This window comes from Phyllobates terribilis, unplaced genomic scaffold (assembly GCF_046119375.1).
Source record: "Phyllobates terribilis strain yellow unplaced genomic scaffold, ASM4611937v1 Scaffold_7__3_contigs__length_470593459, whole genome shotgun sequence".
NCBI classification, from domain to species: Eukaryota; Metazoa; Chordata; class Amphibia; order Anura; family Dendrobatidae; genus Phyllobates; species Phyllobates terribilis.
Genome location: NW_027362767.1, coordinates 238,563,755 through 238,684,903, shown reverse-complemented (window position 1 = coordinate 238,684,903; position 121,149 = coordinate 238,563,755). Strand labels below are relative to the sequence as shown.

The window sequence follows — 121,149 nt, the reverse complement described above, 5'->3', positions numbered from 1 at the left end:
CCAGCCCTTATGGCTGTAATATGGCCGCTAAAATTAGTCTACATTACTGCTGTCCCTAAGGCCGGTTTCACAAACTCCACATCACAGTCAGAGTATGGACCACTATGTCCGCGAGTCTCCTGACCCGAACACAACAGCCTTATAGACATAAATGAGGCTGCTCAGTTAGGAGACTTATGGCCGGCGGGGCATCGCGGCCCGTACTCGTACCATAAATGTCCATTGTGTGAAGCCGGCTATAGGGAGAGTCTAAAATTGCTTTTATTTCGATCTATAAATGTTCCCATAATTCACTTTCACATACACATTTTGAGGGAACCGAAGGAGAAGTTGGTTTCCCTTAGTGAAAACCTCACATATTTATTAGGTCCAGTTTTTGATGTGTAAAAAAACAAAATTATTACAAAAATATAAGCTAAATTCACATGTTGCACATTTGGTGCAGCTTTTTCAGTAGCAAATCTGTAGCTTATTTGCTGCAAAATTGTCATTCAGATTTTTTGCACCCAAAAAAAGTGGAATTAAAAATCCATACACAGGAACTGTGCAATGTGCAGATGATAGTCAACGAGATCTCATCTTCCTATCCGTCAGGGTATGTGCACACAGAGTCTTCTTGCGGAGTTTTCAGAGCAGAAACTCCCAAATTTTTTAAGACGATTTGGAGAGTTTCCACTCAATTTCTGCTCCAAAAACCCCCTAAAATAAAACTCCTGTGTGCATGTGGCGCCCCTGAGGGTTCAGTCGCCACAGAGGTACTGCACCTCACCCAGAGGTGTGGTATCTCACTCTCAGGTAAGGTGGGAGTGCTGCCCGGAACCCCAACACCTGCACTCAACACTACACTACTCCAGGCCGGCTGGAAGGGCAAGATGCATGTGCACAGTGCTGAGCCCTGACCCTGGCTGGAGTGGGGGGAACCCAGAGGTAGGGGGAACCAGTAGTGGGTGTGGGTGGAGGAAGCAGTTTAGGGGAGCACCATAGAAGGAGGTATAAAAAGGGAAGCCATCATAGGGTGGCAGATAAGAACAGCATGGTCAGTCAGTGAGTGAAGTCAGTCCGAGAGCAGAGTCTCAGTAGGAGCTCTGCTCCACAAGCAGGGCCAAGTCTTAGAGGCCCAGGAGGGGAGCAGAGGAGGAAGGCTCCGATCTATAGAAGGGATCCCAGGGTGTACGGTGAGTGCAGGACAGCACCCGTACGCCCCGAATCTGTCAGAAGACAGAGGGATCGTAGGCCGCAAGAAGGGGACCGGCCCCTGGACCAACCGTGTTACTTCAAGTCTCGGCTGGGAAAACCGGAGGATTCTGGCTTATATAGCCAGTTGCCGTAGCCTCATTCTAATCCCCGTGAGGGTCAAGCAGGTCCGGGAACTCCAGTTAGACAGGAGGGACTTCAGAGCACCCGAGCAGGACTGTGAGTGGGGAAGCGCAGGGCAGGAGGGAGAAGACCCAGCGTGAAGACGGTCTAGAGAGGAACACAAGGAAGCGGGGTTCCGCCAGGTGCTCCTAACCTACCTGAGGAAGAGCTGAACGGTCTGGTGAACGCAGCGCGACGTGGGTGGCTGTAAGCTGGACAGTGCAACCTGAGGAACTTAACAACTGTGAGTAAAGACTCGGATGACTGCACCGCACTGCCTCCGTCCATTATTTCATCTGCGTCATCTTTTCCCCCTGCACTACAACGCCCAGCGCAACCAACAACCCCTACACTGCCCTGGAGCTAGCTCTACCTGTGGAGAGCCACACCATCCCTGCTGCAGTAACATCAGCTCCAGAGGACTGCTCCGCAGCGGCGGCTCCCTTTAGCCGCATACCACAGGTGGCGTCACGAACACTTCCTAAAAATACAAATAACAATTCCCCCTTTATGTTGACCGCCCTGGGCCACGGACCAGGCCAGCCACCGTGATATCCCCCACCAGCATCCATAGGCCCGGCTGCCGAGTACCCCACTGCTCCGGGGGCACGTCATGCACATAACCTAAGAGGGGAAAAGTTTCACCCGATCAGCAGTCTGCATCAGTTTCCGACTTATCTTTAGAGAAGCGGCACCAGTCTTGGTTTTCACGGTGGCTTTTATGCTGATGTGTGAACATGCCCCTACTCACAACGCTTACTACAAATAAGTTTACGTTTCAACATCTTTTGAGGCTTCATGGGGAAAACTGGTGAAATAGTCTGTCTATAGGAGCAGGGAGCGGTGTCTGAACCTGCAGCACAGATGCCTGTCGGGCCTCAGGGAACGTCATCTTATCTTCACCCCCTTCTAGCACCATAATGTAAAGTGCTGAAATATTCATGATTTATGCATTATAGTCAATGATCACTGACATACGCCATGTATCAGGAATCTTCCACCTAACAGTCCTGGAGTCATCCTCTTCTGTTACGAGCTGCACCCCCATCTGAAATCTGGCTGATAAACTAAAATGTCCGATATGTTAAATATTTTGTGGCTCCCACTTTTTCCAAAATCCTGAATCTCAAATCAGTTAATGTTGTGTATTATGCAATATGGAAAGAAGAAATTACTAGCAAAATTTTAAAAAAAATGTAATATATTTTAGCCATAAGGTTTGACTTTATGCCAGTAAAGCGCTTGGCGTACAGGCCTATTAGCTAAAAGTTTATCCCTTTGGCATCCGTTTTAGGCCATTGCACCCAAAAACTTGCCAAATTTACATAACCCATCTTGACTCATAAAGCCCTACTTCTTCTCCCTTAGCGGAGACTGAGTTATTCCTATCTCAGCCATGAGAGACTGAGATGGAATCGACCCTTTAAAGAGGACCTTTTAACAGGTCAAAAGTGGCCATTTATTGTTCTTATTTTGTTTCATTTTCACCCATGAGTATTCAATTTTTTTTTCTTGTAAATCCGCCATATAGTTCCAGAGATATGGGTCTTTTTATTTAGAGCTGCTCCATACAGGCTCCTCGGGGGCGGGTCTTCTACAGAATTACCATGTGAGCCACGCCCATTTCATAAAGACTATAACCATTAGCACTAGATAAAAAGGTCGATATCTTTGGAACCGCGTGGCGGATTTCAGAAAAACAAAAAACTGAATACTCAGGGGATCAGCGGGAATAGAATAAAAACAAAAGCTGCCCACTTTTCACCTGATGACAGCTCCTCTTTAATGAAGCAATTTGGGAGGTGCTGATAGTCTACTGTGCCCACCCACTACATTCATGTAAACTATGCTGACATCTATTGCAGACTCTCCCGTTTTTCAGCTAGAGGGAAGCAAAAGTCTGAATATCTCATGACTGCTGCAGGAAGATGGTAGCAATGTTAGCAATGGCCCAGACATCATATATAAACCTATGTATATCTGTAGATAAGTTCTTGTCAAAACACATAAAATATATTACCAGAGACCCAAAAACAGCGAAGAAAAAAGTCAAAAAGCACTGATTGTGGTGGGAATAGGTTGCAGACCCGTCTACAGTGAGTCCGATCGCATGCTCACTTGTGGTTTCCTTCTTTGCACGGTAAAAGTGCCAGATGTGCATCACACTGAAGATTTTATACCACGGAAATCACGTGGCTCTGGGCCACATTGTGTAACCAAAGTTAGCCACAAGCCCCCCGGGGGAGAAATGATGGACAAAGATGCATGATGGGGCAGCGTTCTCCAGCTTTGGTGAAACTTTTACTCCCAGCATGTCCTGACAGTCGCAATTGCTGCTATAGGGGCAACAGTCCAGATGTTCTTAAATCTGTACATTGGACTTATATTATTACCAAGGGCAGAACTATAGCTGTAGTCTGATATGGGGCCAATGATGACAGAGGGCACAGGAAGGGAGGGCGCAGTGCCATCCGCTCTGACCTGCCCTTTACCACCTCACACTTCACCAATGTGCCCACCTGCAGAACTGCCCGCTCTGACCAACCCCTTACCCCTACTCATCACCAATGTGCCCACCTGCAGTGCTGCCTGCTCTGACCTACCCCTCACCCTCACTCATCCCCAATGTGCCCACCTGCAGTGCTGCCTGCTCTGACCTACCCCTCACCCCCACTCATCACCAATGTGCCCACCTGCAGTGCTGCCTGCTCTGACCTACCCCTCACCCCCACTCATCCCCAATGTGCCCATCTGCAGTGCTGCCCGCTCTGACCAACCCCTTACCCCTACTCATCACCAATGTGCCCACCTGCAGTGCTGCCTGCTCTGACCTACCCCTCACCCCCACTCATCCCCAATGTGCCCACCTGCAGTGCTGTCCGCTCTGACCAACCCCTTACTCCTACTCATCACCAATGTGCCCACCTGCAGTGCTGCCCGCTCTGACCACCCCCTTACCCCTACTCATCACCAATGTGCCCACCTGCAGTGCTGCCCGCTCTGACCGCCCCTTACCCCTACTCATCACCAGCTAGTCCCCCTGCTGTGCTGTCCGCTCTGACCATCCCCTTACCCCCATTCATCACCAATGTGCGTACCTGCAGTGCCACCTGCCCTTACCCCTCCTCACCCCCAATGTGCCTACCTGCAGTGCTGTCCGCTCTGACCTACCCCTTACCCCCACTCATCACCAATGTGCCCACCTGCAGAGCTGCCCGCTCTGACCTACCCCCTACACCCACTCATCACCAATGTGCCCATCTGCAGAGAGGTCCACTCTGACCTACCCCCTATCCCTTTACCTCAACTCATCACCAATGTGCCCACTTGCAGAGCTGCCCACTCTGACCTACCTCCTACCCCCTTACCCCCACTCATCACCAATGTGCCCACCTGCAGAGCTGCCCCCTCTGACCTACCCCCTACACCCACTCATCACCAATGTGGCATTCTGCAGAGCCGCCCACTCTGACCTACCCACTACCCCCTTACCCCCACTCATCACCAATGTGTCCACCTGCAGAGCTGCCCACTTTGAACTACCCCCTACACCCACTCATCACCAATGTGCCCATTTGCAGAGCCGCCCACTCTGACCTACCCCCTACCCCCTTACCCCCACTCATCACCAATGTGCCCACCTGCAGAGCTGCCCACTCTGACCTACCCCCTACACCCACTCATCACCAATGTGCCCACCTGCAGTGCTGTCTGCTCTGACCTACCCCTACACCCACTCATCACCAATATGCCCACCTGCAGAGCTGTCCGCTCTGACCTACCCCCTACACCCACTCATCACCAATGTGCCCACCTGCAGTGCTGTCCGCTCTGACCTACCCCTTATCCCCACTCATCACCAATGTGCCCATCTGCAGAGCTGTCCGCTCTGACCTACCCCTTATACCCACTCATCACCAATGTGTCCACCTGCAGTGCTGTCTGCTCTGACCTACCCCCTACACCCACTCATCACCAATGTGCCCACCTGCAGTGCTGTCCGCTCTGACCTACCCCTTACCCCCACTCATCACCAATGTGCCCACCTGCAGAGCTGCCCGCTCTGACCTACCCCTTACACCCACTCATCACCAATGTGTCCACCTGCAGTGCTGTCTGCTCTGACCTACCCCCTACACCCACTCATCACCAATGTGCCCACCTGCAGTGCTGTCCGCTCTGACCTACCCTCTACACCCACTCATCACCAATGTGCCCACCTGCAGTGCTGTCCGCTCTGACCTACCCCCTACACCCACTCATCACCAATGTGCCCACCTGCAGTGCTGTCTGCTCTGACCTACCCCCTACACCCACTCATCACCAATGTGCCCACCTGCAGTGCTGTCCGCTCTGACCTACCCCCTACACCCACTCATCACCAATGTGCCCACCTGCAGTGATGTCTGCTCTGACCTACCCCCTACACCCACTCATCACCAATGTGCCCACCTGCAGTGCTGTCCGCTCTGACCTACCCCCTACACCCACTCATCACCAATGTGCCCACCTGCAGTGATGTCTGCTCTGACCTACCCCCTACCCCCACTCATCACCAGCTGGTCCCCCTGCTGTGCCACGACCTCTGATAGCAGAGTTGGAAGGTGGGTGGCACAGCAGGGGGACTCACCTGTGATGAGTGTGGGGCACCATCTTAGTTTGTTGTGGGTCACTCGCTCTTCCAATTATGACCCTGAGCTAAAGTGTAATGAGCGTCTGCCAGATGCCTCTGATGCCACTTATCTCTGTCACAAACTGCAGCATCAGATAAGGCTTCGTTCACATTTCTGTTTGCACATCTCGTTTGTTCCGTTTACAATAAATATGAGCGGAAATCACGGGTAAAGCGGATGTGATGATTGTTATGGCGGGCTGTTATGTGTCAGTTTTCAGAACAGAAAGAAAAAAAGTTTTGCTTTGATGCTATCTTTTTTTCCATTCTAAAAACTGACTCAAAACGGAGCAAAGACGGACGGAGAGCGTAATAATCAGCTTCCGCTCCCATCAGTTATGATTTCCTCTAAACGGAGCAGACAAACGGAAATGTGAACAGAGCCTAAAGGGAAGATGGAAGCAGTCAACTCTGAGCAGCAGAGAATAATGGTGCCAGGGGACAGGGTGCATAACAAAAATGTGTAGGTGCAGCCCTCCAGTGACCTCAGGTGTTACTGCTCACTGCCACCAGCAGAGGGCGCTCAGCAGACAGATCCAGCAGCATGGAAATGTGTCTTGGTTTTGGTGGGAGGACCTGATCCCTGCTGAGCTGCTGCCTGTTGTCTCTGGGAGACTTGTAGGGAACTTGTTTCGGAGGAGTTCTCGGGTGGAAGCTGCTGAATGTGCAGGGGGACCCCGGGAGCAGGTAAGGAGAGACCCCCTGACCCCTGGTGCTGCACCCCACACCCCTCTCTGCACCCACCTCCTCTGTATACAGGTGGAGAGGCACTCCCCAATGTGCTCACTACACGTCTGTCTGTCATTATTGGATACCCCCTATCGCCTGTACTTCCCCTTTTAATTTTTGACAATAATCAGCCATTGTGCCGTGACAGTGGGATCATTGTAGGGATCAGGTTATGGCCCCCCCTTCTCGTCCATGTCTTCCCGTCCATGTCTATTCCGATCATTTCTGTCGCCAGTCAATCACTATGAACGGACCGCTGTTTATAATAATGGGACACATGGAGGTGATAAAGGGGTCCCCCGTGGACTGCAGTTCTATATCTCGCTGCCGTCCACGCTCAATGATCAAACCCGCCACGGATCCGCACGTCCTATGTGCCAATTTTGCAACAAAATTCACTGCTGTGTTGAAATAGAAAAAAAATCCCTTTTATTCCCTTTTGTTGAAGGAGTTTTCCATCAAGTGCCAGACTTTTGTGTCATTAGTGACTGGTTGTGCTACAATGATCAGGGTTGTGGAATAAATTCCAATTTGCAGACATTTTAGCTTTTTTTTTTTTTAGAAACAGAAACCCTTTTAAAGAAAACAAGGGACTATTTAGTGTCTGATTTTTATTTGGAGCCGCACAGTATTGTGACGACCTGGTGGTATTACTCACATACTGTCCTGCTTTTTTGGATGCCGAATGCTTAGGAACTCTGCATATATTACTGCTCAGGAGTCTGGGAAAGCTGGGTGACCACTCACCTGTAATAGACATCTTGACTGTCGCCTAGTTTGTGCTATTATAAAAACGCAGCCAGTTACTAAAGTTGTTGTGATGTGATAGGAAAAACCAGTGTACAACAGGTTGGAGCTGGCACTTAGGGTGCTGGTGTGCGCTGCGGAGGAGTGGCGCCTGGACATGTGTGGTATCAGGCTAACGAACCTGGGACATGTGTGCCTGGTGCTAGCAATGCCACCGACTGGCGCAGAGATTGTATACCCTCTGTGAATGGGGCAACACCTCTAGTTATGACATCTACTGCTATAATATGGCGCCACCTGGTGTTCATAGTGTATAGCAATGTGCACGTCCAGTCAATGGTGGACACACATGCTCTGTTCACTGCCGAGCAGCCAATAGTAAAGCCGAGAAGACATCTAGGAATTGACTTATGAGTAAGCAAATTCTATTTTTTTATTCCACAGGATAGGTGATAACTTATTGATCAGTCCGGGTCCGACTGTTGGGTCCTGCACTGATCATAGGGACGGGTCATTTTTTAACCCTCGTTAGAATGGATCGGCAGTGCACATGCTCAATCGCTGCTCCATTCATTCCCTATGAGGCTTGTTCCAGCAGCCCCATAGAGAATGAATGGAGCGGCCATCGACCATACACAGTGCTGATCCATTCTAACAGGAATATAAGTGACCTCTCAGGGATAAAAAAAAAAAATCCCGGTTGTGCCAGTCCTGGCAGCTGGACCCCCACTTATCAGTAAGGCAGATTGTGCTGGAAAACCCCTTTAACTATTAAATTCCCTGCTGACTCTGGGGTACCCCAAACCGGGTATCCCTGACCTCAGTGGTCACGTGCAGAACACGCGCATATAACCACTGAGGCCTGTGATTGGCTCGTAGTAGTCAAGGGACTAATAGATTGGACCCCATCACTTTTGGGACAGGCGCTTGTGGCAGTGGCAGGTTCAAGGGCTAAATAATGCATATTTCTTTATTTTACAGCATTCTCTACTATAGGACACATTTTTTTAAAATCCCATGAAAACCCCTTTAAAGGGATTGTCCAAGTTTAACTCAATTTTTCCCCCCAAAAAATTATTATTCTGACATGACTGGGTGACGTGACTGACGTGGAAGGGATAGTTCAGTGAATGCGATGGAAACCCTTTTAGAGGCAAGTTCTGCTGGAGTGTCCTGCTCAGATCTATTTGTAGAAGAAAAACCTACAACTTGTTCCCATGGCAGAGCAGACAATTATCTAGAAGGTTCCCTCGGGCACTTCATTCCTAATCTTATAAACCACTGGCAGGACGTGGCTGGCGCTGGCCTTGTTGGGTATGCAGGGTATACAGGACTTACCAAAACTAGTTTCCCATAGACGTCGATGAGCTTCCTTTCCCCCATTATTTTTCCTTTCCGCCATCCTTGATTAAGCTCCCTGATTTATTGTTGATGACCCACAGTTCTGTTACAATTGATAAGTTTTTCCCCATCAACCTTGGCAGCAAAATAAAAAAAAATTGTTAAATTATTTGGGGTTTTCCTAAGAAGCTGTTACTGCCTCATAGCTTCTTTACCTGTTGACGTTGCCCAATGAGGAAAATGTTACGTGTGGTCCTGGTTGGTCCCATTCTTATTTCTGAGAACTAGCGCAGGACTTTTCCCTTCACATTGGGGTCCATTTTGACTCCCGTATCCCCAAATCCAGGAAACTTGGAAGATATTAGTTCAGATATGGAAAAAAACAACATCTGTCATTGGGTTTTTTTGCACAATGGACTGAAAGCACATAGTAGCTGCCCAGCATGGAGTACGTGATCCTGTCATATTTCCACAATTGGACTAGCTCAGGTTTGTCCGGTGCTAAGTGTTCATTCATGGATCCATTTTCTTTGTGAAAGCTGTAGAAGTCATAGTCCTCTTCCAGTCTTGTCTCCTCATGCTGGGAGTTGTAGTTTTTCTCCAGGATGTGGCTTTCTGCGGTCTGTAGCAGCGTACAAAAGGGCAGGATACAGATGCAGAAGGATATATTGTTCTGGTTCCTTCCATGGTGGTGATAGAGACGTCTTTTGGTGGACATCTTTCCGGGCCCCCTGTGCTTCTTTTCCTGCTCTGTTTCAACCTATTTTCACTCAAGACTCACAACAGGAACTGAGACATCAGGGAAGAGTGGAAATCAAGGTCCAGCCAAGAGCTGCTCATCGGTAGAAGATGTTTGTCTAGTGACTGACCCCTAATGTCGGCCATAGTGGGCAAATATGGTTTAGACTGGTTGGATTTCAGCTCTGAAGGGCTGCGCTTATCCCGTATCCATCATACTAACACATCTGCTGCACTTCCACAACTGATAGTCGCAGTGTCAGCCTCCTATTTCTGCTGCGGTTGATGACAATCTCTTAAAGATGAATGTCGCAGCCGTCCTTCTTGTTCGGTGTCTTCTCCCATTTTTGTTCTCCACCACACCCCGGGCTGATGACCACATTGGTATAAGCAGAGGGCAATGTCTCCCCACTGTTTACCCAACTGCACAAGATCACAGGCTGAATCATAAAGTTACTTATCTACAGAACAAAGGAGGAAGGTGTTGGAGGCTGAGGCAGGCTTGCCACCATCTTATAACCTGAGCATTACTAAAAAGAGTTCCCAGGGAGGGGGAGGGTGAAGAAGACATGGAGGGAAGGTGCTTGAGCCCCTTTTTTATCAAGAATGGCCCACAGCAGTTATTCTACAGCTTTTCCATAAACATTCACATTTGGATGGGCCGGGCATGTGGGTTTATTGCCTGAGGCAGGGATAGTTGGCTGCCAGACACCTCGGTGATGCTTATGTCCTAAGAAAAGAATTAACAGGCCTCAGCCCCACAGTCCCCTGATAGCTCCTGACAGAGGAAAGAATGGTGGGGTGGGTTGTTTTACCACACGTCTACTTTCCCAAAATGTCCCAGACAAGAGGGGAGGATGCTTGGATGAGTAGGCCTGTAAAGAAGGCCCCTGTGACAGCCGCTGAGAGACAGGGCGTCCTATTAGATTCGCCAAAAAGCAAGGGTCCCTGTGAGGGCTTCTGAGAGACGGGACACTGCATTGTGGGGTTTACCAAAAGACGGAACCCTGTCGGCCTTCTCCCAGAAGCAGGGGGCCCCTCCGTCTGCCTTCTCCCAGAAGCCGGGGGCCCCTCCGTCTGCCTTCTCCCAGAAGCAGGGGGCCCCCCCGTCGGCCTTCTCCCAGAAGAAGGGGGTCTTCTTGTGGCTGCCAAGAAGCAGAGGGCCCAGAGGAAGCCACCAAGATATATGGAACTTTTACGGCTATTCTGGAGATATACTAACCATAATTTAAGGAGATTGGCTGCGGAGGGACATTTTGACCATAGACAAGTCATGTATCTCAAAGTTGTTCACCATCTTCTCTAACTTGATTTTATCCTAATCCTTTGTAGATAAGTCACAGATGTCTTGCAGCTGCTTCTCTCCTAACACGTCCATTACTAGCTATACGTGCAGGATGATGGTGGCATTGGTTGGAGAAGATGGTTGTTGTCCTAGTGAAATAGATCATACACGGTGGATGTTACTCATCGCTTTCCTGGTAGATAAGTGACGCCAGAAGTGCACGTCTGTTCACCTGCACGCACCATAAATGCAGAGTGTCGCCTGTGATAGTGAGCGCTGGCGGCTGTGGACGCTGCCACCACCTGCCCATTGTCGTTACATGTGAAGATGAGACCTGTCAGAGCAGAAGGGACGGCCAGAGAATAAAAGCCTTTCATGTCCATCCAAATAAGAAGCAGCAAATCCACAGCAGACGAGGTGACTATATATGTAATAAATATATATACTTCTCGCTTTGTCTCCACCACTCCCTGCCGGAGCAGCAGCCGCACCGTCCATTATCTGCTCACTGCTGATGGGCTGACACTTATAAACCACTTCCTCGATTTGTACCTTGTGTTTTTTGGGACACGTCCCCAGAGCTCTTCTAACAAACCTCTCATGTTGGTTATTGATATAATTTCACTTCTTTATTTTTAATCTGTTCGCTCTAGACTCTTATGTGGCGGGGACATAGTAGCGATGTTCATCCTGCACTTCCTTGGTTCATGAATAGAATGCGAAATCTACAGTGAAAACTGACACCTGCACAGGTGGGGCGGTGAAAGATGTTTCTGAATTGGCTGTTTGGCAGACAGGTATCTCTCCCGACTTCCCCATACATATGAGCGCTCATCATGTGTTTTCAATGGGGAGAAAGGAGACAGAGGATTCTTATCTCTCCTGAAAACAAATGGATTGGACGTTGAAATCCCGCTGACATCCCTACCGCCCGATCCTTCTCCGCCCCCCAACATCATAAGTCGGAGGGATCTGCTGAAATCAGTAGGTGCGGCTGACTTTTATCTAATCTGTATGTGGGTCTTTTTTCCATTGTGAATTGGCTGATAACAGTGAACAATAGATTGCATTTAGTTGATTAATGACAAACCTAATGTAACAGCAAAACGTGTTTTGTCTTCATCTGGGATTGAAATAGAGCCGGAGAATAAACTGCGGGGTGTCAAAGAGCGATTCCTGAGTCTCAGATCCTTCTTAGCAGTTCATTAGTCTGAACCATGTCTTAAAGGGAAGGAAATGTGTAAGTCCGCAGCGTGCAGCCACCATGTGTTGTCTAGCACAGCGGCCGGCGTCTGTCATGTAGAAGTCATCCCATCACAATACAAGCGCACGGTGTCCTTGAAAACATCATTACTTTTATAGTCTTATTTTTAGTCCAACTTGAATGGGGCTGACCTGCAATTCCAGACGTCGCCTTTCGACCAATGGTGGCGCTGTTTCTGGAAAAAAGAGCGAATTGTGTATACAGTGCCTAAGATGGAGAATGCCTTTAAGGCCGGGTTTTATGATGTGCAATGCTCCATGGGAAAAAGTATGCTAATTATCGCTCCTCCAGAAGTACGAGAGCTGTCTCATACCAGGCAGGCATCACCAGCTGGTTGTCTGGATGAGATGACTTTGACGCTTCTCTGGCGCTATTTTGTGCTTTACCCACCCCCCCTGGGTCCAGTTCTGAGTCTCTGGTGTCTGTTACTGTCTGCAGCCACTGATGGCACGTCGACAGCGCTGCAGCCAATCAGTGAGCTTAGTGGCACGTAACGTCATCTCGGGCAGATTGTTGTAAACGTGACGTCAGCGCTGCAGACAATAACAAACACTGGGAGCAGCGGCCGAGACTCTGCGCTGGACCCAGGGAGGGTGAGCAAAGCACAGTTATACACTAGAAACCAGTATCCCATTCTTGCCTTTCCCATTAGAAGTGTCTGGCAGCGGCTCAGTCCCCTTTTCCCATACAGAACACATGTACGCTCACCGAGCCGAGCACGCATGGATGGGAATGTCAGAGGTAATGGCCTTGGAATCAGCGAGCACTCAGCCATCGGCCACCCTTATACAATACCTGACTGACGGCACTGGGTGCCATCTTCCACACCTTCTCACTGAGTCACCTGATGCTTATTCATCGGTTCCTAAAAATCTTAAGGGTTGGGACAATTACCAATGACTTTATTTCTACGACATGGGTTGTTTGGAGGGGCACCGGGACCCTTCAGCTCCCATCGACGTTTCTCGGCTTGCTCCATTATGTCCTATGTGAAGCTGAGCGAGGCGGTGAGTCCCAGCGATCATACGATTGCGGGATAATTACGGGACCATCCCTTGGCTCTGAAGCTGCACTTTGTGGTCCTCGGCGGAGTTGATTGCTCGGTCTCCCCTCCCCCACACCTGCAGAACGTGTCTGTCTGGGAACATGGCGGCTTACCTATTTCCAAGAGTGCGCACACCTGACTCTCTTGTGGTTTCCTCCAGTATAATTCCCCTTCTCCCAGTCTGTCGTCACCAGGGAATGAATGGGAAGCAAACAACAGCGGACGGCCGCTCTATTGTCGCCTGTCTGTACTCATCCCATTATATTTTTAGGTCTCCAACTTGTGACTTTACAAATCCCAGCAAGCAGACTGCCAGGGCATCCTGAGAGTTGTAGTTATAGACTGGAGATAACAGCTCTGTACTAAAATATAATACTGAATTTAGTAGATGGGGCACTTCTTTGCCCATAAGGGTTGTCATAGGTCCTTAATGTCATATAATATTTTTTTCCATTTGCTGTGTATAGGGACCTTCCAACTTTCTCTTGTAGGAGAGAGAGACCAAGCAGATCAATTTCAATATGTCTGATCCTTTTGTTCCTGCAAGAGATAAGCTCCCCGACTGAGGATATTGGACGGCCATTTTTATTCCTTTAAATTCTTGCACCTATTTAACTGCACGTTGGGAGTTGTAGTTTCGAATCTGCTTTAGAGCCGCAGGTCTGAGATTACAGCTCCTACATTAAAATATAATTATGAGTCTTGGAGATGCTACATTTCTAAACGTGATGTTCAGCTTGCCATTACTGTGCCCTTAGGGGTTGTCATTGGTGAGTGGCCGGAAAGTTGAAGGGGTTGTCATAGGCGGGTGACCTGGGAATTGAAGGGGTCGCCGTAGGCGGGTGACCTGGGAATTGAAGGGGTCGCCATAGGCGGGTGACCTGGGAATTGAAGGGGTCGCCATAGGCGGGTGACCTGGGAATTGAAGGGGTCGCCATAGGCGGGTGACCTGGGAATTGAAGGGGTCGCCATAGGCGGGTGACCTGGGAATTGAAGGGGTCACCATAGGCGGGTGACCTGGGAATTGAAGGGGTCGCCATAGGCGGGTGACCTGGGAATTGAAGGGGTCGCCATAGGCGGGTGACCTGGGAATTGAAGGGGTCGCCATAGGCGGGCGACCTGCCTATTTAATCAGAAACTGAAATGAAGGCGGACAAAACACATTTGCGGAGTGGCTTTTCCATTTCAGAGGAGATGATGTCCATTTTTTTTCTGAATAAAAAGTAACATTTACTTTTCTCACCTCTTACAAAACAAAAGTTTTCCATCTTGGCCTAAAGTTTTTTTTGGGGGGGTGGGGGGGCCTTGTCATCTGTTTTTTTTTTTTTTCCAGTGCAGGCCATAGTAACCAATCAGATTCCAGATTTCAACTCAACAGAGCTTACTTGAAAATGAGAGCTGTGATCTGATTGGTTGCTACGGCCATCACCAACACGCGGTCCTAGAGCTGTCCTTATGGCTCAATATGTCTGCACTGTAGACTTTCCCTCAGAGACGCCCCGGCCTGTCTTATAGCACATCGTCCAGCAGAAATGTTTAGTGTACTTTTTTTTTTTTACATTTAATTAAAGGCAATGAGTGGAGTACACTATTCCTTTAAGTGATAATAATGGTCGCTCCTTATGGGATTCTTATTTTTCATATATTTTCCGTATCATATTATAAGAATGGTCTTTTTTTTTTATTATGTCCATGCCTAAATGGCTATTACATGGATAAATCTCCCATCCCCCCCGACAGCGACTGTGAGGGGACATAAGTGCCTGACCTGAATACTTATAATGTCTCTATATCGGATTTAGTCACTTCCTGGGCTTTGATTTGCATTGAGGCCTCATGAATTTGCATTGTGATGTGATAGAGGGGCTCAGTGTGCGCGGCCTGGAGCGGAGGGCACTGACTGAGGCGCAGCGTTGTGGAAGGCAGGGGGTATTATATATATCTATATCCATAGTGATGTATAATATATATATGGCCATAGTGTAATCTATATCCATAGTGATAGATATATGGTGTGTATAATATATATATGGCCATAGTGTAATCTATATCCATAGTGATAGATATATGGTGTGTATAATATATATATGGCCATAGTGTAATCTATATCCATAGTGATAGATATATGGTGTGTATAATATATATATGGCCATAGTGTAATCTATATCCATAGTGATAGATATATGGTGTGTATAATATATATATGGCCATAGTGTAATCTATATCCATAGTGATATATGGTGTGTATAATATATATATGGCCATAGTGTAATCTATATCCATAGTGATATATGGTGTGTATAATATATATATATATATATATATATATATATATATATATATATATATATATATATATATATATATATATATATATATATATATATATATATATATATATATATATATATACGGTATATATGTGTGCCTCGATCGTCTCAACTTTGTGCTGCACTCAAATGTTTGGAGGAAAACATGGGCTATCCTTTGTATTCATGGAAGCGATATGGCGGTACTATATAAATATAGGTTTGTCAGGCCCAGCCATGGAAGAGCCGGTTTATCCTTCGCTGGCTTTGAGCTGGTGATTACAAGGATTACCCCACAAATCCCTATCTCTAATATGACTGTTTGCTTTACACAATCATTTCATGCAGATGGGACCCCTGCCCCACCAGACAGATTCCTTCTGTGCTGTGAAGTGTCAGGAATCCCCAGAGCCGCCCCACCGTCCTCCCCCTCTCATGTCTGCCACAGGTAAAAGCCAAAACAGAAGCTCAGACAAAAAGATGTCCTCCCTGGGGCCACTGAGAAAATCCTACTGAGTGAGGCCTTCCTGGAGGGCGGTGACCCTGAGAGGTTAAATCTGAGTGTGCAGATGGATGGTAAAAGGGGCTACATGTTGCATGGGATGGAAAGGGGGTTGTCCAGGATAGCGCCACTTTTGTATATAGGCCATGCCTGGTATTGCTGCTTCAGTAGCTAGGTCTGAGCTGCAGTACTTAACATAACCTGTAGGCATAAGTGGCGCTATTTCTTAAGAAAAACGGAAACAGACTCTTTCTCCCTTTCGTTTATTGTCTATGGGACTATTGGAGAAAGCTGAGCGCTGTACTTGGCTTTGTCCGGCAGTCCCATAGACGGTAAACAGTGAAGGAGCTCATGCCCGGCCTCCTCTCCATTTAGATTGTGTTTCAGAGCTCCATTTTTGGTGTTCGTGGGACCCCCCATTTTTGGACAGATGATAACTTTTAATAATGGGAATAGCTCTTTAAAGGGGTTGTCAACCTTTTTAGGGACAATAGTTATTTATTTTATTTACTACAATTTATGTATTTGGGGTTAAAAAAATATATTTTTTTTCAATTAGGTTTCTTTAAAAATGTTGCCATGTTTGCTTTAACAGGCTATTTGTTTCCGAACACATTGAACTTTGATGTGATCTGTGGTCATAAATCAGCTGAGAGGAGCTCAGAAAAAGACAGATAAAAAAAGAGTAACAAATTACCCATCAGAATGAGCTCACTGACGGATCCTCAGTTTACTCATACTGCAGCCAGCAATAGACCGTACAGCATATAGGCTATAGAAGGCAAACGGCGGTGCAACATTTTTAATGAAGCCTGAATGCAAACATTATTTTTAATTAAAAATACATGTATTTAAGGAAGAAATAAAATGTCTCTAACGATGGACAGCTCCTTTCAGTCCTGCTGCTCCTTCAGTTTTACTACGCCTAGTCGGTGGCAGAAGTCGGACCTCATGGATCATAGTGTTATCTTTGCAGTATTCTATAGGACTAGGAGGTGAGAAGAACACCCCTTTAAGATTTTGGAGGAGAAGTGGAACAATTGCCGAGAACCGTTAACCTCTACACATAATTCTGGTTTTATCTATAAGGGAAAGTTTTCATCTTGCCCATGCACTATATCCGCTGCCTGTCAGGGAACCTTGTCGCTTTGTAGAGTGCGGTCATTATTCCCTTGTCCCAATTATTTTCATGGTTTGCAGAGAAATCCATTTAGTTCCACAGAGACCTTATCAGAGCCCCCTGGACAAAGAGGGGCTTTCACAGCTTGTACTGGCATCGAGCTCCAAGACATGAGGGTGGGTGGGGGAGGTCAGTGTCTCTGCCAGGCCTGAAAACTGCTTCTGTGTGGGAAAGACGGGCCCTCACCTCCCTTGCCCATCAATCACTTGTTGTGCCCATCCATAATGCAAAACAGGGCGACTTCTACATAATATCGGAACCCTACCATATCTGCGCCAGGTACCCCCGTTCTCCTTGTACGCTGCTCATCCCTGCTGTATTACCCCCAGACTTACGGCTTATTCACCTTACTCCTGGATTTAGGATGTGACAGTCCACTAAACCGGGGCATCTTGGCATAGAAGCTGGGTCAAAGCGTATTATGGCTGTCAGTCCCATCCCCCCCCCCCCATCTGACTCTTCTGTCCAACTTGTGGGTTAAAACTAGCGGTAAATTCACTGATGGTTAGTAAATGGGGAAGTGCACTTTGCTGGCTAATGACCTTTTAATTTTAGAAATTCAAATTTAAAAGGGTTTTTCCAGAACTAGAAAAAAATGTCATTATGAATAAATTCCTAAATACCTTTAATTAGCGAATCCCATTCATTAGAGAAGTAATCACAATAGTACAATAGAATGGACGCCATCTTGTTACACAGGCAGAAACTGGTCCTAGAATGTTAATAGGACCGGAGCATGTGAGCTTGTGCAGGCGAGTGTGTGTGTATATATATATATATATATATATATATATATATATATATATATATATATATATATATATATATAAACCAGGGTACCAGTACAGGTAATATATTGTGACATAAGTTTATAATCAAAATGTGCTGCACATGATAAAAGCAGATGTTAAATCACCAGCTCCTCTAGCATACATATGTGGCTCATATAGAGAACATCATGGTCTTAATGACCATAAATACCTCAGCTGCAAATAGAAAGAATGGTCAACATGCATGTCACAGATTCATACCCATAGTGAGAACAGATGTAAGTGCCAATAACAGGGTCCACCTTAGGAAAGTCCCCAACGCGCGTTTGGCAATGTTTTAAGTGTATTGGTTCATCAGAGGGAAGTCCAGTGCCTCAAACCTCATATTGCAGGTTTAAATACCATTAGTGGTAATCACTAGCCAATGATGCCGAGTGGGATCGGTGCATGCTAACTCCACCGCAGACACCCCCTAAGCATCATACATGGTGTCATGGCCAGTCCGCTCATGCTCTTGAGCGAGGATGTGTCACCATGGCTCCCGCGCATGCACGAACACCGTTGAGATGCCTGACGACATCAGGACGTGGAGAGCAGAGAGCGCACCGCAACAAACAAAGGCATACACGATGGACACGATGACCCTGGAGGTCCCTACCAACTCTAACATTCTATTATTCTAGATTCCTCAAAAATCATAATAGATTAATATGTTCTACGGTTTCAAACAGTCATTGGGAACTAGATTGCAACATAAGGGAATAAGGATGATTTGAACTGATATAAAATGTACAGATCATGAAATGTACAAGGAATGTTAGCACTTAATAGTATATATACAGTTCAGTTATTCACCCATAACCACATACGTATGATATTCCACTGGACATAGTTGTCTGTTCCTGAAAAGTCATTCAATCCTGTTTGATAATGTCCCAAAGAAGTCTGCCACTGATTGCTCAATTATAAGTATCAGCAAGAAGGTTTGTGAACAAAGCCAAGAGCCGCGCTGGAAAATATCACAAAATGGGGGCAGCAGCAACATGTAATGATATAGGAAATTAAAAAATACGTAAATATACAGAGGAAAGCAAGAGACTAGAAGTGGGATGCCTACACGAATGCTGTGAAGCTAAGTGTCTCATTCAACCCAAGTTGGATCATAGTGCCCAAGGAGATGATCCACCTAGCCTCATATTGAGCTAATAATTTTTTAACATTACCACCTCTGATGCCGCCATGGATGACATCAATTCACCATGGTATTCCTTAAAATGACGTGGCAACGTTTTCAAAAGTGAACGATCCAAACTCTCAATTCTGTTGAGGTTCTACGTAGATCTTGGGGCAACAACATAAAATAAACAACATACGCCGTCCCTCAAGATGTAAGATGTGTAATGTCAAATTTGCGTTTGCCATCAGCAGATTCAAAAGAGGCACAGCGGAGGACATTGACTCGGGCAAGACAATGACCACAAGGAAACCGACCTAAAACAGGACCTCTTGAGCAGAAGGGATTGGGTGGCCTTGACACATAGTGGTTCCTAACAAGAAGATCTTTAAGGTTTTTTCCCCATCGAGACGTCATTAGTGAAGACTCATAAAGTGAATTTGCTAAGACTGGATCGGTCTTTAATACTGACCAGAGTTTATCCAAAATGGATCTAATCGTGTGCCCCTCATGGTTCTATGTCGAAATAAAGGGTATTGTTTCATCACGATTGTTAGATTTTACGGGGTATCTTAGCAAGTTATTGCGCGGAGTCGTCTTAGCTCTACTGTATCCTTTCTTGATACATCTATCACTGTACCCCCTCTCCTGAAATCTTAATTTGAGATCCTTAGCTTGTACTTCAAATCGCTCCTCGAATGAGCTGATGCGCCTCGTCCTGAGGATTTATCTGCCCTGATGGTAGAAGCATTGTGGGCAGATGATACATGCAGCAAAGAGTTTACCTGTGTAGATTTCCTATATCATCATCAACCTCAATGCTGATGTCAAAGTCAGTTTTTTTATCACTGCTTATAGGTCGATGTTAAATGGATTCATAGGTAATTGATCCTTAAACGTTTCGAGCTTCGAGAAGTTGGGTTGTAGTGGACAGACTGGATGGAGCACGGTGGTCTTGGAAAATATATTTTTATTAATTATAAATAAAGGGTGTATTTTATGGTATTCGCCCACCTCAGTCAGTCCTTGTAAAGTGCTGCGGAATATGTTGGCGCTATATAAATAAAGAGATTATTATTATATTATTATTAGTCATAGTATTTTAAACAAGTGGATTTTCTCTAGTTGGTTAGGTCCTCACTCTGTGAATTTTTCTATACTGATCGTAGACCCTCTTCTGCAAGGGCCGGGCACCCGTAAACTATGTCCCCTCTCGTCCAGAGAATGGCACTCCCTCCATGTATAGCGGACCTCCAGACACCACTAAAGAAAAGGGGACAAACTGGACAACAATGTATTTAAGGGGAACACATACAATTACCATAAGGGGGGAATTTTTTAATATGAAGGTGAATGCTCTGTAATTCTGCAATGATTTTATTTGTCCTGCAGTTTAGAAGTGGATCAAGAATTTCATACCCCGGGTTGGTGTGTGGTGGAAATTACTATCTAAACTGGTCCGGTGCCAAAATGTAGTGGAGACCTCCTAAGCACCGATCAGGTGGCCGGGGGAGCTTTAAAAGGTTCCGTAATTGAAGGCGGTGGGCTGCCTCGCTGCTGTGGTCTGGGGGATGATGTCACACTCACTTCTGTCACAGGCTGTCCCTGGGGGCGAGGAGTGGTCACTGCTTCCAGAGGACAGAGGGACCTTTTAATGTGCCATCTTGTCAATGGGAATAATTAATCATTCTCTTGAAAATTGCTTTTTTTTTCCCCCAAGCTGCAACGTGGCCCCCCAGCCCTCCTCCTTATCAGTCCACTTGTCCCTTTTCCTGTAACAGAAGGATGATCTGCAGCTTCTCTCGGTATAGAAGGAGTTACTCCTCGTACACGGGATGTCACCAGTATTCCCCATGTGGCAGATGCTGTCAGTGTGGGAGGAGGGGTATGAGGCTGCAGACAGCCAATAATGCCGCTCTCCATGCTTTCTTCATGGGCAGACCCCCTCCTCCTCTGGGAGTCCCCTGGTCCCCACATACACACATCTGCCTATTGTTTCTGTGATGTCAATATGGGCCGTGTATAGAAGTGAAGGGGCTCTGCCGATATTCGTGTAAGTACATGCCCCGTTCACTATTTGTGCATATGGGGTAGCAAGTTATAGGATCGTCTGCAATATTGTATTATATATGTTATTATGGCCCGTGCACAAAAACTTAAAAAATAACAACTCCATAGATATGTAAAGGGTGGACATCAATATCCTACACATGTGATGGGCAGCCCTATAAATTCACTATAGGATCTGACACCGTTAACGTTTTGACTTTCCCTATTAGTATGTTTGTGGTCAATTTACCCTAAATACCACCATTACCCTGGCATAGTTATTTTTGGTATTAATATTGCCATCGCCAATTTCTTTTTTACTTTGATCAGTACAATTCGGTCAGGTATAATATTTACTTAAAGGGATTGTCCATGAATATATAAAAATTGCTAGAGTGGCTTAATTACATTTCCTAATAGAGTAACTGATACAATCTGGGGCTGAATGTTGATCTAAAAAGGTACGAGAAGGGAGGGGGAACGTCGTGTTTTCATTGTACACCTCCATAGACGTCCTTAGTTTGCCACATGTATAAATATAGGACAGGTTTGCACTTGACTCGCGCTGCTGGTTGTGCTGGGATTTTCCACACATGAAAGTACAAGGAGCTGCGGTTGCCACAAGAATTCCTATTTGGGGTAAGAACGGCAAAATTTAGGAAAACTGGGGCAAAAACACAGGGGCAGGTCTCTCAAAACTGTTTTAATACTGAATCTGTCTTTGTTGCTCATAGCAACCAATCACAGCACAGCTTTCATTTTTCCTCAGCCACTTAAGAGATTAAAGCTGTGCTGTGATTGGTTGCTATGGCTGACAAACACTGTTTACAGAGCTAACTGGGCCTAGTAACCTTTCTATCAAGTTCTTTTGATTACTTTGTTATTTGGGAACATAAAAATGTCAAAAAAAATAGTTTTGGAGGTTTTTACAAATGAACACACACTTATTTTAAATGCTTCACCTTTAGCCACTACAGGGACATCGAAAATCGCAGATTAACGGCAGTATCTGAATATACCATATTGTTTCTGTGACGTTAAGTTTTAAGCCGGGTTCACATTTCGTTTTGGCCACTCGTACTGTATGTGACTTCATTCAGATGGAGTCCCCCAAAAATTGGAATACATTTGGAATCTCCGGCAGAGCCATTCACTAAAACAAGTCATTTAGGACTTTGTCCTGCAGGGTCTTTTTTTTTTTTTTTTTTTTTAGGCCGATGCAAAAACATAAACATACTAAAAAAGACAAACACCACCAGAAAGGAGGCGAAAGTGACTAAGTTTGCTTCAATTTAGTGAATCGCGCGTCGGGGGGACATCGGAATCCCATTTTTTGGCAGTTCACACAAAAGCCCTGATGAAGCCACCAACGTGTGCCCAAGCATGATCTAAACAGGCCCTTACATTGTGATCTATGGCTTTAAAGCCATAAATGAGCCCTCACCACCCCCTCCCCACCACCTTTTCTTGGAACACTTGATGAGAAGCCATATTGATAATTGCCCAGCTTTTCTATGAACGGATATAACTGAGATATGGTTGCGATAGAAATTTAAAGGCCAACTCCAGGACTGCGGTATTATATCGTAATATCAGCACATTACATCCAACCAGTCATGTTCAGACTTCTGTGAAGCTGAAGTTTTTTGGAAGTTTTTTTAGTATCGATCTATAGCTCTGTCTCCTGCTCAGAAACTTTTCTGAATTATGTGCCCGTCCCCCGCACTTGTTGTATCCCGGATGCATCAGACGAAGGGGAACTAAAAAAAAAAGTCCCCAGCCTCTGTGACCGATAAAGGAGTTTTCTTTTATTCTGAAGTTTATTCATTGTATTCTAAGAAATTTGTGCAACTTTTTATTATACTTCATGGTTCGGCTCTCTGCTTGTAGTCAGTGAATCGAAACACTGGCACTAATTACAATATTAGACACTCGCTGAGTTGTGTTGAACAGGAAAATATGAAAATGGTAGCAATTTTTTAATGTGCTTAAATACATATACCTTGGGGTTAAACATAATTTTTGCAATTGGGTTTCATTAAAAGTTTTGGCTATTATTTTCTTGCACATTTAACTTTGATGTAAATCAGCTGAGAAAAAAACATATAAGTTATAAACTCCCCATCATGCCATCACAATGGGTTCACTGACAGATTCTCAGTTAACTCATTCTGCAGCCAGCAATACACAGCACATCATAGAGACTGTGGAAGGAAAGCGGTGCAAAATTTGTAATGAAACCAAATTATAAAAATGATTATTAGCTCCTATAATATGCATTTAAATAATAAAAAAAAACTTCCAAAGGTGGACAACCCCTTTAAAGTATCACTAAGGGAACGGGGGAAATACAATCCTAATTTGACAATCTGTAGACTCTTAAGACTTTTCCTTAAAAAAAAACAAAAAAAAAAAACTGGGTCTGTTTTCTCTACGCCCCATCCATTCGGCTAGTGCTGTCTGAGTGGGCAGGGCTTTTCTTAGCAGGAGGGGCGTTTCCTAATAGTAATGTCTCTTTAAATTTTTGATAGTGCCCCTTTAAATTAACTGTTGGTGCAGGTCGATCCTGATCACATCATAGTGAGCAGTGCAGACACCCTTACATTTGGCAGAAGTGTCTGAAGTTTTATAAACTTTTTCCCAGCTTAGCCTTTCTTAAGATGTGACCTGTTTAGCTTAGGTCACAGATAACCTTTCAACTCCTCACCTCTAGTTCCCATAGATAGGATCCCTGGGGTTAGGACCTAGAGAACATTCCCCCGCAAAAAGGATCAGCCAATGGGCCAGTCTGTGCCTGTACAATCTGTACCCAGGGATTGTTTTGCCGTCATGCACCTGGATGCAAAACTAAACACTTATTATATTTCACATAACATGCACTTGTTTTATTAACCTGTAATATCCAGTCTCGCTCCACTCACGACTGTGGTTAACCCCTATCTACCTCTCATAGGGGTCCAGGAAGCTGAAATACATGGAGCTGCGCAGATTTAGCCTTCGTGCCATGCAGTGATCCCATAAGGAATCCGACCTGTTTGTCGTACTCCTTACATACTGATGCTATGAATGACTCCACGCGTTTTGGTTCTTGTGTGATTTGCTGACCTATAAAACTTCTGGATTAAGCAGAAAGATTAACTTCCCCATCATGGTTTGCATCAACGCTGACTCGGATTAGATGAGATGATTTGTATGTGGTATCTAAGGTTAAGTTCATTACTGAAATAAGTCCACAAGCCTTCAAAGGGTTTTTCCCATCTTGATGGATATTGTTGGATAGGGCTTGTAAACTCAAGCAATGTTGCAACTTACTGCTTGTTAAAATTTTCAGATATTCTTGAGATATTAACATTTTTTTTCACAGCTCATTGCCTTGGAGACCGACCACCTCTGCTAGACAACAGAACACAGAAAGTGCCTACAAGCTCTTTTCTGTTAAGCATGTAAGCACTGTGTTGAAGCTGGCCAGGATTGCTGTAGTGCGCTGTTACTGCCTAATCCCTTACAGCTTCAGTGCCGTGCTTACAAGCTAGACTGCAACGGTGGTCGGTCTCTTAGGCAACCAGCTGTAAACAAAAGAAAAGTGTTAAAATGTCAAGAACTGCTGCAAATTTTAATCAGCAGTAAATTGCAAAAGTGCTTGTATTTATAAGCGCTGACAATATTAATCTGTGAAAATGAGAATAACCCTTTAAAAGGGGTGGACAACCCCTTCTCAAATTCTATCTTCCCTTTTATTAAATAACAGCCCGGAAGAAGTGAGTTACTACTTCTCTGGTTATATCCAATGGAAGTGAGAATGAAGTGGCCACTGATTGGCTGCAGGGCTTGTGTGACATAACAGCGTCACACGTGCCCCGGGAGAGCCAGCGCCGTCCTTGCTGGAGAAGCGCCGTGGTTGCTGGAGCAGCGCCGTGGTTGCTGGAGCAGCGCCGTCGTTGCTGGAGCAGCGCCGTCGTTGCTTGAGCAGCGCCGTCGTTGCTTGAGCAGCACCGTCGTTGCTGGAGCAGCGCCGACTTCGGAGGTGTGTATAAGGGGGAATATAGCAATTGAGAAAGGGTTGTCTGAGTTCTAAGTACTGGATAAACCCCTTGAGGCCGAATTCGCACTAAAGGATTAGCCTCTGCGCTCCGTGTGCAGTTCTGTGCCCCTGTCCATGTTGCAGACAGCCACACATTTTTGTCTTTCGGGTACAAGTTAAGGCAATGGATCCTCATCTGCTAGAGGGAGTCCCATGGTGCATACATGGTGGTAATGAAAGTTGCACCATTGGCTACTATAGAGTTCTTTTGCTGGCTAGTTACAGTCCATCGGGGACTAGGACCGCACATGTACAGGACACATACACGTACACTTGGGTGCGTGTTTTTTTTAATGGGTAGCTACAGCCAGACAATGATTTATAGGACTGGGTATAATGATGGCAGCAGAGAGATTGGAGGTCCTCTGCATTCATGAGGCAGCCCAACACCTCCCACTGAAATCGGCGGGTTCGGCAAGCAGCATTTTAACTCCCCTTGGGCAGCTTTGGGGCATTACATTTACCAAAAAGTTTGAGTTGTTGTTGGCTTTGTCGTAGAACTTCCTATAATTTTAAATATTAATAGATGTTTTTGTGGTAAATTCATTATCCGTTCTCACAAGTCATATATATCTGTGCCAGGAAGGTTTGGCGGAGTGTCACATTTTATTTTTGCTTATGCCCCGTCCCTCCTGCTTCCATGAGTGGATTTTTGCCATGAACAAATCATTCCAGTAATACTAATATTTTCCTCTTTTCCAGGTGATCGTTATGTTGGATCTGACCCAATCGCTGCTTGTCTTTCTTGGCCTTTCTTTGTCTGTTTCCTCTTTTCCCAACTTCCTCCGCCCAAATGTCACGTTCAACCACATGGCTTATGACCCCGGCTCCGGCTTCATCTACATTGGGGCTGTTGACTGGATCTTCCAGCTGTCGCCCGACCTTCGGCTTATGTCGGAGGGTTTGACTGGTCCGGTGTTGGACAGTCCTGAGTGCCTTCCGTTCAAAGACCTAAAAGATTGCCAGCAAGCTACTAGCACCCATAACTTCAACAAGCTCTTGACCGTCAACACTCACGGTGGAGAATTACTGACCTGTGGACATGTGTATCAGGGAATTTGTGAGAAAAGAGACTTGGCTAATATTTCTAATATCATTTACCGCACAGAGGACCCTGGTGACAACCAATTTGTGGCAGCCAACGATCCCAAAGTCACCACTGTAGGGATAGTCGAGAGGACACCGCAGGGTGATTACCTTTTTGTAGGACGGGGCTTGACTGCTAGACTCTCGAGTGGAATCCCACCAATTACTATACGGCAACTGGAGAAGTCATCAGTGTTCTCCAATGAAGGTTTGGGCAAACTTGTGGTGGGTGACTTTTCGGATTACAATAACACGTTTGTAGGAACTTTCTCCGACGAAGGCCATGTTTACTTCTTGTTTTACCGCCGTGGATCGAAATCACAAATGGAATACAAAACATATCTCGGCAGCGTCTGCAGCAAGGACATTCACCTCTACTCCTATGTGGAAGTTCCTCTTGTATGCGACGGCTACAACTTGGCACAAGCGGCCCATCTGGAGACCAAGAACAGAGAGCTGTTTGTGGTGTTTTCGGCCAGCCAAGGTCCCATCCCATCTCCAAGTAGCCGGACAGCCCTATGTTCCTTTATGATGAAAGACATTGAGGAAAGGATCGAGAAAGCGAGAGTCTTGTGTTATACAGAGTCAGGCAAGGGGGAAAGTGGTCAAGAAGAGGCCGGGATTGAATATGGAGTGAACTCTAAGTGTGCAGCACTCCCTAAGGTACGTGCCCAAATGTACTGTTCTCCTTAAGGTCTGCGCTAGGTCATCTCCGATATGTCCCTCTCGTAAGGTTAGGATGTGGTTTCTGTACCATCTTGAGAATAACCAAACTTCTTGGCTTATTTCTTGTCAAGGAACCAAGGTCAATAAAAGTGGAAACTCCTACTTTGGCCAAATTGGCTTCGAACATGGACCTTCAATAACCATTTATTCTTGTTTCTTTCCAGGAATCCCCAAAGAACTTTCCATGTGGAGGCGATCACACACCCAGCCCAATTGCCAGCCGAGTCTCAGTCACGGCTTCACCTCTGATCACTAATGACTCCAGTCTCACCGCTGTAGCCGCGTTAGTGGAGGACTCCCGCAAGGTTGTCTTCCTAGGAGACGCTGGAGGATCTATACATAAGGTGATAACTGATTCTCAGTCAAAGCAAGTCACATTATCAAGAAAGGATTCAAGGATGAGGAGGAATCTTTGGGTTGTAATTGTCCATAAAAAAAGATGGCCCTATAGATGGTCTCCAGCGGCCTACGTATGATTTGTAATAGTTTAACCTTTTTTGTTTTCTCTTTTAGGTCTTTGTTTCTTCTGGTATTGGACAAGTCTACAGCTCCTTGGTGGTGGCACCAGGATCTCCTGTAAGCCCTGACCTAGTTTTGGACACCTCGGGGAGGCTCCTGTATGTTATGACTGAGTCAATGGTAAGCGAGATCCACCCTGATGTATTTGATGTCTGCTTCATTGCCTGCGGCATAATGTCAACAATAGGGCCGTGCAACAATACAGAAAATGGAGGATGATGATGACTTGACAGATTAGTATAGGCCATCGAAAGGGCCCAAAGAATTATTGGAGCTGACTATCTCACCGACGTAAACCAAAAGCACACAATGGGGTGCATAGGGAGACAAAGGACATGTTTAGAGGGGACACTTTGCACTTTTCCCCATGCATATAGCTAAATTATAAACTAAACTTTACCAAAAATGTGTAATCAGAAAATTACCTATTGTTTAAACCAAATATATAGAAATATATATTTTTTATTTTCCACATCACGATCAATTTTCCCATTGGTTGCTAAGCCTAATACTAGACATACTTCTGTGCTATACAGAAAAATGGCATCAGTCTCATTGTCATTAAAGACAGGATTACAATGATTGATAACACCTCTATATACAGTATATAACACAGGATCCACCATTCACAATAGGTGATGTCACAGCTCACCTCCTCCTCCTGTATAATGACTGATAACATCTCTATATACCGTAGATAACACAGGATCCACCATTCACAATAGGTGATGTCACAGCTCACTTCCTCCTCCTGTATAATGACTGATAACACCTCTATATAGAGTATATAACACAGGATCCACCATTCACAATAGGTGATGTCACAGCTCACCTCCTCCCCCTCCTGTACAATGACTGATAACACCTCTATATACAGTAGATGACACAGGATCCACCATTCACAATAGGTGATGTCACAGCTCACCTCCTCCCCCTCCTGTACAATGACTGATAACACCTCTATATACAGTAGATGACACAGGATCCATGAACAGTCTCAGAGCCCATGCCATAAGCATGTCCACTGTGGATTGCTGGACGTCCATCTCAAGCATCTGACTCATGTCGGCATGTGACTACTCATCTAAGAGGCTCCACCTCCATGACTACCAGTAAATAATTTGCGTAGATTGCGCGAAGAGATAAAATACAGTTACTGATCATACACATATATGTTTAGAAAGTAAAAAAAAAAACTACAGTATAAACTAGTGGTAAAAGGTAGCAGGTTCCCTTTCATTGTCCAGCTGGCCCATGTGCACTGCGCTTATACACTGTAACAAACCCTGCAGCTGTATGATTTGGGTCCAGACTGGTTTTCACCCTCTGCATTGAATAATAATGTTCCAAAGTTGCAAAAGATTTTGTTACTCAATAGTTAAAGTTTAATTACAATAAAAGTAAAAGCCTCCCCCTTCAGCAGAATTGGACGCCCCGGGCAGTGCCATGTTTTGCTGTTTCCTGGATTTGCCGTTAGTCAGGGTTTTGCAAGGTTTTATCTGCATGACTTGGCACATGAATGACTGAGGAGGATCAGGGGACCTGCAGGCGGCTCTTTGGACCTGGTGGCTTGTCCAGCCTTAAAGGGGTTTGCAAAATATTTCCTAAAAGGCCCCAGAGATAAAACAGCTGTAAATGTGTCAGGCTGAAATCCTGGTTGGTTTTAATCGGGGCTTAAAAAAAAAAAATCACTTTTCCTATTGGGTTTCATTAAAAATGTTGCACCTTTTGCCTTCTGTGTTACACAGCCTGTTAATGGGAATGAGTTAACTGAGAATCCATTAGTGAGCTCGCTAGATGGAGAGTTTATTACTCTGGTTTTTCTCAGCTGATTTATGACCACAAATCACATCAAAGTTGAATGGACAAGAAGCCTGTAAAAGGAAAATGGCGCAATTAAATAAAAAATAAAAATTGTCCCCAAAGGGTGCACAACCTCTTTAAGAGTGAAGTTGATTTTCCTTCTGCTTCAGTCTTAAGTTTATGACTTTCCAGAGCCTCTAACTGTAAAATATTCCCCCCTAATTTTGGCACTAGCGTTCCACTTCCGACTCCCAACCTCTTAGTGGCCTAACCCCCCGCCTCAGGTGACCCCGAGCCCCCTTCCTCATTTGGTAGTTGTAGTTTTTCCAGTTTGATTTTTGGAATTCCCATTTTTTATACAAAGCGCTCGATTCATTATTGCATTTACATGTTTTTGTTTTTTTACATTTTTTTTTTTAGTGATTTTATTTGCACTTTTTATTTATTTTTTTTTTGCACCTTTTTTTTAGTCTATATTATATGTTCTCCTGTATTTGTTTTTTTTTTGTTTGTTTGTTTTGTATTTTTTCAGTTCTCCATTGTGGGCAAAGTTTGGGGGTTTTTTCCAGATGTTCTCGGCTGATTCATTAATTGCAACTTTTTAAAAGGTCGCCAAATTTTTGCACTTAAGTGTCGTCCAGTCTCCTCTTAGAATAATTTTTTTTCTCATGTGCGTCTTTTTTTGGGAAAAAATTTTGCAACATTTTAGCGCAACATAGGACTTTTTGTTCTAGAAAGTCACAAAAAAAAGCAAATTTTTTGACTTGCGTTTCACACGGGCATATTTCAGGGTCCGTGTGCGGCACATAAGTGTCTATAGGACTGTTGTCATTTTCATTCAAAGGGGTTGTCCAGTGACAACTCGTTGATTGGCGGGGGTCCAATCGCTTTGTCCTCCACGGATCCCCGTTAGAATGGAGCGGCAGTGCTATAGTTTTGTGGACAACCCCTTTAATAATGGCTCAGTCTTCTGCTTGCCTTGTGTTTTGTTACGCTGGTGATGTTCCTGATACATTGATACAGTTTCCAGTTATAAAGCTTCTTTGTTCTGGTTACATCATGTTCCCGCTTGTCCCTTCCTTCCACCAGGAACATTTTCTGTTCTTCACTATTCGTCCTTGAATTCTTATACAGAGCAGCTGACCGGGGTCCTAATAACAGCACCGGGTGGCGGCATTATATGACATGCAGGCGTACCGTTGGGTGTACACTATCTAGTGGTGATCCCGAATCACAATTTGTATTGTAGTCCAGTGCCTCATTCACTGTTCTGTATGCTTCAGAGCTGAAATCTCCCAGCATACCCTGATAGCTTCAGCTAATTGTTGGTGCTGCTTTGTGTCAGATCCTTACAGTAAAGCGTTTACTTCGTAACATCGCCAGGGATCCTTACATTAAAACGTCTACTTCTCTAGACCACCAGGGATCCTTATATTAAAGCATTTACTTCTCTAGACCACCAGGGATTCTTCCAGTAAAGCTTAGACTTCCCTAGACCACCAGGGATCCTTCCCATAAAGCGATTTCTTCCCTAGACCACCAGGGACCCTTACAATAAAGTGTTTAGTTCTCTACACCACCAGGCATACTTACTGTAAAGCGATTACTTCCCTAGACCACCAGGGACCCTTACAATAAAGTGTTTAGTTCTCTACACCACCAGGCATACTTACTGTAAAGCGATTACTTCCCTAGACCACCAGGGACCCTTACAATAAAGTGTTTAGTTCTCTACACCACCAGGCATACTTACTGTAAAGCGTTTACTTCCTTGGACCACCAGGGATTTTCATATTGACCTCTTCAATATACCAAACCATCAGAGGTAGTGGCAGGGAAGCTGTCATCGGCTTTTTTAATTGCCTTGGACCACTAGAGATTAGAAGTCAAATCCGCCAATTTTGGGCGACCATTCTAGCCTTTTCGACATTTTTTTAAGCCGCCATTAGATGGTTGTGATAGCGGCTCACGCAGAACACAGGAGCGCTCGGCCTTCTGTACCTGGGGGGGGGGGCGGATGGATAACGGTCAGCCAGACCAAGCTCATCTAATGTGCATGGCCAGCTTTAGGATTAACCCTTGCACAACCCTAAACCCCCAGTTGCTCTTTGTTATGGCTGTTTGGGAGAAGTCCCCAAGTCCCTTCTCAAAAAACGGTACAGCTGGGTCGAGTACAGACCACCCTAATAATTACCAGCTGGTTACGTGACTTCAGGTTCACCGGAAGCAAGAAATAAAGATGTGTGTGTTGTGCCAGATGACGGAGCTGCCTCTGCTACATCTGTGTCTTTATAGGATTGGGTCTGGCGGTGCTTCTTGCTCGGTGCCATTAAGCACCTAATAACCTAATACCCGCACATCGCTCCCAGGCTCGGGCGGCCGCCGGGCGTCTAGATTTTTCCCGGATTTCACTTCTCCATAATTAATGGGGACATTCGCCGCCCCTCAGCGTTTCCTAGACGGACCAGGATGTTTAATATTTGATTACAGGTTCACACATGCAAATATAAACAGGTTATAACAGCTCAGGTTATAACAGCTGCTACTTTCATGTTTTGTTTGTTCGTGGCTGGTAAATGCTGACATCGCGTAAGCTAGAGAACACCTATAAGGGTCTTCTCTGCTTTACATCATCCCTATGTGCTAGAAGGGTCTCTTGACTATAAGCTTCTCCAGCGATCAATCAGTGTGTATACCAAGCAGTAAGTGTTCAGTTTCCCTGCAGCTCCCCCACTGGGGAAGTGTAGTATTACACCATCCCCATTCAAATCAGTAGAATGTGTGTAACCCAGGTCAGGTCCTCCACAGCGAGAGACTCTCTTTGTAGTTACTCCACTTTCTTGTAGGTTCTCGGTACTGAAGGTGGGTAAGATAAAGCAGCGATCATGAGTTCAGGGGTTTTATAAAAGTCTCCCTGATCTGAAATAGGTGATAACAGAAGATCTTTATGGCTTTTTTCAGACCCCTTTATCCTTGTCTCCTTTACTTTCCAGGTCACCAGGCTTCCAGTTGCCGAGTGTTCGAGCTTTGCTTCGTGTGACTCTTGTCTCGGAGCGGGGGACCCCTTCTGCGGCTGGTGTGTCCTGGAGGGGAGGTAAATAATTCATGGAGTAATTACGGAGCAGCGACACATGACGGGCTGAGAGGTGACATTCCCATTTGTACGGTCCATTGACGGGAATATAAACATCAATTTTGTGCATTTAAAGAGAGGAATTATAGGGTCCTGGTAGACGGGGATCAGCTGATCTCACCGGGGAGCCTCAGACCACCGTATGTTGTGACTGTATGTCCGTCAATATAATACACAAATGGGCCGAGGCTGCTTTGCGAGGGCTGCTGTGTATTATCTTTTTTCTTCATTAAATTTTGTCTCATGCTGCCAGATCGAATGTAGCACATAGATGGGATAACTTAAAGGGGGTATTCAGTCTTGATTCAGGAGCACACAGCTCCCCAGCCACCCGAAATCCTGATTCCTTGGTGGCAGCGCTCCTGAGTGATTGACAGTTCAGACCAGCACTGTGTGCCCTTTGATGTTTCTTGCATTGGAATAGCAGTAAGGCCACGTTCAAAATTTGGTCAATATTTTACATTAGAGGGTGTTATACTGGGAGTTCTTAGTGGTATCTTCTAAGCAAGGGACAGATTTGTTAGTTTAGGGGGCCTACCTGGGGATTCCTAGCCTCCCCGATGGACCAGTCTGAGGCTGACAACTTTAATGATGTTACTTTTGAATTACACTTGGAAACTCATAAGGTGAGGGTGTTCCCTACTTTATTAACCATTTTAATAAATGATGTGTGAATTGCTGATTGAGAAAGTAACCTTGCATGAGCTAAGGCTGGTTTCACACCTCTGACATTCACGGTCCGAGTACAGACGGCAATGTCCAGACCGTCCCCGGGTCTCTTGACCCAAATTTAGCAACGTCATTTATGCCTATGAAGCTGTTGGGTTCAGGTCAGTAAACCCGTGGCCGAACAGACATCGTGGTCAGTATTCGGACTGATATAGTCAGACATGGGAACCCAGCGACTTCCTGTAACAGAAACTGGAGAATGTTCTAAATTGCTAAAAAAAAAACCTGTGTGTTAAAATTCAATTCAGGATTTCGCTCATAGAGAAAGTTAGTAAGCCTACTAATATGGGGGGTATGGACATCCTAAAGTCCACTCCTCCTAGCCCTCCCTCCTAGCCCTTCCCCCTAGCCCTTCCTCCCTAGCCCTTCCTCCCTAGCCCTTCCTCCCTCCCTAGCCCTTCCTTCCTCCCTAGCCCTTCCTTCCTCCCTAGCCCTTCCTTCCTCCCTAGCCCTTCCTTCCTCCCTAGCCCTTCCTTCCTCCCTAGCCCCCCCCCCCAGTCCTTCTCCTAGCCCTTCTTCCTAGCCCTTCCCCTTGTCATCTCCGTGTTTCGTTCTCCACCTTGTAGGTGCACAGAGAAGCTGCAATGTGCGGGCAGCAGTGAGGCTAACCACTGGCTATGGAGCTTTGACGATCACACTCAGTGCGTGTCCATCCAGGATCTGTATCCGGCCAACCAGAGCAGACTCGAGCAGACAGAGGTGCGAGCAGTAAGAGGCTCTGGTCCATTTAATGTAGATTAGAGCCCAGAGGCTACGTAAACCACTGAGCGATGCTGTAAATCGTGTACTGCATGTACGTGTCGTTTTCTTCTCTATTCACACCCCGACTAAAAAAAAAAATATGAATTCTGCTGGTCCCATCGTGGAATTTTCCTGCAGTTATTTGACCGAATACCAAGGGGGTTATCACACTCTACAGGATAGGGAATAAGTATGATCGCTGGGAGAATGGCTTTCCGGCAGATGGATCCTACTAATATTTCTTGCTTCTCTTCAGGTCTCCATGACTGTGCTGAACTTTCCAGCTGGTGCAGAACAAGACACTTGGAATTGTCTGTTCAATGATTGGTCCAGTCCTGCCCATGTCTATGGGAACAAGGTCAGGTGCACCTCTCCACCACCTGGACTACTGCCCCCAAATCACCCCGACAAAGGTGAGCCCCCCTCTATTACAAAGACAGAGCAAAAGGGTTCTTCACGTTGGACAAGTTCTTCTTGCTGCTGTAATTTGTGAGCAAACCTGGCAGTAAGTGTTCAGTTTCCCTGCAGCACCCCCGCAGGTGAAATAAAGCATTACACAGAACCAATTGAATTCCATACTCTTTTTGTGAAATGCAGGGCTGGTCCTCCAGAGTCCTGACCATGAGATGAGGAACCAGAACATCAGATTTCTTGGGTTTTCTATAGTAGACAATCCCATTAAGACCCTCAAGTGCATTAATTACTAGGCTGCACCCCCATAAGTTTTCCCCAGAGGTCTCCTTGCATCCAATGTCTTGCAGACGATCACTGCAGGTATCGATGGTGCTGGGTGTTGTTGTCTGTGACAATAATAATCAGGTTTGTCAAGAGCATTGGTAAAGTTCCTGAGATGGCAGAGATTGGAGGTCTGTGGTTCAGGAGAAGCCAGTGTGTACAGGACCTGGAGATGTGCTGGAGCTGCTCAGGGGTCCGGCTTCCTTCTCAGAAGTCTTGTGCCGGTCATATGAAGCCTGATCACTAATTGTTCATGCATCTCTCTCGTGTTCTCTGAAGAGTTTCCTTTTTTTTTCCCGTACAGGGGTTAAATCTCTGCTCAGAAGTAGGAGAGTTAATATTCCTTATAAAAAGAAAATTAAAGGGGCTTTCCAATAAGCAACATGCATCGCATATCCATCAGGTATAAATGATGGAGTCTCTCACAATCATGAGAACGGAGGTCTTAAATTCCTCCTGTGTGATTTGTCAAGTACTGAGCATGTGCGACCACGCGGAGGTCGCACATGCTCAGTACCATTTTATTAATACGGGGGACAATTACCTCTCTTGTTGGATCCTCAGCTATCCCACAACTCCTTTTTTTTATCTATGAGGTTTTATGATCAAATAATGAGGAGCCCAGATGTTAATTTTGTAATTTAATTTTTTGGGGGTTAAATTCCTACATTTTGTAAATTTGAGTCATCTGAAAGGGATGGAGGTGTTTTGCCTTTGTACCTAAAGGACCCCATACACATTAGGCTAAATTAGAGAGAATATTGTCACCATCAGTCGTCAGTCTAATGTGTATGAGGGGGGGGGGCCTGACTATTCTCCGACGGACAATGTCGGGGGAGAAAAAGATCTGGCATGTTTGATTTCCAATGGCCAATCATTTTCTATGGGGGAATATAACTGTCGGCCAACGATCGTCGGTGGGAGGCATAATCCTGAGGTTTAGTGAAGCTGTTTTCAGCTAAATCGTCAAATGATCTAAGTATAGGGGTCTTCCTACTCTTTTTTTTTTTTTTTTTTTTTTTCTCAGCAGATATTGGGGAGAGTGAGGATCAGGCATATTGGATTCCAACATGCCCAATCCATTGGTGTTTATAGTGGAAGGGGTCAGAGGAGCCTGAATTTATAGCATAGTGATATATACAGTACGTGTATATATACCAGGTCCATATTCGCTCTCTAGGGTAAAACTATACCAGAATCAGTCGTTGCATAAGGACATTGTAATTCAATAAAGTGGAACTAATTGAGAATTGCTTGCGGTACAATGGTTTGATTTTTCAATTCCAAGATGTGTTTGTATATCAGCAGAACGGTGCACGGACCCCGACATAGGCTTTGTATTGAGCCCCATGCTCCTCTCTGTTTGACCCTGTGGGGGTTTTGGGGCCCATACACTTACCGATCAAAACTTCTGACATGTGACTGTGTTAAAAGTTTCTTTTCTAAGTTTATTTACCCTTTGGCCTTGTAGCAGTGAGTTTGGCCTTGAGATTTCTCCTTGCTTCTGACCTCCCTGGTCACTTTCACTCCCTCTGCTGGATATTACAGGATACAACCGACAACATATACTGTATACACATATATACTTGGCGTAATGATAAATCACTAACAAGTCCATATATATCTACATTTTTTCTTCCAGATCACGTGTCTGTACGTTTGGCACTGGTCTTCCATGATGTCACCGTCACTGTGACCGACTTTGTCTTTTATGACTGTGCAGCTGTTATGGACCTGGCAGTGACTAATCCGTGAGTTAGCTCAGGCTGTGGTTGGTAATTAAGTGAACCCTGAATTATTTTATGGGCACAAGAATCGTTAACCCCTTCACTCTTACTCTCCATACAGGACGGGTGCCAGCTGTGTTACACAGCCATCATCTGCCCGTAACAGGAGGGACTGGAGCTAGCTCCTATTGCTGCTGATTAACCATTTAGATGCTGCTGATTAACCATTTAGATGCTGCTGTCAATCACTGACAGTGACATTTTAAATAGTTCTAGAATCGCTGTGGTTTGGTCATTGCACCTGCCCCCAAAAACCGCAAGAAAAAAGCGATCAAACCGTCATATCTACACCAAGATGGTGTCAGTAAAACGACAGCTCGACGCACACAAAAAATCCTCACACACCTCTATTAGCGAGAAAATAAAAAAGCTACAGCTCTGAAAATGGCAAAACAAACTTTTTTTTTTTTTTTTTTACAAAGTTTTAAAAGTTTTAACTTTTTTTTTTTTAACCACTCTAATTATTATTTATTTTTTTTCAGATTCATTCCAAAATTTGCAGTCTATTTTTTTTCCCGATCAATTGACTTCTCTTATAGATGTAACTTCTTCCTACATTTCTTGTCACTCTGCAGGATTTTCTTCATACACCTTGAAAACTTTTTAGAAACTTTTTAGAGATTGCTGAAGTTTAAAGGGGGTGTCCAAAATTATCACATATCTACAAGATAGTTGAAAGCTTGTTGATCGGTGGGGGTCCGACCCCTGGGACCCACATGGATGAGCAGAACAATGCACTTTTATCCCCAACGCCTGACCTCCATTCCATTCATTCCCTATGGGGCTGCTGAGCGCCGCTCTCCGCTTTTTCCAGCAGCCCCATAGAGAATGAATGGAGCAGTGGTCGGGTGTCTGACCTGTTTCTCCATTCTGTAATGGGGATAAAAAAGTCCCGAGAAGTCGGAGAAGGTGCCAGCAGTCAGACCCAAGCCGATCACTGGACAACCCCTTTAATTCTCTCTTGATCTCTTCCATTGGTATCTGGCTGATACATGAGAAGGCAAGGCTTGATAGGGGTACGGCAGACCTAGCGGTGGGGGAGGGCTCCTGCTGGAGCTGGTTGCCTTACAGCCAGAAACGAGTTTCAGCTCTGGGTTATTAAAATATAAAAGTGGGAACTGATGACTTCCTGAGAGTTGGAAACCCACCACTTTGTGATAAAGCATCGTCAGCCCAGTTTTCGGCCATATTTTATTGGGATAATGGGGGCGCTATCTGCACCCACAGATGTTGATGGCAGGGTCTGTCTCTACAGGTGCAGCGCGTGTGTGAGCAGCCCCTGGAGGTGTTACTGGTGCCTGTCCGACCATCTTTGCTCTCACACTCCACAGTGCAGCAGCGAGGGGATCCTCATCTACAGCCAGAATGTAAGGATCGTGGTCACTCCTGGGTCCATAGTGTTGTGGCCACAGGCAGGGTGGCCACGGGCCATGGTGCCACGTCACCCACCGGAACATTGGGTGGAGAATCTGCCATGTCTTTGGGTCCTCATGTGCCATGTTGATGGGATCTGGTTGGGATCTTCCCATACAATAAGATATTTACTGCCCTTGCAGGATGAACAGAGGGAGCTGTGGGGTCCGGGATCTTGCCCGCGGGTGGAGAAAGTTGAAGGCTCTCACTTGATTCACGTTGGCATGGACGGAGAACTGGATCTGATCGGATACAATCTTCAGCTCCTCAATGTGAGTTTTCCCGATCTTATGATATTCTGTGTGTTTTGTAATCATAGATATTGTACAGAATAACATCCGAACACTGTCACAGGTACACTCAACAGCGCCACTCCTGTCTTAAGGCCATGTCTGGTACTGCAGATCAGCCTGAATCGTGTAGCCATACGGTGCATGTTGTATTGTACCCGGCAGATTCTCCAATACGGATCAATTTGTGTTAAGTAAATTAGAGACTCCTTTTAACCCCTTCCTGATCTGGCGATTCCCCCCCCCCCCCCCCCCCCCCATCATCATATGGAAGTCCCTTTATTGGGGACTTTTTTTTTTTTTTTTTTTGCATAATAAGTTGTAATTTTGAACGACACCATTTATTTTATCATATACTGTACTGAAAAAAGGGGGAAAAATCAGTTTATCCATTGTTTTTTGGGGTTTTGTTTTTACATTGTTCAGAGCGCAGTAAAAATATCTTCAGGTCAGAACGATTACAGCAATACCAAAGTTGTCCGTTTTATATATTTTAATGTTTTTAAAAAAAAATCCAATAGTTTGTAGAATAAATTAATGAATAAAAGTTTTGCTTTAAGTCCTATAATTTTATATATATATTTTTTTTATTGATACCACTTGAATTTTTGGGGGAAAAACTGCGGCGGTCAAAAAAAAAAAAAATGCAAATCTGGCATTTTTGATTTTTATCAAACTGTTTATATAATTTAATATATTGACAGATTTGACTTTTTTGCAAACTCCGCAATACCAGACATGTATGTTTTTATTTATTTTTTTATTTTTTTTTACTGTGAAAAGGTGGATTATTCTAACTTTTTATTTTTTTTTATTTTAATATATTTTTTATTAAAGATTTTGTAAATTATACTTTTTTTTTTTTAAATATCCTGCGTTCATTCGGTTGCTTGTCTTATATACCCATGGGTTATACTGGAGGTGAAGGGGGTTGAGCGGTAATAGATAAAAAAAAAAAAAAAGACCCTTTTTCTAGTCCCGGACCACACCTTTAATGCCATTTTTGGTAACGGAATAATTTGCAATCATTTATTTATTTTTTTAGGGAGAAGCTCTAGAATTCAACTGCATAATAGAGTTGGAAGGGGCGCCCATCACCCTGAGAGCGCAGATCAGCAAGATGACTGCCGAAAAGGATCTGTATAAGGTGCATTGTGAATCTCATAAGGTAAGCAAGACTAACTGCGGATGATTTAGGTTGCCACCTTTTAATATGGATTATCTGCTTCTTTTTTTTTTTACAATCACAAGTGTTTAATTTTCCTGCAGTGCCCCCGCAGGAAAAATGAAGTATTACACAATTTTTTTATTGGAAAGAATGGGCTGTCTGTGTAATGCGTAGTCCTCTCAGGTCCTCCAAGAGTCTTTTCCTCCTCCGGCAATTTCATGATTGTCTCGTTGTAGTTGCTTAGAATGGACAAAAAGTTCATTTAACACTTTCATGGACAGTTTGAAACTTTTGCATGTGTAAATTTCTAGAGTAAAATATTGATTATCCATTTTAATATGTAATGTGACGATGCAGCCAGGTAGAGGATGTAATGATTAATACCAGACGGTCTCTTCTTCTCTCTGATAGTACGAGTACCCCCTACAAGTGATGGAGCATCAGGTCCCTGTGTATGTGAAGAAAGGGGACGTGTACCGCGTGGACAATGAGGGGGACATTGCAGGTAGATCTATCTTTTTTATATTTATTGGTACATATTGTGCATTATATCACATATCCGGACTGTATCGACTCATGAACCTTAAAAGGTGGAGGTCCGACACCCGCCATCCCCACCGATCTGGCGGTGTACAGAGCCGGAACAGCACAGCTCCACTCGCCGTCTTGTGGCTGTTGTTGGGTACTGCAGCTCCGCTCCTATTCACTTCAGTAGGAGCTGAGCCTGCAATGAAGCCCACTACAGTGTATGGAGGTTTCTTGTATGTAGGATCCCCACCGATCTGCTATTGATGACCTACCATATATATAGGCCATCACTATCTAAATAGTGGACAACCATTCACATTAAGCTAAGGTTATCCGGACCCCCCGATGTTGATAGAACCACCCGTTGCTGAGAGGGTAAAAAAAAAAAAAGGGTCAGGCATATTAATGTCAACATGCCCGATCCTTGGTTCTCTAACCAGATAAGCCACCGCCGGAGGTATCTTTTAGCTGCTTACTCCCAATTATAAAAACATGCACGCTCGGCCGAACTGAGCATACATGTGTACCGGCTCACAGACATTAGATGCGTGTTGCCAGCTTTAAAGGGGCTTTCCAGATTTTCTCATCTCCACATTGGGATTCCAATCAGTGAGCTTAGTGGCCCTTAAGAGCTCAGGCAGAGTCGCTGATCTCAGTGATTGGCTGCAGTGCTGTCGACATGATGTCAGCATTGCAGACAACAACAAACACTTGGAGCATCTGTGGAGAATCAGCGCTGGACCGGGTGAGGATGAGGAAAGAACTTTTGTCTTTTCTCTATAGCAAACTGGGATTTTCTGAAACAAGAAAGCCCCTTTAACTGGCCTATGAAGGAGGGTCATTATTTAATTGTTTTAATCCTTTTTTATTATTATTATTATTTTTTTTTTTTTTTTTCTTGCCCAAATGTTTTCATCACAATCTTTTCATCCCCTCAGTGACCCTGTATAACTGCTCTGTGGGCCAATCAGACTGCAGCCGCTGCCAGGCCTTGCCCCCGGAGTACCAGTGCCTGTGGTGCGGAAAGGAAAACAAGGCTCTGTGTGTGCACAAGGATCAATGCGACCAAAGCACCGTCCATGTCTGCCCCACCCCGCTCATCCACTCGGTAAGCATACAGGGCCACGCACGCCTTACCACTTCATACACCGCAAATTGTGGCCATTCTATGTGGGTGAGGGGTGCGGTACAATACGGCCTCATACTTCAGTTACAACAGCAAGAAAAAATATCAATATGCAGATGAAACAAGAACAAAGTAAACACGACAAATATAACATGGTTTCTACAAATTTACTACAAAATGCATTTTTTTACCAACTACTGCAGTCTCAGAATTATTTACCTCTGGCTGTCATAACCTTCACCTCCGGCTGTCATAACCTTCACCTCCGGCTGTCATAACCTTCACCTCCGGCTGTCATAACCTTCACCTCTGGCTGTCATAACCTTCACCTCTGGCTGTCATAACCTTCACCTCTGGCTGTCATAACCTTCACCTCCGGCTGTCATAACCTTCACCTCCGGCTGTCATAACCTTCACCTCCGGCTGTCATAACCTTCACCTCCGGCTGTCATAACCTTCACCTCCGGCTGTCATAACCTGCTGCAAACATAATTTATAGCCAGACAGATAATTTTGATAGCAACTGTATATATGCAGAGAAAAATATGGATATTTTTTTTTTTATTCTTATTTTACTTTTTAGTTTTCACCTGTGACTGGTATTTTGGAAGGAGGCACGACCATTACCATCGATGGAGCAAACATGGGCCAGAAAGCCGAAGAAGTGTCAGTGACTGTATGTGACCAGCCGTGCCCCCTCCTGCCAGAACTGTACGTCGTATCCAACAGGTTAGTAGACCGCTGCGCCGTACGCTATTCCTGTATGACTTTTTCGCAGTCATTTCCTTGAACACCGCGACTAATTCGCCCCCTTTTCGCCACTTCTGCACTTCTAAGCCTTTGCTTACTGGGACACTTAATTTTAGCATCCGGCCTCTTATAAAAGTTCCAGTAGCGGCTGCCGTCCACAGCGGCTTCCTGAAATAGACGTGTTTATTAGCGGCTCGGACCCTTCATACTTCTAATTGGTCACAGTTTGATTGTGGTGCCTGTTATTTACCACCCCCTGGTGGTGGGTAGCAGTACAGCAGCAATAAATTTGTGGACTGCAGGAACCTTTTTTTTTAACTTCTCTTTTTGTTGCTCTGGCGGATTTTGCTCCAAATTCATCCAATGGCGCACGATGTTTAATGAATTCTGCACAGATTCAAAGATGATTTTATGTTTTCTTCTTTTTCTTTATTTGTGCATTTTTTTAGTAAAATGTCGCACCTTCCTTTCGATAAGATTTCAAGTGTCGCCTCTTAGGCTTCAACTGCACAAAATAAAAAAAATTTGTGTTTTTTGTACAAGTTTTGTACTCCACCGCAGCACTGTCCCACAAAAAATATTGTCAAAATTGCCCAAAAAAATGTAAAAAAAAAAAAATTATTATATATATATATATCAAGGACTGAAAAGTAGCATAAAATATGGCACAAAAATGCATAAAAAGTAGATGATAAATGCAAGATCTTTAGGGTTTCGAGTGCTAAACAGCCACAAAACAGAGACCAGGAAGGATTTACATGGAGCCGGTGGGCAAGCGTGCCTCCTGCCGCTCCGGTCTATGGCACTTACGTGTTCAGCTGCTTCCATCAGACCCATGGCAAATGCTTGATTCCTCCTAGTCCTATTCCTTTGGTTGGGGTAACACAGGATGTGGTTGGTGTCCCCACAGTCGGACCCCCACTGATCTTGCGTTATTACCTATCCAGTACATATCTGAATAACGGTTCATGATCCAAGGCTGGATGAAAACTCAAGCCCCCCCATACCCATTAGGATGATTTCGGACCACCGATACTTCCCTTCTCCCTGAGTTAAGCCGCCGACAGAGATTTCTGGCAGCAGCTCTTTATATATAGAGCGAGCGCTCCTGTATATGGCAGAGTCGGGCCAGATGTATGGGGGGGCCGTACAAATCATGATCCTAATTAGAGCTGATTCCTTACCTACAGGATTGTCTGCACCCTGTCCGCGAGTCCAGAGGAGGCGTCTGGCCCTGTGGAAGTTTCTGTAAATGGTCGGGATCCTGGTGTTTCCAGCGAGCTTTTCTCTTATCAGGTAAGTGGCTTTTACAGACAAATTGAATACTAGATGAAGACCCCCGTACACACAGCTTTCCCAATTGCAAGAACGCTCCGCACGGCCGAGCGTTCCTGTGTCTTCTATAAGAGCCGCAGCCTGACCCCTCTGGCAGAAACTTATGTCTGGGAAGAACAAAAGGTTCGGATGCTAAAGTTTAGAGAAGGATTCCCCCCTTCCCCCAACATCAGCCAGGGGAGAATCGGGAGACTCCAATGCTCATTAGACTGTCAATTGATCCCTCCGACCTCTGCGGGTTCAGCCGACCTCTGCGGGTTCAGCCGACCTCTGCGGGTTCAGCCGACCTCTGCGGGTTCAGCCGACCTCTGCGGGTTCAGCCGACTTCTGCGGGTTCAGCCGACTTCTGCGGGTTCAGCCGACCTCTGCGGGTTCAGCCGACTTCTGCGGGTTCAGCCGACCTCTGCGGGTTCAGCCGACCTCTGCGGGTTCAGCCGACCTCTGCGGGTTCAGCCGACCTCTGCGGGTTCAGCCGACTTCTGCGGGTTCAGCCGACTTCTGCGGGTTCAGCCGACTTCTGCGGGTTCAGCCGACTTCTGCGGGTTCAGCCGACTTCTGCGGGTTCAGCCGACTTCTGCGGGTTCAGCCGACTTCTGCGGGTTCAGCCGACTACTGCGGGTTCAGCCGACTACTGCGGGTTCAGCCGACTTCTGCGGGTTTAGCCGACCTCTGCGGGTTCAGATGACTTTCTGTCTAATGTGTATGGGGGGCTTTAGGCTCTGTATAGTATTTTTATCAGCTCTTATGCAGTGAGCTCCCCCTGGTGGTGACTGCAGGCAGTCAAAAATTAATGATTTTTTTTTTTTAAATTAAATGTTTTTTTATTAATTTTTGATTTTCAAAAAGGTAAAAAGAAAAACAACAACAAGACAAACCTTGGAGAAACACAGTTCTCCACCCCGCAACATTAAGAATCATTAAACATAAGATATTTATACATCTTGGCTCTGCAAAACCTACATAATTAGATGGACAAATATTTGAACATAATAACAATAACATACTTATTAATTTAAAAAAATATTTGAAACTTCTTTTTTTTTTTATTTGAGGCATCGTATAAAAGTAACTCAAAGTAAGCTGACGCGAAATCTCCTCGGTTCCCTAGATGTCAAACCACAGCCATCAATCCATAGACCCCATATCTTGTCAACTTTAGAGACAGCATCTCTTTTTAGGTATATGCCTTTTTTCCAAATTTACTAGCCAGTTAACTTCATCAATACATTCTGATCTCATAGGCTCCTGATCTGCTATCCATTTTTTGGCTATCAATTTTCTTGCCATATATGACATATGTGCCGCTGCAATTTTGCCGTACTCATCAATAGTCAGATCTTCAACATATCCCAGTTATAGATACTAAAAGTTAATGATTTAAGGCTCTAAAATGACTGCCCTCGTTTAATATAATTCTAGGGACTACAGCCGGGGCTTCATGTTAACAATGGATTTTTTTCCTTACAATTCAGAACCCCATTCTTCAGGCACTGGATCCAGTAAGGGGTCCCATGGCTGGTGGGACAGTCATCACCATCTTCGGTTCCAAGCTGCTGACTGGTGACCAGATTACGATGACTGTCGGGGATTTGCCTTGTGAAGTGTTAGTGATATTATTCTCTTATATTATCTTTTTTTCTGTGTTCTCTGTGCCCAAAAATATTTATTTTATTTTTTGTCTTTTTCAGCTTTGGGGATGTATTAGAAGACCAGTTATATTGTGTCACGAGCCCCAGTCCTGTGCAGCAGGAGATGCCGGTGCAGGTTTTCTATGGGAGAACAGGAAGACGTCTCAAGGACACATTGTACGACTACACAGAAAACCCGACCATTTCTTCTGCTTATCCTTCCAGCGCCTTCTTTGGGTAGGAATGAAAATGACATATCTGGTCTTTAGTTAAAGGGGCTGTCTAGAGAAAAAAGGATCAGGCATGTTGAATTTTAACATGCCCAATCATTTTGTTCTCAGGGAAAATAAGCCATCACCAGAGGGAGGTATCTGGCGGCGACCTATTCCCCCCTCTCTATTCCAAATAATTTAATGCTCAGATATGTAGCAGGAATATCGGGGAGAATAGGGCAATTGGCTGACTACTATTGCGGGCTTATATGCAGCTTACCATGCAGTACCAATTACAGCCATACTTGTATGGATGTCGCTGTGCTTGGATAAACAATGAAAAGCCTAGAATTGCAGTGTTGGAGGTCTGGGGGATCACACTCCAATACTTAGGATAGGTCATCAATAGAAAGTCCCCTTAAAGGGCTGCGGCTGATGCTGACCCATTGTCAGTGTCTCCCAGGACATGTGCATCAGAGCGTCTGAGGCTCCATCCCATGTATGTCCCATTGCATCTTCCACAGAGGAGGGCGGACAGTCGTGGTAACGGGTGTAAACCTGGATGTGGTGCAGACGCCACGTATGTGTGCTATGGTGAGGTCGCCGGTAGAGGAGCCTCAGCCGGGAGAGGAGAGAAGAAGGAGGAGGAGGCGAAAGAGGGAACTTATACTTGGTCCTGTCCACGAGGTGAGGCCATTCCCCATCATCCTACTACTTGCTCTTTTAATACTTTGTCGTTGTTTAGCTCCGTTTTTGTTTTTATTTTTAATCGTTTTTTGCCTTTTTTTTTTCTTTCACTTTCCATTATCAGATTAGTGAACCATGTCTCCAAAACGCCACATTCATGGAGTGCACGTCACCGTCTGTCCCCGACAACTCCGTCCTTGTGGATATACTATTTGTACTAGACAATGTCAGGATTCCATACAGCAGCCTCGGGAAGAACTTCACCTACCAGAAGAACCCGCTCCTGAAGCCTCTGAACCGTGACAACCCGGGCAAACCATACAGCCTGAAACCTGGGAACGTGCTGGATATAGAGGTAACAACACAAAGTAGCCAATCGCTAGCTCTTGAGAGCATTCCCAGGGTCCCCAGCCTCTGGCGGCGCCCTCTCTGCCGGCGTCCCCGGCCTCTGGCGGCGCCCTCTCTGCCGGCGTCCCCGGCCTCTGGCGGCGCCCTCTCTGCCGGCGTCCCCGGCCTCTGGCGGCGCCCTCTCTGCCGGCGTCCCCGGCCTCTGGCGGCGCCCTCTCTGCCGGCGTCCCCGGCCTCTGCCGGCGCCCTCTCTGCCGGCGCCCCCGGCCTCTGCCGGCGTCCCCGGCCTCTGAATTTCCTGTACAGCCGGAGGATAAATTCAGAATGCTGCATATATCCATTAAGTTGCAGTATACTATTGTTTTGCAGGGCGAGGGCCTAGATTCAGGCATCAGCAAACAAGAAGTTCTGGCAATGATTGGAAATGGTATTTGTACCGTGAAGACCCTCACTCACAACCATTTGTACTGCGAGCCGCCCCTGACTGCTCCACCGCCGCTCGACTCCACCGCTTCCCTGCCGGAGTTTGTGGTTCGTATTCCTGAGTTATTGCCTCCTCTCCTGTGTATAGATAACGCTGCCAACAACATCATCCTGCTGCTTTTATTTTTTAACTAAGGTGCACATGGGAAATCTCCAGTTCAACCTCGGACAAGTGAAGTATGACGAGGAGGGGCAGTCTAGTTTCCCTAAAGAAGCAAAAATTGGAATAGCAGTCGGAGCTGCTCTGCTGATTCCCATTGTGCTCATCATCATCTTCATGTACAGGTGCGATCATAAATATCTCTATTCATCATAAATGGTGGCAGACGCTGCCGTCCCGGTGTATGCCGGCACATGAGAGGAGAGATTACGCTGGGGATATGTAACTCGTATGCGTTTATTACAGGCGGCAGAGTAAGAAGGCAAAAAGGGACTATGAGAAGGTCCTCGTACAACTGGAGAACCTGGAGACCAGTGTGGGAGACCAGTGCAGGAAGGAGTTTACTGGTATTGTCCCAATGTCTCATGTCTCTCCATTTTGGACATTCTTAGGTTTTGTACTTAGGAGTTAATATTTTTTCCACTTTCAGATCTAATGACGGAAATGATGGATCTTACCAGCGACATCGAAGGCTCAGGCATTCCCTTTCTCGACTATACGACATACACAGAAAAGATATTCTTCCCCGGAGACACCGTCTCACCACTCCGGAAGCGCTTGGACGTCCCAGAGAGCAGACGAGGCACGGTGGAGCAAGGCCTGACCCAGCTCTCCAACCTGCTCAATAACAAGCTTTTCCTTACCAAGGTACGAGAAGCCCTGTACAGATTTCAAGACAAAGGTTGATATCTTATGAATTTAAAATGACACCTCGATCTCATATTAAATCTCTTGTGCCCCAGCTGATCGAGACTCTGGATGCCCAAGCAACGCTCTCGCAGCGCGACCGCTGTCATGCCGCCTCCCTGCTCACGGTGGCGCTGCACGGAAAACTGGAGTATCTGACTGATGTGATGAAGACCCTTCTGTGTAACCTGATAGACCAGTGTGTGGCCAAGAATCCCAAACTTCTGCTCCGCAGGTAAATGCCGAACTGTGCAGAGCATAGAGATACCAAATCACAGAGTCATCAATCCCTTCTCTCTGTTATCAGGACAGAGACGATAGTGGAGAAACTGCTCACCAACTGGATGTCCATCTGTCTGCACTCCTTCCTTCGGGTTAGTAATGTGGTTTATTGTGACTTCTCCGATACGATGCGGAGACCGCACCACTTTCTTTCTTTGCATCGTGTTAATATTCTATTAATATTCTAAGTTAGGAATACCTGAGGAAGGGCAGGACACACATCTCCAAAGATACCTTTTCCCGTCATCGTCCAATGCTCCAGTCCTCTGCTCCTGTTCACTTCTCCCCTCCGCCGCCCCCTGTGCTTCTCCCCTCCGCCGCCCCCTGTGCTTCTCCCCTCCGCCGCCCCCTGTGCTTCTCCCCTCCGCCGCCCCCTGCTTCTCCCCGCCACCCTCCGCTTCTCCCCGTCACCCTCCGCTTCTCACGTCCGCCGCCCCCTGTGCTTCTCCCCGCCACCCTCCACTTCTCCCCGTCACCCTCCGCTTCTCACCTCCGCCGCCCCCTGTGCTTCTCCCCGCCACCCTCCACTTCTCCCCGTCACCCTCCGCTTCTCACCTCCGCCGCCCCCTGTGCTTCTCCCCTCCACCCTCCGCTTCTCCATTGGAGAACAAAGGTGGCATAATGCACCAGAGCCACTGTCGGTCAAAGAGAGAGAAGAGGAGCCGAGGACCGCAAGTGTACAGAGAGGCCCACCGTAGGAATAAAACACAGTTCGGCAAAACGGAAAAAAAAATTGGAGAACCCCTTTAAGACAGATTTTCCACCTCTGTGTGAGTTATTTTAGAGTGCCCCATGGATGCATGTTCTGGAGGAAGCAATGATGATACTGGCGTTATAAAAATGGCAGAGGGGCAGGTGTAATATCCCGTTCTTATGGGTAACCCCGCCTGGTCAGTATTTTGTATTCCTTTCCTCTCCCCGCAGGAGGCGGCAGCAGAGCCTTTGTACAAGTTGTACCGCGCTATAATGTATCAGGTGGATAAGGGCCCGGTGGACGCGGTGACGGGTAAAGCTAAGCGCACTCTGAATGACGGACGGCTCCTGAGGGAGGACATCGAGTGCCGGCCGATGACCCTAACCGTCATAGTGAAGAATGGGGCAGAGGTGCAGCGGGTTCCTGTCAAAGTGCTGGACACCGACACCATCACACAGGTCAAAAGGAAGATTTTGAGCCATATTTACAAAGGAACGCCATTCTCCCAGCGGCCTCCTGTCCATACACTTGACCTGGGTAAGACCTAACCTGATATATCTACACTTATACCCTGTATAACATGTATTGTATATTTTCACAATGACCACTGGATCTTTTTAAGCTCATTATTTCAGGAAACAATACATGTACGTTAGACACAATGAACAGACTCTGACCCCATCTCTTGTATTGAAGTATCTAATGTGCGTGTGCAAAGGTCATTTTGAAGGGAGGAGGAGCAGGCTGTGTATAGAGATATTACCTGTCATTGTAATCCTGCCTCTGATGATAAGGAGCCTGCTGAAAACTCTTCATCAATTTGTCTGAGCGTGCATATGTTCAAAATAAAGAGACAGGAATAAGCTGCTTTCAGTCAGCTCTGGTGGCGACTTATTTCCCGTGAGAACAAAGGATGGGGCATGTTGAAATTTAACATGTCTGATCTTTTTTTTTTTTTTTACTTGTTGTTAGAGGGGAGTCAAGATATCAGGGGACCCCGCAATGGGTATGCAGTCTGGATGTGTAATGTTATGTGCTGATGTCTCCACAGAGTGGCGCTCTGGTCAGGCGGGCCATTTGACTCTCTCGGACGAGGACTTGACGTCATTGGCGCAGGGTCCTTGGAAGAGGCTGAACACGTTGAACCATTATAAGGTATGGGGTCTTGTGTGATTTTCGTGTGACCCCCCCCCATTTCAGGCCAGGTTTTACAATTCTCTTGTTGTAGGTCCCGGATGCCGCAACCGTGACTCTAATCCCCCGGCTCCATAATAACCAGTGTGAGACGCCGAGCAACAACTATATGGGTGGAGAGAGTGAGTGCCGGGATCAGATTTGTCACCTATGCCCTGCGCCTCGTCCGCCCATATCACTTATCTCACTCCTCTCCTTCTCAGAGACCCCGATGCTGGAGGATGGTGACGATGGCGGCATCAGAATATGGCACCTGGTAAAGTCCGTGGAAGAGCCTGAGGTGTGCAAGCAGCGCCGCAGCAGCCTGCGGGAGAGAGAGCGCGCCAAAGCCATCCCCGAGATCTACCTGACGCGCCTGCTGTACATGAAGGTGAGGAGCATCGCCCCCCGCAGACAGGGAGGGTCATGGTCAGTGCCAGCCGATACTCACCCATCCTTACCCCTCACAGGGCACGCTGCAGAAGTTTGTGGATGACACTTTCCAGGCCATGTTGGGAGTGAACCGGCCCGTCCCCATTGCCATTAAATACTACTTTGATTTCCTGGATGAAATGGCTGAGAAGCATGGAATAGCAGATAAGGAAACGGTCCACATCTGGAAGACGCACAGGTGGGTACAGGTCAGAGACACAAGTCCATCGAATGTGACCTATAACCTATCGCGCTGGTGCAGAGGACGGCAAAAAACCCACTAGGCAAACACTAATAGCTCAATATTAGGGGAAAAATCCCAACTCCACATACGGCAATCAGACTAGTTCTCTGGATCAACGTCCCATCACAGAATCTAATACCCAGAACCTGTAATATTATATGCATCAAGAATGGCATCAAGGCCGACCTGGAACTTGTTTAGGGAGCTGACCATCACAGCAACATGTGGCAGGGTGTTTCATATTCTCACTGCTCATACAGTAAAGAATCCATAGTCTCACTGCTCATGCAGTAAAGAATCCATAGTCTCACTACACATACAGTAAAGAGTCCATAGTCTCACTGCTCGTACAGTAAAGAATCTATAGTCTCACTGCTCGTACAGTAAAGAATCCATAGTCTCACTACACATACAGTAAAGAATCCATAGTCTCACTGCTCGTACAGAAAAGAATCTATAGTCTCACTGCTCACACAGTAAAGAATCCATAGTCTCACTGCTCGTACAGTAAAGAATCTATAGTCTCACTGCTCGTACAGTAAAGAATCTATAGTCTCACTACACATACAGTAAAGAATCTATAGTCTCACTGCTCATACAGTAAAGAATCCATAGTCTCACTACACATACAGTAAAGAATCCATAGTCTCACTACACATACAGTAAAGAATCCATAGTCTCACTACACATACAGTAAAGAATCCATAGTCTCACTACACATACAGTAAAGAATCCATAGTCTCACTACACATACAGTAAAGAATCCATAGTCTCACTGCTCACACAGTAAAGAATCCATAGTCTCACTACACATACAGTAAAGAATCTATAGTCTCACTGCTCATACAGTAAAGAATCCATAGTCTCACTGCTCATACAGTAAAGAATCCATAGTCTCACTACACATACAGTAAAGAATCCATAGTCTCACTGCTCACACAGTAAAGAATCCATATTCTCACTGCTCATACAGTAAAGAATCCATAGTCTCACTGCTCACACAGTAAAGAATCCATAGTCTCACTACACATACAGTAAAGAATCCATAGTCTCACTACACATACAGTAAAGAATCCATAGTCTCACTGCTCACACAGTAAAGAATCCATAGTCTCACTGCTCATACAGTAAAGAATCCATAGTCTCACTACTAGTACAGTAAAGAATCTATAGTCTCACTACTAGTACAGTAAAGAATCTATAGTCTCACTGCTCATACAGTAAAGAATCCATAGTCTCACTGCTCATACAGTAAAGAATCCATAGTCTCACTGCTCACACAGTAAAGAATCCATAGTCTATGCTCATACAGTAAAGAATCCATAGTCTCACTGCTCGTACAGAAAAGAATCTATAGTCTCACTGCTCGTACAGTAAAGAATCCATAGTCTCACTGCTCGTACAGTAAAGAATCTATAGTCTCACTGCTCGTACAGTAAAGAATCTATAGTCTCACTGCTCGTACAGTAAAGTATCTATAGTCTCACTGCTCGTACAGTAAAGAATCCATAGTCTCACTGCTCACACAGTAAAGAATCCATAGTCTCACTGCTCGTACAGTAAAGAATCCATAATCTCACTGCTCGTACAGTAAAGAATCTATAGTCTCACTGCTCGTACAGTAAAGAATCTATAGTCTCACTGCTCGTACAGTAAAGAATCTATAGTCTCACTGCTCGTACAGTAAAGTATCTATAGTCTCACTGCTCATACAGTAAAGAATCCATAGTCTCACTGCTCACACAGTAAAGAATCCATAGTCTCACTACACATACAGTAAAGAATCCATAGTCTCACTGCTCGTACAGAAAAGAATCTATAGTCTCACTACTAGTACAGTAAAGAATCTATAGTCTCACTACTAGTGCAGTAAAGAATCTATAGTCTCACTGCTCACACAGTAAAGAATCCATAGTCTCACTACACATACAGTAAAGAATCCATAGTCTCACTGCTCGTACAGAAAAGAATCTATAGTCTCACTACTAGTACAGTAAAGAATCTATAGTCTCACTACTAGTGCAGTAAAGAATCCATAGTCTCACTGCTCATACAGTAAAGAATCCATAGTCTCACTGCTCACACAGTAAAGAATCCATAGTCTATGCTCATACAGTAAAGAATCCATAGTCTATGCTCATACAGTAAAGAATCCATAGTCTCACTGCTCGTACAGAAAAGAATCTATAGTCTCACTGCTCGTACAGTAAAGAATCTATAGTCTCACTGCTCGTACAGTAAAGAATCTATAGTCTCACTGCTCGTACAGTAAAGAATCTATAGTCTCGCTGCTTGTACAATAAAGAATTGCCGTCCGTGATTTTGATTGAACCTTCTCTCCTCTTATTAGTAGAGGATGTCCCGATGTCTTTGTTGCAGTCCTAGGTGTAAAAATTAATTATCAAATAAGTATTACTCCAAAAAATATCAAACAGATATATGCAAAGGATAAATATTTTACTAGAAGACACAAGTAACATAACAAAAGAGTTGTTAAAATAAGACAACAATGAAAAATCGGGAGGAGGCAGATGAGGGACACAATACAATCAGAAGAAAGGACAATACAAAAAGTAGCCACTAGATGGCAGAGGAGTACTAAAATGTAGGAATAGCAATGTGCATATATATATATATAATATATATACAGTGTGTGTGTGTATATGTATGTATTGCAAATAATAGAAAGTGCAGTGCGTCACCACATCAGCCTCCAGCTCTGACCCCGACTCGCGTTTCGACCTTCCTTCATCTGAGGGTGAGATAAAGCTGTAGGTGTAATCTGCAGCGAGCCGACCCTCCGCCAATGTAATCTTAATCTCCTAAACTAAGCACAGGACAGCAATATTGTTTTTTCCCTGTTTTTTAAGATCTCCGCTTGCTGTCATTCAATGTGCGCCCTGATTGTTTCACGAGAACAGGAAAACATTTCTATCTCGTAGAAAGTAACCAGAGAACGTTCTTCTTTAATGACAGCAAGAAGAGATCTTGAAAAACCGTGACAAACTGATGCAGAAAGTCTACTGGAAAACTGTATCATTTTTCATTATTGCACAGAAGCATTATTTGCTGAACGCGCGATAAACCTTCATTCCTGCACGTTTTCCACTGTGATCCTGCTGCAATCAGGCTGCAATAGCACACCGCTGCCACAAGAGGGAGCACGGTGCATGCAAATTTATTGCAATGTGGTGTTATTGAGGGATCCATTTATAAAGTGTAATAAAAATGACTGTGTGAGGCTCATCTGTCTCTCTGCTTGGCCTCAGCCTGATGCAGAGGTTCTGGGTCCTCATCCTGAAGAACCCTCAGATGGTCTTCGATATCGAGGTGTCGGAGAATGTAGATTCCATTCTTTCAGTCATTGCTCAGACCTTCATCGACTCCTGTACCATCTCGGAGCACAAAGTGGGCAGAGTGAGTATTTAATATTTGTGTGTGTGATTATATATAAAGAATCCATGGTCTCACTGCTCGTACAGTAAAGAATCCATAGTCTCACTGCTCGTACAGTAAAGAATCCATAGTCTCACTGCTCGTACAGTAAAGAATTCATAGTTTCACTACTAGTACAGTAAAGAATCATAGTCTCACTGCTCACACAGTAAAGAATCCATAGTCTCACTGCTCGTACAGTAAAGAATCCATAGTCTCACTGCTCATACAGTAAAGAATCCATAGTCTCACTGCTCATACAGTAAAGAATCCATAGTCTCACTGCTCGTACAGTAAAGAATCCATAGTCTCACTGCTCGTACAGTAAAGAATCCATAGTCTCACTGCTCGTACAGTAAAGAATCCATAGTCTCACTGCTCGTACAGTAAAGAATTCATAGTCTCACTACTAGTACAGTAAAGAATCCATAGTCTCACTGCTCGTACAGTAAAGAATCCATAGTCTCACTGCTAGTACAGTAAAGAATCCATAGTCTCACTGCTCGTACAGTAAAGAATCCACAGTCTCACTGCTCATACAGTAAAGAATCCATAGTCTCACTGCTTGTACAGTAAAGAATCCATAGTCTCACTGCTTGTACAGTAAAGAATCTATAGTCTCACTGCTCATACATTAAGGAATCCATATTCTCACTGCTTGTACAGTAAAGAATCCATAGTCTCACTGCTCATACAGTAAGGAATCCATAGTCTCACTGCTCGTACAGTAAGGAATCCATAGTCTCACTGCTTGTACAGTAAAGAATCCATAGTCTTCCTGCTCGTGCAGTAAAGAATCCATAGTCTCACTACTAGTACAGTAAAGAATCCATAGTCTCACTGCTCGTACAGTAAAGAATTCATAGTCTCACTACTAGTACAGTAAAGAATCCATAGTCTCACTGCTCGTACAGTAAAGAATCCATAGTCTCACTGCTCGTACAGTAAAGAATCCATAGTCTCACTGCTCGTACAGTAAAGAATCCATAGTCTCACTGCTTGTACAGTAAAGAATCCATAGTCTCACTGCTTGTACAGTAAAGAATCCATAGTCTCACTGCTCATACAGTAAGGAATCCATAGTCTCACTGCTCGTACAGTAAGGAATCCATAGTCCTCCTGCTCGTGCAGTAAAGAATCCATAGTCTTCCTGCTCGTGCAGTAAAGAATCCATAGTCTCACTGCTCATACAGTAAAGAATCCATAGTCTCACTGCTCATACAGTAAGGAATCCATAGTCTCACTACTAGTACAGTAAAGAATCCATAGTCTCACTGCTCGTACAGTAAAGAATCCATAGTCTCACTGCTCATACTGTAAAGAATCCATAGTCTCACTGCTCACACAGTAAAGAATTCATAGTCTCACTACTAGTACAGTAAAGAATCCATAGTCTCACTGCTTGTACAGTAAAGAATCCAAAGTCTCACTGCTCATACAGTAAAGAATCCAAAGTCTCACTGCTCATACAGTAAAGAATCCATAGTCTCACTGCTCATACAGTAAAGAATCCATAGTCTCACTGCTCGTACAGTAAAGAATCCATAGTCTCACTGCTCGTACAGTAAAGAATCCATAGTCTCACTGCTCGTACAGTAAAGAATTCATAGTCTCACTGCTCATGCAGCAAAGAATCCATAGTCTCACTGCTAGTACAGTAAAGAATCCATAGTCTCACTGCTCGTACAGTAAAGAATCCATAGTCTCACTGCTTGTACAGTAAAGAATCCATAGTCTCACTGCTTGTACAGTAAAGAATCCATAGTCTCACTGCTTGTACAGTAAAGAATCCATAGTCTCACTGCTCGTACAGTAAAGAATCCATAGTCTCACTGCTTGTACAGTAAAGAATCCATAGTCTCACTGCTCGTACAGTAAAGAATCCATAGTTTCACTGCTCGTACAGTAAGGAATCCATAGTCTCACTGCTCGTACAGTAAGGAATTCATAGTCTTCCTGCTCGTGCAGTAAAGAATCCATAGTCTCGCTACTAGTACAGTAAAGAATCCATAGTCTTCCTGCTCGTGCAGTAAAGAATCCATAGTCTCACTGCTCATACAGTAAAGAATCCATAGTCTCACTGCTCATACAGTAAAGAATCCATAGTCTCACTGCTCGTACAGTAAAGAATCTATAGTCTCACTGCTCGTACAGTAAAGAATCTATAGTCTCACTGCTCGTACAGTAAAGAATCCATAGTCTCACTGCTCGTACAGTAAAGAATCCATAGTCTCACTGCTCACACAGTAAAGAGTCCATAGTCTCACTGCTCGTACAGTAAAGAATCCATAGTCTCACTGCTCGTACAGTAAAGAATCTATAGTCTCACTGCTCGTACAGTAAAGAATCCATAGTCTCACTGCTCGTACAGTAAAGAATCTATAGTCTCACTGCTCGTACAGTAAAGAATCCATAGTCTCACTGCTCGTACAGTAAAGAATCCATAGTCTCACTGCTCGTACAGTAAAGAATCCATAGTTTCACTGCTCGTACAGTAAGGAATCCATAGTCTCACTGCTCGTACAGTAAGGAATTCATAGTCTTCCTGCTCGTGCAGTAAAGAATCCATAGTCTCGCTACTAGTACAGTAAAGAATCCATAGTCTTCCTGCTCGTGCAGTAAAGAATCCATAGTCTCACTGCTCATACAGTAAAGAATCCATAGTCTCACTGCTCATACAGTAAAGAATCCATAGTCTCACTGCTCGTACAGTAAAGAATCTATAGTCTCACTGCTCGTACAGTAAAGAATCTATAGTCTCACTGCTCGTACAGTAAAGAATCCATAGTCTCACTGCTCGTACAGTAAAGAATCCATAGTCTCACTGCTCACACAGTAAAGAGTCCATAGTCTCACTGCTCGTACAGTAAAGAATCCATAGTCTCACTGCTCGTACAGTAAAGAATCTATAGTCTCACTGCTCGTACAGTAAAGAATCCATAGTCTCACTGCTCGTACAGTAAAGAATCTATAGTCTCACTGCTCGTACAGTAAAGAATCTATAGTCTCACTGCTCGTACAGTAAAGAATCCATAGTCTCACTGCTCGTACAGTAAAGAATCCATAGTCTCACTGCTCACACAGTAAAGAGTCCATAGTCTCACTGCTCGTACAGTAAAGAATCCATAGTCTCACTGCTCGTACAGTAAAGAATCTATAGTCTCACTGCTCGTACAGTAAAGAATCCATAGTCTCACTGCTCGTACAGTAAAGAATCCATAGTCTTACTGCTCGTACAGTAAAGAATCCATAGTCTCACTGTTACATGCGTGTTTTCTACCTGGATTGATTATGTTCTTGTTTCATTATAGGACTCTCCCGTTAATAAATTACTGTACGCTCGTGAAATCCCACGATACAAGCAGCTGGTGGAAAAGTAAGTACACCCCCGCCCATTGTAGAAAACTAGGGGTGTAAGTTGCCCATTGTGTCACTCCCTTTGCCTGAATTCACAGGGTCTCAGTAGTGGGGGGAACAGTTGCGTCATATAGTGACCTTTCTTACAGCACCCTAAATAATGTGAGAGAGGGGAATTCACTGCTAATGTAGTAGATTGGAGTATGTTAGGGAATAAAAGATTGGACATGTTGAATTTGAACATGCTTGATCCTTAGAGATAAGCTTCTGCTTGAGGCGTGTGGCAGCTGCTTTTTTCCTATACAGAATACATGTATACTTAGATGCCTGTGTGTGTGTGGGGGGGATAGCGATCAGTCGAGCGAGCTGTAAAAGTTTATGGCTGCCTTCATCCCTGATTTTTCTGTCTTCCATATACAGGTACTACGCCGACATCGCAGATACTACCCCGGCCAGTTACCAGGAGATGAACTCCTCTCTCACAGAGCTGTCGGGGGTGAGTGAGTCTCCCGGGTTTTATGTATTGATGGAACTGTATCATTATAATGGGGATCTGCACTTACAGGAGTACATGGGTTATAGTGGTAGACCCGAGGATATAGATGGGAACGCAGCAAGGATCTGTATTAAAGGGTATTATTGTAATAAGTTATTAACTTTTCAGAACTTTAGATCCGAGGGGGTCGACCACAGAGACCCTGTCAGAATCCGGGCGGTGTAATATATATATATATATATATATCTATATATCTATATATATATATATATATATATATATATATATCTGTCACTTCTGCTTCCTTTCAGATTCACGCAGACGACCTGAACTCCATGGTGGCCCTGCAGGAGCTGTATAACTACATCAATAAGTACTATGACCCGGTGAGCGCATCTCTACTGCCACAAGAGACTTATCAGACAGGATGGATTTCAGGACGGTGTATTTTCCTAGAGATCAGCGTCAATAGTTGCATCTGGCAGCCACTTATCTCTATGAGAAAATGACATGTCTGTTCTGCTGACCCCGGTTTCCTTTGGTTTAAAGGGGTCGCTCACCTTTGGGGACAATTTTTTTTTTTTCTTAAATGCAGGTATTTATCAGCTAAAAATCACTTTCTTTTTGGGCTCCATTAAAATGTCGCACCGTTTTATCCTTCTATAGCCGGGATGTCAAACTCAAATACACCACGGATGACAATTAAAAACTTGGACAAAGTCGCAGCCAACTTTGTTATTTATTAATAAATGTCTACAATTGAGGACGTTTTTCCTTATCAACGATGAACCTTTACATATGGAACAAACTCCAAAGGGCTTGTTCCACAAAGTACATTTTCATTAATAGACCTTAGAATGAGGTATTGGAATAATATAATGTTACGTAAGAGCAGAAAAAAGCATAAAAAGCTACGGACCAATGGCCTAATTTCTATATGTAATAACAAAGGATAAAAACCTTGAATAATACAGATAGTAAAGTATGATGCCAACATGAGTGCCCCCAAACACAGTATGGAACCCCCACAGTGAATTCCTCCACACACACGGTATGATGACCCTACTGTAACACCCCCCCCCCCCCCCCCCCGCCCTCTTCCAGCAAAGTATGGTGACCCCATCACATTATGGTTCCCCAAACAGCCTTCCATACAGTATAATGGGCCCCACATAGTCCTCCATACAGAATAATGGGCCCCACATAGTCCTCCATACAGTATAATGGACCCCACATAGTCCTCCATACAGTATAATGGACCCCACATAGTCCTCCATACAGTATAATGACCCCACACAGTCCTCCATACAGTATAAGGGCCCCACATAGTCCTCCATACAGTATAAGGGCCCCACATAGTCCTCCATACAGTATAAGGGCCCCACATAGTCCTCCATACAGTATAAGGGCCCCACATAGTCCTCCATACAGTATAAGGGCCCCACATAGTCCTCCATACAGTATAATGGCCCCACATAGTCCTCCATACAGTATAATGGGCCCCACATAGTCCTCCATACAGTATAATGGGCCCCACATAGTTCTCCATACAGAATAATGGCCCCACATAGTTCTCCATACAGAATAATGGCCCCACATAGTTCTCCATACAGAATAATGGCTCCACATAGTTCTCCATACAGAATAATGGCCCCACATAGTTCTCCATACAGAATAATGGCCCCACATAGTTCTCCATACGGAATAATGGCCCCACATAGTTCTCCATACGGAATAATGGCCCCACATAGTTCTCCATACAGTATAATGGGCCCCACATAGTCCTCCATACAGTATAATGGGCCCCACATAGTCCTCCATACAGTATAAGGGCCCCACATAGTCCTCCATACAGTATAAGGGCCCCACATAGTCCTCCATACAGTATAAGGGCCCCACATAGTCCTCCATACAGTATAAGGGCCCCACATAGTCCTCCATACAGTATAAGGGCCCCACATAGTCCTCCATACAGTATAAGGGCCCCACATAGTCCTCCATACAGTATAAGGGCCCCACATAGTCCTCCATACAGTATAAGGGCCCCACATAGTCCTCCATACAGTATAAGGGCCCCACATAGTCCTCCATACAGTATAATGGCCCCACATAGTCCTCCATACAGTATAATGGGCCCCACATAGTCCTCCATACAGTATAATGGGCCCCACATAGTTCTCCATACAGAATAATGGCCCCACATAGTTCTCCATACAGAATAATGGCCCCACATAGTTCTCCATACAGAATAATGGCTCCACATAGTTCTCCATACAGAATAATGGCCCCACATAGTTCTCCATACAGAATAATGGCCCCACATAGTTCTCCATACGGAATAATGGCCCCACATAGTTCTCCATACGGAATAATGGCCCCACATAGTTCTCCATACAGAATAATGGCCCCACATAGTTCTCCATACGGAATAATGGCCCCACATAGTCCTCCATACAGTATATGGCCCCACATAGTCCTCCATACAGTATATGGCCCCACATAGTCCTCCATACAGTATAATGGCCCCACATAATCCTCCATACAGAATAATGGCCCCACATAGTCCTCCATACAGAATAATGGCCCCACATAGTTCTCCATACGGAATAATGGCCCCACATAGTCCTCCATACAGAATAATGGCCCCACATAGTCCTTCATACAGTATATGGCCCCACATAGTCCTTCATACAGTATATGGCCCCACATAGTCCTCCATACAGTACAATGGCCCCACATAGTCCTCCATACAGTATAATGGGCCCCACATAGTTCTCCATACAGTATAATGGCCCCACATAGTCCTCCATACAGTATAATGGCCTCACATAGTCCTCCATACAGTATAATGGCCCCACATAGTCCTCCATACAGTATAATGGCCCCACATAGTCCTCCATACAGTATAATGGCCCCACATAGTCCTCCATACAGTATAATGGCCCCACATAGTCCTCCATACAGAATAATGGCCCCACATAGTCCTTCATACAGTATATGGCCCCACATAGTCCTTCATACAGTATATGGCCCCACATAGTCCTCCATACAGTACAATGGCCCCACATAGTCCTCCATACAGTATAATGGCCCCACATAGTCCTCCATACGGAATAATGGCCCCACATAGTCCTCCATACAGAATAATGGCCCCACATAGTCCTTCATACAGTATATGGCCCCACATAGTCCTTCATACAGTATATGGCCCCACATAGTCCTCCATACAGTACAATGGCCCCACATAGTCCTCCATACAGTATAATGGGCCCCACATAGTTCTCCATACAGTATAATGGCCCCACATAGTCCTCCATACAGTATAATGGCCTCACATAGTCCTCCATACAGTATAATGGCCCCACATAGTCCTCCATACAGTATAATGGCTCCACATAGTCCTCCATACAGTATAATGGCCCAACATAGTTGTCCATACAGAATAATGGCCCAACATAGTTGTCCATACAGAATAATGGCCCCACATAGTTGTCCATACAGAATAATGGCCCCACATAGTCCTCCATACAGAATAATGGCCCCACATAGTCCTCCATACAGAATAATGGCCCCACATAGTCCTCCATACAGTATAATGGCCCCACATAGTCCTCCATACAGAATAATGGCCCCTCATAGTTCTCCATACAGTATAATGGGCCCACATAGTCCTCCATACAGTATAATGGCCCCACACAGTCCTCCATACAGAATAATGGCCCCACATAGTTCTCCATACAGAATAATGGGCCCCACATAGTTCTCCATACGGAATAATGGGCCCCACATAGTCCTTCATACAGAATAATGAGCCTCACATAGTCCTCCTTACAGAATAATGAGCCTCACATAGTCCTCCATACAGTATAATGGCCCCACATAGTCCTCCATACAGTATAATGGCCCCACATAGTTCTCCATACAGAATAATGGCCCCACATAGTTCTCCATACAGAATAATGGCCCCACATAGTCCTCCATACAGTATAATGGCCCCACATAGTTCTCCATACAGTATAATGGGCCCACATAGTCCTCCATACAGTATAATGGCCCCACATAGTCCTCCATACAGTATAATGGCCCCACATAGTCCTCCATACAGAATAATGGGCCCCACATAGTCCTCCATACAGTATAATGGCCCCACATAGTCCTCCATACAGAATAATGGCCCCACATAGTCCTCCATACAGAATAATGGCCCCACATAGTTCTCCATACAGTATAATGGCCCCACATAGTCCTCCATACAGAATAATGGCCCCACATAGTTCTCCATACAGAATAATGGCCCCACATAGTTCTCCATACGGAATAATGGGCCCCACATAGTCCTCCATACAGTATAATGGGCCCCACATAGTCCTCCATACAGTATAATGGGCCCCACATAGTCCTCCATACAGTATAATGGCCCCACATAGTCCTCCACACAGTATAATGGGACCCACATAGTCCTCCATACAGTATAATGGCCCCACATAGTGCTCCACACAGTATAATGGGCCCACATAGTCCTCCATACTGTATAATGGCCCCACATAGTCCTCCATACAGAATAATGGCCCCACATAGTCCTCCATACGGAATAATGGCCCCACATAGTTCTCCATACGGAATAATGGGCCCCACATAGTTCTCCATACGGAATAATGGGCCCCACATAGTCCTCCATACAGTATAATGGCCCCACATAGTCCTCCATACAGTATAATGGCCCTACATAGTCCTCCATACAGTATAATGGCCCCACATAGTCCTCCATACAGTATAATGGCCCCACATAGTGCTCCACACAGTATAATGGGCCCATATAAAAAAACACCTCTCCTCGTTCCCCTGCTGCTCTGGTCTCTGCAGCCCCTCTTGTGATGCTTGGCACAGTGGGTGCCTTGTAATGACATCATCGTGCCCGCTACTCACTCTCCCTTCTCCATCATTGCTTTGAACTATATCGGCTTCCAAGATGCCGATACAGTTGCACGTGCGATGCCGGGCCGGAGCCAGAGTTTGACATGTGTGTTCTATAACCTCTGTGTTGCACTAGTTGTTGCTGGAAGTAGAATGAGTTAACTGAGAGTCCATCAGTGTGCTCACTGTGATGGTCTGACAGAGACTTTGTAACTCTTTATCTGTCTTTTTTTCTGAGCTCCTCTCAGCTGATTTATGACTACAGACCACATTAAAGTTGAATTTGCCTGTAAAAGCCAAACTGTACAAAATTGTTAATGAAACCCAATTGCGAAAATTCTTTTTAACCCTAAATACATGCATTTACGGTAAGTAAAAAAAAAAAACATGTACTCTGAAGTGGACAACCCCTTTAAGGTGCCAGTCAGAAGTTAGCCATCTTGTGTCACTTTCCAAAAACTGGGGGTTTTTTTGTGCAGAAATATACGGATGTGTCGACAGCCCCATACAATGGGAACAAGATCTGTCCATGAAAAACCCAATTGAACATGAAAAAAACAAACGTCTGAGCCTTATTGTCATATTACGGAGGAGATCTGTCGCTCCCGCTAACCACCTTTCTTTTTTTACACCAGATCAGCCAGGCCCTGGAGGAGGATCCCAGCGGGCAGAAGATGCAGCTGGCGTATCGCCTACAACAGATCTCTGCCCTGGTGGAGAACAAAGTGACCGATCTATAATAGATTGGATGCCTCGTGACTTTTTCTCACATCCCATAGTAATGACTTATGGGAAGAAACCTGATAGTCTCCTGCTAGGACTCTGGTGCACGTGTGCATCCGGTCAGAAGATGTGCGATTCGGGAATTCTCGTGTCACTGGACGGCACCCGCAGACCCTTCAGAACAAATGACATTTTACATTTTTAGCACTTTTTTCCACAACACAGGTGAAATGACGAGTTCCACCGTATCGATTGGCGCTATCCAGAATCCTTTCCTCCTTCATCACCAGCCATGCAGTGCACTGCCTACCTCAGTGGAGCTGTATAAGTGCCTTCCTTCTGGTTCTACCTGTGGTTTGTCGGGGGGTCCACCTATGTCTTAGAAGGGGGGCAGTATGCCACCCTGGCCTTATTCCCTTCCACTGTATAATAAGGAATTAATAAGTAATACACTGTGTGGATGTATATTATAATTATATGGCAGGGAAGAGGTATTGCTTATAGCAAATGATGGGATCTCTGATCGTTTGCCATGGGCCATAATACACATGCACCATTCTCATTTGTGTCCCTCAATATAAAATATGTGTGCGCTTTATGAGCTTCTTACTGGACTGGCCCTGGCGTTACATAGAAAATAATCATGTATACAAGGCATTGTGTGCTCTATTACATGGTGGCCATATTGTATCGCCAGACGCTGCCTGTAAGGGGTGTTCATTGTGATCGTTATGTTTGGTGGTGGTACCCTAGGGGACAGTCTTCATCACCGCGCTCTGTTTGTCTGTCTCCAGAGAGCGTTATATCGCTTTTGTTTGTTTCTAACTTATGCAAAGCCTGTACATAGTTATAACGATATTTATTGTTCTTTTTATGCAGATTGTTTTGCAAATAAAATGATTTTTTAGAAACGAATTTGTCAGAGTTTTTACTTATTTTTGCCACCCTTCTTCCAGAGGTCCAAATCTGTGATCTCCGACCTATAATGCAATTAGTGTATGACTACCAGCATGCCCTGACAGCCTGCAGCTATTTTAAAGGGTTATTCCCATCTTCACAGATGGGTATTGTCGGACAGAACTTGTAAAAACAAGCACTTTTGCAATTTACGGTTTATTAAAATTTCCAGCCATTCTTAAGATATTGACATTTTCTTTTTGTCTACAGCTCATTGCCTAGGCGACCGACCACTGCTGCAGTCTAGCTTGTAATCACTGTGCTGAAGCTGGGCGACATTAGGAGGTAACATGGTGCTCTAGCGATCCTGGGCAGCTTCAAAACAGCGCTTACAAGCTCAGTGGAAAAGAGCTTGTACGCACTGTACATGTTCTGCTGTCTAGCAGCGGTGGTCGGTCTCCAAGGCAACAAGCAGTAAAGAAAAGAAAAGTGTTAATATCTCAAGAATGGCTGAACATTTTAATGAGCAGTAAATTGCAAAATTGCTTGTTTTTACGAGTTCTGTCCGAAAATACCCATCGACGAAAATGTGAATAACCCTTTAAGGGTTTGTTCAACAGATTTGCACCATATCGTCATCTAAATGTTGCTTATCTCTGTGTAGAATACAGCAACATATTAAGAATAAACCAAATGAAACAAACACTGTTCTAGGTATAAACCTGTCTTCTTCCATACCAGCTTATACTGGCAAAGGAACATTTATTCGAGCCTCTAAAGCGCCAGGGAAATGAAGTCTAGCGTTTGTGTTTTTATAAGTTTTTAAAAAGTTTATTTTTGAGCTTGTTTGTTTTTTAACAACTTGCAGATTTTGCTTTGAATCCGCGAGAAATTAACAGCAAAATCCCCCAGTTTGTTGCAAACTTTGACTTTCCCATTGAACTTGCTGGGGGAAAAATCTGCACATGACCCACAACAAAAATTGAGATGCTGCAGATATAAAATCTCAAACCTCTGGTCAGTTTCCACTGTGGATTTTTCTGCAGAGTGTAGATGAGGTGCGATAAAATCTCATTCACTTTGACTATAATATCCGCAAATCTAGATGGAAAATCCTCCGCGTCCGTCAGCTGTGAACATAGTTTTAATGGAGTGTGTCTTGTTTTTGGGGTGGGGGGTTTCGTATAATTAATGACCTTTATTTAAAAATAAAATTAGTAGTCTTGCAATTTTCACACTGGCCACTAGGGCTGTAATAGAGTCATGCTTCCTGGCCTTCCACATAGTTTTCAGCGGGCTCCTTATCAGCAGAGGCAGGATTACACTGTTTGATAATACAAGATTTACCGATAACAATAGGTGATGTCACAGCTGATCCTGCTCCCCTTCCCATCACAATGACCTTTGCACACCCTCATTAGATGCTCCAATACAAAAGATCGAGTCAGTCTGTTCATTGCTGTAAATGTACATGTGCATTTCCTGAAACAAAAGGGAATGAATCTTAAAAAAAAAAAAAAACCCAGTGGCTGGTGTGAGAATTGCAAGATATCTATTTTCCCATCCCCGTTTTGATCTGTTTGTAATTAATTAATGTGTATATCTCTTTAATTTGGGAGTTTGGATATTAATTGGACTCCACCTATTTCCTTTAGGGAGTGGAGTAGTGAGGACCCATCTCTGCACTCAGCGGCAATGCCAGGTGGCTAGTGTCTCCTGACGCCATCACCAGGCCCCCTGCTCCGTACATCAGCCAGTAGCAGTTTATAGCACATTGGTCTATAGATAAGTGATGATTGGACCCCTGACTGACGAAGACCCCAGACATCAGCAATCGGACTGTGGCTCCCTGGTATGAAAGGCTGCAAATATCAGGTAAGGACCTTATAATGGGACACACCTATGCTGTCCGCACCCGGCAGACCCCAATTCTACATTATAGGAATCTGCCATGACATTTGCAATTCCTTAACTGGTGATTCCATGAAGATAAGTTGCATCTGTATTCATATTAATAATGGGAGTATACTGAATATGGAGGGAGGGTGAGGCTGTCTGATTTATATCATACAACTGCTTAAGTGGCAACTCCTTGGGGATAGATTGCATGATTAGAGATGAGTGAACCCAAACTGCTATGTTGATGTCCGGTGCTGAATTCTGGACACTGACTTCTCCCGAGAGTCCGTTTTCGTGTTCAGAGTTCTGATGCTCAGAGAGAATGACTCTAGGTGTACTCTGTGTCCTTTGGCAGCCCCCTAGCCCTTACTACGACCATCTTACAGCACCAAAGTTGAGGTCCCAATTGACTGGTTCCAGAAACGAACTTTGGACTATAGTTCAGACGAACCCGAACATCCACGGGTCCAAACATCCACGGGACCGCTCATCCCTATGCATGATTAGTAACTAGGGATGAGTGGACCCGTGGAAGTTCAAAGTTCAGTTCTGGTACCAGAACTCTACCCGAACTGCAACCAGAGCCTGAATTCCATAGAAGTCAATGGGAAGCAAACTGATTCTAATAGCTGACACCCATGACAACATCCGGGTCACTAGGCATCAGGAAGTTTGATAGATAGATCGTGCACTGCGCACCATCTAACTTGTGCCAGTGCAGAGCTGACAGCCTGTATAGCATAAGGATGCTGCTGCTGCATCCCTATGCTATGCAAGCGATCAGCCTGCAAAAAATGAAAGTCTCATAGTGGGACTGTATAAAAGTGAAAGAAAGTGTCAGAAGGTCAAAGAAATGTTTTTGTTTTTTTTTTTTTAAATGGAAAAATAATCCCCAAAAATATATACTGTACCCATAAATATTATAATGAAAAAAAAATAAACCAATAAAAGTGCACATATTTGGTATTGCCGCATCCGCAACGACCTGATCTATAAAACTGTACCACTAGTTAACCCCTTTAGTGAACAAAAAAATAAAATAAAAAACGATGTTTTATCATCCTACCGCCAAACAAAAAATGGAATAAAATGCGATTGAAAAGACAAATGTAAATAACAATGGTATCGCTAAAAACGTCATCTTGTCCCGTGAAAAAAACAAGCCGCTATACAGCTCCATCAGCCGAAAAATAAAAAAGTTATAGCTGTCAGAATAAAGCGATGCAAAAAAAAAGTTTTCTATAAAATAGTTTTTATTGTGTAAAAGCACCAAAACGTAAAAACATTATATAAATGTGGTACCGCTGTAAACGTACTGACCCGAAGAATAAAGCTACCTTATCAATTTTACCACTCGCGGAACGACATAAAAAAAAATTTTAAAATCCTGAATTGTTTTTATTCTGCCTCCCAAAAATCGAAATAGAAAGCGATCAAAAAATGTCACGTGCCTGAAAATGGTACCAAGAAAATCGTCAACTTGTCCTGCAAAAAACAAGCCGTCACATGACTGTCTGCCAAAATATGGAAAAATGATTCCAAAAAGTAATCTTTGCAAAAAAAGCGTCTTTTAGTGTGTGACAGCTGTCAATCATAAAAACCTGATCTGAATCTGGTATCGCTGTAATCGCACCGACCCGAAGAATAAAGTCGTCTAATCACTTATACCGCACAAGGAACGGCAGTATAAGTGACTGCTGCTGTGTCAAATTCTGTTGTACCTCTGGGTTCAAAATGTTCACTATACCCCTTAATAAAATCCTGGAGGGGTCTAGTTTCCAAAATGGGGTCACTTGTGGGGGGGGTTTCCACTGTTTAGGCACATCAGGAGCTCCCCAAACGCGACATGGCGTCCGCTAATCATTCAAGCAAATTTTACATTCAAAAAGTCAAATGGCGCTCCTTCCCTTCCGAACCCTGCCGTGCACCCAAACAGTGTTTTTCCCCACATATGGGGTATCTGCGTGCTCAGGAGGAATTGCACAACAAATTTTGGGGTCCATTTTCTCCTGTTACCCCTGCGAAAATAAAAAAAATTGGGGTCTAAAGTAACATTTTTGTGAAAAAGTTAAATGTTAATTTTTTTCTTCCACATTCCAAAAATTCCTGTGAAGCACTTGAAGGGTTAATAAAGTTCTTGAATGTGGTTTTGAGCACCTTGAGGGGTGCAGTTTTTAGAATGGTGTCACTTTTGGGTATTTTATGTCATAAAGGCCCCTCAAAGTCACTTCAAATGTGATGTGGTCCCTAAAAAACAATGGTTTTGTAAATTTTGTTGGAAAAATGAGAAATCGCTGGTCAACTTTTAACCCTTATAGCTCCATAACAAGAAAAAATTTTGGTTCCAAAATTGTTCTGTTGTGAAGTAGACATGTGGGAAATGTTATTTATGAACTATTTTGTGTGACATATCTCTCTGATTTAAGGGCATGAAAATTCAAAATTTGAAAATTGCAAAATTTTCAAAAATTTTCACCAAATTTGCGTTTTTTTAAAAAATAAACGCAAGTGATATCGAAGAAATTTTACCACAATCATGAAGTACAATATGTCACGAAAAAACAATCTCAGAATCAGGGGGATCCGTTGAAGCGTTCCAGAGTAATTACCTCATAAAGTGACAGTGGTCAGAATTGTAAAAATTGGCCCGGTCATTAATGTGCAAACCACCCTGGGGGGTAAAGGGGTTAATCATTTCACATTCGATTTAAGGTTGTATTCACACTGGCCAGTAAGGCTGCACAACCCAAACTAACACCGCCCAACTTTGAAGTTCATGTACCACTTGACCGGTGAAAGCCATGTATAATTCCTCCATTTGCGGCTTCATCCTAGACATTTGCACTTAAATCCACTATGAGATGTTTTTTAGGTGCGTTCTCTGAGTCTCCTGAAAACGGCCCCATGCTCAGGATGATCAGCAGAGCTGAGCGTTCATGTGTTTTTAACGGGCACAAGGGAAATAGTTGCTGCCAGATCTCTCAGACTGCGGCTTATCTGCCCTGAAAGTAAAGTTTCATATTTAAATTTCAACTGCCAGATCCTTCTCATCCGCTGAGATCTGTTGGTGGAGAGTCCCCGGCCCTGCCGCATCAGATCGGGTGAGCTAAATCCGTGCAATTGTCTGACTTTTAGCTAATGTATATAGGGACTAAATGAGTGGCGCGGGTCTGGTAGTGTTTTTATTTTTTTATTTTTGGTATGTTTTTTTTTTTTTTAATCTTTGAAGCATCCTGGGTTAATTGAGAGAGTTTAGAAGTAGTGCACTTATGTCATCAATATCTGGTGAGTCAGGTACTGACCAATATTGCATTGTAGTTTCCTGTAAACTTTTTTTTTTTTTTTTTTTTATTTTATTTTTACGTTTCATCTGTATTTGAGAACAAATTTAAGTCGTATTCTAATAGTGTCCACACTGGTTGTAACACAGTTATCCTGGAAACAGATAAGCAATTGCTTAAAGGGAAGCAGTCAGGATAATTTTATTGCTGAAACTAGTGGTATATCTGTATAAGTCCCTGAATAACAATAAAAACGATACTTCTTTTGTAGTAATCTGATGAGCCAGTGCTGAGAAATCAAGCTTTGAAGCTGCATGCAAATTAGCCAGGAAGAGCACTCAAAGGTAACTGACACACCCCCAATGCACTTCCAGGCTAATTTGCATGTGACTTCAAAGCTTGATATCTCAGCGCTGGCACATCCGATTACTACAAGGCTGGTATCGTTTTTATTGTTATACTAAAGCCTATACAGCCGTACCACTAGGTTCAATAGTAAAATCATCCTCATAGTATTAGTCCAGCAAAAACATGAGTGATAATGTATCAATGGAATACCTCTTTTACAATTTTATATAAAAGGACAAATAAATGACTTTTAGGGTGAACTCTCTACTTTGCCCCTTTAGTCACAGAGCAGCGTACAATTGTGCATGTTAATAAATATTTATTGAAAACGTAAATCCTTAATATACAAGGGCAAAGTCCTATTTACATGATGGCAAAGAAAAACTTCCAAAATACGCGTATATGCTAAAAGATGGGTCACAGACTCATCACAGAAAACTCCGGGCGAATAGCGCCTACTGCAGGAATGAAGGGTAGGTACATGATACCTAATTTTATAAATTACAAATAGAGTATCCCTATGTCAAGGGTCACTTTAGACAAAACATTGCATCATTTTTGCTTAGAGTGCCCCTTTAACTTTGCACTTGAGGGATCAGAGTTGATGTGTTTAGTGAATCGCTGGCGTCACAGCTGCTAACCGCTATGGTTAGAAGGCCGTGGCGACTTTGCTAGTCTGTGCTGAAATTTCAGGATTGTAACTTTGTTCTCGCTGCCCCCTGGAATGTTTGGGTGGTGATAAAGTTGCACTTCGGTATATCAGATCTGGCTCGTACTCTCTGGGCAGTGCTTGGTGGTGGACGTGGTAATAAGAATCCTTTACGTTGTAATGGTGGGGCTGCCCGTGGTAGACTCGTGGATTATAGGTGCTGTAGTAAGGGGCTGCCATGCTGTAAGACATGCCGTATTCCTTCTGATATTGGATCGTATAGTGCCCGTTGTATAGAGACCTGTTGCTGCAGTGAATGATTTCACTTTCAGCGCTGTTGCTTTCCATTGACTTCTCCTTACACAGAGATCCTGGAAAATAAAACCATTTTTTTTCGATTTAGTATTTGTAATGGCAAATATCGTTTATTCAGACTGGAAAAAAAATATTTTCAAAAAGTAGGTTTTGTGTGGACAATCCCTTTTATTTTGTAAGTCCTCTGGCAGCGACACTATCAGTAACCCCACACTCTATTAGCCCATTAAACGTTCAAGGGCCTCCATTGATTTTAGTCCTCCAGAACGAGTCCCACATTCATCCATGCTTGCCAATACTCTTTGCTCTGGTTAATAATGGGGAGTCCCAAATAGGAGTACTCCCCTATTGCCTCAATTTGACAAGTATTAGAGGCCAAGACCATCAGTTTCAATGAAAACCATCGACCATCATGTAGCCATGTTCTCATTCTGTGGATTATATCTTTGTTAAATGTGTTGTATGATTATTATTATTATTTTTTTTTTTTCGTAAACTCTTGTCCATAGATTGTGCCTGGTACTGCATAGCAGTCAGGGGTTATGTCTAATACTCTAGCTAAGCCCTATAAAAGTGAATAAGGCTGAGCTGCAATACCAGCTACCACCTGCGGACAAGGGAGGCGCTATTTCTAGTAACATATACAACCCCTTTAAATATATCTTATGGAAATATTATGATAACAGTTTCTAAGCATCACTTATAAGAGCCGTTTAAATTGTGTAATATATATATATATATATATATATATATATATATATATATATATATATATGCAGCTATCCATTAAAAGAGAGTGATAGGTGAAAAAAAATCCTGATGCCATACCATTTTGTTCCTGGGGGGGCAGTCCACTCCCCTTCCTAACACCCTCCCCGCTGGTGTCAGAGGAGCTGTCATTGAAGTCACTGTCGCCTTTCTTTCCGGTGTCCGGCTGTGAGCTCCTAGAAGATCATGGTGACATCTGGTGAGCTTAGTTTTTTGTGTTTTTTTTTTAGAAGGTTTTATAAAGGGTTTGTTAGGTCCTCTACTGACCATGTGCACACACTGTACGTACGAGGTGCGTGCATGAGAATATGCCGACATAGGGCTTGTTCACACTTTGCGTTTTTTTTCTTCTAGAAAAATGTAGCGTTTGACCATATCGGCAAAATAAATGGAGTTTTGAAAATCCTGTTCACACAGTACATTTTTTTCGGGAGTTTTTTCAAACCGCAGCTTGTCAATTCTTTCAATTGAATGGGTAATAAAAAAAATAAAAAAAACGCAAGAAAAAACACACATCAAAAACACAATTTACTAAGTGTTTTTTCCTGCCAACACTTTTGCGTTTTTCATGCGAGGAACAAATAAATGCTGTAAAAAAGCACTGTGTGAACACACCCATATACATACATTGATACTCTCTTCAGAAATACTCGCATCAGTCCCAGGATATTTCCAAGGAATACATACGGTAATAAGTACAATGGCAAAAAAAAACCTGGTGGTACCTCACACCCTCTGACAATCTGTCCTGCTGCCAATCAGATGTGCACGACGGAGCCGAAACTGAACTCTGTAAAATAAATGCAAAATATTAAAGTACGGATATAAACTAACTTTATTGTTTAATGTTTAATGTTCCTAAATTATTTTAAAAACTAAAAATACCCAGAATTTTTTTTTAATTGGGCCCCAATCACCAGGAGTGAAATATGTTTTAAAATAGGTTTTTGCTTAGAAATCTATCATTCTATGTCTACAACTCTAATGCAGACCTCTGCATTACCATGGTAACAGACTACAATGTTATCAGTGTAGTCTGATTCTACAGTTACTCTCTTCCATCTAGCCTTTAATTCTTCCTAACCTTTTGAAAGTTTATTAACATAAAGTAGGGGCAGACGGTAAGATGGTATGACTGCAGGAAGAGTCTATTTAGGGTTTGTTTCTATTGTTTTACATGTTACCATGGAGTCACATAATTCTGCATAGGAGCTGGAGACAAAAAAAATAAGAACCATAAAGGGGTTGGGGTTCAAGTTTCTATGTGACTGCTTCTAAATCCTCACAGTGCGTGCTGTCAGGATTCCTGGTGCCGCCGCAAGTATGCATGCGTGCGGTCACATGTCGACTAGACGTGGCGGCCTCTCTCAATACAAGCAAGGCTGGACACGTCTAGTCGGAATGTTGCGGGAAGTATGCAAATCACATACTTGACTGCCAGCAAAGGAGAATCCTGACAGCCAGAGTGACTGCAGACTTGAGCCCAAAGCCTGGACCACACTTTTAAAGAAACTGTGTTTCAATGGTAAAAAGGATAAAAAAAAAAAGCACATTTGTTAGGAGACAATCTACTATGTGACTACAAAACAATTAGTTTTAAGGAAGCCAGATAAAATATTACTTACAGTTGAAGAGGAGTGGAGTTCTCCACATTGCTCTCGGGTGGAGGACACGCTGAGGTTCTCAGTCTCAGTACTGAGGGACAGCTGGCAGGAGTCAGGAGAAGATGAAGCACATTCTTTAGCCTGGGTAGTGGTGGTGAGTAGTTGTTCTTTGGTCTCTACAGCGCCCCCTGCGGATCGTTGCTTAGACCGATCAGATCTTCGTTTGCAGGAACAGGCAACAAACAAAATTGCAACCAGGAGTAAAGTGCAACCTCCTGATAACACTGCAATAAAGATTATAGACAAGTCTAGTTGATGCTGTTCCTCCTCAGATGACTCCATGATGACTATGTGCATGTTTGATGGAGAAGCATCGGTGAGCGTGAATCTAATGGTTGCATTGGAGGACAAGGATGGTCTACCATTGTCAAATACAGCCACCACTATGCTCAAGTCCTTATCCGGTCCTGGGTTGATTCTTCTATGTAGGTAGACCTCCCCGGTGTCTCTATTCATAGTAAAAAGCTTATGTTTATCTTGCTGTAGAGTGTAGGATAATTGAGAGTTTACCCCATCATCTGCATCAGTGGCTTTCATCTGAAATACTAAGTAATTTTGAGGCGCTTTGACCGGCAGTAGGATCTCCACTGCTCCATGGTCCAGTAGAGGGAAAGTTATCATCGGATGGTTGTCGTTTTGATCAATTATCTTAATCTTCATTTGACTGTGGGTCGAATGCTTGGGAATGCCATGATCATAGGCAACAATATTAAGGTTGAGTTCCTTAAGTTTCTCATAGTCTAATGACCGTACAGCCCGTAGTACCCCTGAGTCAACGTCAATGACAACAAAAGTAGATAAGGACTGTCCCATTATCTTCGTATCCACCAGTCTGTAAGATACTTTGCCATTGTGGCCAACATCAAGGTCTTTAGCCGATACTGTGGTGATATAAGCTCCTGGGGCATTATTTTCTGCAATGGACACTTCATTCATTGGTTTAGTGAAGGAAGGGGCATTGTCATTCTCATCGGTCAGCCTGATCGTATACTTTTTGATCGTCTTCAAAGAAGGGACGCCCATATCTTCAACCACCAGTGTGAGGTTGTATTCAGCTATGGTCTCCCGGTCTAGAAGTGAGGTGGTAACTATCATGAAGCTTTCCTCATTGGCTTGCTGCAGCTTAAAGTGATCTTGTCCATAAAGGATTATGTGGACTCTGCCATTCAGACCCGAGTCTCTGTCTGAGGTGCTGATCAATGCGATATAACTCTCTTTAGCAGCTGCCTCAGTGACATAAGCCACACCATGGCTGAAGAAAGTCAAGGGAGTGAAAGTAATAGCTGGAGCGTTATCATTGACATCTACAACGTTCACAGTAATTTTACAAGATGCTGTTAATGGGTTAGGTCCAAGGTCCTGGGCCTGGACATCAAATTCATAGGAATGCTTAGTTTCAAAGTCAACTTCACCCTCCAAAGTGACACTACCTGATTTTGGATCAATTTTAAAGAGTTCACGTACCTCTTGAGACACTTGTGTGGTGAAACCATACACAATATCTCCATTGGCTCCTTCGTCTGGGTCAATAGCACTTAAATCAGCTATAAGATGTCCTACAGGAGCGTTCTCCAACAAGTCTACAGTGACCGAGGTCTCCAGGAAGGTTGGACTGTTGTCATTGAAGTCCAAGACACGGACAATAACAGTTGTACTGCCAGAAAGTGAAGGTGTTCCTCCATCACTAGCCTCCAGCTCCAGCCTGTGTAAAGATTGCCTTTCTCTATCAAGTTCCTTCATCAGAATTAAGTCTGCATATTTAAGGCCATCCGCCCTGGTCTGTACATCAAGGCCAAAGTGGCTGTTACCAGAGATTAAATAGTCCTGAATAGAATTTAGACCTATGTCTTCATCCACCGCCATCTGCAGTGGGATTCTGGTACCCACCGGAGCTGCTTCTGAAACGTCAACATGCATTTCGGGACTGGGAAAATGGGGGGTATTATCATTAATGTCTCTCACCTCTACTTTCACAGTAATCAGTTTGTATGCGTCCTTCGAAAAACTGAAGAGGTCCAGAGCAAGGACACAATTTGGGGACCTTCTGCAGATTTGCTCCCGGTCTATTCTTTCTTGGATGCTTAGCCGTCCATCGCTCTCATGAACATGGATAAAGGAGCTGTTAGGCTGCTTCATGAGACGGAAATTGGTGGCAGGACCTTCAGTGGAGTTGAACATGGGATGATGTTGCAGAACAGCAATAACGGTTCCTGGAGCTTCTTCTTCATAAGTGTAGAAATGGAAGGTCTCACCAAGGCATAGCATTAAGTAAAGGCCCAGTAGCAAAACTGGGGTAATAACTGAAGCAGTCATCATTTTCAGTCTCTGGACTTTAGTTATAAATCTTGATGTTTGTCCTGCAGAAGAAAAGTGCACCATCCAAGAAGCTGACTCAATTGTGAGATGGCCCAGAGGACTTCTTCTAAGGAGGAATCAGGGTAACTGCAGGTCTGATCCTCCCACCTCTTTGGTTAGGAGCTCATGACTATGCAAATTTGTCTCACATCTCAATCCTCTTTCTATGTGTCTTTAGGACAAATGGTCATTGAGGTGGACAAATGAAGTTGCCATTAGCTGTGGTCTCAGCTGGGGTCCAGCTAATATACTGTAGACTGTGGAGTGTAAGTCAAATACACACAGTAAACTTTTACACAGGAAACCCAATTAACTCCAAATTAGAGAAGAGAAAGAGTTGATTAGACTAAATTAGTTGTTTTCAGATGGAAAAGTAGCCAGTAATGTGATGGGATTAGTCTTTTGATAAAAATAAAAACTCTGCAAATTTTAAAAACGTAATTTTAATAGGGAAATGCAAAGAGAACCCTAACTAAATTATAAATGATCGGAATTTTTACATCATGGAGTTTGTTTGTTTTTTCGTTAAGGGAAATTGGAAAGCCAGACCTTTTAGTTTTAGGTTTTAAATGAGTTTCTAAACTAATTTTTAATTACCCGTTTAAGGAATTTTTAATTAATGGGCGGTGGGTGTACCTCATTTGGGACCCTCATCTATTAGCCAGAATAAAGAGCAACCATAAAGAACATCTCTCGTTCTGGAAGACCCATGATGTCTATTGATTTCATCTGTGTAATACTTCTTTTCACCTGCAGTGGCGCTGTAGTAGAATCAAATGTTCCCCCACAGATTACAACTGATCACTGGGGATCCTAGCAGTGGGAAAAATCTGTAATAAGGGATTTTTCTAACAAATAGGGATATTTTAAAGTGGACACCCCCTTTAATAGGCGATTGAATTTCTGTTTGCTTATTTGGATGGGAAAGTAGTAATATTTTGAATCTACATAGATTTGGGCGGCACGGTGGCTCAGTGGTTAGCACTGTATGGTGGCTCAGTGGTTAGCACTGTATGGTGGCTCAGTGGTTAGCACTGCATGGTGGCTCAGTGGTTAGCACTGCATGGTGGCTCAGTGGTTAGCACTGTATGGTGGCTCAGTGGTTAGCACTGTATGGTGGCTCAGTGGTTAGCACTGCAGCCTTGCAGCACTGGGGTCCTGGGTTCAAATCCCACCAAGGACAACATCTGCAAGGAGTATGTATGTTCTCCCCGTGTTTGCGTGGGTTTCCTCCGGATTCTCCCGTTTCCTCCCACACTCCAAAGACATCCTGATAGGGAATCTAGATTGTGAGCCCCGATGGGGACAGCGACGATAATGTATGTAAAGCGCTGCAGAATATGTTAGCGCTATATTAAAAAAAATAATAAATTTCAAATAATTCTTTAACCCTCTAATGCAACTAAGTAAAAATTAGCTGAGTAGATGTTCCTATATGTTGCCCACACTATATATAGTTTATCAGAAATACATTTTCTTAAAGGTAACTTGGCAGCTGATACATGCTGTCTGATCTGGCTGAAATAATATCTCCAGTGTCTGATACATGCTGCCGGTGGATCGAGCACCATGTATAAGGTTTTGGATGGAGGTGAAAAACGTTCATAAATTGAATGTATTTAGTCTGCCGTTATACCTGAGGCTTTATTGCTACGCCTAGGTTTACATAATGACCTAAAATTTTGAGCTGAACATTTCTACATATTCTAAGCAAAATGTGATTTTCCTAAGTTTAACCCAGTGTGATACTTTAAAGAGGACCTGTCACTTGCCATAAATATGTAATAAAGCAGGTGTAAATGCTGCTGTTCTCCTGAATCTGGAGATGTTTCTCTTTTGTTCCTGTTCCTCTCCGTTCCTGAGATATGGCCCTCTCTTCCCTGTATTTAAACCTAGTCTTGTTGGCCAAGGGGGCAAGGTCTCCAAGAACACGCCCACAAATAAGAGTTGAAGATCACGCCCACTTGAATAACCCGGCTAGATTTACATACAGTAAAGAAACTGCCATATCTCAGGAACGGAGAGGCGCAGGAACACTTGAAAAATATCACCGGATTCAGGAGAACAGCGGCATTTACACCATATAAAAAAATATTGCAGGTAATTTAACTCTTTAATTGTCCTATTGTTACGCTCACGCCCGGACTGACTGGCGTGAGGGCGGTTAGTGGTCCCACTGGGCCACGAACCGAGGAGTGCCTGGAGGGGCGTGACTAGGGGCCTCGCCAAATCCGACCACGAACACACGGCGGCTCAATCGACTCTGTGGCGCCCCTGAGGGTTCGACCGCCACAGGGATGTTGCACTTCTCTAATGGAGTGTAGTGTTCCTCCTCTGAGGTAAGAACAGTGCGATGGTCAGGACCCTTCCTTCACATCCAACACCACACTTCTCCCACCAGAGGGGGCTAGAATGCACTAGGTGCTGCCCTCCTTGTTACCGGGAGACTGGGGAACCAAGAGCTAGGGGAACCATTTAGTGGGTGAGGGTGGAGGACTCACATTTTAGTGACACTTTAAATTTCATATTTAATAGAAAAGCCATTTTGGTTCTTGGTCTGTTGTACTGTGATCTCTCCCTCCCTGAGCGTCGATCCTGTGTGGGCCTGAAGAGGATGGAGACACAGCCCTCGTACCTTGGCCTTGGGTCGAGGGGCAGGTTGCAGACAATGAATGTCTCAACCCGGTCAAGGACCATGACCAAGAAGGCCCGGAGCTCAGGAATGTAGCTCCACAGTAAATGGATCCCAGGGAGGATGCAGACGGAGTGGTGTACGCCACCTGTCCTCGCCAACCTGATATACTCAGAGGGAGTCCGGCTGCAAGAGGGGTACAGGCCCCCGACACTCGACCTTGGTACTCCATGTCCTGGTCGGGAAAGCCCGGTAGGCCCTGAGGATCCCACCGGGTAACGGAAGGAGCGGAGCTGCCACCCATACCCTTTTTCTGAGAGGAGTTCAGAGGGAGACCTGGCCTATCTACACACACACAGGAAAGTACCCGGTCTGCAGTCTAGGAACACTCTGGTGCGGGGTCCTGATTGAACGCTGGACTTACTCGGAGGTTGTCGGACCCTCGTCTCTGGTGACCGCAGAACTCCGCGAGGTGCAGGGAGAAGCCTTGCAGCTGTACTCTACAATGTGAGTAAAAACCCTGGAAGTTAACCCCTATGGCCTCCGGACTCTTTATTCTGCATTACGCCGCACTACGTAGCACCAGACCTCCTAGACTACTACCCCCGTCATCCTGTCCTTCTGCCCCGAGGCCCTGCTCCACCTGTGGGGAGTAGTAACAACTTGGGCTGCCATAACACCATGCCTCGGCGGACTGCAGCAGCGCTGGTAGTCCTCACCAGGTGCCACAGGTGGCGTAGTCGAGATCAGCCACTCAACCCGTATAAGCCCGTACCATCCTTTTTAATGTGACGGCCCTGGGCACGGAGCGGGTCCGGGCCACGGCTGCACCCCATCTCTCCATCACTGGACCCGATTCCGAGTCTCCCATCTCCCAGGGTAGGGCTTTCCAGCGTCTCACAACCTGGCGTCACAAATCTGGCGTAGTCGGCAGGATCGCGTGCCCGCAGCAAAGGAAGGAATTACCCATTGCTACCGGGTACTGTGTGCCTTACACCTTGGACTGTCTTTTTTCACTTAAAATGATGCCCGCCCAAGAAGAACAGGCGCTATAATGCTGTGGAAAGATGGCCTTCTGACACCTCCCATCGTGGGCTGGGCTCCTGCTTGGCGCCAAAAGAATGGACCGCCCCTTCCATCAGAGACTGTCCGCGAGGTAATGCCCATCAAACCGGATGGGCTGAACCAGGGCGGGCCTGTCAGCATGTTGCCCAGGAACCGCCCCGAAAGAGGAGGAAGAAGAAAATCAACAAGGTGCGGCCATTGCAGTCGGAGGTTGGCAATCTTCGGGAGCAGACATGGACGCTTCTGGAGCGCAACCTACGGAGCCTTCCGAACCCTGTCCAGGTCCTTCCCGCGGCAGGGAGCGAGGCGGCAAGATCCTAACAGCGGGAGATTTAGAGTTTCTCCACCAGGAAGCCCCGGGTCTTGTGCGGAGACAGAAAGAGGCCCAGGAGGCGGCGTCTGCTGCGTGGCGGGAAGAAATGCTGCTGCGCATCCGGGCCCGCCGCCAAGGAGCTGAAGCTCAGGGAGACGCGGTAACAGAGGTCGTGAGCGGTACAGAGGCGGGGGAGTGTGCTACCCCTGCCCCGACTGCTGAGCCTACCGTACTCATACTGGACCTCATGACTGAGTATCTCCTGCCCGGCGCGGTCACCTGGCAGCAGGTCTTTGCCCCGGAGCTGCAAGCGTCAGCTATAGGTGGGGACCTGCACTGCCGCCCAACTCCCGAATCGGAAGCGCCTGAGGCTGCTGGGGTATCCACCGACCCCAACCCGGACTGGTCCACGCTTGCAGAGGACCCGCAGCAACCCCCAATGACACCGCTACCCACACCAACAGTCACCTGGCCGGAGGCTGAGGAGTGGGCCTGGGACAACCAAGGGGGGGGACCTGATGGGCTTCCCCCGGGAGACCCGGGCTGAAGCGCAGAGGAGGATTGAGCGGTGCCGTGAGCAGATCTTCCAACTCACTCGGGAGCAACGCCAGAGGGAGGTCCACTGCGAGCGCCTCGAGGTGCGCGCCAAGGCTGCCAAGTCCCGGGCCCGACAGGAAGAGGCAACCCGTCCAAGTCCCCGAGTGGAAGGGCAAGTCGTCCGCTTCCACCATGAGGCGGGATGGGGGTTCATAAGGAGTCCCCATTACCAGGACGACGTCTTCGTCAGCAGGCGGGACGTCGAGCCGCGTCTGAAGAAGGGACACCCTGGCCGGAACCTCTTCCCGGGCGATGTAGTTACGTACACCCGCCACCATTGGGTGCGGGGGTGGTACGCCCTGGATGTCCACAAGGTGTCCGGGAGCGACGCCCCCTCGCGCTCAGCCTTAGAGGACCGGTCAGCCTCCGTCGGGAGGAACCAGCCTTTTCCCAGGAGGGAACCCAAGATCTAAGCAGCCCCCTGCGGCTGTAACCTGTTAAAAGTTAATATGTTGACGTTTATGTTTTGATTTTCTATCCCCAGTTTCTAGAGACATTGGTCCCTGCGGACTTGCAACAGACAGACTCCTTTCTTGTACATAGTTTGCATCTCTTTAGGTGCTCCTTTTTGGTTTTATGTAAAACCGCGTATATATCTCTACCTCAGACCTCAGAAGAAAAACCTGTCTGGGTGGCTCTCCTGGAGGTCCAACTCGGGATCTTCATACCCTGCAGCTACCCCAGGGCCCACGTTGGGGGTTTGGGACAGGTCCCTCGCACTTCTGAACTGGCTTTTCGTCCTTGCACTTTAACTCGTCTGTCTGCATATGAATGTCTCTGGAAAATGCTAGCACTTTTATAATTTTATACTTTTATACTCTTGTATTTTTTGTGTTATATTATGTTCGAAACGTTTAAGAGGATGTGCCTCCCATAAAGGGAAGATGGTTTATTGTTATATAAAAAGAAAACTTTCCTAGGTCTTACTCTTTTGCAGCCCGTGGACGTGCTGTGTTTCACCAGGGGGAATGTGGCGCCCCTGAGGGTTCGACCGCCACAGGCATGCTGCACTTCTCTAATGGAGTGTAGTGTTCCTCCTCTGAGGTAAGAACAGTGCGATGGTCAGGACCCTTCCTTCACATCCAACACCACACTTCTCCCACCAGAGGGGGCTAGAATGCACTAGGTGCTGCCCTCCTGGTTACCGGGAGACTGGGGAACCAAGAGCTAGGGGAACCATTTAGTGGGTGAGGGTGGAGGGACTCACATTTTAGTGACACTTTAAATTTCATATTTAATAGAAAAGCCATTTTGGTTCTTGGTCTGTTGTACTGTGATCTCTCCCTCCCTGAGCGTCGATCCTGTGTGGACCTGCAGAGGATGGAGACACAGCCCTCGTACCTTGGCCTTGGGTCGAGGGGCAGGTTGCAGACAATGAATGTCTCAACCCGGTCAAGGACCATGACCAAGAAGGCCCGGAGCTCAGGAGTGTAGCTCCACAGTAAATGGATCCCAGGGAGGATGCAGACGGAGCGGTGTACGCCACCTGTCCTCGCCAACCTGATATACTGAGAGGGAGTCTGGCTGCAAGAGGGGTACAGGCCCCCGACACTCGACCTTGGTACTCCATGTCCTGGTCGGGAAAGCCCGGTAGGCCCTGAGGATCCCACCGGGTAACGGAAGGAGCGGAGCTGCCACCCATACCCTTTTTCTGAGAGGAGTTCAGAGGGAGACCTGGCCTATCTACACACACACACAGGAAAGTACCCGGTCTGCAGTCTAGGAACACTCTGGTGCGGGGTCCTGATTGAACGCTGGACTTACTCGGAGGTTGTCGGACCCTCGTCTCTGGTGACCGCAGAACTCCGCGAGGAGCATAGAATCATAGAATCATAGAATGGTAGAGTTGGAAGGGACCTCCTGGGTCATCTGGTCCAACCCCCTGCTCAAAGCAGGATTCACTAAATCATCTCAGACAGATGTCTGTCCAGCCTCTGTTTGAAGACGTCCATTGAAGGGGAACTCACCACCTCTCGTGGCAGCCTGTTCCACTCATTAATCACCCTAACTGTCAAAAAGTTTTTTTCTAATATCTAATGTGTCTCCTCCCATTTAGTTTCATCCCATTGCTTCTAGTCTTTCCTTGTGCAAATGAGAATAAAGATGATCCTTCTACAATGTGACAGCCCTTGACATATTTGTAGACAGCTATTAAGTCTCCTCTCAGTCTTCTTTTTTGCAAGCTAAACATTCCCAAATCCTGCAACCGTTCCTCATAGGACATGGTTTGCAGACCAGTCACCATTCTGGTCGCTCTTCTCTGAACTTGCTCCAGTTTGTCTATGTCTTTTTTAAAATGTGGTGCCCAAAACTGTACACAGTATTCCAGATGAGGTCTGACCAAAGAGGAGTAAAGACCAATAATGACTTCACGTGATCTAGACTGTATGCTTCTGTTAATACATCCCAGAATTGTATTTGCCTTTTTTGCTGCTGCATCACACTGTTGACTCATGTTCAGTCTATGATCTATTAGTATACCTAAGTCTTTTTCACATGTACTGTTGCTTAGCTCTATTCCTCCCATTCTGTATATGCTTTTTTCATTTTTATTGCCCAGATGTAGTACTTTGCATTTTCCCTGTTAAAAACCATTCTGTTGGTTGCTGCCCACTGCTCCAGTTTATTTAGGTCTTTTTGAATCCTCTCTCTCTCTTCTCTAGTATTAGCTATCCCTCCTAGCTTTGTGTCATCAGCAAATTTAATCAGTTTACCCTCAATTCCTTCATCTAAATCATTGATAAAGATGTTGAACAATACAGGTCCCAGGACGGAGCCCTGTGGTACCCCACTTGAGACATTCATCCAGCTGGATGTGAAGCCATTTACAATCACCCTTTGAGTCCGATCACTAAGCCAGTTATGAATCCACCTAACAGTTGCCTGGTCCATTGCATACTTGGTCATTTTTTCAATAAGGATGGTGTGAGATACTTTGTCAAATGCTTTGCTGAAGTCAAGATATACTATATCTACAGCATTTCCCTGATCCACCCAGTCAGTGATTCTGTCATAGAAGGAAATTAAGTTAGTCTGACATGACTTGTTAGTTATAAACCCATGCTGACTCTGGTTAATCACTTCATTCTTATCCAGGTACTTACATACATGTTGTTTAATAATTTGTTCAAAGATCTTTCCTGGTATAGAAGTCAGACTCACCGGCCTATAGTTCCCTGGGTCCACCTTCTTCCCCTTTTTGAAGATAGGAACAACATTTGCTCTTCTCCAGTCTTCTGGGACTTCTCCTGTTCTCCAAGAATTTTCAAAGATTATGGAGAGTGGTTCTAAAATTTCTTCTACGATCTCCTTCAGTACTCTGGGGTGTAATTCATCTGGACCTGGAGACTTGAACTCATTTATGTTAGCTAAATATTCCCTCACAATCTTTCTGTTTACAGATAACTTGGATTCTTCTATTCCTTTAAAAGGACAGTGAAGATCAGTTGATGTTACATTTTCTTTCTGAGAGAAAACAGATGCAAAATAGGAATTAAAAAGTTTGGCCTTCTCAACATCCTCTCTTACCATTTCTCCATTTTCATCGTGTAAAAATCCTATAGCATCTTTGACTTTTGACATACCCCCAAAATCCTTTTTTATTGCTTTTGACATCTCTTGCAAGCCTTAATTCATTGTCAGCTTTAGCTAACCTGATACATGCCCTGCAGGATCTGCAGACTGCATTATAATCTTCTTTAGATATGCCTCCCTCTTTCCATTTAATAAACATTTCTTTCTTTCTTTTTAGCATGTGTTTAAGTTCTGTGTTCATCCATCCTGGTTTCCTTAAATGCTTCCCATTCTTCCTACTTTTCGGGATTGTTAACGATTGTGCTTTGAGAATCTCATTTTTAAAAATTTCCCATCCTTCCTGGACATTTTTGTCCTTAAGGACATCCAGCCATTGGATCCCTCCTATTCTCTTTCTGAGTCTCTTAAAATCTGCCTTTCTAAAATCTAACCTTGAAGTTTGAGTCTTCACTAGTGTTGAGCGATACCTTCCGATATCGGGAAATATCGGATCGGATTGGATCGGACCGATACCGAAAAAGTATCGGATATCGCCGATTCCGATACCGGAAACCAATGCAAGTCAATGGGACATAAATATCGGAATTAAAATAAACCCTTTCTTTCCTTGTAGGTTATTTCTACATGAAGGAAAACAACTAAGAATAATGTAGAATGTATTGGGGGAGGTGGGGGAGACAATAAAGGCATAGAGGTTTAGCCCAGTCAAATGGAATAGCAGGAATTAATATTTTTTTATTATGTTCTGAGTTACGGAAATATTAACTATGTTAAGTATTTTTATATTTTGTCAGATATTTATGTTTCACTACTTCCATGCTCTTCACCTTCTTTTTTACTTCTCCCACACTTTCTCCTTCATCATCCTCAGCATCTTTTTCATCCACTTCTTCTTCACCTTCTTCTTCTTCACCTTCTTCGTATTATTCTTTTTTTTACATTCTTCATATTCTACTTCTTCATCTTCTTCATATTCTTCTTCTTCATCATATTCTTATTTGTGACAGGCATTCCTGTAGTTGTTATCTATAAAAGGTTGGACATTACACCTTTCGTTCTGCCCGTCACAAAAGATTTACAACAGGATTTGTCCGCGTTCAGTTTGGCCTGCAGCAGCAGGTCTTTTCCAGGGGCACCACGAGGAGGAACGGACTCACCCCCATACACTGCTTAGTCATCTTCTGCTTATAATTTAGATATTATCTTTTGCTCTGATTTTTAGTCTTATGCTTAATGTTCTTCCGCTTTTTGTTCTGCAGCTTCTTGTATTTCTGCTTCTTGGTTTTCTGTCTCTTGTTTTTCTGTATCTTGGTGCTTGTCTTCTCTTCTTTGTCTTCTTGGTCAACTTCTTCAGGGTCATCTTCTTGGTCTTCTTCGGGGTGGTCTTCAGGGTCGTCGTCTTCGGGGGTCCTCGTCTTCGGGGTCCTCGTCTTCTTCGGGTTGGTCTTCTGGGTCCTCGTCTTCGGGGTCCTCGTCTTCTTCGGGGTGGTCTTCAGGGTCCTCGTCTTCTTCGGGGTGGTCTTCAGGGTCCTCGTCTTCGGGGTGGTCTTCAGGGTCCTCGTCTTCAGGGTCATTGTCTTCAGGGTCCTCGTCTTCTTAGGGTTGGTCTTCAGGGTCCTCGTCTTCAGGGTCCTCGTCAGGGAGATCCAGAGTGATTACCAAGAACCATTTCAAAAAGCTTGAACTTGGAAATGTAGCAGAAGGTACAAGAAAGCTGAGGAACTACCGAGGACCAGCTGACGGTACTGGAACCCGGATGGATAGCAGAAGGTACAAGAGCCAATGGAACTACCGAGGACCAGCTGATGTTACTGGAACTCGGTTACTAAGCAGGAGGTACCTGTGCCAGAAAGCACTACCAAGGACCAGCAGACGTTGGTGGAACTTGGATACCGAGAAGGAGGCACCTAATCCAAAGGCACTGCCGAGAACCAGCTGACGGTACTGGAACCCGGATGGGTAGCAGAAGGTACAAGAGCCAATGGAACTACCGAGGACCAGCTGATGTTACTGGAACCCGGATGGGTAGCAGAAGGTACAAGAGCCAATGGAACTACCGAGGACCAGCTGATGTTACTGGAACTCGGTTACTAAGCAGGAGGTACCTGTGCCAGAAAGCACTACCAAGGACCAGCAGACGTTGGTGGAACTTGGATACCGAGAAGGAGGCACCTAATCCAAAGGCACTGCCGAGAACCAGCTGACGGTACTGGAACCCGGATGGGTAGCAGAAGGTACCCATGTAAAAAAAAAGTTCAAGGCCGCGAGCCGGCCGCAGTTACCAAAACCCACAGTCCTACAGAGGGTGCTTGTCCTATTGGCACTATGGAACCAGCCTTCATTGCCAGATCCCGCAGCCCACATAGGAGTCACCTAAACTGCAGGCACCATAGAGTCGGCTAACCCGACCGCAACACGACAGGACAACGCATTGGAGGCAAAGTGACGTTGACACTACCCGGAAACAGCTGGCGTGCTGGAACCAGGCTGGGCAGGAGGGAGTACCCGTGCCAAAGACACTGCCGAGAACCAGCTGACGGTACTGGAACCCGGATGGGTAGCAGAAGATACAAGAGCAAATGGAACTACCGAGGACCAGCTGATGTTACTGGAACCCGGATGGGTAGCAGAAGGTACAAGAGCCAATGGAACTACCGAGGACCAGCTGATGTTACTGGAACTCGGTTACTAAGCAGGAGGTACCTGTGCCAGAAAGCACTACCAAGGACCAGCAGACGTTGGTGGAACTTGGATACCGAGAAGGAGGCACCTAATCCAAAGGCACTGCCGAGAACCAGCTGACGGTACTGGAACCCGGATGGGTAGCAGAAGGTACCCATGTAAAAAAAAAGTTCAAGGCCGCGAGCCGGCCGCAGTTACCAAAACCCACAGTCCTACAGAGGGTGCTTGTCCTATTGGCACTATGGAACCAGCCTTCATTGCCAGATCCCGCAGCCCACATAGGAGTCACCTAAACTGCAGGCACCATAGAGTCGGCTAACCCGACCGCAACACGACAGGACAACGCATTGGAGGCAAAGTGACGTTGACACTACCCGGAAACAGCTGGCGTGCTGGAACCAGGCTGGGCAGGAGGGAGTACCCGTGCCAAAGACACTGCCGAGAACCAGCTGACGGTACTGGAACCCGGATGGGTAGCAGAAGATACAAGAGCAAATGGAACTACCGAGGACCAGCTGACGGTACTGGAACCCGGATGGGTAGCAGAAGGTACAAGAGCCAATGGAACTACCGAGGACCAGCTGATGTTACTGGAACTCGGTTACTAAGCAGGAGGTACCTGTGCCAGAAAGCACTACCAAGGACCAGCAGACGTTGGTGGAACTTGGATACCGAGAAGGAGGCACCTAATCCAAAGGCACTGCCGAGAACCAGCTGACGGTACTGGAACCCGGATGGGTAGCAGAAGGTACCCATGTAAAAAAAAAGTTCAAGGCCGCGAGCCGGCCGCAGTTACCAAAACCCACAGTCCTACAGAGGGTGCTTGTCCTATTGGCACTATGGAACCAGCCTTCATTGCCAGATCCCGCAGCCCACATAGGAGTCACCTAAACTGCAGGCACCATAGAGTCGGCTAACCCGACCGCAACACGACAGGACAACGCATTGGAGGCAAAGTGACGTTGACACTACCCGGAAACAGCTGGCGTGCTGGAACCAGGCTGGGCAGGAGGGAGTACCCGTGCCAAAGACACTGCCGAGAACCAGCTGACGGTACTGGAACCCGGATGGGTAGCAGAAGATACAAGAGCAAATGGAACTACCGAGGACCAGCTGACGGTACTGGAACCCGGATGGGTAGCAGAAGGTACAAGAGCCAATGGAACTACCGAGGACCAGCTGATGTTACTGGAACTCGGTTACTAAGCAGGAGGTACCTGTGCCAGAAAGCACTACCAAGGACCAGCAGACGTTGGTGGAACTTGGATACCGAGAAGGAGGCACCTAATCCAAAGGCACTGCCGAGAACCAGCTGACGGTACTGGAACCCGGATGGGTAGCAGAAGGTACCCATGTAAAAAAAAAGTTCAAGGCCGCGAGCCGGCCGCAGTTACCAAAACCCACAGTCCTACAGAGGGTGCTTGTCCTATTGGCACTATGGAACCAGCCTTCATTGCCAGATCCCGCAGCCCACATAGGAGTCACCTAAACTGCAGGCACCATAGAGTCGGCTAACCCGACCGCAACACGACAGGACAACGCATTGGAGGCAAAGTGACGTTGACACTACCCGGAAACAGCTGGCGTGCTGGAACCAGGCTGGGCAGGAGGGAGTACCCGTGCCAAAGACACTGCCGAGAACCAGCTGACGGTACTGGAACCCGGATGGGTAGCAGAAGATACAAGAGCAAATGGAACTACCGAGGACCAGCTGACGGTACTGGAACCCGGATGGGTAGCAGAAGGTACAAGAGCCAATGGAACTACCGAGGACCAGCTGATGTTACTGGAACTCGGTTACTAAGCAGGAGGTACCTGTGCCAGAAAGCACTACCAAGGACCAGCAGACGTTGGTGGAACTTGGATACCGAGAAGGAGGCACCTAATCCAAAGGCACTGCCGAGAACCAGCTGACGGTACTGGAACCCGGATGGGTAGCAGAAGATACAAGAGCAAATGGAACTACCGAGGACCAGCTGACGGTACTGGAACCCGGATGGGTAGCAGAAGATACAAGAGCAAATGGAACTACCGAGGACCAGCTGACGGTACTGGAACCCGGATGGGTAGCAGAAGGTACAAGAGCCAATGGAACTACCGAGGACCAGCTGATGTTACTGGAACTCGGTTACTAAGCAGGAGGTACCTGTGCCAGAAAGCACTACCAAGGACCAGCAGACGTTGGTGGAACTTGGATACCGAGAAGGAGGCACCTAATCCAAAGGCACTGCCGAGAACCAGCTGACGGTACTGGAACCCGGATGGGTAGCAGAAGATACAAGAGCAAATGGAACTACCGAGGACCAGCTGACGGTACTGGAACCCGGATGGGTAGCAGAAGGTACAAGAGCCAATGGAACTACCGAGGACCAGCTGATGTTACTGGAACTCGGTTACTAAGCAGGAGGTACCTGTGCCAGAAAGCACTACCAAGGACCAGCAGACGTTGGTGGAACTTGGATACCGAGAAGGAGGCACCTAATCCAAAGGCACTGCCGAGAACCAGCTGACGGTACTGGAACCCGGATGGGTAGCAGAAGGTACCCATGTAAAAAAAAAGTTCAAGGCCGCGAGCCGGCCGCAGTTACCAAAACCCACAGTCCTACAGAGGGTGCTTGTCCTATTGGCACTATGGAACCAGCCTTCATTGCCAGATCCCGCAGCCCACATAGGAGTCACCTAAACTGCAGGCACCATAGAGTCGGCTAACCCGACCGCAACACGACAGGACAACGCATTGGAGGCAAAGTGACGTTGACACTACCCGGAAACAGCTGGCGTGCTGGAACCAGGCTGGGCAGGAGGGAGTACCCGTGCCAAAGACACTGCCGAGAACCAGCTGACGGTACTGGAACCCGGATGGGTAGCAGAAGATACAAGAGCAAATGGAACTACCGAGGACCAGCTGACGGTACTGGAACCCGGATGGGTAGCAGAAGGTACAAGAGCCAATGGAACTACCGAGGACCAGCTGATGTTACTGGAACTCGGTTACTAAGCAGGAGGTACCTGTGCCAGAAAGCACTACCAAGGACCAGCAGACGTTGGTGGAACTTGGATACCGAGAAGGAGGCACCTAATCCAAAGGCACTGCCGAGAACCAGCTGACGGTACTGGAACCCGGATGGGTAGCAGAAGGTACCCATGTAAAAAAAAAGTTCAAGGCCGCGAGCCGGCCGCAGTTACCAAAACCCACAGTCCTACAGAGGGTGCTTGTCCTATTGGCACTATGGAACCAGCCTTCATTGCCAGATCCCGCAGCCCACATAGGAGTCACCTAAACTGCAGGCACCATAGAGTCGGCTAACCCGACCGCAACACGACAGGACAACGCATTGGAGGCAAAGTGACGTTGACACTACCCGGAAACAGCTGGCGTGCTGGAACCAGGCTGGGCAGGAGGGAGTACCCGTGCCAAAGACACTGCCGAGAACCAGCTGACGGTACTGGAACCCGGATGGGTAGCAGAAGATACAAGAGCAAATGGAACTACCGAGGACCAGCTGACGGTACTGGAACCCGGATGGGTAGCAGAAGGTACAAGAGCCAATGGAACTACCGAGGACCAGCTGATGTTACTGGAACTCGGTTACTAAGCAGGAGGTACCTGTGCCAGAAAGCACTACCAAGGACCAGCAGACGTTGGTGGAACTTGGATACCGAGAAGGAGGCACCTAATCCAAAGGCACTGCCGAGAACCAGCTGACGGTACTGGAACCCGGATGGGTAGCAGAAGATACAAGAGCAAATGGAACTACCGAGGACCAGCTGACGGTACTGGAACCCGGATGGGTAGCAGAAGATACAAGAGCAAATGGAACTACCGAGGACCAGCTGACGGTACTGGAACCCGGATGGGTAGCAGAAGGTACAAGAGCCAATGGAACTACCGAGGACCAGCTGATGTTACTGGAACTCGGTTACTAAGCAGGAGGTACCTGTGCCAGAAAGCACTACCAAGGACCAGCAGACGTTGGTGGAACTTGGATACCGAGAAGGAGGCACCTAATCCAAAGGCACTGCCGAGAACCAGCTGACGGTACTGGAACCCGGATGGGTAGCAGAAGATACAAGAGCAAATGGAACTACCGAGGACCAGCTGACGGTACTGGAACCCGGATGGGTAGCAGAAGGTACAAGAGCCAATGGAACTACCGAGGACCAGCTGATGTTACTGGAACTCGGTTACTAAGCAGGAGGTACCTGTGCCAGAAAGCACTACCAAGGACCAGCAGACGTTGGTGGAACTTGGATACCGAGAAGGAGGCACCTAATCCAAAGGCACTGCCGAGAACCAGCTGACGGTACTGGAACCCGGATGGGTAGCAGAAGGTACCCATGTAAAAAAAAAGTTCAAGGCCGCGAGCCGGCCGCAGTTACCAAAACCCACAGTCCTACAGAGGGTGCTTGTCCTATTGGCACTATGGAACCAGCCTTCATTGCCAGATCCCGCAGCCCACATAGGAGTCACCTAAACTGCAGGCACCATAGAGTCGGCTAACCCGACCGCAACACGACAGGACAACGCATTGGAGGCAAAGTGACGTTGACACTACCCGGAAACAGCTGGCGTGCTGGAACCAGGCTGGGCAGGAGGGAGTACCCGTGCCAAAGACACTGCCGAGAACCAGCTGACGGTACTGGAACCCGGATGGGTAGCAGAAGATACAAGAGCAAATGGAACTACCGAGGACCAGCTGACGGTACTGGAACCCGGATGGGTAGCAGAAGGTACAAGAGCCAATGGAACTACCGAGGACCAGCTGATGTTACTGGAACTCTGTTACTAAGCAGGAGGTACCTGTGCCAGAAAGCACTACCAAGGACCAGCAGACGTTGGTGGAACTTGGATACCGAGAAGGAGGCACCTAATCCAAAGGCACTGCCGAGAACCAGCTGACGGTACTGGAACCCGGATGGGTAGCAGAAGGTACCCATGTAAAAAAAAAGTTCAAGGCCGCGAGCCGGCCGCAGTTACCAAAACCCACAGTCCTACAGAGGGTGCTTGTCCTATTGGCACTATGGAACCAGCCTTCATTGCCAGATCCCGCAGCCCACATAGGAGTCACCTAAACTGCAGGCACCATAGAGTCGGCTAACCCGACCGCAACACGACAGGACAACGCATTGGAGGCAAAGTGACGTTGACACTACCCGGAAACAGCTGGCGTGCTGGAACCAGGCTGGGCAGGAGGGAGTACCCGTGCCAAAGACACTGCCGAGAACCAGCTGACGGTACTGGAACCCGGATGGGTAGCAGAAGGTACAAGAGCCAATGGAACTGCCGAGAACCAGCTGGCGGTGCTGGAGCCCAGGGTAAATACTAAAAACAGAAGAGCCAGAGGTGTATTTGGAGGAGGTTTTAAATCCGTACTACAGTGGATGTGGACAAAGCAGGAGAATTTGCCGGACACACAGCTGGGGATCAGCTGACGTTACTGAATCCCAATAACACTGGAGCAAGCGTTGACTGTGCAGACGGCACTTCTGAGCAGCAACTAGCGGTATTGGAGCCCAGGGTAAATACTAAAAACGGAGGAGCCAGAGGTGTAATTGGAGCAAGTTTTAAATAAGTAGCACAGTGAATATGGACAGAGCAGGAGAAATTGCCGTGAACACAGCAGGGGAACAGCTGACGTTACCGAACCCCAATAACACCGCAGCAAGTGTTGACTGTGCAGACGGCACTTCCGAGCGCCAACTGGCGGTGCTGGAGCCCAGGGATAAGAATGAAAACAGAGGAGCCAGAGGTGTAATTCGAGCAACTTTAAAATGTGTAGTACAGTGGATGTGGACAAAGCAGGAGAAATTGCCGTCCGCACAGCAGGGGAACAGCTGACGTTACTGAATCCCAATAACACTGGAGCAAGCGTTGACTGTGCAGACGGCACTTCTGAGCAGCAACTAGCGGTATTGGAGCCCAGGGTAAATACTAAAAACAGAGGAGCCAGAGGTGTAATTGGAGCAACTTTAAAATCTGTAGTAGTGAGAATGTGGACAGAGCAGGAGAAATTGCCGTCCGCACAGCAGGGGAACAGCTGACGTTACTGAACCCCAATAACATGGTAGCAAGTGTTGACTGTGCAGACAGCACTTCCGAGCGCCAACTGGCGGTGCTGGAGCCCAGGGATAAGAATGAAAACAGAGGAGCCAGAGGTGTAATTGGAGCAACTTTAAAATCTGTAGTAGTGAGAATGTGGACAGAGCAGGAGAAATTGCCGTCCGCACAGCAGGGGAACAGCTGACGTTACTGAACCCCAATAACATGGTAGCAAGTGTTGACTGTGCAGACAGCACTTCCGAGCGCCAACTGGCGGTGCTGGAGCCCAGGGATAAGAATGAAAACAGAGGAGCCAGAGGTGTAATTGGAGCAACTTTAAAATCTGTAGTAGTGAGAATGTGGACAGAGCAGGAGAAATTGCCGTCCGCACAGCAGGGGAACAGCTGACGTTACTGAACCCCAATAACACGGCAGCAAGTGTTGACTGTGCAGACAGCACTTCCGAGCGCCAACTGGCGGTGTTGGAGCCCAGGGTAAATACTAAAAACGGAGGAGCCAGAGGTGTAATTGGAGCAAGTTTTAAATAAGTAGCACAGTGAATATGGACAGAGCAGGAGAAATTGCCGTGAACACAGCAGGGGAACAGCTGACGTTACTGAACCCCAATAACATGGTAGCAAGTGTTGACTGTGCAGACGGCACTTCCGAGCGCCAACTGGCGGTGCTGGAGCCCAGGGATAAGAATGAAAACAGAGGAGCCAGAGGTGTAATTCGAGCAACTTTAAAATGTGTAGTACAGTGGATGTGGACAAAGCAGGAGAAATTGCCGTCCGCACAGCAGGAGAACAGCTGACGTTACTGAACCCCAATAACACGGCAGCAAGTGTTGACTGTGCAGACGGCACTTCCGAGCGCCAACTGGCGGTGTTGGAGCTCAGGGATTACAGTTCAGGTGGTAGAAACATGAACAGAACAGGAGACCTGGATACTGTTGCCAACCAATTATTTATTCTGGAAGAGGACTGGCAAATTCATGAGAGATCCAGGCCTTGTTCATTTTGAGAAAAGTAAGCCGGTCAACGTTATCGGAGGATAGTCGCATGCGACGGTCTGTTAGTACACCACCTGCGGCACTAAAGACGCGTTCCGATAATACACTAGCAGCAGGGCAAGCTAGCACCTCCAGTGCATACTGACTAAGCTCTGGCCATGTATCCAGCTTACAGACCCAAAACTTGAAGGGAGAAGAGCCGTCTGGGAGTACACTAAGAGGGCAAGACATGTAGTCTGTCACCATCTGACGGAAACGTTGCCTCCTGCTGACTGGAGCTGTCTGTGATGGTGTAGACATTTGTGGCGGCGGGGACACAAAACTTTGCCACATTTCGGCCATACTGGTCTTGCCTTGTGCTGAGGCGCTGCTTCTGCTCCCTCTTTGTGCAGAGCTTCCTCCACTGCCTCGACGCACTGAGCTGCTTTGTAAAGCACTAGCAGCACTGCTCTCGGTTGGAATGGAGAACATGATGGAATGCACCAGTGCGTCTTGGTACTCCCGCATTTTACGCTCCCGGTTCAATGGTGTTATGAGGCTTTGTAAGTTGTCCCGGTAGCGAGGATCTAGGAGGGTGGACACCCAATAATCAGCCGTGTTGAGAATGTGGGCGATGCGGCGGTCGTTTCTGAGGCACTGCAGCATGAAATCAACCATGTGCTGCAGACTGCCAACTGGCCAAGAAACGCTGTCCCCTGCTTGAGGCGTGATCTCTGCCTGCTCTGCATCACCCCACCCTCGCTCTAGATACTGACTACTAGAGCATTGTGTACCTCCCTCCTCTGGACAGATGTCTTCCTCATCCATTGACTCCTCCTCATCCTCCTCACAAAGTGTCCCCTGCCTAGGCCTTTGTGAGGAACCACGTTGCGCAGACTGTAGAGAAGCAGATGGCATTTGTGACTCCTCATCCTCCACCTCTTCCAAAACCTCGTCCCTTAGTGCTTGCAGTGTTTTTTCAAGCAGGCAGATAAGGGGGATAGTCATGCTGACTAGTGCATCATCTGCACTCGCCATCCGCGTGGAATAATCGAAGGCACGCAAAACGTGGCAAATGTCCTTCATAGAGGCCCACTCAGTGGTGGTGAAGTGTGAACGGCGCGCACTGCGACTTGTTTGCGCCTGCTGCAGCTGGTACTCCATTACTGCTGCCTGCTGCTCACACAACCTCTCCAACATATGTAACGTTGAATTCCACCTGGTGGGTAGGTCACATATGATGCGATGTTCCGGAAGACATAATCGGCGCTGCAGAGCTGCAATGCGTGATCTTGCATTGCTGGAACGCCGCAAGTGAGCGCACTCTATGCGGACCTTGTGAAGCAGTGCATCAAGATCCGGATAGTCCCTCAAAAAACTCTGCACGACCAAGTTGAGCACATGTGCCAGACATGGGATGTGAGTGAGGTTGCCTAGGCCCAGAGCTGCCACCAGATTTCGGCCATTGTCACACACTACCATGCCTGGCTGGAGATTCGCTGGCACAAACCACACGTCACTCTGCTGCTTGATGGCATTCCAGAGCTCCTGCGCTGTGTGGCTTCGATTCCCCAAAGAAATTAATTTTAATACGGCCTGTTGACGTTTGGCCACGGCTGTGCTCATATCGGTCATCATAACAGGTAACCGTTCACGGGTCGATGTGGAGGTAGACCGTGACGGCTCCTGCAGCGCTGATTCAGAGGAACTGGAGTATGAGGAGGAGTCAATGTGTACAGACTGGATTCCTGCAATCCTTGGAGTTGGCAGAACACGTACAGCGCCACTCTCAAGATCTGTACCCGGCTCCACAACATTTACCCAATGGGCAGTGAGGGAAAGGTATCGTCCCTGTCCATGCTTACTGGTCCACGCATCAGTGGTCAGGTGGACCTTGCTACTGACGGCGTTTTGTAGCGCATGTTTAATTTTTCCCTCCACATGATGTTGCAGGGCAGGGACGGCTTGCCTGCTGAAATAAAAGCGGCTGGGCACGTTGTATTGTGGGACTGCCAATGCCATAAAGTTACGGAATGTGTCAGTCTCCACCAGCCTGAATGATAGCATTTCAAGGGCCAGTAGTTTAGCAATGCCAGCATTCAGAGCCTGTGCTCGGGGGTGGTTTGCCGAGTATGGGCGCCTTTTCTCCCATGCCTGTGCTAACGATGGCTGTAGACTGGCCTGGGAGTGTGAGGATGACTGGGAAAGTGGTGCTGTGGGTGGAATTACACTGTGTCTCTGTACAACAGTGCCAGAGATTCTTCCATGGCGATCCTGTGAGGAAGCCGAACCAGCTGTGTGTGAGCTGGAGGAAGAGGCTACAACACGAGCTGAAGAGGTGGTAGGTGGCGCTGTAGGTTGGCCTAGGTCTTCAGTGTGTTTGTGTAACTCCACCACGTGCTTGGTCCGCACATGTTTCCACATATTTGTGGTATTGAGGTTGCTGACACTTTTCCCTCTTTTCACCTTCTGATTACACAGCTTGCATTTGACAAAGCAAATGTCATCTGCAACTGTGTCAAAAAAGGACCAGGCACTGCAAGTCTTGGGAGCGCCCGCTTTGGATTTTGGAAGAGCCATGCTCCTAATGGGTGCCGAAGTGGAGGCTACAGGCAACCAAGTCTGCCCCCTCCCTCTCCCTCCTTTTTGGGCCGTTCGGGGAATCTCTTCCTCAGAGCTGCTCCCACCACCTTCCTGTCCCTCACGCCATGATGGGTCAAGGACCTCATCATCTACACCACCCTCTTCAAACAACTGCTTCTCCTGGGTAGTCTCGACAGCACAGTACGCACCAGAAAGTGGCACCTGAGTCTCATCATCAGATGCGTACTGAGGTGTGCTGCTGACCATAGGCACTGGCCCACCCGCCTCTTCAGATTCAGAGAGACAAAACGGTTGCGCATCACTGCATACTACCTCTTCTTCAAATTCTCGAATTCTGCTTGGCTGGCCCCCTCTTTCCAAGCCAAGAGATTCAGAGAACAGAAGTAGAGATGGCTCCTGTCCAGGGCTCTCTGACTGCCTGGGCAATTTGGCAGGTGGTGAAGAGACAGATGGGTGCTCTTCAGTGCTCAGGACCTGAGAGGATCTGGAACTAATTGAAGTCGATGCGTTAGCTGCCATCCATCCGACAACGGCTTCAATTTGGTCCTCGCGCAGCAGTGGGGTACGGCTAGCTCCTACAAAGCTGCGCATAAAGGACTGTTCCCTGGTAAAACTGGGGGATGCTGAGTCACTGGTGCCCGCAGCAGGCACAGAATCCCCACGTCCTCTCCCTGCAGGCACAGAATCCTCACGTCCTCTCCCTGCAGAAACTCCACGCCCACGCCCACGACCACGACCACATGCCTTACTCCCTGCCTTCTTCATCTTGGTAGACTGATAAAGATAGGCAGAAAAGTACTAAGGGCTTAGTGTGCTTATTCCTGAACAGCTGCTAACAGGTATAAGAAACACTAATTTTATAAAGTGTGGACTAGACTTTAATATGAGCTAATGTGGCCTACACAACTGTAAAGTGGAGTGTTTGGTGAACTTTATTTAGGTTTTTTTTGTCACAAAAAGACACTGGATGTGCCTAAAGATGTAATAACGATAGTATCACAAACTTTTTGTAGCTATTACAATGTAGGAAGGTAACCTACAATGCAATAGATGAGGCTGCAAAAAATAGGCTAATACTAATCTGGCTGGGGCTGCAGGGCCCAATGCTGCAGAAAGGCTCCTCTATCTACTCCTATATAGTGTGTTTGGAATCAATTTAGCTGAATATGGATGGAACCACCACACTAATAGGAGATATCAGGAAAAATTATGAATTGGCAATAAAGGACAATGTATGAGGCAGTGACACACACTGAGTGCACTACAACCAGACGGGGTTGAAGCACACACTACAGGGTGAGCTGCACTCACACACCAGACCTTGCAGACAGCGGTGAACAGTACAGATGCAGAGCACTGTGCACTAGTGCTGCAAGACGGAAAAAAATTCTCTATCTACTCCTATATAGTGTGTTTGGAACCAATTTAGCTGAATACAGATGGAACCACCACACTAATAGGAGATATCAGGAAAAATTATGAATTGGCAATAAAGGACAATGTATGAGGCAGTGACACACACTGAGTGCACTACAACCAGACGGGGTTGAAGCACACACTACAGGGTGAGCTGCACTCACACACCAGACCTTGCAGACAGCGGTGAACAGTACAGATGCAGAGCACTGTGCACTAGTGCTGCAAGACGGAAAAAAATTTCTCTATCTACTCCTATATAGTGTGTTTGGAACCAATTTAGCTGAATACAGATGGAACCACCACACTAATAGGAGATATCAGGAAAAATTATGAATTGGCAAAAAAGGACAATGTATGAGGCAGTGACACACACTGAGTGCACTACAACCAGACTTGGCTGAAGCACACACTACAGGGTGAGCTGCACTCACACACACAGACCTTGCAGATAGCGGTGAACAGCACAGGGAACTGTGCACTAGCACTGCAAGGCACAGTGATTTAGAAAGTAGCTTGGGTAAAGCAGTATAGAGCAAATAGGTAGCTAAAACTGTCCCTCAGAACAACAGCGTCCTATCCCTAACTGAATTCACAGCAGAGTGAGCTCAAAATGGCGGCGGTGGCTTTTATAGTGCATCATGACATCATTTCAGCAGCCAATCACAGCCATGCCATTAGTTAAGATGCCTACATGCCTAACAGGATGTGCCCACACTTCTTAGGATCCTCATTGGCTGAATAAAATGAAAATGTCTCATTGCATTATGGGAACTTCCGATTCCGGTATACGATATTGCAATAGTATCGGAATTAAGTATCGGAATTCCGATACCGCGAATATCGGCCGATACCCGATATTTCAGTATCGGAATGCTCAACACTAGTCTTCACATGTCTTCCTCCTCTAGTTATCCAAAATTCTATAATAGCATGATCGCTGCCTCCTAGGGTCCCAGCCACTTTTACCTCCTCAACCATTTCCTCCTTGTTTATAAGGATTAGATCCAAAGTAGCAGATCCCCTTGTTTTCTCCCCTACCTTTTGGAAGATAAAGTTGTCAGCAAGAGAGGATAAGAATTTGCTTGACCTGTTAGTTTTACTTGAGAGAGATTCCCAACAAATGTCTGGATAGTTGAAATCTCCCATGACCACTACGTCATATTTTTTGGAGAACTTGGTCATTTGATACATAAAGAGTTCATCCATATCTTCAGCTTGCCCAGGTGGCCTGTAGTAAATGCCTACAATGGTGTCCTTTCCGTTGTTCTCTCCTTGTATTCTTACCCAAACAGTTTCCACAGAACTCCCAGTCTCTGAAGCTTCAATCTCTGTGCAGATATACGCTTTTCTAACATACAATGCAACACCTCCTCCTCGTTTATCAAGTCTGTTTCTTGCAAATAAGTTGTATCCTTTTAGCCTTTTATTCCAATCATGTGTATCGTCCCACCAAGTTTCAGTGATTCCAATGACATCATATTTCTTTTCCTGCGTTAGTAGTTCTAATTCTCCTTGTTTGTTGCCCATGCTTTGTGCATTTGTATAAAAACATTTTAGTTTGTGATTGGTTTCTCTTCCTCCCATATTTTTATTATTTAAATTGTTTTGTCTTTGTTCTTCCTTTCCACTTCCAGTAGCAGAGATCTCAATAGTATTTGTCAGCTGTATGGCTTTTTCTGGCCTTTTGCTTCCCTTCCCACATTGTTCTAGTTTAAAGCTCTCCTGATGAGTGCAGCAAGGCAATTTCCAAATACATGTTTTCCAGTCTTCGTAAGGTGCACCCCATCTCTAGCAAGTAGTCCATCGTATAGGTAATTCATTCCGTGATCCAGAAATCCAAATCCTTGTTGACGGCACCATCGACGTAGCCAGTTGTTCACCTGTAGAATCTCCCTGTAGAGCAGGGAGAAGCCTTGCAGCTGTACTCTACAATGTGAGTAAAAACCCTGGAAGTTAACCCCTATGGCCTCCGGACTCTTTATTCTGCATTACGCTGCACTACGTAGCACCAGACCTCCTAGACTACTACCCTCGTCATCCTGTCCTTCTGCCCCGAGGCCCTGCTCCACCTGTGGGGAGTAGTAACAACTTGGGCTGCCATAACACCATGCCTCGGCGGACTGCAGCAGCGCTGGTGGTCCTCACCAGGTGCCACAGGTGACGTAGTCGAGATCAGCCACTCAACCCGTATAAGCCCGTACCATCCTTTTTAATGTGACGGCCCTGGGCACGGAGCGGGTCCGGGCCACGGCTGCACCCCATCTCTCCATCACTGAATCCGACTCCGAGTCCCCCATCTCACAGGGTAGGGTTTTCCAGCGTCTCACAGCCTGGCGTCACAACTCCGTGGTCTGAGGAGGGACGTGGGAGGTGGCCCAGGTGCTACTCCAGGTCAGACCCCAGTCACAGCTGTTGACCCACACCGAGGAATGCAGTAATGGGCAGGCACAGCTGGTATGCAGACAGGTGGGTACTGACAGGCACGGCTGGTATGCAGACAGGCGGGTACTGGCAGGCACGGCTGGTATGCAGACTGGCAGATACTGGCAGGTAGGAACGCTGGCTGGATACGGACCAGTACAGACTGGGATACAGGAACAGAGCAGCGGGTGTGGTGGACTAGCAGAGCAGAACCGCAGGCGCGGAGGACAAGCTGAGCAAAGCAGAGCGAAACCGCAGGTGCGGTGGACAAGCAGAGCAGAGCGAAACCACAGGTGCGGAGGACAAGCAGAGCAGAGCGAAACTGCAGGTGCGGTGGACAAGCAGAGCAGAGCGAAACCGCAGGTGCGGTGGACAAGCGAAGCAGAACTGAGCAGAAGGTGCAGGCAGACAGGACAGGGCTCTGTTCACATGGAATAGACTGGGATACACAGGAAGATAGTTAGAACACAGGAGGTAGATACGGAGGCAGGGAAACAGGACAAGCAGAACCAGATACACACAAGGTACTTACAATGAAGTAGTGAATGGACACAAAACTCACAAACAGAAGTACAGAGACAACGAGTTGGAGTTAGGTGCAGGTTCAGACACTGCAGGAAAAGGGCAGGTACGGACATAGAGACAAACAGGTAACGGCTAGGACACAGTTCAGACAGGAACTGAACCCGGAACAAGATACAGGAACGTGCCTGGGAACTCAGCCCCCAGGGTGGCGGAACAGACTAGAGTCACAGACACAGGTAACAGGCCTGGGTATACAGCCCCCAGGGTGGCGGAACAGACTAGAAGTCACAGATACAGGTAACAGGCCTGGGTATACAGCCCCCAGGGTGGCGGAACAGACTAGAAGTCACAGATACAGGTAACAGGCCTGGGTATACAGCCCCCAGGGTGGCGGAAACAGACAAGATGCAGGACAGGACCTGGCAACTCAGTTGCACAGAACACACTGAAAGAAAGTGTTGCTCAGGCTCCTCCTACTGGGTGGAGGGGGTTTAAGTATCCAGTGACTCACAGCAATAGGCTGGGGAGGCATTAGGACTGCGCACACTGTAAGTTTAATAATCAGGCAGTAACAGCGCCGCCGCGCTAAACAATCAGACAAGAGACATGCACACAGCAGGTACTGGAGCAAAGTGTGCAGCCTGGACTGATAGGTAAGATGGCGGTCTTGCATGGTGGGAGATGGTAAGCCATGTGTAACATACCTGGTGGCGGGCTTGCATAGTGCACCATCTCCCACTATGCAAGATTGCAAACTTGATCTTCAGTCCAGTCTGCTAGCCTGGCTTCTATTCATGCTGTCTACTTGTCTCTGTTCTGACTGCTTAGGGCGGCGGCCCGGTTACTTCCTGTTTCTTGTAGCTGCTGTGGGCACACCCCTAATGCGTCCCCAGCCTATTCCTGTCTGTCACTTGATATTTAAACCAGCTCCACCTTGGAGCTGATGCCTGAGCAACTCTAACATTCAGTGTGCTCCTTGACTCTGAATTTGCCAGGTCCTGTTTTGTTCTTGCCTGTCCGCCAACCTGGGGCTGTATTCTCAGGCCTGTCTGAACTATCTCCTAGCCTGTTGTCTGTCCGCCTTCCTGGAGGCTGTATTTCCAGACCAGTCTGAACACGCTCCTAGCCTGTTTGTCCCGCCTTCTGGGGGCCGCATACCCAGACCCGCTTCCTGTCTGAACACTCAGTTCCTGTCTGAACACTCTCCTAGTCTGTTACCTGTTTTTCTCTATGTCCGTACCTTCCCTTTTTCTGCAGAGTATGAACCTGCACCTAACTCCTACTCGTTGTCGCTGTACTCCCGTTTGTGAGTTTAGAGTCAACTCGCTACTTCATTGCAAATATCTTGTGTGTATCTGGTTCTGCCTTTCCCCTCCAGTCTGTTCCGTGTGAACAGAGCCCTGTCCCCTCTGCTCTGCCTTGCTCACTGCTCCGGCGGTTTCTCTCTGCTCTGCCTTGCTCACCGCTCCGGCGGTTCCTGCCTGCTCTGCCTTGCTCACCGCTCCGGCGGTTCCTGCCTGCTCTGCCTTGCTCACCGCTCCGGCGGTTCCTGCCTGCTCTGCCTTGCTCACCGCTCCGGCGGTTCCTGCCTGCTCTGTCTTGCTCACCGCTCCGGCGGTTCCTGCCTGCTCTGTCTTGCTCACCGCTCTGGCGGTTCCTGCCTGCTCTGCCTTGCTCACCTCTCCGGCGGTTCCTGCCTGCTCTGCCTTGCTCACCGCTCCGGCGGTTCCTGCCTGCTCTGCCTTGCTCACCGCTCCGGCGGTTCCTGCCTGCTCTGCCTTGCTCACCGCTCCGGCGGTTCCTGCCTGTTCTGTCTTGCTCACCGCTCCGGCGGTTCCTGCCTGCTCTGTCTTGCTCACCGCTCCGGCGGTTCCTGCCTGCTCTGTCTTGCTCACCGCTCTGGCGGTTCCTGCCTGCTCTGCCTTGCTCACCTCTCCAGCGGTTCCTGCCTGCTCTGCCTTGCTCACCGCTCCGGCGGTTCCTGCCTGCTCTGTCTTGCTCACCGCTCCGGCGGTTCCTGCCTGCTCTGCCTTGCTCACCGCTCCGGCGGTTCCTGCCTTGCTCACCGCTCCGGAGGTTCCTGCCTGCTCTGCCTTGCTCACCGCTCCGGAGGTTCCTGCCTGCTCTGCCTTGCTCACTGCTCCGGTGGTTCCTGCCTGCTCTGTCTTGCTCACCGCTCCGGCGGTTCCTGCCTGCTCTGCCTTGCTCACCGCTCCGGCGGTTCCTGCCTGCTCTGCCTTGCTCACCGCTCCGGCGGTTCCTGCCTGCTCTGCCTTGCTCACCGCTCCGGCGGTTCCTGCCTGCTCTGCCTTGCTCACCTCTCCGGCGGTTCCTGCCTGCTCTGCCTTGCTCACCCCTCCGGCGGTTTCTCCCTGCTCTGCTTGCTCACCGCTCCGGCGGTACCTCTCTGCTCTGCTTGTCTACCGCATCTGCGGTTCTGTTCCTGAATCCCAGTCTGTACTGGACCCTATCCAGCCTGTGCTCCAACCTGCTAGTACCTCCCCGTCTGCACGCCAGCCGTACTTGTCAGCACCCTCCTGTCAGCACACCAGCCGTGCCTGCCAGTGCCCACCTGTCTGCATGCCAGCCGTGCCTGCCAATACCCACCTGTCTGTGTGCCAGCCTAACCTGCCTGTTTCTGTATTCCCCGGTGTGGGTCAACAGCCGTGTCCGGGGTCTGGCCTGGAGTAGCACCTGGTCCCTCTGCTCGGTTCCTCCCTGGTGCACGGCGTCGTTAGCCGTCGTGCGACCTTGGTCGGATCGGGTAGATACTCAAGGCCCCGTCACACTAAGCGAGATCGCTGCTGAGTCACAAGTTTTGTGACGCAACAGCGACCTCAGTAGCGATCTCGCTATGTTTGACACTTAGCAGCGACCAGGCCCTACTGTGAGATCGCTGGTCGTGTCGGAATGGTCTGGACATTTCTTTGATCGTTGAAGCCCCGCTGGGTAGCATGCATCGGTGTGTTTGACACCTTACCAACGACCTTGTTGACGACTCAGACACAGAGACACATAGGCGTGCATCGTTACACAGATCGTTACGGGTCGCCGCATCGTTGCTGCGTCGTTGGGAAGATCTGACTGTTTGACATCTCACCAGCGACCACATAGCGACGCAGCAACGATCCCTGACAGGTCGTATCGTTGTCGGGATCGCTGTAGCGTCGCTTAGTGTGACGGGGCCTTTAGTTACGCCCCTCCAGGCACTCTCCGGTTCATGGCACAGTGGAATCACTAAATCACGCACACGCCAGTCAGCCCGGGTGTGTGCATATCACCATGCCAGCACGCCGCCAGGGATGTTACACCTATACAATGGTATTGGCCTGCAATGTATGTTAATGAATTGAGCGTCATTTCCTGGCTGATGACTCGTACTGTAAGTACCTGTCAGTGCTTTGTGGTATAAGACAATGATATAGGCACAGGTGTGTGTTGGGAGAAGGCCATAAAGAAATCATTGCAATTGTTGCTGAAAATTGGAAAGGATGTTTGACAATTAATGGTCTAGTGTGTACATTGCTGATTCCAACAAATCCTGAAGTTACCAGATCAATACAATTAAAGTTAGTGGTAATTAATTAGTGCTAATGCGCACAGTGCTCACAATACAAAGAGTTTACACATCTACTAATGGTAATGAAAGGGCTGTATAAATGTCAAGAGGTCCCCAATCTGCACAAAAAAAAAAACAATATATTTCACTCTAGGGACAGGAATATAAACTGCAGGATAGAAGATGGACAATCGTTCCGATTATTGTGAATACGGCATGTATTTTCCAATACAACCATAACTTAAAGGGATTGGCCAATCTTGAACAATTTGGTTTTATTTTTTTACTTAAAGGGGTTGTCTGGTCTCAACGACAAGTCTGCAGCCAGTGTCAGCGGCGAGAACAGCAGTCACATATGCCAGAATCTGACCAGACTGTTTCCGGAGCACTCAATACAAGTGTATTCTGTAGGCCGTAAATGTATTTGAGGCTAAAAGTTGGGTTTCATTAAAAAAACATTTGTACTGTTTGCCTTCTATAGCCTCTGTGCTGTAATGTCTAATGCTGCCTGCTCAATGAGTTAACTGAGAATCCCTTCTTTTGGGAGAGTTTGTACCTTTTTTTTTCTAAGTTGAATGTGCAAAGAGACAATAAAAGTTAAAGCACTTACCAGGTGTTTTTTTTTTTGTTTTTTTTTAGTTCATCCCTGGAGTGGTATCACCAATGTCTGTTCCCTGCCTATACAGTAGTAAAATACTTATCAGCCGCTGTATTCTGTTCTTTCTGCCTCTGCTCTGGTCTCGCTCCACTATCTTGTGGCCACAGCTACTGACTGATCGGAAGTCACAGCTAATGGTCATTAGTTCTCAATGTAAGTCTATGACAGCCCCATTATGACTCTCATAGACTTACACTGAGAAGTGATTTCCGGTCCTCCCAGCAAACACTGGAGCGATCCGGCAGGTCACAACCAGCAGAAGACGACCGGAGAGGAGCCGGAAACAGCAGAAAGTGATCGGTAGCTATTTTACTACAGGCAAGGAACATACATTAGTGATACCGCTCGGGGCTAAATAATAATAATCTTTATTTATATAGCGACAACATATTCCTCAGCGCATTACAATTCAGAGGTTCATATACAACAGTCATAAGTAACATAGCTAAAGATCATACAAAAATTAAAGCAAAAATAATGACGATCCTGCTCGTAAGAGCTTACAATCTACAATGAAGTGAGGGTGACACAAAGTACAGGGGCTTATTTACAATGATAATAAATATATACCAGAAAGGTGCTATAAATGGTGCAAAAGTTTTAATGAATCCCAATTGCAAAAATTATTTTTTTTAGCCCCAAACACATGCATATAAAAAAATAATAAAATAAAACTAAAATGCACTGAGACACCCCATCATGACACTAGTGCCTATTATGGAGCAGAGGGTCCATTGACCACCTAACACCCGTGAAGATCTGTAATTGCTCCGCTATACATAAGGCAGGGATGCCAACCATCCTGGAATTTCAGGACAAAAAAAATAGATCACTTTTTTGCCCTATCTTTAAAAAAAAAAATACATTATATATATATATATATATATATATATATATATATATATATATATATATATATATATGTATATATATGTATATGACGCACCCCTGGGCCTGTGTCGCACAGCGTTGCGCATGCAGGAGCTTACCCGGAGCCGGATCTGTTGAGGGTTGTAGTCTCGTGGCGGTGACCCGGTCCGTGCCCAGGGAATCAGACTAAGTGGCGTTGTATTAGCGGTAGATGTTGGACGACTACGCCACCCGTTGAATGCAGCGAAGGAGCTGCCGCTGCAGGGCAGACCGCTGAGGCCGGTGGTAGGATTGTGCAGCGTGGTAGTATCACCCCCAACGGGAGGGGTATGGCCTCAGGGCAGCCGACGTGGATGATGGGGGTAGCAGGAATCACTCAGAGACGATGCGGTGTAGTTCAGGGTCTTTACTGGTGATAAAGATAGACCCTCCCAGAGTACTGGCTAGCGATCGGGGCCTGGTCAGTCCTTGAGCAGATGGGATCTCCCCTGGCCAGGCGGAGTTGTAGGCCTCCCAAACTGACTGTACTCTTCTGGCTACCTTGCTAGAGGCGGGTATAAGTAGCCCACGTCCCTGAGTGTACCGTGTGGTGCTCACCCGTATGGCCGGTGACTCGGGGCCTTCTAGTGGCGTCCGCTCCACGGCGGCGGTGCTGGTCCCACGCGTGTGACCGTGCCTTCGGGTTTCTTGGCCAGAGGACCTGAAATCCCCTGCCGGGCGGTTTCTGCTGCTGGGTAAAGATTAGTCCCCACAGCCTCGGACTCCGGGTCCGGTGATAGCTTCTCAGTCAGGGCGAGCTCTGCAGCTGCCAGCCCCTGACTCCTTATAGCACTGCTCCCACAGAGCTCCTGATTAGTGTTGAGCCACCCCCGTAGTGTTCGGGTTCGGTTCGTCGAACACCGGGATGTTCGAGGAACTGTTCGTCGAACTGTTCGTCGAACACCTTAGAACACCGTCGAACACCGTTAAAACCAATGGCAGACAAACAAAAACACATAGAAACACATAGAAAACACCTTCAAAGGTGTCCAAAAGCTGACAAACTGCTCAGAAGACGCTTTCTTTAAAAAAGCCAGCCGGCAATTCAGCAGCGGCATACACCGGTACCCGACAATTTAGACAAGAAGGAAGAGAGCCTCACACATAGATTAGATAGATAGAAACATGTCAGTCACATATATATGAAGTACAGTGACAGTGTTGCTTACTGTACTTGTCATTTAGTGTAAAGGATTTATTAAAAAATATAATAGTGTTTTCATGCACTGTCTCTTTAAAAAAGCCGGCCGGCAATTCAGCAGCGGTACCCGACAATTTATAACAGACAGAATAGAGCTTCACACATAGATTAGATAGATAGAAACATGTCAGTCACATATATATGAAGTACAGTGACAGTGCTGGTTACTGTACTTGTCATTTAGTGTAAAGGATTTATTAAAAAAAATAATAGTGTTTTCATGCACCGTCTCTTTAAAAAAGCCGGCCGGCAATTCAGCATCTGTACCCGACAATTTATAACAGACAGAATAGAGCTTCACACATAGATTAGATAGATAGAAACATGTCAGTCACATATATAATAAGTACAGTGACAGTGTTGGTTACTGTACTTGTCATTTAGTGTTAAAATAAAGGATTTATTATTAAAAAAAATTGGCGTGGGGTTCCCCTTAATTTTAGTCTCTAGCGGAGGTTAAGCAGACAGCTGGGGCAGATGTTTGAAGCCTGGGAAGGGGGTAATACCCACGGAGCTTCCCAGGCTACTAATATGAGCCCCCAGCTGAATACATAGCCTTTACTAGCTATTAAAATGGGGGACCCCCCCAAAAAAATGACGTGGGGTCCCCCCTAATTTAATAGCTAGCAAAGGCTAGACAGACAGCTGGGGGCTGATATTAATAGCCCAGGAAGGGAGCCATGAATATTGGCCCCCTCCCAGGCTAGAAACACCAGCCGTCAGCCGCCCCAGAAATGGCGCATACATAGGATGCGCCAATTCTGGCACTTAGCCTCGCTCTTCCACGCTGCCCTGTAGCGGTGGCAGGGGGTAATATGGCTGGGGTTGATGTCAGCTTATAATGCCAGCTGACATCAAGCCCAGGTTAGTAATGGAGAGGCGTCTATAAGACACCCCCATTACTAACCCCATAGTCAAAGTTAAAAGAAAATACAAACACCCAGAATAAAGTCCTTTAATTGAAATAAAGACACAATCCTTTATTGTTCTAAATTAAACCATACTTACCATCACGCCCATTCCAGCTGAAGCCAACGATCTCCTGCAATAAAAGAAAAATAATAAAGCAACATCATCCTTACCTTTCCATGGTTCCCACGACAGCTTCAGCTCTGCTACATCGAGATGACAGGCTGGACCGCAGCAGAACGCTGCCATCCAGCCTGTCATCCCGCAGACACTGAGAAGCGCAGGCATGCTTGCGCTCTGCAGTGTCTGGCTGTGACGGCATAAAGATGAGACGAGTTCATGTCCAATGAACTCGGCGCACCTCATGCACGTCACTGACAGCGTGGGAAAATTCTCACGCTGAAGCGCTGAGTGCAGGAGAATTCTCCCACGCTGTCAGTGACGTGCATAAGGTGAGCTCATGTCCAATGAACTCAGCTCACCTCCTGCACGTCACTGACAGCGTGGGAGAATTCTCCTGCACTCAGCGCTTCAGCGTGAGAATTCTCCCACGCTGAAGCGCTGAGTGCAGGAGAATTTTCCCACGCTGTCAGTGACGTGCATAAGGTGAGCTCATGTCCAATGAACTCGGCTCACCTCCTGCACGTCACTGACAGCGTGGGAGAATTCTCCTGCACTCAGCGCTTCAGTGTGAGAATTCTCACGCTGAAGCGCTGAGTGCAGGAGAATTTTCCCACGCTGTCAGTGACGTGCATGAGGTGAGCCGAGTTCATTGGACATGAACTCGGCTCATCTGGATGCCCTCACAGAGAGACACTGTGGAGCGCAAGCAAGCCTGCGCTTCTCAGTGTCTGCGGGATGACAGGCTGGATGGCAGCGTTCTGCTGCGGACCAGCCTGTCATCTCGATGTAGCAGAGCTGAAGCTGTCATGGGAACCATGGAAAGGTAAGGATGATGTTGCTTTATTATTTTTCTTTTATTTCAGGAGATCGTTGGCTTCAGCTGGAATGGGCGTGACGGTAAGTATGGTTTAATTTAGAACAATAAAGAATTGTGTGTTTATTTCAATTAAAGGACTTTTTTCTGGGTGTTGTGTTTTTTTTAAATACTTTACTAGAAATTCATGGTGGTCATGTCTAATATTGGCGTGACCCCATGAATTTTGGGCTTAGGGCCAGCTGATAATGCCAAGCTGGCCCTAACCCCTTTATTACCCAGTGAGCCACCGCATCAGGGCCCTGGATGAGTTGGGTACAGCGCCAGAAGATGGCGCTTCTATGAACGCGCCATTTTCCGGGGTGGCTGCGGACTGCAATTTGCAGCGGGGCTGGCCCAGAAAGCTTGGGCCTCCCTGCGCTGCGGATTCCAGCCCCCAGCTGCCTAGTTGTACCTGGCTGGACACAAAAACAGGGCGAAGCCCCACGTCAATTTTCTTTAAATTATTTCATGAAATAATTAAGAAAAAAAGGCCTTCCCTATATTGTTGTGTCCGGCCAGGTACAAATAGGCAACTGGTGGTTGGGGGCAGCCCGTTCCTGCCTGCTGCACCTGACTGGACACAAATATAGTGCGAAGCCCCACGTCAATTTTTTTTTAATTATTTCATGAATTTCATGAAATAATTAAAAAAAAAATACGTGGGGCTTCGCACTATATTTGTGTCCAGCCAGGTACAACTAGGCAGCTGGGGGCTGGAATCTGCAGCGCAGGGAGGCCCAAGCTTTCTGGGCCCCCCCCGCTGCAAATTGCAGTCCGCAGCCACCCCGGAAAATGGCGCGTTCATAGAAGCGCCATCTTCTGGCGCTGTACCCAACTCATCCAGGGCCCTGGTGCGGTGGCTCACTGGGTAATAAAGGGGTTAGGGCCAGCTTGGTATTATCAGCTGGCCCCAAGCCCAAAATTCATGGGGTCACGCCAGTATTAGACATGACCGCCATGAATTTCTAGTAAAGTATTTAAAAAAAACACAACACCCAGAATAAAGTCCTTTAATTGAAATAAACACACAATTCTTTATTGTTCTAAATTAAACTATACTTACCATCACGCCCATTCCAGCTGAAGCCAACGATCTCCTGCAATAAAAGAAAAATAATAAACCAACCTCATCCTTACCTTTCCATGGTTCCCACGACAGCTTCAGCTCTGCTACATCGAGATGACAGGCTGGACCGCAGCAGAACGCTGCCATCCAGCCTGTCATGCCGCAGACACTGAGAAGCGCAGGCATGCTTGCGCTCCTCAGTGTCTCGCTGTGACGGCATCCAGATGAGCCGAGGTCATGTCCAATGAACTCGGCTCACCTCATGCACGTCACTGACAGCGTGGGAAAATTCTCACGCTGAAGTGCTGAGTGCAGGAGAATTCTCCCACGCTGTCAGTGACGTGCATGAGGTGAGCCGAGTTCATTGGACATGACCTCGGCTCATCTTTATGCCGTCACAGAGAGACAATGTGGAGCGCAAGCAAGCCTGCGCTTCTCAGTGTCTGCGGGATGACAGGCTGGATGGCGGCGTTCTGCTGCGGTCCAGCCTGTCATCTCGATGTAGCAGAGCTGAAGCTGTCGTGGGAACCATGGAAAGGTAAGGATGAGGTTGCTTTATTATTTTATTTTTATTACAGGAGATCGTTGGCTTCAGCTGGAATGGGCGTGATGGTAAGTATGGTTTAATTTAGAACAATAAAGAATTGTGTCTTTATTTCAATTAAAGGACTTTATTCTGGGTGTTGTGTTTTCTTTTAACTTTGACTATGGGGTTAGTAATGGGGGTGTCTTATAGACGCCTCTCCATTACTAACCTGGGCTTGATGTCAGCTGGCATTATAAGCTGACATCAACCCCAGCCCTATTACCCCCTGCCACCGCACCAGGGCAGCGTGGAAGAGCGAGGCTAAGTGCCAGAACTGGCGCATCCTATGAATGCGCCATTTCTGGGGCGGCTGACGGCTGGTGTTTCTAGCCTGGGAGGGGGCCAATATTCATGGCTCCCTTCCTGGGCTATTAATATCAGCCCCCAGCTGTCTGCCTAGCCTTTGCTAGCTATTAAATTAGGGGGGACCCCACGTCATTTTTTTTGGGGGGTCCCCCATTTTAATAGCTAGTAAAGGCTAGGTATTCAGCTGGGGGCTGATATTAGTAGCCTGGGAAGCTCCGTGGGTATTACCCCCTTCCCAGGCTTCAAACATCTGCCCCAGCTGTCTGCTTAACCTCCGCTAGAGCCTAAAATTAAGGGGAACCCCACGCCAATTTTTTTAATAATAAATCCTTTATTTTAATACTAAATGACAAGTACAGTAACCAACACTATCACTGTACTTCATATATATGTGACTGACATGTTTCTATCTATCTAATCTATGTGTGAAGCTCTATTCTGTCTGTTATAAATTGTCCGGTACAGATGCTGAATTGCCGGCCGGCTTTCTTAAAGAGACGGTGCATGAAAACACTATTATTTTTTTTGATAAATCCTTTACGCTAAATGACAAGTACAGTAAGCAGCACTTTCACTGTACTTCGTATATATGTGGCTGACATGTTTATATCTATCTAATCTATGTGTGAAGCTCTATTCTTTCGGTTCTAAATTGTCGGGTACCGGTGTATGCCGCTGCTGAATTGCCGGCTTTTCATGTTTCACTGTTGGCACTGTTCCCATCGATTTGGGCAATCACTGTAATGCCACAACCACCATGGCTGTGGCATTACAGTGAGTGGCAGACAATCCCTGCATGATTGGTGCTCTAAATAGCACCAGACATGCAGGACACGCTTTTGGTGCACGAACAGTTATCGAACATAACCTCGAACAGCCGAATTTTTTGCAAATCGTTCGGGTTCGTCGAACAACTCGAACACTGCCCAAAACAGCTCGAATTTGAGATTGGCGAACAGTTCTAGTCGAACACCGCTCATCTCTACTCCTGATGTTCTTTTCCTATATCTGCTTCTCTTCTCTGTCTCTACTTCTTCTCTACACACTAACCCTGCCTCAGCCCTAGGTTTATATAGGGGAAGTCCTTCCCCTCCCAGGACTGGGCAGGAGGTGTGGCATGCATAGGATCCCTGACCAAGAGACCTCCCACCTGCTCTCAGACATAACATAGCTGTTACTGTGGAAACCAGACCCCTGGGGTGCCACATTCCCCCCTAGTGAAATTTAGTACTCCGGGACTAAACATATTTTTAGAAAAACATAACAAGGTATAAACAATAATAATACAATAAGAAAAACACATAAAGATGGTTACGGCGTGTCCGCAACCGGGTGCAGTTTTGAAGAAAAGCAAGGTGTCCATTTCACCAAAACAGGGAGACGTAACCAGGTAGGGGTCTGTCCTGCCCCGTGTCCTTAACAGTCTTTAGTCCATTCCTAGGTTACGCTCCAACCAATTGTACAAGGATTCCCGGTAAATCCACCAAGGACTCCTAAAAATAACTAGAAACACATAATTATTTACAAGTAACAGACAGGTGACCACAAATAAAACAATTTAAACACTTCAAATCCTCCAACGTGCGGGTAACTGGCCTCTAGTGGCCCTAGTGGACCTACGGAGCTGACTGTCTGACCCTGAACTACAGGGTGTAGGAGCTGTCAAGGGTAAACTGGGCAGCTGTCTACGGGCTCTTTGGCTCACTAGGGGTACGGCAGGCTCACTATGAGCAGAGGGTTGATCCTCCTGTTCTGCTTGTGTGGAGTCTGCTGCCTCCTGGACCGGCTGCTCTTCCAGCTCTACCTGTTGCTCCGTAGGCACTTGGGATGCTGGTTGGAGGAACGTGAGGACGGGTACCACAACTGCACCATTGACTTGAGTCCAGGACCGAGGGAAGTCTCCGAGCACAGTACTAACCATATCTTCCCTTTCCTCTACGGGTCGAGGGTCTTCTTGCTCTCCTTCTGGGTTCCGTAGCTGTTCGGGACACTTCTTCAGGTGATCCCGGGATACAATGGCTGTGGTTTCCCCTCCGTCTTTACTGATGGTACAAACCTTTGGGTTGTCGTGGCTTGAGGGCAGTACGGTGTACGGGTCCTTCTCCCACTGGTCGTCCAACTTGTGGAGCCGTCTCTTCCTCTTCAAGACCTGCTCTCCGGGTACCAGGGGAACAGCGGGAGCATACTGGTTGTAAGTTTTCTCTTGTCTTTCCCTAGCGAGACAGAGACTTCGCTCCACGCTCTCCTGTACTTTCCGGTGCTGCTGCTGCCTCTCTGTGTCCCAGTCTGCTTCCGGTGAAGTGTCCTCGGGTGTCAGGACTCCCATCTCCAGGTCAACAGGTAGCTTACCAGGCCTTGCCCTCATTAGGTAAGCCGGGGTACAGTTGGTGGAACCTACAGGGATGTAGTTGTATAGGTCCACCAGGTCGGGCAGCTTCTCAGGCCACAGACTGCGTTCTTCCAGGGGCAACGTTTTCAGAAGATCCATTACCACCTGGTTCATTTTCTCACAAAGTCCATTAGTTTGCGGATGATAGGGTGTCGTCCTTATCTTCCGGCAGCCATACAGATTGCAGAATTCCTGGAAGACCTCCGCTTCAAAGGCAGGTCCCTGGTCCGTCAGCACTTGGTCCGGGTACCCGTGTGGACGGCAGAAGTGCTGCTGGAAGGCTCTAGCTGCTGTTTGAGCTGTTAAGTCCTTAACGGGGACGACAACCAAGAACCGGGAGTAATGATCCACAATGGTTAACGCGTAGACGTAGCCACTTCTGCTTGGGGTCAGTTTTACATGATCCAAGGCTACCAGTTCCAACGGCTGCTTGGTGACGATGGACTGAAGGGGGGTCTTCTGGCTGGCACGGTCCTTCCTTCTTAGGTTGCACGGGCCACAGTCTCTGCACCACCTCTCGATGGTTCCCCTCATGCCTACCCAGTGGAACCGCCCGCGCAGCAGGAACTCCAGCTTCTTCCATCCGAAGTGTCCAGCCCCGTCGTGGTATGCCTCCATCACCATGGCTGCGTCTCTTCGTGGCACCACTACTTGCCAGATTAGTTCATGCGTCCGGGAGTTAACCATTCTGCGGCACAACTTCCCCTTGTAAAGGAACAGTCGACTCTTCTCAGCCCACAGTTGTTTGGCTTCCTCCGGAGCGTCTGGGTCAAGGCGAGCCTCTGGCCGAGTCAGCATCTCCTTCACCAGTCGGACGGCAGGGTCACTGTCTTGCGTTTCCTCCCAGTTGTAGTGAGGCAAGGGGTTAAACGTAGCGGCTTGCTTACTCCTTACCCGATGGGAATACTGGATAGTCCCATGACGGTGGAACGCGGGGAGTTCGACTTCTTCCAGTCCCTCTGGATCTTCTCCTACGTCCGGTAGGTTTGGCATCCTGGACAGGGCGTCCGCGTTGGTATTGGAGCGTCCTGCCCGGTATTTGATTGTGAACTCGTAGTTGGACAGACGGGCCATCCATCTCTGCTCTAGGGCACCGAGTCTTGCCGTGTCCAGGTGTGTCAACGGGTTGTTATCCGTGTACACGGTGAACCGGGAAGAAGCGAGGTAGTGCTTAAAGCGTTCGGTGACTGCCCACACCACTGCCAGGAACTCTAGCTTAAATGAGCTGTAATTCTCAGGGTTTCTTTCGGTGGGTCGCAGTTTTCGACTGGCGTAAGCGATTACTCGTTCTTTCCCCTGCTGGATCTGGGACAGTACGGCTCCTAGCCCGATGTTACTTGCGTCGGTGTAGAGGATAAAGGGCTGGCTGTAATCAGGGTACGCCAGGATTTCATCCCCCGTGAGGGCCATCTTCAGCTGGCGGAAGGACTCTTCTTCTAACTTCTCCCATTTGAAGGGCGGCTTCTGGTTCTTGGCCTTCCGGGACTGGCCTATCAGGAGGTCCTACATAGGAGCTGCCTTTTTGGTGAAACCGGGGATGAATCTGCGGTAATAGCCTACCAACCCGAGGAACTGCCGCACTTCCTTTACACTGGAGGGACTTGGCCATTCCTTAATTGCGGTGATCTTATCAGGGTCGGGAGCCACTCCGTCAGCGCTCACCACGTGTCCCAGGTACTGCACCTTTGGTTTTAGGAGGTGACACTTGGAGGGTTTTACCTTTAGGCCGTAGTTTGCCAGAGCTTCGAACACTTCCGCCAGGTGTTTCAGGTGGTCCTCATAAGTCTTGGAATATACGATGACATCGTCCAGGTACAACAGGACCGTCTCGAAGTTTCTGTGGCCCAGACAGCACTCCATTAATCGTTGAAAGGTTCCTGGTGCGTTACAGAGTCCGAACGGCATGCAGGTAAACTCGCTAAGTCCCATCGGGGTGGTGAATGCGGTCTTCTCCCGGTCCGCCTCTGCTACAGGAACCTGCCAGTACCCACTAGTGAGATCCAAGGTAGAGAAGAAGTTAGCAGATCTTAAAGCAGCCAAAGACTCCTCTATCCTTGGTAAGGGGTACGCATCCTTGTGTGTGATACGGTTGATTTTCCGGTAATCTACACACATCCTCATGGTGTTGTCTTTCTTTTTGACTAAGACTAGTGGAGCTGCCCAGGGGCTACAGCTATCCCTGATCACCCCAGCCTCCTTCATGTCCCTAAGCATCCCCTTGGCGTGTTGGTAGTGTGCAGGGGGTACGGGTCGATACCTCTCTTTTATGGGAAGATGGTCTCCCGTGGGGATGTGGTGTTCTACCCCCTTGACTCGCCCGAAGTCTAACGGGTGTTTACTAAACACTCTCTCGTACTCTTGAACCACCCGATAGACTCCCTGTCGCTGGTGTGAGGGAGTGGAGTCAGTACCCAAATGTAGTTGCTGACACCAGTCCTCCATTGTTTCCTTAGAGCCGTTACTTTCCTCCGGGGAAGATGGAGGCAAGGGTTCTACGGACTGTATGGAATTTTGATTGATGGTATACAATTTGGCTAGCGTGGCATACCGGGGCAGGTACACTTCCCTCTTCCCGATATTTATTATGCGAACGGGCACCCTCCCATGGCGTACATTGACCACCCCCTGTGCTGTCAAAATGGTGGGCCTACTGTCTGAGTAAACTGGTTCTACCATTGCCTGGTAATCTCTACCTCTCAGACCAATAGCTGCCCGGCACCAAATCATCATTTCACTTTTTGGGGGCATGGCAATAGGGAAAGGGTCACACATTCTTACGCTACCAATCTCACCACCGGAGAGTTCTATCTGTTGCCGTCGCATCAGTGCCCGGATCTCTTTCTGGAGCACTCGCTGCTGGCCGGAGCTGGCGTTCTTGGCAACCTGCTGTAAAAGGAAAATCACCTCTGCAAGACAATTTTCAATTACATTAGTTCCTAGAGTTATCTTTGGGTGACTCGTGCTTGTCAATGTCTACAATGATCAGTCCCTGTGCCGCCAGTTCAACTCTACCGATTTTAATGGTCACCTCTTTAAATCCAATCTGTGGCACGGGCTGACCATTGCTGGCGATGATACTCAAATCGTCGTCAGGGTAGCGGGTGATATCCGAGTCATTCCAGTACTGCTTGAAGAGCACGTACGGGATAGTGGTAACCTGTGACCCGGTGTCCAGTAGGGCACTCATAGGGATGCCATCCAGTACCACAGGCAAGACTGGACGTCCTCCCACATATTTGTCGCGCCAGTTCGATGGGCCTGATGATCTTTTTCCTGGGGTTTGGCCCTCTACCCCAGGTTGTGCCAGTTTAAAGGACAGTACCTTGCCATATGTCCGGGTTGATTGCAGCGGCGGCAGATGGGTTGTCCGTCCTCGTTGTATCGGTCGCTGGGTCTTCCTCTGGCCGGTGGGGTCCTCCTTGGTCGACGCCACGGGATGTCCTCCGGTCCGGATGCCAGCTGGATCTTCCCTGGAGTGGAAACCTGTAAAGACTGCACAGTTCGGGTTAGCGCGGCAACGCTTTTAGCTAGCTCTTGGACCTGATGGTGCAGGTCTGGAGCCGGGTCATTGTTCAAAGCCTGCGCATCAGCTCCCACAGGCCCTGCCGACAAGGGCGCCGCCTCCTGGTGGTAAGTGGTAGTGGGGCGTCTGTGGGTCACAACGCCACCTGGTGCCGGTTCTCGGAGCACCCGGATGGCTCTGTCCTTGAACTGTGCAAATCCCAGATGAGGGTCCTGTAAGGCCATTGCCCGCAACTGGGTTCGGTGGGCATTGCAATATAAACCCTCTATAAATTGTTCAGTCAACAGCCTGTCCTCGTCTCCCACGCCGTCAGGGTCGGTCTGCTTAATAGCTCTCAGGGTTCAGGGCATAGTCCCTTATACTCTCGTGTGCTCGCTGCTTGCACCCGTAGAATCTAAGCTTGATCTCGGCTGAGGTGCGGGTATCAAAGGTGTCCCTCAGCCGGGTTAGTATCCCTGCAACAGTCCTCCCCCCAGGTGGCCAGGACTTTACCTCCCTTTGGGCTGCCCCGGTTAATTGGGCCACCAGGATGCTCACTTTTTGCTCTTCTGTGAGGGGATACACCTGGAAGAGGCTATCCAGCTTTTCTCTAAAGTCATGCAGGGTATGTGACTCCCCTGAGTACTGGGGTAGCCAGGCCGCTCCCGGGATATAGGGCATGGTGAAAGGCATGACTGCAGCAGCGGTGGCGCTGGCGGGGGTTGAGGCAGTGAAGCTCTCCTCCGTATCCGACATCTTCCTCCCCCCTAGTGGACCGTGGCCTACCTTGCGATGATCCTCTTCCGTAGGCCGCGGCTCCGCAGTGGATCGTCAGGGTTGAGGACCTTCCGTCGCGCTCCTGTGACGTCGGCGTCTGCTGGGCTCCTTCCAGGACCTTACGCAACGTCCGGACGTGAGGCGGGGCTTCAGTTCTCGCGCGCTTTCGGAGTCCACGCCCCTCTTCTTCCCGCGCGGCGTCTTCAAGATGGCGTCCAACGGCGGGAAAACTCCACGGATGGCGGGAAGAAGGCAGAAGATGGCGCCGGATGGCGGGAAAACTTTGCGGATGGCGGGAAGAAGGTAGAAGATGGCGCCGGATGGCGGGAAACCTCCACGGATGGCGGGAATCTTCACCACTGGTAAGTTTGAACAGTCTTTTTCAGGCACGCAGTACCCGGTGGTTGCGGGCACGAAATCCTGCCGACTACGCCAAAAGTTGACGCACCCCTGGGCCTGTGTCGCACAGCGTTGCGCATGCAGGAGCTTACCCGGAGCCGGATCTGTTGAGGGTTGTAGTCTCGTGGCGGTGACCCGGTCCGTGCCCAGGGAGTCAGACTAAGTGGCGTTGTATTAGCGGTAGATGTTGGACGACTACGCCACCCGTTGAATGCAGCGAAGGAGCTGCCGCTGCAGGGCAGACCGCTGAGGCCGGTGGTAGGATTGTGCAGCGTGGTAGTATCACCCCCAACGGGAGGGGTATGGCCTCAGGGCAGCCGACGTGGATGATGGGGGTAGCAGGAATCACTCAGAGACGATGCGGTGTAGTTCAGGGTCTTTACTGGTGATAAAGATAGACCCTCCCAGAGTACTGGCTAGCGATCGGGGCCTGGTCAGTCCTTGAGCAGATGGGATCTCCCCTGGCCAGGCGGAGTTGTAGGCCTCCCAAACTGACTGTACTCTTCTGGCTACCTTGCTAGAGGCGGGTATAAGTAGCCCACGTCCCTGAGTGTACCGTGTGGTGCTCACCCGTATGGCCGGTGACTCGGGGCCTTCTAGTGGCGTCCGCTCCACGACGGCGGTGCTGGTCCCACGCGTGTGACCGTGCCTTCGGGTTTCTTGGCCAGAGGACTTGAAATCCCCTGCCGGGCGGTTTCTGCTGCTGGGTAAAGATTAGTCCCCACAGCCTCGGACTCCGGGTCCGGTGATAGCTTCTCAGTCAGGGCGAGCTCTGCAGCTGCCAGCCCCTGACTCCTTATAGCACTGCTCCCACAGAGCTCCTGATGTTCTTTTCCTATATCTGCTTCTCTTCTCTGTCTCTACTTCTTCTCTACACACTAACCCTGCCTCAGCCCTAGGTTTATATAGGGGAAGTCCTTCCCCTCCCAGGACTGGGCAGGAGGTGTGGCATGCATAGGATCCCTGACCAAGAGACCTCCCACCTGCTCTCAGACATAACATAGCTGTTACTGTGGAAACCAGACCCCTGGGGTGCCACATATATGTATGTATATGTATATATATGTATATGTATATACAGTACAGACCAAAAGTTTGGACACACCTTCTCATTTAAAGATTTTCTTGTATTTTCATGACTTTGAAAATTGTACATTCACACTGAAGGCATCAAAACTAGGAATTAACACATGTGGAATTATATACTTAGCAAAAAAGTGTGAAACAACTGAAAATATGTCTTATATTCTAGGTTCTTCAAAGTAGCCACCTTTTTCTTTGATGACTGCTTTGCACACTCTTGGCATTCTCTTGATGAGCTTCAAGAGGTAGTCACCGGAAATAGTTTTCACTTCACAGGTGTGCCCTGTCAGGTTTAATAAGTGGGATTTCTTGCCTTATAAATGGGGTTGGGACCATCAGTTGTGTTGTGCAGAACTCTGGTGGATACACAGCTGATAGTCCTACTGAATAGACTGTTAGAATTTGTATTATGGCAAGAAAAAAGCAGCTAAGTAAAGAAAAACGAGAGGCCATCATTACTTTAAGAAATGAAGGTCAGTCAGCGTGAAAAATTTGGAAAACTTTGAAAGTGTCCCCAAGTGCAGTTGCAAAAACCATAAATCGCTACAAAGAAACTGGCTCACTTGAGGACCGCCACAGGAAAATAGGACCAAGAGTCACCTCTGCTTCTGAGGATAAGATTATCCGAGTCACCAGCCTCAGAAATTGCAGGTTAACAGCAGCTCAGATTAGAGACCAGGTCAATGTCACACAGAGTTCTAGCAGCAGACACATCTCTTCAACAACTGTTAAGAGGAGACTTTGTGCAGCAGGCCTTCATGGTAAAATAGCTGCTAGGAAACCACTGCTAAGGACAGGCCACAAGCAGAAGAGACTTGTTTGGGCTAAAGAACACAAGGAATGGACATTAGACCAGTGGAAATCTGTGCTTTGGTCTGATGAGTCCAAATTTGAGATCTTTGGTTTCAACCACCATGTCTTTGTGCGATGCAGAAAAGGTGAATGGATGGACTCTACATGCCTGGTTCCCACCGTGAAGCATGGAGGAGGAGGTGTGATGGTGTGGGGGTGCTTTGCTGGTGACACTGTTGGGGATTTATTCAAAATTGAAGGCATACTGAACCAGCATGGCTACCACAGCATCTTGCAGCGGCATGCTATTACATCCGGTTTGCATTTAGTTGGACCATCATTTATTTTTCAACAGGACAATGACCCCAAACACACCTCCAGGCTGTGTAAGGGCTATTTGACCAAGAAGGAGAGTGATGGGGTGCTAAGCCAGATGACCTGGCCTCCACAGTCACCAGACCTGAACCCAATCGAGATGGTTTGGGGTGAGCTGGACCTCAGAGTGAAGGCAAAAGGGCCAACAAGTGTTAAGCATCTCTGGGAACTCCTTCAAGATTGTTGGAAGACCATTTCCGGTGACTACCGCTTGAAGCTCATCAAGAGAATGCCAAGAGTGTGCACAGCAGTCATCAAAGCAAAAGGTGGCTACTTTGAAGAACCTAGATTATAAGACATATTTTCAGTTGTTTCACATTTTTTTGTTAACTATATAATTCCACATGTGTTAATTCATAGTTTTGATGCCTTCAGTGTGAATGTACAATTTTCATAGTCATGAAAATACAGAAAAATCTTTAAATGAGAAGGTGTGTCCAAACTTTTGGTCTGTACTGTATATATATGTATATGTATGTATATATATATATATGTATATGTGTGTATATATATATATGTATATATATATATATGTATATATATATGTATATGTATATATATATGTATATATATATATATATATATGTATATATATGTGTATATATATGTATATATATATGTATATATGTATATATATATATATATGTATATATGTATGTGTATATATGTGTATATATATATATGTATATATGTATATATAATATATACACTGCTAAAAAAAATAAAGGGAACACTTAAACAACAGAATATAACCCCAAGTAAATCAAACTTCTGTGAAATCAAACTGTCCACTTAGGAAGCAACACTGATTGACAATCAATTTCACATGCTGTTGTGCAAATGGAATAGACAATAGATGGAAATTATTGGCAATTGTCAAGCCCACTCAATAAAGGAGTGGTTCTGCAGGTGGGGACCACAGACCACATCTCAGTACCAATGCTTTCTGGCTGATGTTTTGGTCACTTTTGAATGTTGGTTGTGCTTTCACACTCGTGGTAGCATGAGACAGACTCTACAACCCACAGAAGTTGCTCAGGTAGTGCAGCTCATCCAGGATGGCACATCAATGCGAGCTGTGGCAAGAAGGTTTGCTGTGTCTGTCAGCGTAGTGTCCAGAGGCAGGAGGCGCTACCAGGAGACAGGCCAGTACACCAGGAGACGTGGAGGGAGCCGTAGGAGGGAAACAAACCAGCAGCAGGACCGCTACCTCCGCCTTTGTGCAAGGAGGAGCACTGCCAGAGCCCTACAAAATCACCTCCAGCAGGCCACAAATGTGCATGTGTCTGCAAAAACGGTGAGAAACCGACTCCATGAGGGTGGTATGAGGCTCTGACGTACCAATGATTTCTGGCTGATGTTTTCGTCACTTTTGAATGTTGGTTGTGCTTTCACACTTGTGGTAGCATGAGACAGACTCTACAACCCACAGAAGTTGCTCAGGTAGTGCAGCTCATCCAGGATGGCACATCAATGCGAGCTGTGGCAAGAAGGTTTGCTGTGTCTGTCAGCGTAGTGTCCAGAGGCAGGAGGCGCTACCAGGAGACAGGCCAGTACACCAGGAGACGTGGAGGGGGCCGTAGGAGAGAAACAA

At 46.6% G+C, this 121,149-nt stretch overlaps 2 protein-coding genes across 4 annotated transcripts; one reads left to right on the top strand and one right to left on the bottom strand.

Annotated features, from left to right (window-relative positions):
- The first annotated feature begins 6,556 nt into the window (after window positions 1-6,556).
- On the top strand, window positions 6,557-63,981 carry PLXNB3 (plexin B3). 3 transcript variants are annotated; one of them, XM_073639923.1, is made up of 35 exons: window positions 6,557-6,715; window positions 25,945-26,991; window positions 27,219-27,398; window positions 27,568-27,693; window positions 32,370-32,470; window positions 33,805-33,937; window positions 34,236-34,392; window positions 36,357-36,465; window positions 37,757-37,868; window positions 38,058-38,186; window positions 39,250-39,372; window positions 39,784-39,877; window positions 40,839-41,008; window positions 41,610-41,755; window positions 42,967-43,072; window positions 44,584-44,714; window positions 44,800-44,976; window positions 45,476-45,638; window positions 45,763-45,993; window positions 46,356-46,517; window positions 46,606-46,754; window positions 46,876-46,976; window positions 47,060-47,277; window positions 47,373-47,551; window positions 47,624-47,690; window positions 48,523-48,829; window positions 49,344-49,447; window positions 49,521-49,608; window positions 49,690-49,856; window positions 49,936-50,096; window positions 53,411-53,558; window positions 56,888-56,952; window positions 57,354-57,429; window positions 57,741-57,815; window positions 62,979-63,981. In XM_073639923.1, exons 2-35 carry the CDS (start codon window positions 25,954-25,956, stop codon window positions 63,081-63,083), a joined length of 5,598 nt encoding a protein of 1,865 aa, XP_073496024.1. In that variant the 5' UTR covers window positions 6,557-6,715; window positions 25,945-25,953; the 3' UTR covers window positions 63,084-63,981. The 3 variants fall into 3 exon arrangements, with proteins under 3 accessions (XP_073496024.1, XP_073496023.1, XP_073496021.1); XM_073639922.1 differs by lacking the exon at window positions 6,557-6,715 and adding an exon at window positions 21,145-21,165; XM_073639920.1 differs by lacking the exon at window positions 6,557-6,715 and adding an exon at window positions 21,678-21,800.
- Window positions 63,982-70,140: 6,159 nt separating this feature from the next.
- LOC141155474 (protocadherin-8-like) lies at window positions 70,141-75,200 on the bottom strand. Its single transcript, XM_073642340.1, has 4 exons — window positions 72,849-75,200; window positions 71,949-72,013; window positions 71,284-71,399; window positions 70,141-70,511 (listed from the first exon to the last, which is right to left on the bottom strand). The coding sequence occupies exons 1-4, from the start codon at window positions 75,198-75,200 to the stop codon at window positions 70,141-70,143; spliced, it is 2,904 nt and encodes a 967-aa protein (XP_073498441.1).
- Window positions 75,201-121,149: the final 45,949 nt, after the last annotated feature.

What these genes read in the sequence shown, in the direction of transcription:
- PLXNB3 (XM_073639923.1), top strand. Translation starts at nt 25,954, where the DNA reads ATGTTGGATCTGACCCAATCGCTGCTTGTCTTTCTTGGCCTTTCTTTG. An exon ending in CAATGAGGGGGACATTGCAG is followed by an intron (nt 39,878 to 40,838) that starts GTAGATCTATCT and finishes TCATCCCCTCAG; the next exon opens with TGACCCTGTATAACTGCTCT. An exon ending in GCGAGCTTTTCTCTTATCAG is followed by an intron (nt 43,073 to 44,583) that starts GTAAGTGGCTTT and finishes CTTACAATTCAG; the next exon opens with AACCCCATTCTTCAGGCACT.
- LOC141155474 (XM_073642340.1), bottom strand. Translation starts at nt 75,200, where the DNA reads ATGACTGCTTCAGTTATTACCCCAGTTTTGCTACTGGGCCTTTACTTA. An exon ending in AACTCCACTCCTCTTCAACT is followed by an intron (nt 72,014 to 72,848) that starts GTAAGTAATATT and finishes TTTATTTTACAG; the next exon opens with AGTTCAGTTTCGGCTCCGTC. An exon ending in AGATTGTCAGAGGGTGTGAG is followed by an intron (nt 71,400 to 71,948) that starts GTACCACCAGGT and finishes ATGATCTTCTAG; the next exon opens with GAGCTCACAGCCGGACACCG.